At 45.4% G+C, this 144,179-nt stretch overlaps 3 protein-coding genes across 16 annotated transcripts in view; 1 reads left to right on the top strand and 2 right to left on the bottom strand.

Moving 5' to 3' along the window:
- Nucleotides 1–4,826: 4,826 nt before the first annotated feature.
- Nucleotides 4,827–38,708, bottom strand: agpat2 (1-acylglycerol-3-phosphate O-acyltransferase 2 (lysophosphatidic acid acyltransferase, beta)). Of its 2 annotated transcripts, XM_015943254.3 has the most exons (6): nucleotides 38,328–38,708; nucleotides 22,534–22,667; nucleotides 9,307–9,482; nucleotides 9,121–9,216; nucleotides 5,499–5,571; nucleotides 4,827–5,401 (listed from the first exon to the last, which is right to left on the bottom strand). In XM_015943254.3, exons 1-6 carry the CDS (start codon nucleotides 38,501–38,503, stop codon nucleotides 5,244–5,246), a joined length of 813 nt encoding a protein of 270 aa, XP_015798740.1. In that variant the 5' UTR covers nucleotides 38,504–38,708; the 3' UTR covers nucleotides 4,827–5,243. The 2 variants fall into 2 exon arrangements, with proteins under 2 accessions (XP_015798740.1, XP_054600586.2); XM_054744611.2 differs by lacking the exons at nucleotides 4,827–5,401; nucleotides 5,499–5,571 and adding an exon at nucleotides 6,517–6,725.
- Nucleotides 38,709–40,102: 1,394 nt separating this feature from the next.
- LOC107374951 (cilia- and flagella-associated protein 44) lies at nucleotides 40,103–125,469 on the bottom strand. 5 transcript variants are annotated; one of them, XM_015943252.3, is made up of 34 exons: nucleotides 125,361–125,469; nucleotides 125,163–125,245; nucleotides 121,409–121,559; nucleotides 117,236–117,398; nucleotides 117,061–117,163; nucleotides 116,773–116,989; nucleotides 116,521–116,635; nucleotides 115,765–115,929; nucleotides 113,030–113,185; nucleotides 112,905–112,952; nucleotides 107,605–107,704; nucleotides 105,115–105,209; nucleotides 104,858–105,040; nucleotides 102,547–102,657; nucleotides 102,320–102,472; nucleotides 102,087–102,230; nucleotides 101,790–101,932; nucleotides 101,439–101,718; nucleotides 101,261–101,316; nucleotides 100,970–101,132; nucleotides 100,688–100,815; nucleotides 89,761–90,156; nucleotides 89,516–89,660; nucleotides 89,079–89,320; nucleotides 88,468–88,717; nucleotides 88,183–88,389; nucleotides 83,373–83,568; nucleotides 83,207–83,305; nucleotides 82,908–83,038; nucleotides 82,706–82,822; nucleotides 81,519–81,720; nucleotides 80,169–80,329; nucleotides 79,931–80,065; nucleotides 40,103–40,645 (listed from the first exon to the last, which is right to left on the bottom strand). In XM_015943252.3, exons 2-34 carry the CDS (start codon nucleotides 125,218–125,220, stop codon nucleotides 40,433–40,435), a joined length of 5,226 nt encoding a protein of 1,741 aa, XP_015798738.3. In that variant the 5' UTR covers nucleotides 125,221–125,245; nucleotides 125,361–125,469; the 3' UTR covers nucleotides 40,103–40,432. The 5 variants fall into 5 exon arrangements, 4 of the variants coding, with proteins under 4 accessions (XP_015798738.3, XP_070408588.1, XP_070408589.1 ...); XM_070552487.1 differs by lacking the exon at nucleotides 125,361–125,469 and having other exon boundaries at nucleotides 125,163–125,347; XR_011520896.1 differs by lacking the exons at nucleotides 40,103–40,645; nucleotides 79,931–80,065 and having other exon boundaries at nucleotides 80,224–80,592; nucleotides 80,635–81,720.
- Nucleotides 125,470–139,158: 13,689 nt separating this feature from the next.
- The window catches only part of fnbp1b (formin binding protein 1b), a 92,927-nt gene continuing 87,906 nt past the window's right edge, over nucleotides 139,159–144,179 (top strand). For 8 of the 9 annotated variants that reach the window (XM_070552482.1, XM_054744608.2, XM_054744607.2 and 5 more), the window contains exon 1: nucleotides 139,500–144,179. This exon is cut by the window's right edge and continues 610 nt beyond it. Coding sequence is in view for 1 of the 9 variants with exons in the window: in XM_070552484.1 (XP_070408585.1) it covers nucleotides 139,461–139,484 (24 nt within the window). In the remaining 8 variants the exon portion in view is untranslated. The other variant, XM_070552484.1, reaches the window with a different exon arrangement.

Genomic DNA, 144,179 nt, shown 5'->3' with positions numbered 1-144,179 from the left:
ACAAAAGACTGGGAATAATTAGCTTTTCCCAGCGATACATCAGGATTCATGACTCTTAATCTATCAGCAGCAATACTCATTCATCCTTGCACATCATTACACATCCATGCTTCCCCTCTGCTGATTTTTATTTTCTCCCTCAGTTCTTCAGTTTTTAAATTGAAACTGAAGTTGTTTATTTCTTGTTGCTGTACAGTCGAAACTTAAAGGTTACAACATGATGCAAAAGTTCATTTATGTCATTAATTCAACTTAAAATGTGAAATTAATAAATGAGATACTCATTTCATGCAAAATCAGATACTTTGTTATAGTTGTGATGATTCTGCTTTACAGCTTATGAAAACCCCAAATTCAACATCTCAACTAGCATATTGTGAAAAGGTTCATCGTTCTAGAATCTAATCAGCTGATGAATCCAAAACACCTGCAAAGGGTTCCTGGGTTTCTCAACGGGGCTGTAGCGCCCCCCAGTGGGCGTTCAGACTATATAAGAGGGCGCTGAGATGCTAATGGTGGGCGCTAGCGGTACAGGACATTCATAACAGACAATGGCTCAGAATAAAAATAAGTGTTGACAGAACAATGTGGACTACCTTCGGTATGGACGTATTCCTTCACCCACGAATCCACAACTCCCCATGTGCCCGCTTTGTGAGCAAGTTTTTTCAAACGAAGCGATGAAACCCTCCCGGCATAAGGAGCACTTGTCCAAAATGCATCCAGACAAAGCTCCAAAGCAACTGAACTATTTTCAGGTAATTAAAAGAGAGACACTCTAAAAGAGGTAGCATTAGCGGTGTTTGCTCGAAGCTCGAATTTACCGGACCGAGGATTATTAGCTTCCTACAATATCTCATTGCTAATAGCTAAAACATTTTTTATGATACTTTCTTTAATGACATATTTGTTTTAAACAGTTTCAAACTCAAGGCTGAATAAAAAAAAAATTAAGTATGATTTTTGTATCAAAAACTTTCCGTTTCTCTTTCATTGGTGGGCAGTGAGGGATTTCAGCATGAGGGGGGGGGGGGGGTGGTTAGCTGAAAATGGTTGAGAAACCCTGCTTTAGAAGGTCTCTCAGTCTTATGTTTATGTTTATTCATTTCGCAGATGCTTTTATCCAAAGCGACTCACAGTCTATAGGGCGTATTGTGATCTGTGGGGGAAACCGGAGTACCCGGAGGAAACCCACGCATGCATGGGGAGAACACGCAACTCCACGCAGAAGGGCCGCGGCCGAGTTTTTGAACCTGCGACCTTCGTGCTGTGAGGCAACAGTGCTAACAACTGCGCCACCATGCAGCCACCTGCATGTCAGTCTTAGCTGAATTACTGAAACAAATAGACTTTTGCAGCATATTATCGTTTTATAGTGTCACCTGTAGGTTTTGTGTAGTTTTATCGTTTTTACCGGATATGTAAAACCTAGTTTATTTTCTAAAATAACTTCACAAAAGCGGCCATGAAGTTAAAAAAGCAGAACAGATGGTGTTGCTAGAAGGTAAACGAGACATGTAATTAAAATAAGCTGCAGACAGAAAGAAAAGCAAGAACTTCAAAGAACTTAAGAAAAAAAAATTATTCACACACACACACACACAAACACACACGGCTCTGCACAATGTCAGCTGTGTTTCTGTCATACAACTAAGTTACAACTTGATTAAAAACAAAAAAATGGGGAAAAAATAATTTATTTATTTTGCGTATCCAAATGAATCATGAAAGTGCTTTAAAAATGCTGTGAATACTTTTTAACAATATCTTACACACCTGCCTGAAATACCAAAAGGCGGGGTCTCTGCCACCTTAAACTTGGGTCAAAAAGCCAAAGATAAATTAGTTTTGGAATAAAACAAATCAGGGAATAAACGACTGACATTTATCTAATTATAAATAATACCATTCATATTTCTTGGGGATCAAAACCAATTTGGTCGAATGCTTTTTAAACATTTGGACAACTTCCTGCAGAGGCTGAATTACAGAAACGTAAACAAATGCATCTAAACTAAGAAAAGGTTAGTTATTAGTAGTACTAGCATATTACTCACCAGCCTTTAACACTAACGACATCCTAGCCTTTGCACGTATTTAAAGTGGGACTCACCTAAAATCACGGTATAAAAATGAAACGTTGCATTTACTTAACCAGGTTTCGTCAACTGGTTCCACTAAACCTAATTGCTTAAATGTAAAGAGTAATCTATATAGTTACATGTCCGTATGATAAAAGTAAATGTATATTACTCTTTACATGTAGGAACTAGGCTTATTGGAACCAGATGACACAAGTATATTCAACATTTCATTTCTTACAGTGTACTTCTATCAGCAGATACAAGCGATGATTAAATCTCTTCATGAGTTTCTTTGAGGGACTTTTGTTACAACAGGTCAGTCTACAGTTACCAGCTACTACTGAAAACAAAAAAATTATATTATACACTTGCTGCTTTTTAAGCCAGTTTTATGTAAATCGCCTCTAGAAATGTAACTAAGGAATAACCAGGCTGCTGCAGTACATTCTCTTGTGGTCTGATGGCTGAAATGGCGAAGGAAAACAAAAGAGGAAAAAAGGCATTTGGCAAAAATCAAAACCTGGATGTAAACAAAATGTTCAGTCAATTTTACAGTGCTGTGAAAAAGAACGTTTCTCCTCAGAGACTATTTTAAACTTTATACGATTCAGATCAGCAAAAAAAAAAAAAGGTTATTAGAGCAGACCTGAGTAAATACAAAATGTAGTTTTCAAATGAAGTTTATTAAGAGAAAAATCAAACCAACTTGACTCCATGTGGAAAAAGTAATCAATCCCCTTATTATTTATCCACTTTACTCAGAAAGCTGAGTTCAGCTTCCCCAGATCTGTAAGTCACTAAATCAGTTCAACAGGACCTGTCTAACACGAAGACTCAATGGCCTCAAAAAGAAACACGTCAACATTTAAAGAGTTTCGAGGAATTATTCAGTGATGAGCCAAAAGTGGAACTTTTTGAAGACTGTGTCTCATCACGTCTGGACTAAAACCAACACAGCATATCAGAAACGTCATTGCAACAGTCAGACACAGTGGTGGTAGTGGGATGGTCTGGGGCTGCTTTGTTGCTTCAGGACCTGAAACATTTGCTGAAATTAATGGAACTGAATTCTGCTCTAAATGTCTGACATTTGACCTTAAATGGGACATTATATGTAAAACGTGTCTTTTGTGCTGCCATTAGGTTCTGCACTTCTGCTCTAAACACTCAAATGATGGACTAAAACATCCGTCCGGTTTCTGCCAGCATTTGGGTTTGTTGCCTAAAAATGAGCCGTTTCAAAAAGTCCCCGTTTGTGATGTCACAAAACTAGAGAACCTATAGAACCACTTCTCATCTGGGGTAGAACAGCTGCTGTTGGAGAAGCAGCGGCTCTACTTAGAGTCCCTCCTGGATATGAAGCTTCTCAGCTTACAGCAGCCTGAACAGGGATGGATGGGCGTGGCTGGGTGGGCGTGGCCAGCTCCAGCTTGTTTTTACAGTGTAAGTGCCCTGAAATGACTCATTCTTGAAGGTACTGACAATGTCAAGAATTACACTGCTGAGATTGCTTTATTGGACAGGGATTTTGTGTTAAGTACTTAAAAAACATGTATTGTATCGACCTTTAAACAGGCTGGAGTAGAACTATTCTACAGTCTGGGGGCCAAACACCCCCACAGTGGCACGAGAATTTATCAGTTTTCACAAATGCTTGATTGCAGTTGTTGATGTAAGACGGGTTACAGCCAGTTATTAATCATTGTTAGTAAAGGGCCTGGTTGGTTTGGGGAATCATTTTCATTTGAAAACTGCCTTTTGTATTTACTCAGTTCTGCTGATCTGAAACATTTAAGTGTCAAAAACAAAAGAAATCTGCAAGAAAGGAAATATTTTTCTCACATCGCTGTACGTGGTTACCGTCAGTACGCTAGAATCACACAAATCGATTTTATGCAAACATGTTGAATATTCCAAAAGTGCTACGAATGATCAAACTTAAGGCCAGAAATGTTCACATAAAAAACAGCCATCATTTTCTTTACAGAGGTTAAAGTTGAACTTAAATCCTTTCAAATACATCAAACGCTTTCTAAGCCACGCAAAAATCAATCTGAAGTTATTATTAAACCCGTTTCAGGTATAAATGTACATCATATTAAGCGAGTTGTGTATTTCGTAAGCTCCCTAATAATATAGAGCAAGATCAGCCTCATAATAATGAGTTATATATATCATTAGTAAAGACAAAACAGTCAGTCAGTGACCAATTAGGCATTGGAAACATCTCAGGGGGTCGACATCTTGGCACAGCAGGTAGCTTTCACAGGTGTCGCCTTTTGTTGTGACATCTTATTCTGTGGAACAAAAGCAACCTAAAGAGCATAAAAAACAGCATCCTATGGAAAATAAATAATCCAAGTGAGAGGAGTCTAGCTGCTGATTCCTTTCTTTCTTGTTTTTTAAAGAAAACAGGGAAATAAAGATGCACCTTAACACAACAACACACAGACGGGGTGTGATTGTTAACACTTGCGTTCCTTACTTTCTGACATCATAAAATATCTATTTCTCACGGAGTTGGAGCTGAATTCATAGTGACAGAACAAAAAATGTTCACGTCAACAAGGGTCCAAGTCGACTCCACGCCGTCCGAAGCTCAACGAGGCGCCTCTACGTTCGCTTTGAGGCAAAAAGACTGGAACTCAGAAAAACGGAACATCAAAAAGCAGAAGATGTTGGCAGGTACAGATAACTAAAGTAAGGCATTAGAAAAAAAAAGATTTCTTTTGAACAGAGAAGTGAAAGTTCAAAGTTTATCAGGTAAACAGAAGGCAGATCGAGACAAAAAGAGGAGAAAAAAAAAGGCCAAAATAACACAAATGTGTCGTAAAGCAGGACGATAACAACGTCAGGCTTTCCAAAGCCAGAGTATAAAGCAACCATACGGTGGACAAAGCCATCCAAAAGGCATGCATGAGCAACACACATCCATGCTGTTCGGCTTGCCGTCCGTCACTCCACTCGGGGCGTGCAGTGCAGCGCTGAGGGTCGGGACTGGCTGTGCTGCGTGGTCGGGCCGGAGGCGGACCGGACCAGGTGTCAACTAGACGAGAGGAAACCCATCTCGTGTTGCTTCCTGGCCAGGTAACAGGACAACCTGGAGATAGCATGGGGTCTGGGAGGGGCGAGGAGGAGAAGCTAGAACACAGCAAACACTCAGTGCCTCAGGGGCCCGTTACTTTTGATGACAGAGTCAGAGACTTCCAAGAAGGCGGTGCGCATCAGGTCGAAGGATTTATCTGACAAAGACGCCACGTCGTCGGCCGTCATCCCCTTTGTCTCGATCTTTGGGAGGATTTTTAGCTTGATGGTTCCTGCAGAGACATGACGTTCAACTGTTAAAGAGATCTTTGCAGAAAACGAAATCCTCACCAAAACTTGCTGCAAAATGCAGAGGATTTGATAGGATACCTGATTTGAACTGCTTTTCTTTCCGAAGGTAGAAGTTGCCGTAGGAGGAGAAAACTACCGGTATGATGGGAACCTGGAGGAGAGAGGGAAGGACCCAAAACGTCTGAATGTTGAGCTTTGTTTATAACTCACTGCCTCACTCCCTACCTCACTTGCTACCTCACTCCCTTACCTCACTCGCCACCTCACCTGCTACCTCACTCCCTTACCTCACCTGCTACCTCACTCCCTTACCTCACCTGCTACCTCACTCCCTTACCTCACTCGTTACCTCACCTGCTACCTCACTCCCTTACCTCACTCGCTACCTCACTCCCTTACCTCACTCGCTACCTCACATGCTACATCACTCCCTTACCTCACCTGCTACATCACTCCTTTACCTCACTTGCTACCTCACTCCCTTACCTCACCTGCTACCTCACTCCCTTGCACCCGCGCTACCTGCTACCTGACTCTCTTGCTACCTCCTCTCAGATAGCTAATTCACTCAGTATAGGACAGCCACTTTTTGGAGTGTCTGACAAAAAAAAGGATCTGGATTAAAAACGTCATGTCAAGCTAAAAGATGTCCGTGACACTGCAGACCCCCTGCATGCCAAATGTGTAATCTTTTATAAAGAAGGTAGAAGTTGCCGTAGGAAGAGAAAACTACCGGTATGATGGGAACCTGGAGGAGAGAGGGAAGGACCCAAAATGTCTGAATGTTGAGCTTTGTTTATAACTCACTGCCTCACTCCCTACCTCACTCGCTACCTCACTCCCTTACCTCACTCGCTACCTCACCTGCTACCTCACTCCCTTACCTCACTCGTTACCTCACCTGCTACCTCACTCCCTTACCTCACCTGCTACCTCACTCCCTTACCTCACCTGCTACCTCACTCCCTTACCTCACTCGCTACCTCACCTGCTACCTCACTCCCTTACCTCACCTGCTACCTCACTCCTTTACCTCACTTGCTACCTCACCTGCTACCTCACTCCCTTGCACCCACTCTACCCGCTACCTGACTCCCTTGCTACCTCCTCTCAGCTAGCTAATTCACTCAGCATAGGACAGCCACTTTTTGGAGTGCCTGACAAAAAAGGATCTGGATTAAAAACGTCATGTCAAGCTAAAAGATGTCCGTGACACTGCAGACCCCCTGCATGCCAAATGTGTAATCTTTTATAAAAAAGGTAGAAGTTGCTGTAGGAAGAGAAAACTACCGGTATGATGGGAACCTGGAGGAGAGAGGGAAGGACCCAAAATGTCTGAATGTTGAGCTTTGTTTATAACTCACTGCCTCACTCCCTACCTCACTCGCCACCTCACCTGCTACCTCACTCCTTACCTCACCTGCTACCTCACTCCCTTACCTCACTCGTTACCTCACCTGCTACCTCAATCCCTTACCTCACCTGCTACCTCACTCCCTTACCTCACCTGCTACCTCACTCCCTTACCTCACTCGCTACCTCACCTGCTACCTCACTCCCTTACCTCACCTGCTACCTCACTCCTTTACCTCACTTGCTAACTCACCTGCTACCTCACTCCCTTGCACCCACGCTACCCGCTACCTGACTCCCTTGCTACCTCCTCTCAGCTAGCTAATTCACTCAGTATAGGACAGCCACTTTTTGGAGTGCCTGACAAAAAAAGGATCTGGATTAAAAATGACATGTCAAGCTAAAAGATGTCCGTGACACTGCAGACCCCCTGCATGCCAAATGTGTAATCTTTTATAAAGAAGAAATTGTAAAAAAAAAAAAAAACAAAAAAAACAAAAAAAAAAACATGTCGGCACCACATTACTGCCATATGCCGACCACTTATGAATGGTCAAAGGCTCCATGATATAAATATTATTATTTCTCTCTCTCTCTCACACACACACACACACACACACACACACACACACACACACACACACACACACACACACACACACACACACACACACACACGCACACACGCACGCACACACGCACGCACGCACGCACGCACCTCTTTTACTGTTGCTAATAGAGGCCGAGTTGCTCTCTTGAGGACCCTTCAACAGAACAGGATGAGCCAAATGTGTCTCCCCCTGTGGGTCGTCCTGTTTCTACTTAGTCTGACTGGATGAGAACAAATGAAGAGTCTGAACTGTTCCTTAGCAGAGCCTCACAGACGTGGCCTCAAGAGAAAAAAGGCAAAACATCGGCTTCTCCAGACTCTAAAAGTTTGTCCCACTGCTCCCGTGGGCCCTCACCAAAACAACGATTCAGTTTTTTCAACAATCAAATAATATTTATTTAATGTATAAATAAGCCACACGAAAAATTCATTTGCTGATTATTTATTTGGGCAGCCCAAGTCCTGATACATAAACTGATATCCATCTTTAGCAAAATGTTATAAAAAATGGCTCCACTCACATATTCAGCATAGTTTTCTGGGGTGAACCAAGTTGTGGTTTCTGGCTGGATTTCAATCAATTTTAAAAATGAATTCCACCTGTCTGACCCTGCATGAATTCTAGGAAACATGAACGACATAGCGGAGACCTCCCACATGCATGCCTGCTGGGATTAAAGATCACAAACGCACACAGCTGAGCCGCAAACCCCTCAGCAGTGTCTTTGAGTCGAGTCTGGCTTTCCTCTAACAATCTGCTGCAAAGAGTTAGGCAACACTTAAAAAAGAACTGAAAACTATTCAAAGAAGATATTAAAAAGGTTTCTTGAAGAGAGGACTCTGAATAATCGTTTTAGAGTTTCTAGCTCCCCCGTGTGTCCGGTGAAAGCTCAGTTTTAGCTTTCGTGAGCCAAAAGTTTGCAGAAGTTTCCTGGAAGGTGGCCAGAGTTGTCTCAGCCTTTCAGTCAAAGTCAGCCTAACAAACATGATGAGGGTGTGAATAAGAGCACAGAACAATCTGCTCTTTAACTGTATTATTTCCTGCTATTTCAGCTGTTAACTTTATTTTCTCTCTAAGTGTTTTTCTCCCCAGAAGAAGCTACAACGATGTTCTGCTGAGCTGTGGTGGCCTCATGGAGGGGGCCATCGACTAGCACACTGCTGCGTACCACTTAAACATTCTCCCTCTCCTGATAATAACTTTTTACTCTCTTTGACGTTGGATGTGCTACTACTAGTTTACCCGTTTAATTATAGATTCACTAGGATAAATACAATAAAGTTTACCTCTCACCAAATAGAATATTTACTATGACATCACAATGTAACCATAGACACATTGCTTGGTGTGTGTGTGTGTGTGTGGTGTGTGTGTGTGTGTCTGCTCTGTCTTCTCGATCCCCAGTGAGTCGTGGAGGATGGCTGCTTATACTGAGCCACCATCCTCTGGAGGTGTCTTCCTGTTAAAAGGGAGTTTTCCTCTCCACTGTCGCTGCATGCTTGCTTAGTATGAGGATTGATTGATGCAATTTGCTGGGTTCCTTATATAGGACACATTATTTCTGATTGGCCTAATGAACTGTGAATTGGAATGTTTATTATGTGAAGTGCCTTGAGACGACTCTTGTCGTGATTTGGCGCTATATAAATAAACTTGAATTGAACAGACTAACTTCATTCACTTAGAGGGGACACGGAACAAAAAAAAAGTTAAGGTCATAAAACACTTCTACTCACTTGTGCCTGCACTGCCAGGTGAAAAGCTCCCTTTTTGAAGGGCAGCAGGTCACCATTCTGGTTGCGTGTTCCCTCTGGGAACACCCACAGCCGAATCTAGAGTGGTTAAAACACAGAGGAGAGTGATTTAATCACCAAATCAACAGAAACCACTTTAAAATGACGTGTGTTGACTAAACTAATTACCTGCTCATCAAGCATGGTTTTGGCGGCCTCAGCCATGACGCTCTTGGCATCGCTCGTCTTCTTGCGGTTGATGAAGACGATGCCACCCAGCCAGCAGATGAGGCCCACTGTGCCAGCATAAACCAACTCCTTCTTTGCAATTGTGGTGCAGCGGTCGGGTAAGATCTCCATTAGGCCTGAGGAGCGAAGGAAAATACACTTCCTTTTTACACTACCTCACACTGTAGGAGAGATTCGCTGAAATTACAGTTCATTCACTTCTTTGTAAACATCTACTCAAAGTTTTGGGATGACTAATGGACTGCAAAAAAAAAGTGAGTAAACAAGGTGGTCTGCTGTTGAAGAGGGCGAAAATACATCCTTCCTTTCTAAATAAAAGGACTTAAATACATCTATCTGCTCCCGATTTTAATAAAGCCAAAGTAAAAAAAAAGTCCCAAATGGATTTTAAATGAGCCGTCGTCATCTTGTTCCACTCCGTTGCATCATTCTGCCCTCCAGACGTATAGAGGGCCCTGATTGGCCCACAAAGCGGATAGAGAGCTGTGCTTGGTACACCACTGTGGACCAGTCATAACGTATTTGTATGAAATCCCTACAGAATTTGGTCTAGTTCACTTGGCTAGTGGGCTCTAGTATGAATGAATGAATGTTAAAACATTTTCTTTGGAAAAAAACGCTTTTATGCTTCATTATAGCGGGTTAGAAGTTTGCTGGAGGAGTGGGGGCAGAAAACAGCCGGATTACGAGTCTTACTATTATTTATGATATGCAAACATCTCACCTCTGATTGGCTAACATCAAAGGGCCCTCTTCTGCCAACTTTGTATAGAAAACTCAGATTACTGCAAAACATTTTCTTGGGTGAAAAAAACCACAACGTTGATGTTTTATCTCAACAAATATCCATCCATCCATCCATCCATTTTCGGCCGCTTATACGAAGTCGAGTCGCAAGGGTAGTAGCCTAAGCAGGGAGGCCCAGATTTGCCTCTCCCCAGCCACTTGGACCAGCTCCTCCGGGGGAACCCCAGGGCATTCCCTGACCAGTCGTCAGACATAGTCTTTCCAGTGTGTCCTGGGTCTTCCTTTAGGCCCTCGCCAGGCTGGACGTGCCCGGAAAACCTCACCAGGGAGGCACCCTTACCAGATGCTCGAGCCAAACAACTGGCTCCTCTCGATGTCGAGGAGCAGCGGCTCAACTCCGAGCCCCTCCTGAATGACAGAGAGCCATCCTGCGGAGGAAACTCACTTCGGCCGCTTGTACCCGCGAAATCATTCGTTCGGCAACAACAAATAATACAAGCTTAAATGTGGAGTTGCTAATGTTGATGATTAGCTTCTACTAGCAGCCAATTACCCTGCTCTCTCCTTAAAGCCAAGCCAGGATGGGCAGGGCCATGAATGCTCATTTCCCCAGTGATGTAGAAGAAAGCGACTTTTTCCTGACCCAGTTTTTTTCTTACTTCCTATCTGCACCAAATGCAGACGATGGGCTTTTTTTTTTCACCTTCAGTACGCAGTACGCGTATGCAACTCAGAATGAGAAATTATTTTCCTAGATAGACATTTGATGAAGGGTCAACAATATGTTCAAAATACAGCACAGATAAATAGCCATTATCCAATGATAATATGAGTTGATTCACGAGAGCCACGCAGAATGCAGACAGCACAGTAGAAGCCAGACATGCTAACAGCTAATCTTTGTGCAGGGGCAGTCTCTTACTTCAGATAAGTAAAGAATCACCGTTATGGCTGCTGCCTCTTTGGCCTGGGAGCAGCAGTACAGAACCCTGGTCACCACTTATCCTCCCATCTCCTACCTGCACAGCTGCGCCCAGTCACCTAATCAGCACCTGGCAGCTTAAAAAGGAGAGTTACCAGAAGCACAGGAGGGTTCAGATCTGTGCTGATGCCCTACTCACTCCATATAGCCTGAAAAGGCTTTGTTTGTAAAAGGAACTGCAATGTTTAAGACAGCGATTGATCAGAAGAGCCTGGATAAGCTCTTCCGGTGTGAAGCCTGTTGGTGACATGTTGTTCAGAATGGAAAGGGGACTCTGACCTGTGCCGATGTCACCTCTGTGATATAGCTTTGTGGAAGCTTTAATATATTTGACATATTGGACCCAAAAGAGGGTCATCACCTCCTAAACCCAGCAGGCACGTGAATGCTTACAGGAACGTATAAGTTAAAAGCATCTGTGGATAGAGAGGGCTCAGATCTGAGCCGATGCCCTGATCACGCTGTCCTGATAGCTCACAATAAACAAAGCCTTCTCAGGCTACCAAATATTTGAGGAACTGAGTACCATTTCAAGTAATCTATGTATTTGTTGAGAAATCAGATATGTGTTGTGCCAGTTGTTCCCATCATTTGTGATGAAAAATGTATTTAGGTTTTTTATAAAAAAAAAACCTTTAAAACAACATTTGTCTTCATAAAAAAAGGCATTTGTCCAAAGTTGTTCGTGTCTTGTGGTTGTGATGAACCAATTCCATTTGACTGTCAAACTCCTGGTCCTTTTCTCCTTATGTTCCTTCTTTCTCCAACGCTGGGAACACAGCATCAGTGTGTTGTCTGACAGTAATAACTGTCCACGTGTAACACACAATCATGTAGCAATGTGCAGCCACATGATTTAAATAAAGCCTCAAACCTAATTATTTTCACAGAAGGATTTTTTTACACTCTGTTAATAATTTCAGCCCTACTACTCACAAAGGAAATGTAAAATTCACCAATATATTTATTTATATGGGACATTTCATACACAGAAGCAATCCAGTGTGCAAGATCAACACAGACTCTAAGCTAGTCAGCAACAGCAAAAACCCAGTGAGATATTAGTTTAAAATTCACAATAGGGCTGCAACAACGAATCGATAAATTCGATGAAAATCGATTACTAAAAGCGTTGGCAACGAATTGCGTCATCGAGTCGTTGTGTCGCACAACTCTTCCAAAAGTTTGTTGCATTTTTCAAACATGAAGAGGGAGTGGAGTTAGACTCTGGTAGGGGTTGACTTGCTCTTTAAGCTGTTTAACTTGGACCAAGCATTTTAGGTCACAGATAGGTGTAGCTTATGGTCTCTGTCTATACACCTTATAAGACTATTTAGGTGATGGCATGTTGTTTTTCTGCTACTGAACTGTTTTCTAATAATGTTGTGTTTAATAAAGTGAAGGAAGGAGAGAAATAACGTTTCCCTAGCAGTTTTTAAAAATGTCCACATGTAATCCGATTAATCGTGTCGAGACCCCATCCGATTCATCGATTATCCAAATAATCGTTTGTTGCAGCCCTAATTCACAGTATCTTAATAAAGTATGTTATTGTGATATGACATTAATAGCCAATGTAAAACTAGCAATACTGTGTAAACAACCTGAAAGAAAAAAATTGTTTCACCAACTTTAAAAAAGTAATTCACTTTCCTATTAGAGCTGAAATAGTTTCTGCGTTATAATCAAAACATTGCAATAGTTAATTAAAGCTGAGAAAAATGAGTTCTTTCTGGAAAATCACTGTGGGATTTATTTAGTTTGAACGTCTGTCGCATTCTGCGTAAGCCCAATAAGCACCAAGTGCATAACTGCTATTCGAGAGTGGAGGTTATAACCGTGAGTGAAAAACCAGGGCTGGAAAAGTTACCGCATTTTCATGCGATGTATGGGCTTAATATATTTCTTGCCACCAGAGGGAGCGAGAGCACCACCATCAAACCCACAGAAGAAGAGCTCATCAGATGATCAAATAAATTTACTCAAAACTGAAGCGGTTAGGAAAATGCACAGTGTGGGAGCATTTTATATTTGTTAGTTAACAAAATAAGGCCAACATCAGAGCGCTGAGCTTGGAAAAATGTGGAAATAAAGCTGCACAGCTAAATTAAGCATGACCAGCAACAGGTTAGTCTGCCAGCTTGGTTTCTGCTTCCTGTAGTTTGTTTGGTAAAATAAAGAAACGTTGGTGTAATTATTTAGTTCAATGTAAGGAAACGAAAGAGTTTTCTAAAAGCATGGCCTCCAGAATGCACTGGTAAGCAGCGCTGGGATGCCGGACGGCCCGTTAAGCAACAGGTCCTGACGGACATTTCAGCTCTTAATCCCACTAATGTTTTAGTTTATGAATGTTGTAACTAGTGTGGGACTTTGGTTGTGTCAGAACTTATGTTAAAAGAGTAAGTGGAAAAGCGCCTGTATTGGAGGAAAGGTTTGTTTCTCTGTGTGCGTTTGTGGGGGCTGGAGGGAGAGTTTACGGTTAACCGGGTATTAACCGTTTAATGGTTTCAATAAATTGTGGAATACGTGCATCCCTAATGTTAAGGTATTAATACGCTTGACCAGTACTTATTGCACATTGATGTGAGCAGGGGTTATGTGGCAAAGGTGTTAAGTGCTCGCCCCGTAAATGGAAGGTTGCAGGTTCAAGCACCTCTCAGTTTGTCGCTGTTGTGTCCTTGGACAAGACACTTATCCCCCTTGCCTGCTGGTGGTGGTCGGAGGGACCGGCGGCGTTCTTGCTCAGCAGCCTCGCCTCTGTCAGTGCCCCCCAGGGCAGATGTGGCTGCATCGTAGCTCATCCCCACCAGCGTGTGAATGTGTGTGTGTGAATGACTGATTGTGTTGTGAAGTGCCTTGGGGGGTTACAGGACTCTAGAAGGTGCAGTCGCGGGGGGTGCACGATTTTTACTCTGACAAAATAGCCTAAGGGTATCAGTAAACAGTGTCAGGTAACATGCAGTGCGTTTACATGCAGCCAGTAACCCTTTAAAACCCGAATATTCACAATAACCCGGTTCCGCACTGCCATGTAAACACCGTCAAAAACCCGGATATGCTCATAACCGGGTTTTTAAAAACCCGGTTACTACACCTGGGGTAACCCTTTTCTAAACCGAATGTTTGGTCGTGTAAACGCATACCGGGATATCCCCATCAAAGCGTGTGTTCTGCACATGCTCTGTTCGCAAGGAATCTTGGTCTTTTGAGTAGCGAGACGTCTTGTATGCGCCAGAACACCGGAAGTAAACAACAAGTTGGGAGCAAAATGGCGAGTCGCGGCACAGCACCACACTTTTGGAGTGACGAAGAAACTAAAGAGCAAACAAACGCGGTCGCTATCTCTTCCGAACTGGGAAACATGTTGTTGTTTTCACGGATACCGGAACAAGAAGAACCGGAAATGAGGCAAATTGCGTCTGGACGTAGTCCACACGTCCTGACGCTACCCCAACGTCCGCATTTAAATCGGGTTATGCAAGTTACCCCCAAATTCCACTACCTCCGCTCCGACATGAACGCCGGAGCAAAATCGGTCCCGTTGTAGTCAATCAGAGCAATTCCACTACTGTGGCCGTGCTCCGGCAGTGCGGCGCCGTGCGCCGCCCTCTGTTCCGGCATCCGGCAAAAATAGGATTGATTCTATTTTTGCCGGATGCCGGAGCACCTCCGCAGTCAATGGGCAGGAATCACAACCGCCTAACAGAAAAAGGAGCAAGCACAACTTCCGTTTTTCACAATAAATCGATAAACAAAAGGCGTTTTTTGTTTCATATGCACAGGTTTAACAACTTTTAACAACTATCAATGGCGGCTGAACTTTAAATGCACAAAAGTAAGCCATAAATACAGTTTCCACTATCAAAGTAGTCACACTTTGTTGATCCAAACACTGCTGATCTCTCAACACAAATGATGGGCAGATTAAACAGTTCATTTCGATGCTTCTCCCACACAACGGGTGTATGGATCTAACTTCCGCGTTTATTGCTCGGACTGTATCGCAAGATCTCGAAAATCCCGCGCATGCCTGTTTGCCCACCTCAGGTCTCCGCACCGGAGCGGAGCCGTTGTAGAGCGGGTACCAGTAAAAATTGAGTTCGGAAGCGAGCGGCTGCGGAAGGCGGGGGCGGACCGGAGCGGAGGCGAGGTAGTGGAATTTGGGGGTTAGGGCTAACTCTTTCTATTTATGCTTGTAAACGGGTTATTCTGATCAACTCAGAAACCCGAATACCGACCTTAACCCCATCATAACCCGGATATTGGCTGCATGTAAACGTAGTCATGTATGCTCCACAGAAACACAACTCTGCTTATAAATGGTGGTGTTGCTGGACATTTTGCTCTGAACCAGGAAATGGCTGCGACAGTGAAGCAGAAAGCTAAAAACTCCAGAGCAACCAGTGGCTCTGCCCCCAAGCCAATCAGTTGCCAGAAACACGATGCCGGCCCGACTTGGCCTTGCCAGGTACCTCAACGGAGCAGGGACTAAACATTGGGAAGAAAGTAGAAGGAAAATCCAGAACCGTGCCCTTGGGAACAGCGGTCGGGCCGAGCTGCATCGGTCCGAGTTGCTCCGAGTAGAGCTCCTGGAAAACCACCGTAAGCAGCCAGTGCTTCCCTGTTACAAGAGGGAATTACAACGTTGTGAGATTAAAAATGTATTGCAAAAAGGCATTTCTGTACTGTGAGAGAGCAAGACACAATCCTCGTAATCACACAAGCATCTGCATGAGCGGCTGTCACTCAAACGGTGCGCACATTTGTGGGCTACGAGCATACGGCATTCACGAGCTAATGAACGTTCAGTTAGCGCTCTAATATTTGTGCAGTAAAATTGACAAACAATTGTCAGTTGAGAACTACTTCTATAGGAAGCTGTAGACGTTTACAACACCAGTTTCCTGAAAACCATCTTTTACCACAAAAAATGCACCAGCGGTAAACAGGAAGTTGCACCAAATTTACAGTGTTTATAAATAAAACTACCATATTTAACACATTTAAGGTTTAGGTTTGAAACAATTGTTTCCCGTTTTCACTTTACTTGCCCCTAATATGAAAAACAGATCGATTCCCTGATGTTATTTCCAGGTTTCGTCAATCTGCAGATGTCAATGGCACAAAAATCAGAGAAAGCGGGTCGGCATGAGTTAAAAAAAGATATGAAACACCCGAGCGGGTTGACTGAGCTGGTACCAAGATGAAAGCAAAAGAACCGAGTCCAGAGAGCCAAAATGACGCGTTTAAAAATGCAGCCCCATCGTTGTAGCAGACAATTTCAGTTCCAATTAATCTTATCACACCAGTTTCATGAAGCGCAGCTATTAATGGGGAGTGTAGCAGTTGACATGGCAACCTGGACGCCAAATCAGCCTCACGTCGAGCTTCCTCAGTACTAATTAGATGGCTGGCTCTTTCCATGCTGCCACCATCCTGGCTGCGAGCCTGCCCTCGTCACTCACCACCTTTCTCTCTCTCTCTAACGCGTCGATGGGAAGAAAACACACCTCTCCGCTAAATTAGTGTCGTTTAAACCAAGATTTAGGCCCACGAAGACACAGAGTCAGCCAGCAGGAACAGCTGTAACAAGACGTTTTTACAGCTTGCTCCTAATCAGCCAACATCGGCTTGAAATCACGCAGATTTATAACCAAGTGGTTGGATTATTGGAACAATTAAGTCAGCAACATGTTTCTCTACAATCTGTAGAGCCAGATCTAAGCTAGTACTGTGATCAATGAGCCTGCATGGTGAACTCCTGCAAATCATCCTGTTTTGATGAGTCAGCAAAACGCTGGAGTGCAGAAATATTAGGTTTGTCTTTGAATTAGCATGAATGTTGCTAACTGATACTAAACCCCATCTCCCCAGTCACAAGCAGGAGAGCTGGTTGTTTCTAGGAAAAGAAAAATACTAGAAAGTGTTAAATTTAGTAAACTGTACAAAGTCAGGGTCTGAATAGTTTGTTGGAGGGAGTATTGATGTATTCACCAGTCCTTGTTGTCCAGTCATGTCTGCTTGGTGGTTGGTTTAAAACGGACTAGAACTCAAGAGTCAACGTGCATGAAATCCGCCTCAGTTACTCTGATCTCAAATATTGTAGTTTTATAAAAAAAACTCATGCAGCTGATCTATTTAACGGCACTTTAAATGAAGGAGCGTGAACAGGACTTGATCATGAAAAGAATATTGAGAAATCAGCTTAGATGGAGATCAACTCAACATCCCAGAATCATTACATCATCAGACCTGGAAGCAAAGGGAAATAGAGGTCAAAGACAAAAGCTGTTTACTAGAATCTGCTATACTACGACTACTACTACTAATGAGGGCTGTCGCGGTTGAGGAATTCCCCCCGCGGTGATTCAGGGTGGCTTAATATTGCGGTGTGCGATATTATTGCAGCACTTTTTTTTTATTGCAGTACTATCTAAACATAATGCTTACACATTTAAAAAAGGTAAAAAATTGCCGAGCCTTCTTTTATAACACTTTACTGAATGCAGATCAAAGGGCAGTAACAACACAGATCGCAGTAACGTTTGTTTCTCCGACAGTCGGAGTCCGACTGAACTTAAAAACAACAAAATTCAGGAGAAGGTTAAACTTTTAAATGCAAATTTGGCTGCAGCATCTAACAAATAAGAAACAAGTCTCCATTTTGTTTAGTTGTTTAAAATCAAGCATAAAAAATTACATGAACCGGGCGCGCCGGGGGGCGAGCGCACTATCATTTCACTTTCATACACACGAATGACGGTGATTTATAGCTCGGTCACGTCCTTGTTACCTACAAGGAAAACCAGCATGATAACTATATACGGTTTGAGAGAGGATCTGAGAGGGGTGGCAACATTTCCAGCAACACTGAAAACCCTCTCGGATGGTGCGCTCGTTGCACTAACGCACACGTACTTGCGTGCGACTCTGGCAAGCAAAGGGAATCTCTCCCGGTTGTTGCTCCACCATGTCAGGGGGGTTTCTTTAGGGTCGATGCATTCCTCCTGCAGGTAGCGAGTGAGCTCCAGCTCAGCTCAAGCGCTCTTCGGGACGGTTGCAGAAGCAGTGCTTGTCCGGCACTTCAGCAGGTCTCCGAGCGTTTATTATTATTTTTTTGCCGCTGGTGGCAGCTCTGTCTCGGCCAAGGACTCCGGCTGCGCAGCAGCTGACGTACTGAAAACCAAAGCACTCCCAAAGGAGCGAAGTGACGTTTCGTTTTGATACCAGTGCAGCCATCCTTCTCAACATGCATCATTGAGTTGAACCAAGTTCAGTAATCGCGGTGGCCCATGATGCAGCGCGGTGGGCTTCTTCATATTGCGATATTTCATTTTTGCGGTTACCGCGACAGCCCTACTACTAACAGTAATATTTAAAGAGCAAGTCACTCCAAATCAACATTTTTTTTGCTGATAAACTATATAAATGAGTATTTGATCGTGCTGTAGACACGTGTAGTCAATAATTTGGCATTTTAGTTCATCTTAGTTAAAATTTAAATATCTGCCTAAAACTGTCAGCGATGCACCGTCGTCAGGTAAAAACTCTGCACTGCATTTGAATCTGCAATCGCTATCGGCTAAGAAGTACACAATGATGTTAGATGGTACATTATGATGTCACAATGCCGTGAGTGTGTGTGTTTGTTAGCGGCTCCGCCCTCTCGGTCTGCTAGGCAACAGCATTTGTTGCATTTTCCAAACAGGAAGTGGGAGTTGAGTAAGAATCTGGCAGGGGGTGACTTGCTCTTTAAAGAGATGCATGTTCTATTCCATCTGATCCAGCTGATGAAGAACATCTACGTCAAAAGAACAGGAAAAGGTCTGATGACCAAAAGCATTTTCTAAAACCACTAAACAGACTTTGCAATAAGGCAATACCTGAATTTATTCTGAAAAGAGAAACAAAACCATCAACTGAAATAACGGTTTTGTTTCGTTAAGCTACATTCATGTGGATGTTAAACATAAGCTAAATAAAACTGACTTAACAGGTCCTCGAAGTGGTAAGCAAAGTAAAATATTTGGGGCACATTTTAAGAAGTGACCTCTGTGATGACGAGGACATTAAGAGGCAATGCGGTAAGTTGTACATGCAGGCTAACACTCTGGCACGTAACTTTGGTATGTGCTCAGATCCTGTTAAAGTGTCCCTCTTCCGTTCCTTTTGTACTCCTTTCTATACAGCCCACTTGTGGTGCAACTATAGTAAGGTAGTAATGAAGAAGCTTCAAGTGGCTTATCAGGATGCTTTTAGAATCCTCATGAAGCTCCCTAGATGGACCTCTGCAAGTCATATGTTTGTTGTGAGTAACATCCCTACTTTTCATGCGCTTCTGAGGCTCTTCATGTACAAATTCATCTGCCGACTGAGTTTGTCAGCTAATGCTGTTGTTAGAGCGCTGTCATCTTTATCTTACAGTGACACGAGGTACTCCTCAGTCCTTTTTAAACATTGGAACAACTGCCTATATGGTTTGTAATTAGAATGTGTTTGTATTTTTATTTTATTCTTGTTATGGACATATCCCTTGTCTGAAATAAAGTTTGATTGATTGATTGATTGTCCGACTGCCTCTCATGCTGTTGAGTCTGATTTCATTATGAACAGTCGGTGCAGTAAAAGGCATGCAGAGGGAGTGTTTCTGTGAAAATAACCAATACCTCTAATTTGCTGCATATAGCTTCCTGATTAGACTGTTTCCATCTGTAAGGACTGATGGAAATGAGAACATGTAAATGCTATAAATCTTTACAACAAGAGTTATAAATGTAGCAATGATATTTACGACAACATGGAATTAGCTACACATGAAATATATCCTATTCCGATTTTTACCTTTTCTAATTTAAGCTTGAAAGATCATCAAGAGACTTTGAACAGAATTCAGATCAGATGCCAACTTCTCAAACAATCCATCTCCAAACATTATTGAGCTGAAAGCATAACTTCCAGCCACTTTTCTCCTTTTATAACCCCCGTGTGCAAAGGGTACTGGAAAGATCCGCCTCATGAAGTTTCCATGGAGATTAAAGCAGCAGAAGGGCGAAAATATCTTTATTGGTCTCTTCAAGATAAAGCAGCTTTATCAGTTCACTTATGTAGACATTCAGAACATTTATATTTATATTAGAGTGCAGATTAGACGCCCCAACAACCCCATCTAAACTTGGTGTGTGTGTGCGATATCAAAAGATCAGTTACAAATGAAAACAAAGGAACTTGTTGCTTAACTAGTTTTCCTTGCTGCTGTAATTCGTTTTTATAAAAGGAAAACAAAAGCTGCCATCGACAAAACCATCTTGATTTTTCCTTCATCACAAAGTCCATCATTCTGGTGTGAAATAGAAATGAGTCAGACTACTTCCTCTGCTTTGCTGCATCTAGTATGCTGATGAGAAACAAACTATCATGTGTTCGGAAAAACTTTAAAAAGCACCTTTCAAAGGCAAAATAAATACCAATTTATTTTCAGTGGTCATTTTAGGTGAGGGTGTAGTATTCAAAGGTGTAATATGTAATAATGAAGTAAAAATGACACCCTGTGGTCAAATTTGGGTACTGCAGCCACGACGTTCTGTGAGTGATACGGACGCTCCCCTTTCCGGCCACCAGATGGCCTCCGTGGCTCCAGCCTCGCCTGCCTCCTTCCTCCAGATACCCAACTGTGTGTGATTTCCAATCAGGGCACAGCTGGTAAAAGGATCTCACTTGCACGGAGACGAGGAGAAGGTACAGGGAAGTGTGGACACGGAGGTGTTCTCACGACTCTCTTCTCCTCACGTTCTCGTATTTTGTTAGCTTCGTTGGAAAACTGGACTTTGGATCGTACTTTTGACTTTGGCTTTGTCGGAGCGTCCCTGCTTATCAGGACTGCTCCCGTTTTTTGTTGAGGATTTTAAGTGGACTATTTCTGTTAGTTTTCCCAGTCCCTTTTGGGCTGGCACTTTCAGTTAGACCCTTTTGTATATCCCTTTTGTTTCTTGTATAGCTATTCTCGTTTTATTGTAAATACCTTTAGTCCCTCTGTGTTTGTAAATAAAATCCTTTGTTTTAGCGACACATTACTCTGTTATTATTTCAACCTCACACGTTTTCATTACTCCCTCCACCACCATTACTCCTAGCGAGCTGGGGGACGTAATAGAGCAAGTCACCCCCTACAAGAAACTTACTTCACTCCCACTTCATGTTTGAAAAATGCAACAAATGCTGTTGCTTGGCAGACTGAGAGGGCAGAGCCGCTAACAAATACACACACACACACACACAGGCTCACAATGGCATTATGACATCATAATATACCAGATGACATCATAGCATACCTCTTAGCCAATAGCGGTGGCAGATTTAAATTCAAATACAGTGCATAATTTTTCCCAGACGACGGCGCAACACTGACAGTTTTAGGCAGAATATTAGAATTTTAACCAAGATGCACTGAAGTACCAAATTATTGACTACACGTGCCTGTAGCATTATAGACACTCCTTTATATAGTTTATCAGCAAAAAAAAATGTGATTTGGGGGTGGCTTGCTCTTTAAGCTGTTTAACTTGGACCAAGCATTTTAGGTCACAGATAGTTGTAGCTTAGGGTCTCTGTCTATACACCTTATAAGACAATTTAGGTGATGGCATGTTGTTTTTCTGCTATTGAACTGTTTTCTAATAATGTTGTGTTTAATAAAGCGAAGGAAGGAGAGAAATAACGTTTCCCTAGCAGTTTTTAAATATGTCCCCGATGTAATCCGATTAATCGATTAATCGTGTCGAGACCCCATCCGATTCATCAATTATCCAAATAATCGTTTGTTGCAGCCCTACCCTCCAGTACCTGTCTGCTGCCTCTGGAGACCCACATTTATCATTTACAAGTAAACATTTCTGGGTTACTCCCGTTACTGGCTTAGTATCTTTACCAAACTCTGCTGTGTTTTGATGGTCGGCGTCAAATAACAAAAGCTGACGCTGCAACGCCGACTTGGCACAGCGGGTTCACTGATTGTAAACAGCGACTGCGACCCTCTTTGGCCATTTCGAAAGGAGAAAAACTGAAAACACCCAGTTATCTGAAAAGGAACTCCATTTCAATGTAACCTTCCAACATGATTGAGACATGAGACTGTTTTGTTATTTCACTGTAGAACTCTTACTTATTGTAACTTTAAGCTGCTGACTTTCTTAGTTTAGAAACACGGTACAGTTCAGTGCTCAGATGTTTATTTTTTTTATTTATGTTTATTTATTTAGCAGACGCTTTTATCCAAAGCGACTTACAATTTATAACCTATTGGGCATGTTGTGATTTGTGAGATGTAAATGTTCTTAAAAAGCTAAAGGTTATGATTAATCAGTGCTTCTAAAACGAATTTTCTAACCATGTAATTAAGTAAACAGCATTCAGATATTTATCTTGAAGAAAGAACCACCCACCCAAAACATCCAAAGAGCTCTGGTGGTTGGAGATGATGACATATGGACCTTCTGTCTGCAGATGTTCCCAACCGCTCACTTCAATTCGAAGACCCAGCAAATATTTGACATGTCGAACCAGGAAACGAATGACCCTGAGGGGGAAAAAGAATAAAAAGTTAATTACAATATGTGCTACATCACACTGCTTTGTGCAGTGGGATGCCAACTGAACCTGCCAGTATCATGTTTGAAAGAGTAACCACCATTTCTTTCTCACTAAGCCAATAAACAGGATTTCATAACAGAAAATAAGATACAGATGGGAACACGTGGCAGCAGTGAGTTATGATTTAGTGCATGGCCCACTTTTCATGTAAACATAACAGACTGTCTGGTAGGTAAACAACTGTCTTTTATTATTATTTTGTGCAACAAAATGTTCCATAAGGCTGGAAACAAATAAGCTTATGAAAAGGTGCTAAAGGAATTTCTCACATAATCTCACACCAACAGCACCGAGATTCAATTCACAAATACTTTATTAATCCTAGAGGGGAATTAGAGTTTCAGTACACACAATTCTGAGATCAGACATTCATACATAGACACGACAAGAATTAGTGACTGTGGTCATTCGCAACACGAGTCACGCTACCGTAATAGATCAAGAGGGTTTATATGAGGATAGAGTCAGGGGGAGGGGGAAAAAAGGCACTTCAGAGTTAACCCTTTAAGCGCCAAAGTCGCAGAATTGCGACAAGCAGCAACGTTGGATTTAATGAGCCACAGCAGCAGAAATGAGCCTTCATGCAGTTAATATGTTACACTGCGGGGTGGCAGACACCTGTAACTCCAATCCAAGCAGCATTTGTGGGCGTGTTACTATTCAAACTTTTGGAGGTTTTAGAGCTTGAACCCCGCCCACCAGAGTCGCGGAGGTTGTCAGAGCGAGCGAGTGGTAGAGGAAAAAAGCAATGCCGAGAGGAATGTTCAGTGCTGACAAAGCTGTTTGTCTAGTACTGGCAGATTTGGATTCGGAGGAAGAATATTTCCTTTCCGAGGATGATCTGCGGTCTTCTAGCGAGACGGAAAGCGTGGCTTCAGTGCGCAGCAACAGGGAGGGAGTCTGTCAGCGATGATGCGGTTACTCAAGCAGCCCATCCAGCCCTTACCTTGTCTGATGTTCCGCGTCACCTCCGTGGGGAGGGATGTGGTGGCGGTGATCGGGCCGGTGAAAACTCCGCTGGTGATCGATTCAGCCCCGCGGGTGTAAACCGTGAGAATTGCAGCAGGAGGGGGAGGAACCGCGGGGAAAAAAAATCACTGCTAGCAGGGGTGTAGCCCAACACAGCCTCAGTGACAATAATAATGATGATGGCTGGGTTAGTTTGGGAGAAGAGGAACAGTATTCCAAGTGGATCAGGCATTTTGATGAGCCAGTTGGATACTGTGGAGACAGGGATCTGTCAAATTCAGAACACATTGATTTTCTGTCAGTTTTTTTGGATGAGGAATTCTGGACCCTCATCACAACTGAAACTAACCGATATGCTCACCAGTATTTACCTTGCGAGCACAAAGAGCATTTTTTTAACATAATTTTTAGCGTATAATACTGGCTGCTCAAACTGGGTCAGGTTCTGTTGGAGGTTTCTTCTTGCTTAAGGAAAGTTTTCCTCTCCACTATCGCTACATACTTGCTTTTTTTGGGGGGGGGCAGCAGTAGCTCAGGTGGTAGAGCGGATTGCCTCAAGATCGGAGGGTCATGGGCTCGATTCCAGCTCCCGCCAGGGGTATACTGCTGTTGTGTCCTTGGGCAAGATACTTCACCCAACTTGCCTGTGTTAGTGGTGGTCAGAGGAGCTGACAGCGCCAAATGGCAGCCTCGTCTCTGTCAGACCTCCCCAGGGCGGCTGTGGCTACAAGTAGCTTACCATCACTAGCAGTGTATGAATGTGAGAGTGTGTGAAAGCGTCTTTGGGGTCTAGAAAAGCGCTATATAAGTTCAATGCATTATTATTATTATCAGTATTGACCCTTTGCACGTGCCGTCATGCCACTCATGGAACTGCTACCTTCACCATGTTAGATGGCAGAAGGACTTTGCATTGGTAACTCCTGGGAAGCTAGTCAAAAAACATTCTAGTTTTTAGCCTTTTATTGATTAGATTTATTTAGTTGATTTCACAGTAAAATGGTAATAGTTTGCTGTGCAATAACAGATAAGGGTGTAAACTCAACTTGTCTTCTTTTGAATAACTTTGATGGAGACCAGCAATGGAGATGAGCCGTAACGGTAACGGATAGCAGTCTTGAGTCAGATTTGCAGCGATTAATTTGCATTAAGATTAGCATTCATATTTCTGGAAGAAAACGGGCTGACTGTGATGGACCTGAAATGATGAATGTGATGCGTTTGTATTTCTTATTTAGTACTGATCATCCTAAATTTCACCATGAAGGAGGTGCATTGTTGTCCACTGTAATGAAATGTGAGATACTTATTTATTATAATATTATTGTATCAATGTAGGATTACTGGTGTGATAATGAGGTTATTTATTTAGTGTGATGAGCATCGCCATTATGAGATATCTTCTCTTGTCCTGGCGTGACCTGGTGACCCCGCCAACGACAAAAACAGGTAGGGACCTGAACATTTATAGCTTTAGTTATTTTTTTTTAAATCAGCTTCAGTGTACAGTGAAATGCTGTTTATCACACATCACATAAATCCAGTGGGGTATATTCTGGAAAAGTTGGCAACTTGTTTATGTCGGTGAACAGCAGCAGGAAGAACGTAAGCTAACATTCATAAGCTAGCAAACACTTGTAAACACTGCTCTCTATGAGCCAACCTAGGTGTGCTAAATCTTTCCACAAGTGAACTGGGCTTGGTCTAGTAAAAACAGAACTAAACTGGCAAAAAAAAATAAATAAATAAACTCAGCAGCCCCTTTTCTGTTCAATTCTTCCGTAATTCACTGTTCGCCCACCTAAGTGTGCTACTTCTTCTGATAGCTTAACTGAGCTTGAACTAGTTGAAGCTATGCTAAGCATCACAAATAACAGCAACAACAAAAACATAATCTCAGGTGGACCCTTTCCCTTAGTTCAATACTCTTTCACTCACCGTTTACTATGCTTTTGCTGTCCTTTATGGTGGACCTAGGTGATTTGGTCTGGTAGGTGTAAAGAGTCAACGTGGATTGCTGTAAAGTCTCTGACACAACAAGTCAGTGACTCAGTGTTATCTGCTGGGTTTCCTTACATAGAAAACTTTTAATTGGCATAATGAACTGAAGTTAGGGCTGGGCGATATGGCCTAAAATCAAAATATATTGAGGATTTCACCTCGATAACAATAAATGGATGACGACTACAGGTATGCACAGAAACTAAGGTTGTCCATTAGATGGGGCTAGTACGTTGAGTCGCATTTTTACATGACTCAAGCTGGTACAGCTTCTTAAAGGGACATGAATGTTGCCAACCCACACATCTTTTTATTTTTCTATTGACAAGAAATTTTGATAATACATTTTTGATGTATTGCCCAGCCCTAACTGAAGTTAAAGACAGGTAAAGTTGTAATATTTACTTTGTAAAGTGCTTTGAGATAACTCTTGTTGTGATTTGGCCCTAAATAAATTGACTTGAATTGCTTTGCAGCTTTATATTTATCCAAGACAATCAAAAGGAACCTTATTGTAAAGTGTACAAGTGACATTCAATAATGTTTAATAGCCCTAATAAATCGTTTCATGTTTTACTCGTTACAAAAATATTCCTTTTGATAGTTGTGGATATCTAATACAGTAGTAAAGTAGTATATTGTATGAGAAAACATTATTTACAAATGATTATATGCTTTCTTGTAAGAAGGCAGTTTTATCTTTTCTAGGGCTGGGTGGTACGGCCTAAAATCCATTGAGTTCACCTCGATAACAACAAATGGACAATTACTACATGTATGCACAATAATAAAAGTTGTCCACAAGATGGGGATGTCATGTGCATAACTGTTGTCACATGACTTGAGGTGGTACAGCTTCTTAAAGCGACATGACCAACCTACACACATCTTTTCTTTTTTCTTTTTTACTACAGAATACATTGACATGGGAAAAATGATATTGGTTAGTCAGAAACTTTGATAATACATTTTTTGATTTATTGCCCAGCCCTAATCTCTTCTCATCCTAATGTATAAAAATCCCTTAATGATGAGTGTTGACAGATTAAAGCAGATCTCTAAACAAGCCTCATTGTAAAATGGTACAGTTTTATCTGGTTTTTTGGCTTTATAATCATAAGAAATGTTCTTGACCATTTTCTGCATCACTTGTTTGTTGAAACCCCACTGGCTCCACACATGAACTTGTGGAATTTGTTTACAGGCTAAAACTTGGACTGTAAGAGCAGTACTTTCATCACCCTCCGTGAGTGTAACCTGATCCCACCTGGATGCCTGCACCCATACAGGCAAAACCGCAGCTCTTCATTGATCTTTTCCTTTTACTCCTGGACCACTGGGCAGAGCAGAAGTCCTTTGCGTGCCCTCTCTCTCTTCAACACACATGGACACACACGAACACGGACAGTCAGCTGGTTCTCATCAACTTTTATTCCACTAAAAGGGCCAACAACAAACTCAGCAAACAGCACGAGCCAAACAGAGTTATCTCCAGCTAGATAAACCATTGACGGAGTAAAAACTAATTTGGTTAGCCTCCAGCTGCACACAGGGATTGCTAGGTGGCTCATCAAAGCAGAGACCATTGTAGAAATCCATTCTACAGATCCATTCTAAACTTAAAATTTTTAGAAACTTGACCGGAAACAAAACTGTTTCTTAACTACAACTCCTCCCAGCCAAACATCAGTTTCTCTAAGGACCATAGCAACTCGACACACATCTAACTAGGTAAATATAGAAACAAAGCCCAGCCAAACATGGATGTTTCCCTCTAATCGATCCGTTACTGCTGTGATCATGTTTCATTGGTGGTTGTGTAGGGTTTTGCCATAGACTGAATGTAAGAGATAATGTTGCTACAGGATGGCCTTGAGAAAAGGAGCCAGTGAACAAGTGTCTTAAAGTGTAACATTACTGACTGTTGCAGAGCTAGTTTGACAGAGTTGGGCGTGAAATACCACAGTACATCTCCAAGATGGGATCCTTTTAAAGGCTGATAACAAACCAGTGGGTGAGGTCAGTGTAGTGAAGACCAATTATTGCATTCAAACCACGATTCTAGCATGAAAATGGAAGACGACCATGCCCTCTCTCATCTTAATTCAATTCAATTCAATTCAAAGATGCTTTATTAATCCCAGAGGGAAATTAGAGTTTCAGTACACACAATTCTGAGATCAGACATACATGGGCAAGACACATCACAAGAATGGGTGACTGGTCCGTCGCAACCCGAATCGCGCTACCTTAATGGAGATAAGAGGGTTACATGAGGAATTGATTCGGGAGTAGGGGAAAAAAAGGCACTTCACAGCTACTCTCCCAACAGGAGGGCAGCTTTGCTCTGCAAAAAAACACCTCAGCCAGATAAGCAACAGACATCAGACGACACAACATGCCATAAATCCTCTAATATTAGCCTGTATTTAATTAATGGCCGGGTATCATATTTTGGCCGGTGTCGGAGTCGGGGGAGGTGAATAATGGCCGGTTTTTTATTGTGGCCGGGTGGAATGTGGTAACAAGCAAGTACGGGGGGCGGTTGTGTCAACCGTCTCACTTTTGATTTGCCAGTGATAGACCGCGAGGGTAACTTTAACCGTGCGGAGATGAAGAGGAGGCGAAAATTTGATATCAAGTTCAAAGAGAACGTGCTGATTATGCTGCAGAACACTCTGGGGAGCAGCAGTATGGGTTGTATGAACTAGTCACTAGTCGACTTCACTGCTCTATAGTGACTTTTTATGCCTGTCATCGACTAGTCGCTGTCACGTGATAATGACCGACAAGATGCAGTCCACGGAAAAGACAGCAGCCTGCTGTCAGCAGGTGACAAGCTCCTGCGCGTCGGGAGGCAACGCGCTGTGCCAGAGCGTCGGTACTGACACCCGCCGTAAAACGGACATGTAACCAAATTGTGACGTTTACCCTCTTGCAGTTTAACATTCCCCTCACCCTCATCCTAACCTTAACCAGCTTGCACATGCAAAGCTCTGATTGTTGACGCGCTCCAGACATCTGCGTCCTGAGCACGGCCACAGTAACGTTATCAAATCAGGTGTCGCCACCTCAAAAACTAATTTAACACGCGATCGTTCATGTCGGCTCATTTCCTTTTATGTTTTCTGTCTTTTATCCCTTTTATTTGTGCCTGATGCTTTTCGCTGCTGTGGATCGGGGTGCATCACCCGTTTTGGCGAGCACTCCGCTGTTTTTGCGGTCGGTAGATCTTTTAGAACTGCAGTTCAAAGGTAACTCATAAGGTGAATATATATGAAGCCAGGTAGCAGTTTTTCTTTAGGATTGAGAGGAGATGCAGGAAGATAATAAACAGACAGGACAGAAAAATAGTCACATAAAAACAAGTTAGTTTTTGTACCTGGTGGTTGCAACAAACAGACACCATTGAAGGTAATCAGAAGTGAGGAACAGAAAATGAAATAATTATTTTAATGTTTAGAGCAGCAGGAACTTTGAGAGGCTGCAGGCGCATCAGTGAGTTTGCGGCCGCTGTGCAGGGGGAGGGGGGAGAGGGCTGAAGCAGAAACTACCGTTGTTAAAAGAAATGTGTTTAACTTTGAAAATGTGGGTGCAATTTTAATTGTCAAAAACTCCAGCGAACCATTAGTTCATTTTGTTCAAATAGAAATTGAGGCCTGCCTCCAATTCTGGTCCTCCTTCCAATAAAGGCCTGGAGCTTGATGAGCTTGAGTCAAATACAGCCCCGGGCCTGTATTAGAGGATTTACGGTAGATACTCCAATAGGAAGGCGTGTGTGTGTGTGTGTGCGTGTGTGTGTGTGTGTGTGGGGGGGGGGGGGGGGGGGGGGCTTGGACCCTGTTTCCCCAGCGAGAGCAGCCATCTACGGCGCTCAGCCACTGTAGCCACAGGTGGGAGGGAGATCTCGGGAGAAGCGCAGAGCCCATTGACTCCTGCGGGTTGATGACCTCGCCAGGCTGAAGTCCACCAATCCGACGGCGCGGGGGAGGGGGGTCACAGCATCTGTCTGTATTCCTTCGTGGGGGTTTGTTGTTAGCATCTTGAGGCTGCTCTGGTGTCAGATTCGGATAACAAGACTTTTTTTGGGTCAGGCTGAGATAATTTTCCTCTCTGCCTTCAGTCTTTACTGATCATTCAAGTCCTTCAGTGAAGCCAATTTAGGTTTTTAAAACTTGTCCATACCGTCCGGTGACCCTCTCCGAGATGACATCCCTTTTGCGCACTAATACCGGTATCGCAGCTAGAACATTGTCCAACTTACGATTCACCTCGAGTAGCGTCCTAGTCTGTGAGGTCTCCACACGGACGGTGCTTTCCTTAGGTGCGGGTCGCCCTCCAATCGCTCCCGTCTTCCCAAATTAAAAAAAAAAAAACAGATATCCTCCCACTCCAATCAGAAGAAATCCAGTGATCATCAGGCCAAATATCCACACATCTTCGACGTCCTCAATGGACAGCTGGGAGAGGCATACGATCTTCAACTTCTTCCAGGAATCCAGCATATATCCCGCCGGGTGTGTCCACTGCGGGCAAGTGGGAGCCCCCGCTCCGTTCTCATTGTTTTCCTTAGCTGCAAAGATGCACGATCGACACTGCAACGTACGCATATGTGATAGTCACACAATAAGTCCTGCTGCAATGTTGGAGGTAAATGACCTTAAAGAGGCCCTTCACTCATATTTTAATACATTTGCAATAGGGCTGGGCAATAAATAGAAAATGTATCGTTATTGAAATGTCTGACTCTTATCGTGATAATCTTTCCCATGCCAATAAATCTGACAATAAAAAATGAAAAGATGTGTGTAGGTTGGCAACGTTCATGTCCCTTTGAAAAGCTGTACCACCTTGAGTAAAAATGTGACTCAACGTAATATATGTGACAGCCCCATCTAGTGGACAACTTGTTTCTGCACATACCTACAGCTATTGTCCATTTATCATTAGAGGTGAAATTCTCAATATATTGTGATATTGATTTTAGGTCATATCGCCCAGCCCTAATTTGCAGTGGTCTCTAGTAGGAACGAATGCCTTGCGAGTTGTTTCATCACAGAGAATTTAGCCAGAGGAGAAAGTAGCTTGAGATGACAGGACTTGGAGTCTTATTTGCTGATATTTGCACATCTTGCCTTGGATTGGACAACAGCAGCACACCTACCACCAACTGTTTGCTTTGGAACGTTGACGTTTTATCTCAACTAAAAATAATCTCTCATACAACAAATAACCCAAGCCTGAAGAAGTTCTGCAATGTTGTGGAGTTGCTAATGCTAATGGTTAGCTTTTACTAGCCAAGATGTGCTTTGCTGTTTATCTTCAAAGATAGAAAGTAAAAAATTGTTTCTCAGTGAAGGACCTCTTTAATGAGTTCTCCTCTTATGTTAAGAGTACCAGAAGCGATCCACCAGACACAATTATACTCAGCTTGCTGAAGGGTAGGGATTTGGTTTAAAACATGCAAGATTGTTGTTTTCCAAATTTCATTGGCTATTTGATACGTCAGTGAAAAACAAAATTCAGTTCAATTCAAATTAAATTCAAAGATACTTTATTAATCCCAGAGCGAAATTAGAGTTTCAGTACACACAATTCATCAGACATACATACATAGACACATGACAAGAATTGGTGACTGTGGTCATTCGCAACCCGAGTCGCGCTACCTTAATAGAGATCAGAGGGTTTATATATGAGGACTGGGTCAGATGGAAGAAAAAAAGGCACTTCAGAGTTACCCTCCACAGGGAGGGCAGCTTTGCTCTGCAAAAAACACCTCAGACAGAGATGCAACAGACTTCAGACATTACACAACGTAAGTGTCCATTAGGTAGGGCGGTAGGATTGGGGACTCTCCACACATCAGTGCATGCAGCCACAATAAGCAGCGCACGTCACCTCCGTTTGGACAGGGTAAGGAGGTTGTTGGGTTTTAGAGAGCACATTGACTCCTGGAACGATTCAATGGCCTTCACCGGTCGCAGTCCCGCCCAGGCTGGGATAGGGAGACAGAGTTGCCATGGCGACGGCAGCATTCCACATTTCTTCTGAGGGGGGGGTAATCGCTTCAGCCTCACAGGCTCAAGGGCACCAGATTCAGATAGAACTTGTTTTGGAGCCAGACAGAGATAATTTCCTCTCTGTCTTAAAGTTCTGTTGGTCTTCAACCTCAAAATCCAATAATGGCGTTAATTAATCAATCCCAATCCTTGCTGATCCATCCACTCGCTCCTTGATCGAATCCACCTTCTGTGCCAGAGCCTGAATCTCAGCCAAAGTTCAAGCTTCATCATGACAATTATATGAGTTTGTGCATTCACAGCGTGGTGTAATCAATCCCTGAGCTCCGGGATTGAGCCAATATTCCTCGAAAGCTCATTAATTTTCCGGTAAGCCAGGTAACCGCTCAGGCCAAAAAGCAGGAAACCTGACACCAACACAACAAATATCCAGACATCTTCAGAATCCTCTACAGACAGTTGAGAGAGGCAGATCAGGTTCCACTGTTTCCAGGAGTCCCTGATATGTCCGACTGGCTCTGCCCCAGAGGAGTAACCGGGAGCCCCTTCTCCCGTTCTCATCATTGAAAAAATCTTGTCAATCGCTTTGAGAGACCAACTGACCAGGTCCATTTTTAATAATTTCCAGTTTCCAGAAAAATTGCAGAAGCACCGTGCACACAAAGACAGACAAAGAGCCTTGATTAAGATAGGGAGAAGAGGAGGAAAAAAGCGTCTGTACTCTCCTAGAGCTGGAAGAAGAAGGTCAATGTGTCACAAATAGTTTGACCAACACACACAAGAATAGAACAAGGCACTTTCACCTGCTGGCCAATGGTTGGGGATTTAGCCTCAGCAGAGAAGATAACCTTTCACCTTTTGGTTCAGGGATATTCAAAAATCACTTAATTATTGTCAGAACCTCCCTAGAAAACTGCAATAGGTGGGTGCCTCTATAATGAATTTACTACATTCAGCTATCCATCCAATTTCTATACCCGCTTATCCATGCAGAGTCGCAGTGGGCTGGTGCCCATCTCCAGCAATCTCTGGGCAAGCAAGCAGGGTACACCCTGGACGGGTTGCCAGTCCCATGGCAACACAGACACACACAGGACAAACAGCCAAGCGCACGCACGCACACACACACTTAAGGACAATTTTAGGGAAACCAATCAACCTGACAGTCACGTTTTTGGACTGTAGGAGGAAGCCGGAGTATCCGGAGAGAACCCAAGATTGCATAGATAGAACATGCAACCTCCACGCCGAAAGACTCCGGCAGGGATTTGAACCCAGGACATTCTTATTGCAAGGCAACAGAGCTAGGCACTGCAAAACTACTGCACAGGTTTTGAACGTAAACACGGTCATGGAACACTTACCCCTCCCCTCAAATATCTTCCCTGAGATGCTTCTGCTGGAACCAGAAGCCCACATTGCCATATGAATTGAGATGGTGCTAAAAACCAGTCTCCCTTTTCTCGGTCCAAATGTCTGTTGTTGTCCGCAACTTTAGTTTGTCCTAAAGTTGAAGTGGTAGCAGCCAGTCGTTTCTTCTTCCTTCTTCTTCATCGTCTTACATCAGTGGTGTTTTGTTGCTAAATATGCAAGTGTGAAGTAAACACACACAGCTGACACTAAAAATAAAAAGCAAGAAATTGTCTACGGACAGCAAAAGGGCCAAGACAGCAGTATATTTATCCCACTAGATGGGCGACTGTGGTTGCAAATGTCGGGTTTTGCAGTCTCCTTGGGTCGCGGTATGGTCTGCTTTCTCTTCCTAACTTTACAGACGCAGCAGCACTACAGGTGTTTAGTAGAAAGGAGTGACCCTGCTGCTGACCATCCTGCTGTGCCATCCCTGTAGCAGGAACGCCTATCTCAAAACAGCCGCACACTCTGAGTAAATTATTAGTAATGTGAGCGACAAGGCTACTTTTACATAAATTCTTACATTAACACGTTTTTTGTACTTCCTGAACAGGTAAAGTTTTATGGCAGATCGTCTAAAGAAATTACATAAAAACAGAAAGAAAAAAAAGAAACTTAAATTATTAAAACTTAAAGGACAACTCTGATGTGTTCTCCTTTTTTTGATCAGGACTCGAGTCGGTATCGGCAGACTCTTAAAATCAAATTACTCCAACTTGGATCGGGGAGCAAAAAAATACATGATCAGAACATCCCTGACTACAAGATGATATGAAGACATGGTTAACCTTTACACCACAGTCCAACACAACAGCCATGATGACTCAGACAAGAGCAAAAGCCACTTGGAAGCAACTCTTAAGATTCACTTTATGACCAATCCACCAGGCTTTTACTCGGGTTCACTTTAAAACCAGTCAGCAAGGAAGCTCCGTTGAAGTCCAAAGCGTGATCCCTTTTAGGCAACTCTCAGGTCAGTCACAGATAAAAGGTGAGCTTGACCTGTGATTCACAGAATTAACAACCCAATAAACAATGTACCAGGGCTTATTGAGCATTCACAAGCTAAAGGTCAGATGTGTGTTCGGGGCAAAGCCACAGCTTCACTCACGAAGGTTTTATGTTTCAACAGAATTAGCCTATACAACACCACGTTTTCAGACAGTTCAGTAAAAAAATAATACATCTGAGTAGAAAAAATACAATTAACTGCTATAAAAAAAACTCTACTGCTTTAATCAACTTTTGTACAGTTCACCAGAATTTCACCAGCTGTTCTGGTTGCTATTTAAGTCCTCCTCTAAGCCGTGGGAGATGTTCAGCTGCACATTGTTGACACAAAAATCTTAAGTTTTGTAAAACTTGAGTATTTAATTCCTACAAAAAAATGTCCCATCAGCAATTTCTAAAGTTGCTCTCAAATCTGCAGTCCACAGTCTAAATATGCCTGATAAGCGTTAACGATATCACGCACACAAGCCTGAGATTTCATGGTCCACATGTCAACATAGCGGCCTCAACAACAAACAACAAACGCAGTTTCTAGCCAATTATTCTATACTTTTCTTTTTTTCTAGAGTCAAAGTTGTTTGACAGATTTTCACTTTCCTGTTTGATTTTATGAACGCTCTAAATAACATTAAAAGCAAAATAATGTATACAAAATGAGAACATTGCTTCTGGAGGTAAAAAAAAAACAGAAATAGATTTTTTGTAATAAAAAGATTTTGCCTTTTGGGTCATTACAATACTTTAAAGATGGAGATTTATCAATATTAGTTTTAAAAATGCATGGCATTGTAATTAAACCAAATTATGAGGAGCCTAAAGCTTCTCACAACTAAAACTCAAGTCTGGTGGTGGTGTTTTAAAAGGACAGCACAAGTAAAAACAAACGTTCACGGTGCTTTAATTTTAATTTCGTAGTCAATGTGATTTCTAACCTTCATCTGTAATAATTTTATTTCACCCCTGGGCAGCATAAATCAGTCCATGTGAACTTTAGATAGTGTTTCCTAACTCTGAGTAAATGTGTAAAACAACCATGACTTTATTAGTGATCAAGGGGCAAACTCTGCCTGCCAAAGGTGAAGCCAACACAGAAGTGACCAAAATTGCACCCACCCCCATCCACTAGGGAAAGAAAGGTGCAAGTTCTCATTGACTCACATATTAAAAATGCCAACCTCACAGTAGAAATAAACATGCTTACAGCCTGGTTAAAAAAACTAAAATTATAACTTTTTTAACTAAAAGTCAGCATCAGTTTTCTTGCAGCTTCCTAATCTATAAGGGTGTTGGTTTGGTGTCAACCATCTGCCCCCACCCTCAGTTCCATTTTTGTATTTTCCGGAAGTGGTGAGACAAGGTGGTGGTGGTGGTTGGAACCGCTCAATGGACTTCAGTTCAGCTCTTCAAAAATCTACCGGTGACGGCGTAGGGGGTTTGTCCATATTTTCTACAGTCATTGTCGGTGACGACATGATCGTGATTTTTCTCTACATTATCAAATCAGCCCTACTTTTAAAAACATTTTCTTAATGAGTTTCAAGGTTATATTGATGGATTTTAAGTTAATAATTTTTCCAACCCTAAATCCACACTGGAGGCATCAGCAGAACGTTGCTGCTTTAAATAGAATCCGTTATAGTCCAGTGTTTCCCTTACATAGGCTCGTCTGAAATTCTAGCGCCAAGGTTATGAAATCAACCCCCCACCACACACACACACACACACGTGCTACCGTGGCCGATGCACAACACCGAAACGTTCTGCGCACTACTACCACCTTCCTCGCTCTCTCGGACGGAACATGGCAGCCAAACGATCCTGAGTTTGTAGGGTTGATCCACACCGGCCACAGCGCGGAACATTTCAGGAGCATCCCAGAAGTGGCGAGCTGCACCGCTAAAGACAGTATTCTATTTTTGCCACGAGCTGCTTCTGGGACACATCAATTACCACAAAAACATAGGGCTAGACAGGAAATCACACAGTTTCAGTGTAATACGTCTGGTAATTTCAAAATAAATGACTATTATAGGAATGCAATTTCTTATCTATGTAGATTACATCAATACATGTGACCTGACGGCTCATTTACTCCCAGTGTCTTTCGAGAAGCGCCATGTTATTCATGGCTTTAATCCTGGTTGTGGAGAGGTGCAACATTACATACTACATCAAAATGATAAATGAGATCTCCTTTTTAGTTCAATAGTGGATGGCATAAACAAACTGTAACCTATGAAGTTTTGACAGATTTAGGGGGGAGAGTGGTGGAGAAGCCACGCCACGTCCGAGACTCCTCCGGTGTGAACTAACGCACTGCGAAGCATGCGACTCGAGTAAAGCATTGTACGCTGCTGAAGCCTCCGTGTGGATCCAGGGGTAGCAGATTTTGTTGGGAGTAGCTTGGGGTTTCTAGTTTACATAAACGCAATGGCCATTATCTGCTCTTCCCACGGAGCCAAAGCTTAATTATGTGTTTTGGTGATGATAGATCCACAAAATTAAACTTGTGGTCTTCTGTTCTAACCCAGCGAAGTCAGTTGGACCTGAACCTAAAGCATCATTCATCCGTGTAAACACAAAAGATGGTGTGTACTAATAAGCACTGTTCAGAAACAGCAAATACACGAGCATGATTAGTTATAACGTTGATGCTTTTATTGACTGAAAACACTTGAGCCTATTTCTGTCCACCTACTGAATGAACGCTGCTGGCACTGAAAGTCAGACGTGAAGTGCAATAAGAATCCAGACTTTTGTGCAATAGTAAACGTCTGCGACTCGTCTGTCCTGAGGCAACACTGGCCTTATCTCCTGGGACTGGCTAGGGTGTAAGAGTGCTTCGGTTAAACTTTGTTCACTCCCCGTTTGATGGATAACCCCAGTTGAGTGGCTTTCTCACAGTCAACAGGTCCAGATAACCTTTGAGCTGACAGAAAGGTACACTGGTGCAACACGACACCCCACCCCAGGACTGTGAAGCAGTCAGGTTTGCTGGTCCGACTGATGGGGCTGCTGTCAGCAGATCAGCTGCACGGGGGATGGAGCTCATAACAATTCAGTAACCCAAAACTAAATCAGGAGCAACTTGCCATCTGGCACCCATCTCTTCAGGGTAATTACTAGATTGTGATTCTTTGTGCACAACATCCATCATCGCTAATGCAATTAAACCACAACAACAACAGGAAGTCACTCTTGTGAACGTGGACACTAAAGGTGTACTACATTTTCATCTGACCAGCCATTAACCAATTAGCTCATATTGTCCTTTAGGCAAAAAATAATTAATTTTCTCCAGGACAGAGTACAAAGATGCCATTTCCTCAGGGCCTATAGTAGCATCCAACAGATGCTACTGAATACAGCAGTTACCTCTGAAAACGAGCTATGAAAATGTGAACACTAATATTTTATTTTGACGGAAATGAACAATGCAAATATAATATAGTGTAACTAAGTGAAGCAATATTCTGTTTAGTATGAACTATTTCAGTAGAGAAAAGTGACAATCAGCACATATTTATCAGTTTTATCAATTCACTGTAGTTATATGGAATGTATTAGAAATGTATTTGTCGTTTCACAAATGCCATGAGAAGATGGGTAAAAAGGAAAAGCTCGTTCAAATTTATTGGAAAACTATTTTGCCCAAGAAATGAATATTATTCATCAAATATAACGATTGCAGATAGCTTCTTTAAAAAACGCCACAGGGAGCTAAAGAAATAAATAATGTATTATTTCCACACAAACGTGTCTCCCTAATTATAACATTTACCAGTAGTAATGTTATTTAGGTTTAAATTTAAAAGAAAAACACATTTCTAATCAAGGCTAATTTTATACGTCAGAAAACATGGATTAAATGCTACAACGGTCTGCCATACAGTGCCAATGTGTCAAAGAAGCTAATGTAGCATATGCAGGATAAAAAAATTTGTTTCTGGGATTTATGTAGGTCCCTTCTCGTGTATTCGTGTTTCCATGGACGTGTTTTAATGTATTACTCTCTTCTTTGTGTTTTACTCTCTTAATTTTCAAACCAAACCGTTTGCTGGAGGAAATGAAACAGCCAGCAAACCTCAGGCATGAACGTTAATTATAAACAACTGCTCCGGCTAAGCGGCTAACATGCTAACGCTAGCTGTCAGACATTTCCAACCCACCTCATGTTTTCAATGTCTCTGCCTCCGCTTTTCAGCAAGCAGAAGGGAATCCCCACCAGGGCCAAGACCATCATCCAGGCCACGTAGAAGAACTTTTTGAAATAGAAAACAAAGGTGCTGCTTGTCCACATCAGGAGTGGGAGCAGCAGCAGAGGCACCATCCACAGCACATCCATAGCGACGAGAGCCCGGACAGCCAGGAACAGCACTCGGTGTTCGGAGGAAGGAGCTACGGAGCTAGAAGGGAGAAGGGACGCGCCGCGAGCACGGCAAACATTACACAACTAAAGGGCACTCCTTCAGTGCACTCCCGCGAAAGCGACGCCGGACCGCGGCTGCACAAAATGAACATGCAGCGTCGCTCATCTGTTGCTAAACGGCATCATGAGGTGGAGTCAGATCGTCATCAGTTGTGTATTTTAGTGTTTCCGGTTACTCCGCCGCTGCTGTGTCACGTGCCACCACATACACATTAATGCTCAGTCAAAGGAATATTCATTTTGGTTTTGTTTGGGTTAAAGTCCAAAATTCCCCATAAATTCCCCATATCTGTAATTAGTCAACGAGGATTCACTTTCTCTACGGGTGTAAAGTCTGATCGTAGATTAAATCAGATAACTGGATTACTGATAATCTGACTTTATTCTGTCCATCCCTGACAACAAAGTGTGAGCCACATCAAGGAGCTCAACTTGGAGTGATTAGCAAGATTATGATGCCACGTTTTTTTCTCAAGTTATAATATTTTTATGGTCTATACAAAACATGTTTTTGAAGTTTTTTTCAATAAATCCTTTCTCACATCATGTACCGCTTTCAGTAGTTTTATTCTTGACATTTTCATTACCTTGAGAGAGCCGTTTCAGGGCTCTGTCACTTTACACAAACAGGCTGGGGCTGACCACGCCCACCCATCCTGCTCAGGCTGCTATGAGCTGAGAAGCTCTCCAGGAGGACCTGAGCCGCTGCTCCATCAGCAGCAGCTCTTTCTTTCTCGTGAGAGGCGGTTCTATTCTAGGTCAACATTTCTGTTCTAATTTCAGTGTTTCACAAACGGAGACATTTGTAAACCGGTTGTTTTAGTCACATAATTCCTAAAACCAAACATGATTGGATGAAGTTATTTTTACATTTGGAGATTTTATAGAGGCAGCAGAGACCCACGTGGCAGTACAAAGGGGTGAAAGAGGTGAGTTTTATGTAAAATGTCCCTTTTAAAGTTAAACAGTTACATTATATATCTGAATAAACCTGACAATAATTCAGTTTCCAATAATATTCTGGACACATTCGATCCCGTGAAAACTGTAAATCTCAAATAAATCCCAATTTTTGTTTGTTTGCTTACAGAAAATGGACGCATCTGACAACTTTAACAGGAATATTTTAGTGTACAGCTGTTTTACCCACATTGCATAAGCGCACAGGGCCGAGTAGAAGTTGTTTATCTTTGAGCTCATGGTACAACATGATTCTCCTTGTCTTATAGCATTAATGAATAGGGGTGTATCTCTCAACCAAATACACATTTGTACAATTTTATTTACAGTAAATTAGCTGATTTGTGCACCCTGCTATTCGACTTATTCATTTATTATAATTAGCTTTTTAAACTCTGGTTTTATTTACTTTAAGCATACTGTTTGGAGATGTATAATGTACCTCTGTCTTACATTAAGGGAACGTTACTTATACAATGTATTTTGTTATATACTGAGTAAACATTTAAAGTTGATTTAAAATTAATTATATAACGACGAAACTTGTCTGTTTGAATTCATTTATTCTGCTGTTGTAAGGTGCAAATCACAAAGAAAAAAATTGAAGATGAAGCCAAAAGAAACCAAAATGCCTGGGCTTGGTTAAAGGATAACCTCTAATTGAAACAAAATGAAACCTTTTTTTCAGGCTGAAAAACTCCACAGATGGTGCAAAAACACAAACGCCCCAAACTGGAAAGAAAATTAACAAAAAAAGTATTATCTACTGTTTTGGTGTTTCAGTCCTGTGTTGTTTTAGTGTCGACTTCATTAAAGCATCATTTACGAAATGTTGTCATGTTGCTTCAGGGCATTCATAAATGTACCCCCCCCCCCCCCCCCCTCTTATTTATTTTTCCTTATGGCGTGGGCAGGAGGTATGGGTGAGTTAGGTGTCTTCTGAAGGGGGGGTAAGACCGGACCTCCTGCAGAAGACAGGAGGCAGATCTCCTGCTTCAGAGCGTCCGCCTGCTGCCGTTGTTTCTTTACCAGCTCCTGGAGCTCCTGGATCCTCTTTTGGTTCTGACGCCTCCTGTGGTCCTGGTACGGCTGTTTGTCCTGGAGAAACACACACATGTGCAATTACAGGGTGGAGAAATGACAGGAACACCTGGAATCCAGTTTAAACGAGTAGGACCTGGCTGCAGGCATCAGCTGGCGTGTCACCGGAAGAACTTTCTAGCGAGAACAAGATGGCGGCTCATTACTTTTACCGGAAGATCGACGAGCGAAAGACCTTGGCCGGAAGTTGGTCTTTTTTGGCGGCCGCTTTTGTTTCAACCATACTCGGTGGGTTTCAAAGACGAAAGGTAAGGATGAAATTAACTAATTGTTGTAACCGTTCTTAAATGTGGGCACTTAAGCATTTAAAACCTTACCAGAAAATTATTGCAAAGGCACCGTGTTTCATAGCTAACCGTATCATTATCTTAAAACTAATGCAGGGAGTTCACAAGCTAACACAAAAGCTACATCAATAAAGCAATCAGCGATTGTAGCTTAGCTTTAACGTAGCTATTTGATTTTTCTGGTCTCCCTGTTTGTTAAACAGTTAAAGTAATAATATTAACTTTATATATAATTTAGATATGATATAAAGACCATGATTCTAATACTGACTTGACTGAAACGTTATTAATACACTTTTTTATAATCAAAAAGCGTAGATTTTCAGAAATTTGTAACACTAGTTTTCATACGAGGTTAAAGTTAGCTTCTGATTCGGGAAATGGCTAAAGGGCTAATCCACCCAGTTTTTCTCTACTCTGACCATTTTTAATCTGCTCTAGCTCAAAAACTACAACACATACACTCTTCACACCTGTTCTAGATTATTCTAGGCTCGTAGCAGAATGCATAAAACATAGATTGTGATTTGTGAACTTCTCTGATTTGTGAAACTTAAAAAAAAGACAGATTTATGTATTTATTTTTCAGCATCTGGTCCACACTGAAACTGGTCCTGTGCACCCTAAAATTGATTTTTTTTTTCTGGACAAGCTTAGCTTTCAATATCTCTAAATATGGCGCTTACACATTAGCGTCGGTACGGCTCCTTTAGGAACTGTACGGTACCGGAGTTTGGTTTCAGACACAGGTCCAATATACGTTCCGAGGCGACTCTTTTTTTTTTTTCAGACCTCCTCCCCAGTGGTCAGACTGGGACCGAGGTGATACTACAGACTGATTGGCCAGCTGAAATTACGCCTATCGCCTCCGATGCGCGGCCACAGCTGCGGCTCACTGCTCCCCTCCATGGGGAATTTCGCTACTGTGTGATGATGACTATGGAACTTTAACTTAAGTGTTGAAGCTGTACATAGTGGCTCTGTTAAGTAATTAAAGCAATTCTCTTTCTCTTCTTACAGAAAACATTATTTGCAGATGCAATATGCCTCGCAGAAGTTTGGCTCATTACCATTGTCCATATTGTTGTAAAACATTACTGAAAAAGGAGCAAATGGAACGCCACGTGAAGCTTTGTAGCACTACAACAACTTTAAATGAAGTGACCCCAAAATGGAACCCAGTGCTGTCTGTGTCCACCCCAGAGAGGCCGCCGCTACACGACGATGACTACACTTTGCTATATTGGACTTTTTATATTTGCAATAAAGTCCAAAGTGAAGAATTTATGTTATTTATTACTTGATTGGTCAAGCTGCCTCACAGAAATGATCTGTTGTTAAAAATTAAAATAAAAAGGTAATTAAATAAAAAATATGGAACACTCTGGAACTGTTTCTTCCTTTTCTTTCTTTTTTTTTGTTAATGTATCAAAAGTATCGGATCGCGACTCGGTATCGGCAGAATCTCTAAATCAAATGACTCGGACTCGAGGGCAAAAAAATCTGATCGGGACATCCTTAGTAAATGGTCTGTATTTGATGTAGCGCCTTCTTAGGGTTCTTCAGCCTCCCAAGGCACTTCACAACACAATCAGTCATTCACCCATTCACACACTGGTGGTGATGAGCTACGATGTAGCCACAGCTGCCCTGCAGCGCACTGACAGAGGCGAGACCACCGGTCCCTCCGACCACCACCAGCAGGCAAGATGGGTTAAGTGTCTTGCCCAAGGACACAACAGCAGCATTCTCTGGTCAGAGCTGGGATCGAACCTGCAACCTTCCGATTACTGGACAACCCGCTCTACCTCCTGAGCTACTGCATGTTCCGCAGTATTAGTACTAGTATTAGTACTAGACGCTTCACAAAAACAAAGATTTAAATATATAAAATTGGGAAAAATAAAAATTGTGATTAAAAAAATGTGAGGGAGGAGACCACCGAGTCCCTCGATCTCGATTGAGGGGGAGTGTTCCAGAGTCTGGGGGCCACAGCAGCAAATGATGCCATCATGCATCATTAGTGAAAAGTTCCTATATAAGGAACCCAGCAGGTTGCATCGAGTCACTGACTAGTGTCAGAGTCATTCCAGCAATGGTAAACGGCCTGTATTTGATATAGCGCCTTCTAGAGTCCTGGAACCCCCTAAGGCACTTTACAACACAATCAGTCATTCATCCATTCACACACACATTCACACCCTGGTGGGGATGAGCTACGATGTAGCCACAGCTGCCCTGGGGCGCACTGACAGAGGCGAGGCTGTCGAGCACTGGCGCCACCGGTCCCTCCGACCACCACCAGCAGGCAATCCTCATATTAAGCAAGCATGCAGCGATAGTGGAGAGGAAAACTCCTTTTAAATGGGAAGAAACCTCCAGAAGATCTTGGATAAGTATAAGCAGCCATCCACCATGACTCACTGGGGATGGAGAAGACAGAGCACACACACACACACACACACACACACACACACACACACACACACACACACACACACACAAATAAACTCATGAACTAGTAGTAATACTTTTTAAGTTAGAGTCATTACCTACGCTGATGAAAATGGAACGCTCCTCTTTTAGGGGGTGGGGGTGAAATGAGACATAAGGTGGACAGAAACGCTCCTCATTACACACATCTGACAGCTTTTCAGTAAATTCAACAGTGAACTTAAAGTTTTACCTTTTCTTAAAGGAGCCAGATCATGCTATTTTAAAGGCGGTGGTCACTAACTTAGGGGTAAAACTGGACGCGGATCTCAGATTTGATGCTCAGGTGAACAGTGTTGTGAGATCTTGCTTTTTTCATCTACGCCGCATTGCGAAAATTGAGCCATTTCTGTCCCATAATCATTTGGAAACTGTAATCCATGCCTTTATTACCTGCAGGCTGGATTACTGTAATTCGCTATATGCGGGGCTTAGACAAGCTCCAGTAGCACGCCTCCAGGCGGTTCAGAACTCTGCAGCCCGGTTGTTAACATCTACCAGGAGGTCTGAACATATAACACCAGTCCTACGTGCCTTGCATTGGCTCCCTGTTTTTTATCGCATCAGGTTTAAGGTCCTCCTGTTTGTGTTCAAGGCGTTAAACACAGGGGCTCCTAAATATCTTTCCGATGTCATCCACCAGCATGTCCCGGTGCGTTCCCTTAGGTCAGCTGACCAGAGATTACTAACTGTGCCTAGGTACAGCCTGAAGTCTCGTGGTAGTCGAGCTTTTTCAGTACTTGGACCAAGTCTCTGGAATGAGCTGCCAGCCGATGTAAAACAGGCCAAGTCATTAGAAACCTTTAAAGGAAGACTGAAAACACATCTGTTCTCGCTGGCTTTTGGACGTTGAAGTTGGGGGAAGTAGGCCGGATATGGAATGTGAACTGGCACTCAGGTTTTTGTACTGTATTTTAAAATGGATTTCTTATTGTATTTTTATAGGATTTATTACGGTATTTTACAGGGATTTTTTAATGTATTTTAATGGATTTTTTAATGTATTTTAATGGTCATATCTCTGTCCTATTGTGTGGCATTTTATTGATGTACAGCGCTTTGTTTGTCCATTCTGGCCATGTGAAAGCGCTCTATAAATAAAGTTGATTTGATTTGATTTGATTTAAGAGCATAGGTAGGAACTAGGAGTGTAACGGTTGGGGGGGGGGGGGGGGGGGGGGGGGGTGAACCAGTTCAGTCCACGTTAAAAAATTAATTTTTATTTGAGTGATTTAAGTGCAGCAGTTAAAAGTTTCCTGGGCGAGTTTCTGCATGGACGGTGTATTGAGTGACGCATGGTGGATGCATGCGCTCGATATCCGTTTAAAAATATGTGATCTGCAAATTCTGATCAAGGCCTTTCAGAGCGGATCAAACCAGCTGGCTGTCGCCGCTGCTGGAGGCTGTAGAGACGCTGAACTTAGCGTCACCCCTCCCTCCCTTCTCTCACACTGTGCGGGCACACAGCGGCAAAAATGTAAACAAACATGTCTGCTGAGCTCCCCCCCCCCCCCCGGGACAACTGATGTAAAGTTTTCATGCTACAACGAAAAATACGGCGCGGAGGAAGCTCGTTATTTAATGCGAGTTTTAAAGAAGAAACTCTGGGCGGTGTGAGGTGAGTTTTTAAGGCTCGCTGCAGAAATAAAAACAAGGAGCATCGACAGTCAAACGCAACACTTCCCAGCCAACATTGTCACGACAGCAACGTGGTGTCCACGGCCAAAAATAGTCACGCTCGGACGTCTTAAATTTGTCAAAAAATGTGTAACAGAAATTTCCCTAAAAATCCATTTTACATTTATATTTTTACATGTCAACATGTACATGTATCATTGTTATTTTGACAATTAGTTACGTGTATAGCATCCAGTAAATATTGGTCTGACGGTAACGTGGTGTCCACGGCCAAAAATGGTCTTGGTAGGACGGCTTCAGTTGGTAAAAGATAAGTAACTGAACATTTCCTAAGAATCCATTCAGATACATTTATGTCTACAGTTATCCAGGGTTACGCTGTTTTGACAATTTGTTACGTGTAGTTAAACAATAGAACATGCTGTGAATCAGACGTAACCTCACTGGGCGACAACACACACAACAAAGAGCTCAACTGGTTAGGAAACCGCCTGACAGGTTGGAAAATGCCAGATTCCACCTCCGGTGGCACAAAATTAAAAAAAAAAATTTTCAGTAATGATATTTTTTACAATAATGATATTTTTTTTACATTAATACAGTCATAATAAGCATAATTTTTAATTATTAAACGTCCAAATGAGACGCGCTGAAAGACGCTGATGTCACGGCTAGAAACGACGTCAGTTCAATTTTAATTTTTCAACCATGACGGGACGCGTCGGTTTGACGTTGTTTCAACGGCCATTAAACGTCCGAATGTTTGCTGGGTTGTCTGTATGAGCGTGACACTCATAGCTGCGCAAATAACCTGTGAAATGATTAAAGACATCACGCTAGATCAGCAGCCTGTGATGACACCTGGTTCTGCTCACAAGACAGAGACCCTGATCGCTGCACCCCCGGAACTTCAGCCAAAAATCGAGCAGGAAATTGCCTCCTTTTGCCCATCAGCCAAGTCCAACATTAGAAACCTGGGAGTTATTTTTGATCCGGTTTTAAGTTTAGACTCACACGTCAAAACCGTCTCCCACTCTTGTTTCTTCCAACTGAGAAACATTTCAAAAGTCTGTAAACTGGTTTCTACTGCAGATCTGGAAAAAATCATCCATGCCTTTATGTCATCACGCTTAGACTACTGTAACGCTCTTTTTACTGGTCTCAGCAAAACCTCCCTCTCACGCCTTCAAGCCATCCAAAATGCAGCAGCCAGACTCCTAACCAAATCCAGCAGACGAGCTCACATCACCCCAGTTTTACAGTCCCTCCACTGGCTCCCGGTAGAATTTAGAATACAGTTTAAAGTTTTAGTCCTGACCTATAGAGCTCTTAACAACCAGGCTCCAAGCTACCTATCTGAGCTTTTATCCCCACACACCACCTCTCGGAACCTCAGATCCACATCTGAAAGCCTCCTGGCTGTTCCTCGAACCAGACTGAAAACCAAAGGGGACAGGGCCTTTCAGACTATTGCACCCAGACTTTGGAACAGTCTACCTTCAAATCTCCGTCTTTCTAACACTGTAGAGGTCTTTAAAAATCATCTAAAAACTCACCTTTTCATCCAGGCGTTCCCTCCCTAAATGTCTCATAAAGATGGCTTTGTTCAGGTTCACACCTTCACTTTCTTTATACTCATGATTTTATTTTCTATTTTATCACTGCTATTGTTTTTCTGATGTTTTTATTGGTTAGAGGTATTTGCCCTGATCTTTATCATGTTGTACAGCGCTTTGTGATTTATATCTGTGAAAGGCGCTATATAAATAAACTTTTACTTACTTACTTACTAGCTTCACAGAGCTTCGTCTCAGCTGTTATTTTCGTTGAGGAGTGTGCACGTACAGCATGCGCGCCTTGTGCACGAGCCTCTGCCATTACGCTTTTGGCCAGAGGGGGCAATCGCGAGCATAAAAATTCAAAACTCCTTAATGCCCCTTTAAACCTTTGTCAGCTGTGCTGAAGAGAAAGCTACAGAACCACATTATTTAATTAATTAGCTGCACGTTCTCCTGTCCTCTGTCCTCCGGGCCACACACACACACACACACACACACACACACACACACGGGACTGTCTCAGCTGTTATTTTCGTTAAGGAGTGTGCAAGTAAAGCATGCGCGCCTCGTGCACGAGCCTCTGCCATTACGCTTTTGGCCAGAGGGGGCAATCGCGAGCATAAAAATTCAAAACTCCTTAATGCCCCTTTAAACCTTTGTCGGCTGTGCTGAAGAGAAAGGTATAGAACCTTCGTCTTCGTCTTCCTCCGCTTATCCGGGTCCGGGTCGCGGGGGCAGCATCCCAATTAGGGAGCTCCAGGCCGTCCTCTCCCCGGCCTTGTCCACCAGCTCCTCCGGCAGGACCCCAAGGCGTTCCCGGACCAGATTGGAGATGTAACCTCTCCAACGTGTCCTGGGTCGACCCGGGGGCCTTCTGCCGGCAGGACATGCCCGAAACACCTCCCCGGGGAGGCGTCCAGGAGGCATCCTGACCAGATGCCCAAACAACCTCAACTGGCTCCTTTCGATCCGGAGGAGCAGCGGTTCTACTCCGAGTCCCTCCCGAATGTCCGAGCTCCTCACCCTATCTCTAAGGCTGAGCCCGGCCACCCTAAGGAGGAAACTCATTTCGGCCGCTTGTATCCGCGATCTCGTTCTTTCGGTCAATACCCAAAGCTCATGACCATAGGTGAGGATTGGGACGTAGATCGACCGGTAAATCGAGAGCCTGGCTTTCTGGCTCAGCTCCCTCTTCCCCACGACAGATCGGCTCAGCGTCCGCATCACTGCAGACGCCGAACCAATCCGCCTGTCGATCTCCCGATCCCTCCTACCCTCACTCGTGAACAAGACCCCGAGATACTTAAACTCCTCCACTTGAGGTAGGACCTCTCCCCCGACCCGGAGGTGGCAAGCCACCCTTTTCCGGTCGAGAACCATGGTCTCAGATTTGGAGGTGCTGATCCTCATCCCAGCCGCTTCACATTCGGCCGCGAACCTACCCAGCAAGAGCTGAAGGTCAGAGCTGGATGAAGCTAGGAGGACCACATCATCCGCAAAAAGCAGAGACGAGATTCTCCTGCCACCAAACTCGACACACTCCACACCACGGCTGCGTCTAGAAATTCTGTCCATAAAAGTGATGAACAGAACCGGTGACAAAGGGCAGCCCTGGCGGAGTCCAACCCTCACTGGGAACAGGTCCGACTTACTACCGGCTATGCGGACCAAACTCACGCTCCTCTGGTAAAGGGACTGAATGGCCCTTAACAGAAAGCCACCCACCCCATACTCCTGGAGCGTCCCCCACAGGGTGCCCCTGGGGACACGGTCATAAGCCTTCTCCAAATCCACAAAGCACATGTGGATTGGTTGGGCAAACTCCCATGCCCCCTCCATCACCCTTGCAAGGGTATAGAGCTGGTCCACAGTTCCACGGCCAGGACGAAAACCACATTGCTCCTCCTCTATCTGAGATTCAACTATCGATCGGACCCTCCTCTCCAGTACCTTGGCGTAGACCTTTCCAGGGAGGCTGAGGAGTGTGATCCCCCTATAGTTGGAACACACCCTCAGGTCACCCTTCTTAAAGATGGGGACCACCACCCCGGTCTGCCACTCCCTAGGAACTGCCCCCGATGACCACGCAATGTTGTAGAGACGTGTCAACCATGACAGCCCTACAACATCCATAGCCTTGAGATACCCAGGACGAACCTCATCCGCCCCCGGGGCTCCGCCGCTGTGTAGTTGTTTGACTACCTCAGCAACTTCTGCCCCCGAGATCGGACAGTCCATCCCCAGGCCTCCCAGCTCTGGTTCCTCCTCGGAATGCGCATTGGTGGGATTGAGGAGCTCCTCAAAGTATTCCTTCCACCGTCCGACTATAGCCTCAGTTGACGTCAGCAGCTCCCCATCCCCACTGTAAACAGTGTGAGCGAGTTGCTGCCTTCCTCTCCTGAGGCGCCGGACAGTTTGCCAGAACCTCTTTGGAGCCGATCGATAGTCTTTCTCCATGGCCTCACCAAACTCCTCCCACGCCCGAGATTTTGCCTCGGCAACTGCCACTGCTGCACCCCGCTTGGCTATCCGGTACCTGTCTGCTGCCTCCGGAGACCCACAGACCAGCCACGCCCTGTAGGCCTCCTTCTTCAGCCTGACGGCTCCCCGAACCTCTGGTGTCCACCAGCGGGTACGGGTGTACTGAATGTTTGCACTGATTGCCGATCACGCTTCAACTGAGTTGTCCTCTGTCAGAAGGATTGGCACTCCACAGTGATGTAGTCCAAGTAGTTTTATTAAAGAGGTAGCAGATGACATCAACAGGCTGTACAACATTAGTGGTGAGGCAATTGCATTCCCATCTATGAATGCAGGTAAAGGGAGTGTGAGTGTGCAGGAGTATGTGGGTGTGGTAATCTGTTAACAGAAAGAACAACCATTAGTATGGATAGCAGTGTTGAGGGTCTGACCTCATGAGGAAATTACTATGCAGTGATTTTCTCCAAAATGACTGTGCTTAAATTGCTCTGAAAAGCAAATAATCACATCAGCGCCAAGAAACTTCATTTCCCATGATGCTTTGCACACGGAAGCATTGGGATGATGTCACCGCCTAATACCAGAAACACGTTCTGCGCATGTGCGGGAGGCGGGAGCTTGGAGCTTTCCCGCGAACTAAGACCATAAATCTTCAGCAGAGACAAAGAATCCTCGTTCTTTTGCCCAGGATACCTGGCGGTGAGGACACGCTTGTCGAACGCTCCGACTTCTTTGAGCACGCGGAAGCTCTAAGAGCCAAGTTGAGCCCACGGGACCGCTGATCTGCTCGTTTCTGCTCCCCTCCAGCTGATGTTTGAGGACACAGAACCCGCGGAGGGAAACAACAACTCCATCCAGCTCTCAGAAACGCTGTAAGTTGTCAAACTCAGCCCAAAAGGAACTTCGTTTTCTTTGTGTCCAGCCGTGGAGAAACACTCGTGGAGCCAAACAACGGAGAAAGCATCAAACCGGCGGATGACGCTGAAAACTGCGGAGAAACACGGAGAACCGTCAAATCAAAAGGGGGAGGGACGCCTCGCTCTTTTGGTGATCAGAAAACTCATTTTTCTCTCATTCTTTTCTTCTCCCGTTTCCTCTATAGTCCAGAATAAGCAATAAAACCGCGCTATTGCTTAAAAAAAGTAGCTTCGTGTTTTCCTCTTTCGTTCCAAATTCGTCCTTCGGGTCATTTTGAAAGAATAAACTGCTTATTAATCATTGTTTGGTATCTTTAAATGTTCGGCCATGGCCAGGCTGATAAACTAAGGATATTAACTCGTGATTAATCTTTTGTGTTGTTGCATGATCCTTTGAAATGTTTTGAGTGATTTAAGGTTAAGTTACTACTGATTCTAAGTGCTTTGGAAGTTAAAGTGCAAGTTGCCACCCACACTTTAGCCAGACAAAGGGGTCAGCCATCTTGTATTCAAGACTCCATTTTGAATCCATACACACGCACACACACACACACACACACATACACACTACTCCTTTGTGAGAACAAAGGACCCCATTCATACATCCTCCATCACATGCAAACACATCCATCTTCAATCATATCACACGGTTATTATTCATCTATTCCACTGTTTATTCATTTGACAAATTGTTAATTAAATGTTATAAAATTCAGATTTTTGTGTCCAGTAGCTTTGTTGTGTCGAAGAGAAGTCTCTGCTCCAAGGATTCTACGAACTTCAAGAAAGACTGATAAGAGTTTTGGATTCAAATTTTCCCCGGTAAAAGGGGAATGGTGCCCCGTATATCTAAGAATATCTTAATTAATTAATAAATCAGTAAATATTCCCATATTTACAGAATTTATTGAAGAATCCAAAAGTAAGTTGAAGCTTACTAATTGTTCGCTCCTAATAACCCCAACATTTTATTGGTGCCCCGTGTGAGGCTTGGATACACAGAGATTTCTATCCGGCACAAACAAACAAATAAATCCAAAGAGCTTGAATTAAAAATAATCCGTTGTTCAGCCTTGAACCAGCAACAGAGTGGTGCTGATTTCGCTGAGCAGGAAGCTGCATCGAACTCTCACCAGTAACTCAGTGCTTCTTTAAAGGTGCAACGTGTAATTAATTCTGGCTAACCTTTTAGGTTAAAATTCAGCTTTTCCTTAAAGGTGCAACGTGTAATTAATTCTGGCTAACCTTTTAGGTTAAAATTCAGTTTTTCCTTAAAGGTGCAACGTGTAATTAATTCTGGCTAACCTTTTAGGTTAAAATTCAGTTCCTCATTAAAGGTGCAGCGTGTAAGTAATTCTGACTAACCCTTTTAGGCTAAAATTAACTGCTAATTTAGCGACTTTAACTCACAGTGGCTATTATAACTAACTGAAACCTTCACTCAAAGACTGATAACACCTTGTTTGCTAATATTCTGAAGGAATAACTAGCATATTTAACACTGCAAGTGTTGTAAGACGTTGCTACGGCAACGCACCAGCTTTTGCTAAAATACTGAAAGGAATAGTATTTTAGGCGTTAGTCACGGCATTCCGTGCAATCTTAAAACGCTAAAACCTGTGCGCACAAAGGTTAATTTAGTGTTTTTCTGCTACAAAGCTAGCAGTTGCTGCCCAAAAGGTGCAGCTTGAGCTATCTGCAGAAGCTCTACTAGGCTATTTTTGGTTCGGTTGTTAAAAATGGAGGGACAGAGTAGTGAACTGACCAACTCCCAGCAACCAGGTGGCGCTGCGGCCCACGACTATGAACCTGGCCTACTTTCTGGACAAATATTGTCCAAACTGGTCGCGGTTGCTCGAGAACCCGACTACCCTTCTAGGGATTTCACTGAAGAACAGCGTAGCGACGAGCTAGAAGCTGTAATTGATCAAATAGAAAACCCGGATGGTACAAAACCAATCCAGGTTCACTTAGCTAAGTTAGCCCTGATCCTCTATCAGAGAGGACTCCAACGTGGTCAGAAGATCATGAACCTCCAGAGCATGCTAGCTGAAAGGCAGCAAAATGGAAGGCAGAAGGATGACGAGGAGGAAGACAGCACCGATTCTGGGGAAGATGGGGAGAAGACCCCGCCCCCTTCTGCTGATGACAACAGACAGTGGGAAGGGGGGGAACACCGTGACTCTGAGGCTGAGCCAGAGTGCTCTCCCACGCCGGTACGAAAGCAAGCCGGCAAAGCCAACCAGGGTCCGCCCAGGACGATCGCCAAAGACCAATTGGTTTCCTCCACCCAAGGTAGCGAGGGACCGCCGTCCCGCCGTAAAGGTAGGCTACCTCCTGATACGGCTCCATACGATAATCAACAGTATGTGGTGTGGGACTATCTGGACGGACGCACGCCGCAGGGGAGAGATGAAGCTTATCTGTCCCAACCTTCGGCCCCGTTCCCTACACACACTATAGGGCATTCAGGACCATCTAGGGGCCGAGGGCAGTTCGCCCTCGAATCCCAGGTTGGACCACCACCCTCATCTTCACGGCCTTCTCAATCAGTGAGAAGTCGACCAGCTGAGCGGCACCTCTATTTAGACCGCTCCCCCAGTCCACAAAGGGTGCAAGGTGCCGATTGGGGTTATGCACCCCAAGCTGCACCTCAACCATCCACCCATCCTAGCTACTCCGGTATTCGGCATGCCGATAACCAGCTGCATGACCAAGCATCATACGCCAGTCCGTACCCGGACAGAGCGTATTACGCAGAAGCCCCAGTTGAAAGACGCAGGCTGCACTACGCAGACGTGCCCCGGGAGGAGGACCTCCCAAGACACCCACGTGACGTGCCAGCAGCCCGCCACAACATGCCGAACCCCGATTTGGGCCCCAGGAGTCAACATTGGGAGCCCAGAGCACACCAGCGATATCCAGCGCCTTCTGAGACAGACCGTGGGTCAGAGTCAGAGGATGACGCGCCGTACCGTGAGTCAGGGCTCCGTGTACGTCAAATTGAATCGCTAGCTAAAGACATAGAACGCTTTGATCCTAACACCAATGAATCCAACGTCGACGATTATCTCAGGGAGATAGAACGTTGTCTGCTTGATCTTCCAGCACCCTCTTCAAGGGAAAAGCTCAAGCTAATTTGGAAAACCACATCTAGAACGGTGCACGGTTTCATGGAAACTCTACCACCTGACATTCGTGATCGGTACTCCTCGCTCTGCCGAGCGTTGAGAGATGAATACGCCACGTATGCAGACTCTGCGTCAGCTACAATGGGGGCCTTCTCCATCAAACACGGGAGGAACGAACCCCCCAGAGAGTATTATCGCCGACTCAAAAGTGCTTATTTCCAAGGTCGAAACGGCCCTGGGCTCGAGGAAGACCCTGCCTTCAGATCCCTGTTCATTCACAACCTGCACGAGTGTGTTCGCTCCGAAGTCTCAATGTATTGTCGGATGAAAAAACTGACAACTCAGGAGATTAGGAGATACGCTCAACAGGCTTGGGAAGCCGGCGGAAAGCCCCAAAAGCCTGACGCACATCACCGCGTCATGCACCTAACTCCCGACACCGAGCCGCGTTTGGAGCTTGAAGGCACAGAAGCTCCACCCACTAAGCCAAAATCTGCTAAACCTAGACCTGCTAAACCGCGAGAGCAGTCCCAATCTCCTCAACAGGGGAAGGGGGGTGCTGATTGGCCACCTAGGTCTGGACAATCAGACAGGAAGTGGCCCAACCAAAACCAACGGCAGGCAGGTCGGAACAGTGGAAGGTTTAAGGAGCGCCGCCCACAGGTAGGTCCCGAACACAAGTCCGCAGGTGAGTACTTGACCAAAGCCGACCTCCAGGAGATGTTTCAGCAGTTCCTAGCTAAACAGAAGGAACAGCTGAGATCTGCAGATGAGACCCCTGAACCAAAGTCTGCTTCTAAGAAGCCAGACTCAGAGCCAACGTCCGCATGACTAGGCGTGGCTCAACCCCCCAGCGTGGCCAGGACTTACCTGATCAGTTGGGGAAACACTACTGGTAGACCACAGGAGTCTCCTGAAATCTACCCCCCAGAGAAACCAGATACTAAATTTCTGAAGTTCCTTGGTGACTTAACAAACCATGATCATGCTCGCCGTTTGTACTGTAGCACCAATCTAGGTGGATGCATACAAGTTGATGCTCTGCTGGATACCGGCTCAGAAATCACCCTGATGTGCTCCACATTGTTCCATCGCGTGTCTGACACCATGCGGTCGCTCGGGAAACCAGTCCAGGTTGAACCTTGTGACCTGAAAATCACCAGCTACACCCAGACCCGGGAGTGTATCACTCACCGGGCGTGGCTGGATATCACCTTCCAAGACATGACTCTGGTTCACCCGTTTTATGTCTGCCAGCTAGACACTGAACCACTTCTCATTGGTCAGGACCTGCTTGAACGTCTAGCTCCCCTCATCGACTGCCAGAAGGGTCAACTGTGGGCCCAGGTGGACACACCTAAGCCCTGGAACCCAGATAGCAGCCGACCATCCTCCATTCTTGAAGTCAGCATAAGTGAGCCGCAAAACCCTTGTTCCAAGGTCATGCCCCTTCCTACGGCTCCCACAGACGATGTCCGCCTGCAAAGGCACGAAACCGCTCCTGGAACTCCTCTCTGCACACATTCATCTTTTCTCTGCTCGCTGAAGAACGTCAGCCTGCAGCCATATGCACCACACATAGTTGGTGGTCTTACCATCAACTGCACCCACATCTCAGATGCTCGCCTTGCTCTTTGGTCGGAAAAGTCAGCCATCAGCCAGCAGATGTTTGAACACCTGCGTCAGAAGGACCCCCTTCTGGTCAGTGTGACACGTAGCCATCGGCTCTTGTCACCTACTTGGCCGCAGAGGCTCCTGAAAGCGCCAGAGGTCTGCTCTCTGACTATCCAGCTTGGAGCAAGACAGCTCACACATACATTCAGCATCATACCACAGCTTGATCCACCTGCACTCATCGGAGCAGATCTGCTGGTTCGACTCGGTGCCCAGCTGGACACTTGCAATCAAGTCCTTTGGGCCCGGGCCACACCATCCTCTGAGCCTGGCTCAGAAGGCCCTGAACACTTGCTGTCCGGTCAGACCATTCCACAGGCCTGCCGTGCAGTGGTTGAGGCCAGCACGGTTCTGCCCCCACAGGTCAAAGGAGTGCCCGTTCGTCTGACTCTGATGAAGCATCAGAAGCTGCCAGGCACACAGGCCTTCTTCCAGCCATCACCACACTTCTTGGAGCTCAACTTAGCCGTCTGTGGCACGCCACTCTTGGAGCTGAACAATCGTTCTGCGTACTTGTTGGTCGAAAATCCGACCCAGAGTCCTATCCACCTGCCGGCAGGAAAGCCCTTGGGCATGCTGATAGATAGCTCATTCCATGACTTCGAACTTTCAGTCCCCGTGATCGGACAACTTCCGTTGTTCTTGAACGACAGACAGGTTGGTGCAGACACATTCAGTACTTTCCCTTCACAAATGATTACCATCAAGCGGCATGAAGCCCTTCCTGAGGAACCCATTTGCAGTGCAACCTTAGATACTGACGGCGGTCAGTGTCTAACGGTTTTTGCAATAAATACTCAACCCTCTGAGTCACCGGTTGAAAGCCCGGAACACCAGAGACCCTCCTCCTCTGAACCTTATGACGGCTTCGAGGCCGAAGTCAGCCAGCAGCTTGACAAAGCGGATGCGCTGGAGTCAGAGGAGCAGAGAGCAGCGCTTAGAAGCCTGTTCTATGAGTTTCAGTCCATCTTATCCAGGGACTCCCTGGACTGTGGACTCACAAACCTGCATACGGTTCGCATTCCAACGAACCCGAATGCCCCTCCTACTTTTGTACGTCAGTACAAGATTCCCCTCGCTGCTTATGAGTCGATCCAGGAGATCCTCGATCAGCTGAAGGAGAAAAACATCATCAGAGAGTGTAACTCCACTTACAACTCTCCCATCTGGCCGGTTCTGAAACCGACTGGGAAATGGCGTCTCACCATAGACTATCGCGCACTGAACAAACAAGTACCTCTCTCCAGGTGGCCTATGATCCATTTAGATCAGGAGCTAGCCAGAGTCAGAGATGCTCGTTTCTTCTCTACGGTTGACGTAGCCAACGGCTTCTGGACCATGAAGGTTGAGCCGGCGGACCAGTATAAACTGGCTTTCTCCTTTGGAAATCGCCAATATACTTGGAACCGCTGCCCCTTTGGCTACTCTAACTCACCTGCCGAGTTCAACATCTTCCTCCACAAAGCCATGTCAGATGCTGCTTCCAGAGGGAACCTCATATATGTCGATGACATCTTGATGAGGAGTCGAACCTTCGAGGAGCACCTGGCCGAACTCCGTCACGTGCTGCAACAGCTCGCTGACGCCGGAGCTAAATTGGCGATTCTCAAGGGACAGTGGTGTCGAACCAAAGTGGAGTATGTTGGACTGCTGGTGGGCCCTAATGGAGTCGAGCCCCAAGCGGGACGCATTAGAGCCATTCAGGACATCAAAGCCCCAGCTAATCTGACCGAACTCAGGAGCTTCCTCGGAGTCTGCAACTACTCCAGGCAGTTCATTGAGGAGTACGCTGAAATAGCGAGGCCCCTCACTGAGCTGCTTCAGAACGACACACCTTTCGTGTGGGACAGACCCCAAGAACACTCCTTCCAGTTCCTAAAACAGAAGTTGGCGTCCGCACCCTGTCTGGCTTACCCAGACAAGGATAAAGAGTTCTACATAGAGGCTACTTTCTCCTCTCACTGCCTGAGCGCTGCTTTGAAGCAGAAACACGATCAGGACATGAGAGTTGTGGCATACGCCAGCAAGCCTCTGAGCAAGGTGGAACTCCAGTTCTCAGACTGCGAGAGAGCTCTCCTCTCTACAGTCTGGGCCGTCGAACACTTTCGTAGTTACATCGGTGGACAGAAAGTGATCATTGAAACGTGTCATCAGCCTGTTACCTTCCTAAACAGCCAGCGTCTGCGCGAAGGAAGAGTGTCAAACAGCCGCATTGCGACGTGGATGATGGTGCTCCAAGGATATAACATTGAGGTCAAGTATGGTCAGAACACCAAGCTAGCGCTAGGACAAGGGCTAGCAGGCTGCCAGCAATGTGACTCTGACTCCGTCATGGGCCCCCTGGACACACCTGCCGCAGTCTACCCAACCGCATCCAATCATCGCTACTTTGATGAGAATGTTTGCCAAGGGCTTCCGAAAGTTTACACTGATGGATGCGCCTACCTTCACGAAGGCCAGCTCCGTGCCGGGGTTGGAGTCGTTTGGGTGGACTGTGACACTAAGCAACCAAATCACTACCGGTTGGGCCAAAAGTCTAGTCAGTACGCCGAAATTGCTGCAGTGTTGATAACCCTCCAGCAGGCGGCAGCCTTGGACATCACTCAAATCGTCCTTTGCTCTGATTCAAACTACGCTAGACACAGCTTCATTTCTCACTTCCCCATGTGGAAGGAGAACAACATGAAAAATGCCAGGAACAGAGACGTGAAACACTCAAAGTTATTCCTAGCGTGTGATCTGCTCACCACCGAGAAAGGCATAATGGTCTACTGGAAAAAGGTCAAAGGTCACTCCAGGACCCTAGGTCCGGAGAAAGATGGTAATGACGAAGCGGACCGCCTTGCTAAGCTCGGTGCTGACCAGGGAACCTGTTGGGAATTCAAAGACGAGTGGCTTCCACCCAAGGCCGTTCACAAGGTCTGCGCGATTACTCGTCGCCATGCTAAACAGGCAGACGAACCTCGGACCGTTGAGGTACCCGTGTTTCTAGGCAGACAACCACATGACGCGGACCTAGTCACCATGCAGGAACAAGATCCTGACCTGAAGCTCATCCGCGAGCTTCTCCAAAAGGGCCCGATGTCTAAACAACCGTCATCACCTACTGGCGCAAGCCGAGATTTGGTAACCCTGCATCGTCAACTCGCGCACCTGAAACTACAAAACGATTTGTTAGTTTACATGCGTGACGATCACAGTCCGCCGCGCTGGGTTGTTCCACTCGACCACAGAGGAGTGATGCTTGCCTACGCCCACGACACTCTGGTTGGAGGTCACCGCGGAGCAAAAGCTACCCTCGCGTCACTGACAGAAGTAGCATATTGGCCATCGATGTCCAAGGACGTACACAGCTATGTCCAAGGCTGCCTTGTCTGTGCCCGGTTTCAACACTCCCAGCCGCTTGCTAGAGCACCACTGCAACGCAGGGGAATAACCTTCCCTTGGTCCCACCTGCAGATCGACTGGGTTGGACCGGTTCCCAAATCAGCAAGAGGAAACAAATATATGCTAACTGTAACTTGCAGTTTCACAAAGTGGGTGGAATGCCTTCCAGCGCCAAACGATACAGCCGTCACAACCGCTGTACTGCTGATTAACCACGTTTTCAGTCGATGGGGACTTCCACTCTGCATTGACTCTGACCGAGGAACTCATTTCACATCCAGTGTAATGACGTCCCTGTTTGAACTTCTGGGAGTGGAAGTGAGATTCCACCTTCCCTATCACCCACAGTCATCCGGACAGGTCGAACGGATGAACCGCACGGTCGTCTCCATGCTCAAAAAGTACGTCTGCTCCACTGGGAAGGACTGGGACGTCAAGCTCCCTCTGGTCCTGATGGCCATACGGTCTACTCCCCAGCGATCCACGGGAGTTACGCCCTTTGAGATGATGACCGGCAGACTGATGACTCTACCACTGCACCTCCTGTATCACCCAGAGGATGTCAGTGTTGCCACTGCCTATACCGCTCATCAGTATGTGGCAGACTTGAAAACACACCTCAGAGCTACGTTCGCGCATGCTCAGAAGAAACTGGAGACAAACGTAGAAGGCGCTAAAGCCTACTACGACCAAAAGACAACCAGCCGCGAATACGAGGTGGGTGACAAAGTATTCTACTTTCGGTTCGCCCAACTGGCACGCAAAGCTAAGAAGTTCCTGCCCTGCTGGTCAGGACCATTTGAGATTGTGGCAAAACTCTCTCCAGTTGCATACAGGTTACGCATCACCAAAGCAAGACAGGAGCCTGTCTACAAATGGGTGCATGCAAACCAAATCAAACCCTACGTCAAACCATCCCCGCGGGTACAGAGACCAGACTCCCCGCAGGAGGTAGACGTAGTCTCGACATAGTTCTATGCATGGAAATGGAAAGGGGGGGAAGTGCACGTTTAACCCACTAACATGTACTAACCGACAAAGAACCAAGCCCCCCCCCGCCGTCAATTTCACTAACCAAGAGAAACTCCTTCCTAGACCGCTAACAGGATGTACCTACTAAAACCTTACAGGGTACTCTGGTACCTACACTAGGCTCTGATTAATGGATCTCTACGTGCAATCAAGACTTTGTCTGAAACCATACCTCAGGATATTGTGTACACACGAGTGGTGAGAGATTTGATGTAGGACCTGCTCAGGGAAGTAAGTTCCACGCTGGACAGCTTGGTTGAAAGTCGTATTTCCCCGTACTTGGTACCACTGGACCTGCTCAAAGTTAGCTTGACAGCTGCTACCCCTCTACTGTGCACCTTTCACAAATCCACCTAGCGTACAGCCTAGGTAGTGCAATTCCCATTCACGTTGATGCAGAAAATTAGAACTCGGTTTCCTGTTACATGTTCCCATAATTGTGACACCTCACATCTATAGGTTTAAGTCGATGCTGAACATTGGTATTTGAAAGGACGGTAGGCATTTCCACTTTGAACTAGAAACCTGGCACTCCATCACCTCAACCTCGAACAGCATGACTCAGAGATTGAGATCATGGACGCTTTCCAGGGTTATAACTTTGCCTTCGATTTAGAAATTGACCAACAATTACTGATTGAAGGAACCAAATTTGCTAAGTTCACACAAAACCCGCGTGAACTTACTTTGACGCCCAAGACGCTACATTGACACAGATTATACGACTTTAATCTGCACATTGGTCGCCCTGGGGATGGAATGGCTCATCACGGCCGTGATTGCTTATTCCGCCTACAGGCGTGTTAAGAAACTCCAAGATAAGATGCACTTGCTCACCTACGGTGTGCCTCGTGACCGCGTTCGGGTAGACTCCAAGCGCGAATGTACCACACCTGTCTAAAGGGGGTGAGCAACATTTTCTTTGTTATTCTGTAACCCTAAGAGTAGTTCTCACTTTAGTCTACCTCACATTTTTTATCTGAGTGTTGCATTATGACACATTCTTTATAAGCTACACACTGAATGTATGACCTAAGAATGTATTTTATGAGACCTCAAGGTTGCTATGAATTTTCTTGGGTGTTATATGTTGTTTTTTTTTGGGTTTTCTGTATTTTTGTTTCGTACTTGGTCACATATTAACTAGTGGTTATGTGCCGGCCCAGCTCAGTCTGTCAATGACTCTGTCTGACGCACCAGCACATTGTAGTACCTCTTAGTTTTATGGTCCTTGTTTTAGCCCAAAGACTGTCCTGATCCACCCTTTGGACCAAAAAGGGGGGAATCTTGGGACCACATAGGTCAATGCGCGTTTGCGAACTATGGACCTCGTACATCACCGCGTGCTCCATAAACTGAACTGTATGGCCGGCGGTGAGATGCCTTTGTGTCCACTCGTGGAGTTAACCGCCCACCGACCTTCCTCCTTCTACACTACTACCTCTCGCATGGACGACATCATCATTGCGTACCACCTGCGTGAGTGGCTTCTTCTCGTTATGCGCGTTGGGGACTATCCCGTTTCCTATCCTCTTTGTGCCTGACAAAGTCAAAGACCAAAGGCGCCAGGATCCAAGACAAAGAACAAAGACAAAGGCGTCCAAGGAGACCAACGTCCTAAGGGACAAACCCACCTGTGCTTCCGACAATCAAGTCGACCTACGTTCATGAGGAATAAACCCATCTGTGCTTCCGACGATCGAGCTTTGGGCGCGATCCCCGAAACCAAAAGGGGGAATGTTGAGGGTCTGACCTCATGAGGAAATTACTATGCAGTGATTTTCTCCAAAATGACTGTGCTTAAATTGCTCTGAAAAGCAAATAATCACATCAGCGCCAAGAAACTTCATTTCCCATGATGCTTTGCACACGGAAGCATTGGGATGATGTCACCGCCTAATACCAGAAACACGTTCTGCGCATGTGCGGGAGGCGGGAGCTTGGAGCTTTCCCGCGAACTAAGACCATAAATCTTCAGCAGAGACAAAGAATCCTCGTTCTTTTGCCCAGGATACCTGGCGGTGAGGACACGCTTGTCGAACGCTCCGACTTCTTTGAGCACGCGGAAGCTCTAAGAGCCAAGTTGAGCCCACGGGACCGCTGATCTGCTCGTTTCTGCTCCCCTCCAGCTGATGTTTGAGGACACAGAACCCGCGGAGGGAAACAACAACTCCATCCAGCTCTCAGAAACGCTGTAAGTTGTCAAACTCAGCCCAAAAGGAACTTCGTTTTCTTTGTGTCCAGCCGTGGAGAAACACTCGTGGAGCCAAACAACGGAGAAAGCATCAAACCGGCGGATGACGCTGAAAACTGCGGAGAAACACGGAGAACCGTCAAATCAAAAGGGGGAGGGACGCCTCGCTCTTTTGGTGATCAGAAAACTCATTTTTCTCTCATTCTTTTCTTCTCCCGTTTCCTCTATAGTCCAGAATAAGCAATAAAACCGCGCTATTGCTTTAAAAAAGTAGCTTCGTGTTTTCCTCTTTCGTTCCAAATTCGTCCTTCGGGTCATTTTGAAAGAATAAACTGCTTATTAATCATTGTTTGGTATCTTTAAATGTTCGGCCATGGCCAGGCTGATAAACTAAGGATATTAACTCGTGATTAATCTTTTGTGTTGTTGCATGATCCTTTGAAATGTTTTGAGTGATTTAAGGTTAAGTTACTACTGATTCTAAGTGCTTTGGAAGTTAAAGTGCAAGTTGCCACCCACACTTTAGCCAGACAAAGGGGTCAGCCATCTTGTATTCAAGACTCCATTTTGAATCCATACACACGCACACACACACACACACACACATACACACTACTCCTTTGTGAGAACAAAGGACCCCATTCATACATCCTCCATCACATGCAAACACATCCATCTTCAATCATATCACACGGTTATTATTCATCTATTCCACTGTTTATTCATTTGACAAATTGTTAATTAAATGTTATAAAATTCAGATTTTTGTGTCCAGTAGCTTTGTTGTGTCGAAGAGAAGTCTCTGCTCCAAGGATTCTACGAACTTCAAGAAAGACTGATAAGAGTTTTGGATTCAATTTTTCCCCGGTAAAAGGGGAATGGTGCCCCGTATATCTAAGAATATCTTAATTAATTAATAAATCAGTAAATATTCCCATATTTACAGAATTTATTGAAGAATCCAAAAGTAAGTTGAAGCTTACTAATTGTTCGCTCCTAATAACCCCAACAGCAGTGTACCGCTTATACAGCACTGTGGGTTTCCAGCATGAAGTTATATGATCTGCTATAAACCTCATGGCCACTAGATGCCACCCTAAGACCATACATGAATTTCTTGTTCGTATATGCATTAGCAAACAGTATCTCTACAGGTCAGATAATAAACACAGAAAATAGTTCTATCCACCTCCAACCACCATACTTGACAGTGAGTCGTATATGGAATGCCATATAAGTTGCAACCAAGGCTGCCTGAAGTAGGCCAACAAAACCTGCAACTTAGCAACAGGACTAGCTTCTTACTTAGTGATTTACACAGAGCAACTCACAGATAAAGTCAAATAAGCATCAATCTCATCTTATAATACTCACATGATAAACACGCACACCAAGGGTAACTCACACAGGAACGCACGAGAAAAACGCTGATCATCCAACACCTTTCAGCTGTGCTGAACTGCGCTGAACACGTTCCCAACGGGAAGTACAGATACCGAGAAGCATCATGGGTAATGTAGTCTAAACGGTGTTCACAAACATTTTTCCTCTGGAAAGCGGACTTTTAACAGCCGCCCCTGTATTTGTATGGATACAAATACACACATGCTAAAGTCAAGCTATTGCAGAACAGTATCATCTAAGTCCTCAGGGACTTTGGGGAGTCCCACTAGCTTAGTCACCGGGGGAACATAGAGACTGTCTTTAACCTTGACTTCGGCAGCCCGACCAACACCATCAGTCCCTGGGAAAACTTGGGAAATGGTACCCACAGGCCAGAGGCCTCTAGGCAGATTAGAGTCTACAATCATAACAGCTTGTCCCACGGTCATGTTGTCAGTGGACTTCCTCCATTTCTGTCGGAGTTGCAGTCCTGGGAGGTAGTTCTGTATGAACCGCTTCCAGAAGTGGTCACTGATGACCTGGCTGTGTATCCATCTTCTGGTCGAAAGAGTGCCTGAGGGGCCGTAGACTGCCTGGGGTAGTGCCGAATCACGCCGCACCATCAAGAGAAGATTTGGTGTGATGGGATCTGGGTCGGCTATGTCAGCCGATGCATAGCCAAGCGGTTTTGAGTTCAAAATGCCCTCAACCTCTATGAGAGCTGTGAGTAGGACTTCTTCTGCCACAACTTGGTCCTTCAGGACTACTTGCAGAGCTGACTTCACTGCTCTGATTTCCCTTTCCCAGGCTCCTCCGAAATGAGGCGAGTGTGGGGGATTGAAGCAGAAGTTGATAGCCTGCGTGGCTAGTTGCTGCTTGAGGTCAGGCTCCATGTTTTCAAACGCTGCTTGGAGTTCTCTATGACCACCTCTGAAATTGGTTCCTTGATCAGACCACATCTCGTATGGCTTTCCTCTGCGTGCGATAAATCTGCGTAATGGCATAAGGAAGGAATCGGTGTCAAGACTAGGGAGGAGATCGAGATGCACACATCTAGTTGTAAGACACTTGTAGATAATTCCCCAGCGTTTCTCTCTTCTACGACCTATCTTTATCGTGTATGGCCCGAAACAGTCTACGCCCGTTGACCAGAACGGGGGTTTATAGAGTCTCATCCGTGAGGAAGGTAAATCAGCCATCTTGGGTGTAGAAGGTGTGGCGCGCCATCTCCTACAGTCCACACACTGGTGCTGGTGTTTCTTAATGGCTTGACGTCCTCTGAGAATCCAATAGGTGCGCCTTATCTCCGCAAATAGCCTCTCTGCACCTGGGTGAAGGAGCTGGTCATCATAAGTCCTTATGATGAGCTTGGTCAGGGGATGTTCAGTTGCTAGTACGATGGGATGAATACTGTCTGGATCTAAGTCTGCGGCTTGACGAAGGCGGCCTCCGACTCTGATGAGACCAGTAAGACTGTCATATTCAGGGGACAGCGTGCTAAGACGGCTGTCTGAGCGGACTGGGCGACTGGTCTGGAGGGCTTTGGTCTCCTCTGTGAAGCTGTCGGTCTGAGCTGAGCGGAGCAGCATGGTCTTGGTTTCCAGTCGCTCCGCGGCTGTAATAGGAGTGTCGGCCGCCCCGTGTAGGGTCCGGTACGTAGCAGCAATCAGCTTATCTAGTGAGGCATACTGCATTGGATCCGGCAAGGTTGGGGATACAGAAGCGTGCCCACAGAATGCAGTCCTCCTGAGCTCTGCTTCATTGCAGGCTGGAAACTCTGTTGGCAGCTTAGGCCAAGTGTCAGCGGCTTGTAATAGGAAAGGTGGACCATGTGACCAACGATTGGGGGCTGTTAGGTCAGCGAGATGTTTCCCTCTGGTGATGTCATCAGCAGGATTGAGCTCAGAGGTCACATATCGCCACTGTTCAGGAGATGTCAGCTCCTGTATTGCACAGATTCGAGTCCCCACAAATACCTTATAGCGACAGGAACTAGATTGGATCCACTGCAGCACCGTGGTAGAGTCTGTCCACAGGTAAATCGACTGTATGGGAACAGTAAGCTCTGTCTGGAGTAATCTGGCCAATTGGGCTCCTGTGAGTGCTGCGCAAAGCTCCAACCGGGGCATTGACACCTGCTTGCGTGGGGCCACTCTGGAGCGAGCCATCAGGAATGATGTGATGATGGGCCGTTGCCGCTCAATTACCCTGAGATAAGCCACAGCCCCATAAGCCTTTTCCGATGCGTCACAGAATACGTGAGCTTCGTATGTCACATTGCTGGAGTTATGAGGAGGAGCGTAGCAACGGGGAATGGTGACATGCTGAAGGTGTGACAGTTCGCCTTCCCACTCAAGCCAGGACTGAAGTAGATTCCCTTCGATGGGCTCATCCCACCCTCTTTCTGTGCTCCACAGGGCCTGTACAATAAGCTTGGCCCTTGTAGTGTAGGGACAAATATAACCTAGTGGGTCATACTGGGTAGCTAGTACCTTGTACACATTGCGCAGCGTGACCGTGGAGTAGGTGATAGGGCGGTGCTTATATCCCAGGACATCTGTCGGACAGTGCCAGCTAAGTCCTAAAGTTGACTCTTGTGAGTCGAGACCTTTGAAGTTCAGCCAAAGTTCACAGCTCTCTGATCGAGCTGAAGCGGGCAGGTGAGCAACTACTTCGGGCACGTTGCTCGCCCACTGTCGTATATCAAATCCTCCCTGAATGAGTAAATCTCTCATCCGGTCGATGAGCTGTTTTGCTTCTTCTGGGTTGAACAGAGACTGTAAACAATTATCCACGTAGAAGGCTGTGTGGACTGAGTCACAGATGTCTTTGTGGGTTTCTTTGTGCTCCCTAGCATGTCTCTGTAGGGCGAACGTAGCACAGCAGGGGCTATATGTCGTTCCGAAGGGCAAAACTCTCCACTCATATATGTCTGGGGGCCGATCCGTTTCACAATCCCTCCACAGAAACCGTAGCAGGGGACAATCCTCTGGGAGCAGCCGAACCTGATGAAACATGGCTTTGATATCTCCACTCACGGCTACAGGGTGTTGACGGAAGCGGAGTAATACCCCCAGCAGAGTGGGCCCCATGGGAGGTCCTGGTAAGAGGCAGCGGTTCAGGACGGACCCCTGAAACTCAAACAAACAGTTGAAGACCACTCTAGCCTTATTGTTGTGATGTACTATGTGGTGCGGTACATACCATGACTCAGAAGAGCTATGTGTCTCATCTGGGCTCAGCTTAGCAACATAGCCAGACTCTACTAACCTGTGGATCTCCTGGTTGTATGTATGGGTCAGATCAGGGTTCTTGGCCAGCTTATGTTCAGTAGATCTGAGGAGGCCCTTTACTGCTTCAGGGGAGACACACAGACGTGGAAAGTCTCTTCTTCTCAGTAGAGGAGTGGCATATCTCTCGACACCATCTACTGGGACTCTGAAGGTCTTTGTTTCCAACGTAGCCACTGCCTCTCTGTCCTCCTTTGACCGTGTGACCTCCTTCTCTGTCCTATAGGGGGGAACATCTAGTTGCCACAAACGCTTCACATCTTGATGCAGGGCCTCTGCAGGAGAAAGACACATGTTCAGGCACTGCAGCTCCCCCTCAGATGTAGGCATACTACTGGCTGGCCCCTGGATGGCCCATCCGAGCTTGGTGCAGACGGCTACTGGCCCTTTAGATGACCCCCTAAGGACAGGACGGACAGGGGTGATGAGATGAGCATTATCTGAGCCAAGTAGCACCAGCGGTTGGACCTGGTTAAATCCTTTGATCTGGACTTTCTGCAAGTGAAGATACTTCTTCTTCAGCTGTTCAGCTGGACATGACTGAGTAGCTAGACTCAGCTGGTCGGCTGTGAATGCATGTGTTACTTTGTACCTCACTTTGGGCTTAGCTCTCGGTGACACCTGAAATGAGACAAAGCCTCCCTTCATCTGGATTACATCTCGACGGATAGTTCACAGTGCGAGTGTTGCTTCCTCCTGCTCCAAACCTAGAGATTCAACTGCCGCAGGAAGCACAACAGTCTTTTCTGAGCCGTCATCAAGCACAGCAAATGTGTCCAGAGATTTGCCACCATGATGTAGTTGAATTGGTACTACTTTAAGCATGACTCGACCTGAGTGACTTGAATAGTCTAGGTAAACCATACTAGTACTCACAGTTAGTATGTTAGGGTCCCGCTTCTTGGCCTCAACCAGGTCATGGAGCACAGACAAATGCTGGTCACCACAGGTGCTGCACGGCTTCTTTAGAGTACACTGCTCTGGAGAATGTTTACGGCCACAGCGCCAGCATTTGGCCTTCTCAGTAATCCAGGTAGCCATAGCTTTGAGGTCTAGCCCTTTAAATCCATCACAGCCATTCAGATAATGCTCTGTCCCTTCACAGTATGGACAATAAGGTTTGAACTTCTGTCTCTTCTTAGGTTGGACTGTCAGATTGGGAGCTGTAGATCCTCCCCCGGTCTTAGCTTGGCTTGGGCTGGATTTGGGCCGTAGTAGATGGAAGCAGATTTGCTGTGTGACTTGGGCCCTGCTAAGGCTTTGAGTAGGTTCTTCTCTGGGCGTGGCCTGTCAGAGGGCATGTGAGAGGCTTGTCTGGATAGCTGAAGGACTTGGGATTTCCGTTCAAGCCATTCTGAGAAGTCGTACATATTGTATGTTCGGCTGCTGCCAGTGCGGATGATCCCCCGGGTAATACAGTACTCGATGAAGCTGTCTCTGTAGTTCAGGGGGAGTTTGGTAAGCAGTCTGTCCACATGTGAACCACAATGAAGCTCACTGGCTGCTACTTCATCCATGGTACTGAGAAGCCCGACCAGGCTGGACACGGACAGGGACAGGTCCTCAATAGCTTGAGAGTCTCCTGTTCTAATAGGGGGGCAGTTCAATATAGTGCTAAGCTCACTTTGGACTAACTGCCTTGGCTGTCCATACCTCTGCTCTAGCGCCCTCATTGCACTAGTATAGGGAGTGCGGTCGTGGATGTAGCGCTTGGCTACCTGTAGGGCGCTGGGATACTCTAGATGATCTAATAGGACCTGAAACTTGTAATCTTCTCCCAGATGAGAATGTGGCCCTAAGGTGCTGTCCAGCCCTTTCTTTAATAAGGCGAAGTCACTCTCTCTGCCCGTCCTGAAGACCACCAGCCTAGGCTTTGGAATACCATATGAAGATGCCACCATCATCTCCATCAGGTTTGGTAGAGGCGCTCTGGCTGATTCAGATGTGGCAACCCATGGATTATATTGTCCAGCAGAGGAAGATGATGAATAGTCACTTCCTGACGGGTCGGGAACGTGGTGGTTGCCAGCTGGATCAGGCAAAGCTTCAGGATGCAATATGTTGGATACAGGGTGCTGAGCGTCTGCCCACTGTGATGGCTGGGTCACAGGTTCTGGTGGACGTGGAAGTTGGTAGGTCGGATCAGCAGGACGCGGTGGTTGCTGCAAGTACACAGGATTAGCTGGAGGTCTGGCTTGGAAGACGCGAGCAGCTGGATGTAACGTCTGCTGCAGACTCACTGGATCCCCAGCCTGTGATAGCTGCTGTACTGCATGATAAGCACGTTGTCTTGGCTGATTAGCTGAGGCTGCGTGATGTGATATCTGCACCTGGCCTGGCCGGTTTATAAGGAGATGATGTTCCGATCTCTGGTACATGAAGGGTGTAGCGGTGCATCGTCCAAGTCTCCTGAGTGGTGTTGATGCAGCTACATAAGTGGCAGGGTGCAGCACTGGCTGAGTGTGAAAACTCACTTTACGAGGAGGTGATGGAGCAGATGCCTTCACTGGCGTCAGCATGTTCGCAGGTGTTGTGGTGTCCTGCTCTGGTACAGGTAGTGGCTCTATGGTGCGATGTATCACCTCACTGCTAGGTTGTGAAGCTTGCTCCAAACGCTCCACCCGCTTCAGTAATGAGTGTCCTCCATAGACGCTTGAAGGTGATTCATGGTTTGGAGGACACTGTTCCATGCGGATTCCATCCTCTGCCATCTCCCTTCCTCTTCATTGTCAGAGCTACTGGAACTACTTGGAGCTCTAGATGGGTTGGGTGGCTCAGTTAGGTTGTGCTCATAGTCCACCAGATATCCCGGGAGTTTCCTCTCCCGTTTTGGACGGGGGCTACTCGATGCACCTCCATCCTGAGGGTTTTCCATCTCATGAACTCAGCCAAGGCAAATCCGGCTCGAAGGACCACTTGTACTGAATGTTTGCACTGATTGCCGATCACGCTTCAACTGAGTTGTCCTCTGTCAGAAGGATTGGCACTCCACAGTGATGTAGTCCAAGTAGTTTTATTAAAGAGGTAGCAGATGACATCAACAGGCTGTACAACATTAGTGGTGAGGCAATTGCATTCCCATCTATGAATGCAGGTAAAGGGAGTGTGAGTGTGCAGGAGTATGTGGGTGTGGTAATCTGTTAACAGAAAGAACAACCATTAGTATGGATAGTAGTGTACCGCTTATACAGCACTGTGGGTTTCCAGCATGAAGTTATATGATCTGCTATAAACCTCATGGCCACTAGATGCCACCCTAAGACCATACATGAATTTCTTGTTCGTATATGCATTAGCAAACAGTATCTCTACAGGTCAGATAATAAACACAGAAAATAGTTCTATCCACCTCCGACCACCATACTTGACAGTGAGTCGTATATGGAATGCCATATAAGTTGCAACCAAGGCTGCCTGAAGTAGGCCAACAAAACCTGCAACTTAGCAACAGGACTAGCTTCTTACTTAGTGATTTACACAGAGCAACTCACAGATAAAGTCAAATAAGCATCAATCTCATCTTATAATACTCACATGATAAACACGCACACCAAGGGTAACTCACACAGGAACGCACGAGAAAAACGCTGATCATCCAACACCTTTCAGCTGTGCTGAACTGCGCTGAACACGTTCCCAACGGGAAGTACAGATACCGAGAAGCATCATGGGTAATGTAGTCTAAACGGTGTTCACAAACATTTTTCCTCTGGAAAGCGGACTTTTAACAACGGGGGTTGCCACCACGACTGGCACCGGCCACCTTACGACCACAGCTAGCAACAGCCGCCTCGACAATCGCAGAGTGGAACAAGGCCCACTCGGACTCAATGTCCCCCACTGCTCTCGGGACGTGGTCAAAGCTCTGCCGGAGGTGGGAGTTGAAGACCGTCTTGACAGGTTCTTCTGCCAGGCGTTCCCAGCAGACCCTCAATATGCGTTTGGGTCTGCCAGGTCTACGCGGCATGTTCCCTTGCCATCTGATCCAACTCACCACCAGGTGGTGATCAGTTGACAGCTCCGCCCCTCTCTTCACTCGGGTGTCCAAAACATACGGCCGCAGGTCAGATGATACGACTACAAAATCTTTCATCGACCTGTGACCTAGGCTGCCCTGGTACCAAGTGTACCGGTGGGCATCCTTATGTTCGAACATGGTGTTCGTTATGGCCAAACTGCGGCTTGCACAGAAGTCCAATAACAAAACACCGCTCGAGTTCAGATTAGGTGGGCCGTTCCTCCCAATCACACCCCTCCAGGTCAAGCTGTCATTGCCCACGTGAGCATTGAAGTCCCCCAGCAGGACAATGGAGTCCCCTGATGGAGCACTATCTAGCACTCGTCCCAGGGACTCCAAAAAGGGTGGGTACTCTGAACTGATATTTGGCCCATAAGCACAAACAACAGTCAGGACCCGTTCCCCGACCCGAAGGCGCAAGGAAGCTACCCTCTTGTCCCCCGGGGTAAACCCCAACACACAGGCAGAGAGTCTCGGGGCTAACAAAAAGCCAACCCCAGCCCTCCGCCTCTCACCCGGAGCAACTCCAGCAAAGTAGAGTGTCCAACCCCGCTCCAGGTCTCGGGTTCCAGAGCCAATGCAATGTGTCGAAGTGAGTCCGACTATATCTAGCCGGTACCGCTCAACCTCTGCCACCAGCTCCGGCTCCTTCCCCGCCAGCGAGGTGACGTTCCATGTCCAAAAAACTAGTTTTCTTGTCCGGGGATTGGACCGCCAAGGCTCCCGCCTTGGTCTGCCACCCGATTCGCATTGCACCGGACCCTTCATGTTCCTCCTGCGGGTGGTGGGTCCACAGTTGGACGAGCCCATGTATCCGGTTCGGGCTGGGCCCGGCCGGGCCCCATGGGCGAAAGCCCGGCCACCAGGCGCTCGCTCACGGGCCCCAACTCCAGGCCTGGCTCCAGGGTGGGACCCCGGTAACCCTCCGGGCCGGGTACTCCGACTCTTCGTTTTAACCGCCATGAAAGATCCTTCGAACCGTTCTTTGTCTCACCCTTCACCTATAGAACCACATTATTTAATTAATTAGCTGCACGTTCTCCTGTCCTCTGTCCTCCGGGCCACACACACACACACACACACACACACACACACACACACACACACACACACACACACACACACACGGGACTGTCTCAGCTGTTATTTTCGTTAAGGAGTGTGCAAGTACAGCATGCGCGCCTCGTGCACGAGCCTACTGTTGAAGCTGCCGTTACGCTTTTGGCCTGAGGGGGCAATCGCGAGCATAAAAATTCAATACTCCGTAAAGTCCCTTTAAGGAGCGCTGCTGTTGCAATGGTCTTGGTAGTCCAGCAGTTTGAGCGCCTATCTTTTATCTCGTTTTGCCGTGAGCATGACATGGGTTCGATGTTAAGACAGATGTTAACCCTTTAGGCACCATAGTTTTTTCAGTAAAATATGAATGTTTTATATCACTATTTAAAGAGCTTGTAGCTTAAATCTGGTTAGAGATAGAGGAATGTTGTAAATTAGAAAAATCTTCAGTATGAGCCAAATTTTGTGATAGAAACAAATTCACTCTCATAATTTGCATATTGTGACGTCATCAGATGGCAGCCATATTGGATTGCATCACATTTGCAGGCTTTTTTTTAACTGTTTTTGTCTTATTTTCTTAGTGTTGTTATTGTACAATAGGCCCCATAGTTTTGAGTTCTCCTTTCTATTCTGTTCAGTTGTTCACCTGTAGTTGCTTAGAGTGACCTGTAGATGTCACCCCACCACTTTGGATGGGAGAGGTTTTGGATAGGTGGATACGTGGGTGAAATCTATATGAGTGTGTTTGCTCCCGATTATCAGCAGAGAAGTGGTCATTTCGTGAGAAGTGTGCGTTACTGAGCAACGTAAGTCTGTGATGTATAAGGATGTGTGGATAAAATGTGTTTGTGACTAGTTGAAGTTAGAGGGAAGTGAAGATGTTTCTGTTTGTGTCGCTAGCGAGTGCTAAGCTAAGCTAAGCTAAGTTAGGCTAGCTCTCCTGCCGTGTGATTGGGGATAATTGTGTGCTGAGTTAGCTCAGTGGGTTTATATATGGGATGTGGGTAATATCTGGTTTAGGGGATGTTAGTTTCTTTCCTACCTGTGTTTCTGTTGATGTACTCTGAGTTACTATTATGAACATTTAGTGATGTACTATTTTCTTTCTATTCATTACAGAGACCACACACACACAGACACACACCTGTACCTAAACTTGTATGTAACACCTGCTCCTCCGACAAGCCTGTTACCTTTGACTGTGTGGAGATAATACAAGAGTTTAAACCATCCTGGGCGTCTTCGGTGTCTTCTTTCTGAATCGCCATCCGGGCCTAGAGTAGTGTTCTGGCCGACACTCCGGGGAGTGGCAGCTGCAAACCTGAATCAACACCTTACAGTCCTCCCCTTCCGGGTTATCTACCCAACACTAGTGGTCCTTCGAGCCGGATGTTAGCTGCTTCTACCCTAACAAGATGGATGACATTCAGAACTTCTCAGCTCTTGGTGCGTGCCCACGGAGTAATGTACGTCATCCCCTACGTTATGAAGCTTATGAGACTGACTTCCCCTGGCTTGGTGCAGGTTACCGGGAGGAAAATGAGATGGGAGGTGACACCCGTTCTTCCCACCATCTGCCGTCTGACCCCTCTGAAAACCGCTCATACAGCCAAATCACACCAATGAGAGCAGAGTTGGAGGATGTACAACGTGAAAGGTTCCTGTTACAGCAATCACATGACCAGATGAGAGCTGGGCTGGCTGATTTCCAGGCACTTCATGCTAGTTTGCTGCAGCTGTTGGACCGTGCAGAGAGTCTGCAGCTCAATCCACAGACCAGAAGCCCTGCTGTTCATCCCCAGCCACCCCCTACTGAGGAGGAAGAGGACTGGCCCCTACCACCTCCTCCGGTTGCGTTCACGGAGGAACCTGTCCCCAGTCAAAGCCCAGTCACAGACCGCATTGACACGATGATGAAAGAGCTTCAGGCTCTAAAGAGGGAGTCTATGACTGCACAGGAGGGCCGGATCATTCCCCCACCTGAATCTAAGCCGAGGTTCACGTCTCCTCAGCTAAGGCCCACCTACCCTCCAGCGCCGCCTCCAAGTGGACACCTCCCTCCATTGCAACCACTGCCAGCTCCGACTCCATCCCCATCCACTCCTTTCTCCGCCTCCCAGATGCATAGACCCTTTGGCTTGGCTGCGGCCCCGGATATGAACTACAGGGGGCCTCGTCCAAGCATTCCCAAGCTCACACTTCGTGATCCAGGAGAATTCGCCCGACTGAAGATGGCGCTAGAGAACTTACTGCCCTTGGAGAGTTCAGAGCTCTTCAAGTACCACGTCTTGTTAGATCACCTCAACTTAGAGGAAGCGAAGTTGATAGCGGACGCTTATCTCCATTCTGCCACGTCCTTCAGTGACACCATGCATGCTCTTAATGACCGGCTTGGACAGCCCCATCAGCTTGCCCTGCGGAGTATTGCTGCTGTCATGGACTCACCTGACATCCGCCCAGGGGATGCAGTCGCCTTCGAGCGATTCTCTCTCCACATCCAGTCGCTCGTGGGCATGCTGAAGACTTTGGGCACAGATGGGGAGGTCGAACTCCAGTGTGGCTCCCATGTGGCTCGACTCCTGGGTAAACTCCCTCCAGAACAAAGAGCTGATTTCCGTCGGTGCATGTACAGCCATTCTGGTCAGGCATACACTCTGGACGACCTGTCTACCTGGTTAAAGTACGAATCCTGGTGTCAGGGCTATGACGGTTCACCCACTCCAATGATCACCAAGGAGAAACGTGATGTCAGACCAAGTAGGCGCCCTGTTGCGGTTCTTCACGGTGCAGAGACCTCACCCAGGTCAGTAGGTACCACTCCAAACAAAGCTAGGCAGCAGCCCTACTGCGCCTTCTGTGATAACCATGCTCACCACCTGAGTCAGTGTCCAGAGATAGTTAAGCTGAGTCGAGAACAGCTCACACACTGGATAAAGACCAACAAGAGGTGCTGGCGTTGCGCTCGTTCCCATCAGGCAGCCCAGTGCACCCTCAAGAAACCCTGCAGCCTGTGTCAGGGTCGTCATTTGCAGGTCCTTCATGACGTTAATTCCAAGCCATAACAGACCTTAGGCCCAGCGTCTACTCCCCCACGAGAAAGTGAGAATCCTACAGGCGTCCTGTACCTCGACCGTCCTACAGAGAGCAGCCAAGTTCTGTTAAAGGTTGTCCCAGTCATTCTTCACCATAATGGCAAGACCTTGAGCACTCACGCAGTTTTGGATGATGGGTCAGAGAGGACTATGCTGCTGCCCACCGCTGCCCAGATCCTTGACCTTCAAGGCATTCGAGAGACCCTTCCATTGCGCACTATCAGACAAGATGTGCAAACTCTGCATGGCTCATGTGTCTCATTCGAGATCTCTGCAGGTGGCAAACCTAAGCTGAGGTACAAGGTCCGCAACGCCTTCACCGCTACCCGTATCGACCTAGCCGAGCGCAGCTATCCTGTGGAGTCCTTGCAGCGGAAGTACAGACACCTCAGAGGCCTGCCTCTCCAGGCCTTTAAGAAGGTCAAACCCCTCCTTCTCATTGGCAGTGACCACCCACAGCTCATCACTCCAACTGAAGCTGTTCGTCTCGGTCCACCGGGTGGTCCCGCTGCTATGCGCACCAGGTTAGGGTGGACACTACAGGGCCCCTCCAGCCTTATCGGTTCCTTTTCGCTGCCACAACAGTGCCTATTCACGACCGCCATCCCTCCTCAGATGAGTGAGTTACTCAAACATGTGGAGAAGTTATGGCAGGTAGATGTCGTCCCAGTACCAGAAGGCAAAGTGGTTACTCGGTCAAGAGAAGATAACTATGTAGTTAACCTGTTGGAGCAGAAGACAGTTCGTGTGGATGTTGAGGGCATCCACCGCTATGCCACCCCCCTCCTTCGCCGCCAGAACATGCCACACCTTAAAGCTAGCCCTAACATAGTCGTTCCCAGTTTGAGGAGTGTGGAGAGAAGGCTCCAGAAAGATCCAGAGCGGGCTAAGATCTATGGCGCGGAAATAGAGAAATTGGTCCGGGCCGGTTCGGTGGTTAAGGTGGCCCCCTCTGAGGTTGCTCCAGCAGATGAGTCATGGTACATCCCTCACCACCTTGTTAGTCACAATGGCAAAGATCGCCTTGTGTTCAACTGTTCGTTCCAGTTCCAAGGCCAAGCCCTCAATGACCATCTTCTACCTGGGCCGACCCTGAGCGCCTCGCTCCTTGGTGTCCTCCTTCGCTTTCGTGAGCATGCCGTAGCCATTAGTGGTGACATAAAGGGTATGTTCCACCAGATTCGCCTCCTTCCTGAAGACTGTTCCCTTCTGCGGTTTGTGTGGCGGGATCTGCACCCTGAGGCACCTGTGGCTGTCTATGAATGGCAGGTCCTCCCCTTCGGTACAACCTGCAGCCCATGCTGTGCAACCTTCGCTCTGCAGCGCCACGTCAGGGATCACACTGACAGAGATGATCCAATACGTCACTCTGTGGGACAGTGTTTCTATGTTGATAACCTCCTTCAGAGTGTAGCAACCCCTGAAGAAGCTCGGGACCTAGTGGACCGGCTAAGAGCCCTCCTGTCTTCGGCTGGATTTGTCCTTCGCCAGTGGGCCAGTAATGAACCCAGCACCATTGGCCACCTACCTGAAGACCTCAGATCCACAAGTGCAGGACTTTAGCTCACTCAAGACAAATCAGACACCTCCGAGCCAACTCTGGGCCTTAGCTGGCACTTCCCCACGGACATTTTGGGGTACAAGCACCGCAAAGTCAGTTATGGCACCCCCACTATGCGGAACATTTATAAGGTTCTCGCAAGCCAGTACGACCCACTTGGCTTCATCCTACCGTACACTACCCGAGCCAAGATGCTGGTGAGGCGCCTTTGGGATCAGCAGAGGGGGTGGGATGACCCGCAGCTTCCGCCAGAACTGCTACAGCAGTGGAAAACTTGGGAAGAGGAGTTGTCATTCCTTGCACAAGTCCTGCTTCCTCGCCCTTATCTCCCAAAGCACATCACGGAGTCAGCCAGTGAGAGAGAGATTCACATCTTCTGTGATGTGTCAGAACAGGCTTATGGTGCAGTGGCCTATATGAGAACAGTGACGGGTGATGGCAGCTCCCATCTGGCCTTCTTGATGGCCCGCTCCCGTGTTGCCCCCAAACGCATTCTCTCCATACCCAGACTCGAACTGTGTGGTGCCCTCTCTGGAGCGCACCTCTCCCGTCTCCTTAGAAATGAGCTCACCCTGGACATGGAGAGAATAGTGCTGTGGTCTGACTTCACCACTGTACTCAACTGGTTGAGGTCCGAGTCATGCCACTTCAAGGTCTTCGTCGGCACCCGCGTGGCTGAGATCCAGGAAATAACTCAAGCGCACACCTGGCGCTATGTGGATTCAGCCCAGAACCCCGCGGATGATATAACCCATGGAAAGACCCTTTTGGACCTGGCCAGACCCAACAGGTGGAGTCAAGGGCCTCCTTTCCTGCTCCTAAGTCCAGAGCAGTGGCCTCCAGAGCCGAGCGGCACCCTGGCTGAGCCACCAGGCTCATCTGAGCTCCGCAAAGAGACCTTTTGTGGAGTTTCTACCACCTTTGACCCCGCCACCTCGAACTTCAGCGGATATGACACCTGGGCGGAGCTGCTGGAGGCGGTTATTACACAGCTGCATGGGGCGGCCAGAGGCGGGGGAACTTCATCAGCTCAGGACTATATTCAAGCGGAGAAGCACGTTTTGAGAGAAGCTCAAAGGGAGAGCTTTCCTGAGGAGTATCGGCTTCTTGAGCAGGGGAAGTCTGTCCGTCGCAGTAGTCGTCTCCTCGCACTGTCCCCTGAGTTTGACCGTGAAGATGAGGTTATCCGTGTAGGGGGACGTCTCCGCCGCTCTGAAGATCTTGCATTTAACAACTCGCACCCCTTAGTTTTGGATCCGACACATCCGGTCACCAGCTTGCTCAATCAGGATGTCGACAGTCGTCTGCATCATCCAGGGCCAGAGAGAGTTTTCGCGGAGATTCGGCGCACTCATTGGATCCTGAGAGGCAGGGAAGCGGTTAGGCGTTTCCAGAGGACCTGTCTTGAGTGTCGCAGATGGAAAGCCCGACCAGCGGTTCCCAAGATGGCTGACCTGCCAGTGGCGCGCCTTCGCCTTTACAAACTTGCCTTTTATTCGACAGGTATGGACTGCTATGGACCCTTTGAGGTCAAAATCGGGCGCCGTGTGGAGAAAAGGTGGGGCATCATTTTTAAGTGCCTTACTATCAGAGCGGTCCACCTTGATGTCCTGACCTCCATCGACACAGATGCCTTCCTAATGGCACTTCGTCGGTTCGTTGCCAGGAGAGGGACCCCAGCTGAGTTGTACTCAGACCAGGGAACCAACTTCCGTGGAGGAGAAAGGGAACTCCAAGTAGCTTTCACGGCCATGACCGCTGACCTGCAGAAGCTCCTGGCTCCCCAGAAGATCATCTTCCACTTCAATCCACCAGCGGCTCCTCATTTTGGGGGAGTGTGGGAACGGGAGATTAGATCTGTCAAGACGGCGCTCTACACTACAGTAGGATCTCAACCCGTACAAGAGGAGGTCCTCCGTACGGTCCTTGTGGAGGTGGAGGGCATCTTAAACTCCAAACCACTAGGTTATGTCCCGTCCGACATCAGTGATCCTGATCCAGTGACCCCCAACTGTTTTCTGATGGGGCGGCCTGATGGGGCGCTTCCTCAAGTCATTTACCCTAAAGAAGAGCTCCTGAGTCGCCGCAGATGGAAACACTCTCAGGTGCTGGCTGACCACTTCTGGTCTCGATTCATCCGATTGTACCTTCCAAGCCTACAGCTTCGCCCGAAATGGCAGTCATCCCCCATGGACGTCACCGAAGGTTTGGTGGTGATGATCATAGATCCTCAGCTATCCCGCGCTTCCTGGCTCCTGGGTCGCATCTCCAAGGTCCACCCCAGTCCCGATGGGCACATCAGGTCTGCTGACGTCAAGGTGGGAGACAGGACCTTCACCCGACCTGTGGCGAGGCTGGTGGTATTGCCTGCCCTCCCGGACGAAGACAAAGGACAGTCACAGTGACTTTATTAGAGAAGTTACCTTTTGTTGTGAGCAAATGTACTTCATACATTTGGGGGCGGCTGTACAAAAGGCCCCATAGTTTTGAGTTCTCCTTTCTATTCTGTTCAGTTGTTCACCTGTAGTTGCTTAGAGTGACCTGTAGATGTCACCCCACCACTTTGGATGGGAGAGGTTTTGGATAGGTGGATACGTGGGTGAAATCTATATGAGTGTGTTTGCTCCCGATTATCAGCAGAGAAGTGGTCATTTCGTGAGAAGTGTGCGTTACTGAGCAACGTAAGTCTGTGATGTATGAGGATGTGCGGATAAAATGTGTTTGTGACTAGTTGAAGTTAGAGGGAAGTGAAGATGTTTCTGTTTGTGTCGCTAGCGAGTGCTAAGCTAAGCTAAGTTAGGCTAGCTCTCCTGCCGTGTGATTGGGGATAATTGTGTGCTGAGTTAGCTCAGTGGGTTTATATATGGGATGTGGGTAATATCTGGTTTATGGTAGCAAAGGGGATGTTAGTTTCTTTCCTACCTGTGTTTCTGTTGATGTACTCTGAGTTACTATTATGAACATTTAGTGATGTACTATTTTCTTTCTGTTCATTACAGAGACCACACACACACACACACAGACACACACCTGTACCTAAACTTGTATGTAACACCTGCTCCTCCGACAAGCCTGTTACCTTTGACTGTGTGGAGATAATACAAGAGTTTAAACCATCCTGGGCGTCTTCTGTGTCTTCTTCCTGAATCGCCATCCGGGCCTAGAGTAGTGTTCTGGCCGACACTCCGGGGAGTGGCAGCTGCAAACCTGAATCAACACCTTACAGTCCCCCCCTTCCGGGTTATCTACCCAACAGTTATTGTTTATGATATATATATACATACTCATATGTAGACATACATAACTATGTATGTATATATATAATATTTATTACTTTATTGGTATTTTGTTATGTTTACTGTGTATCAATCAAGAACACTGTTTTTGGTGCTTCAGTGTTATGAACACATTTCACTCATCCCTTCTTTGGTTTATTTTGTTTATTATATATATATATATATATATAATCCTCAATCTCAGGCTTTTCCACAAGCCCCATGCAGAACTGAATGAACGCTTTCATTTCTGGGACAGTTACATCGTACCAGTCATATCTGGAGCTAGATTTCAGTTCCTCCCTCTCTAAATACTGGTGAGCATATTGGTTAGTTTCAGTTGTGATGAGGGTCCAGAATTCCTCATCCAAAAAAACTGACAGAAAATCAATGTGATCTGAATTTGACAGATCCCTGTCTCCACAGTATCCAATTGGCTCATGAAAATGCCTGATCCACTTGGAATACTGTTCCTCTTCTCCCAAACTAACCCAGCCATCATCATTATTATTGTCAATGAGGCTGTGTTGGGCCACACCCCCTGCTAGCAGTGATTTTTTTCCCTGCGGTTCCTCCCCCTCCTGCTCCATTTCCCGCGGTTTACACCCCCGGGGCTGAATCGATCACCAGCGGAGTTTTCATCGGCCCGATCACCACCACCACATCCCTTTTAAATAATAAAATGTTTAGAAATTTTCACACAAAAAAGATGTGTTTAATAAAACCTTCATAGGTAAGCCAACAAGCACTGTTGTTGTTAATATCATGGTTAGGTGTTTGAATGACTGATCGTAACTACAACAGCTGTTACCTTTTTCTTCTTGCTGGAGCTGATTTTAGCCTTCACATCTTTAATCTGCTCCATCAGGTCGATCGTGGTGTGCAGAAGGTTGGTGTTTCTCCTCGTCTCCTTCATCAAATCCATCTGCGCCTCATCTACCTGTGTCTGATTGTACAACTCAACATGAATACATTAATGATGGGTCTACCTAATTTCACAAGCATATAAACAAAACACCTCAAACTTCCAGAGGAGCAAATAAACAAACCTCCAAGTGTTTCATCTTGTCAGCATGAGCTGCAAGGAGGCGCTTCTTTTCCTGCTCCAGTTCCTCCAACCTGGTGCTGTCCGGCATCGTCAGCAGAGCCTCTAGATCCACTTTCCTCCCAAACCTTCTCATCATCAATTCATCGCACTGATTCTCTAGGTCTGCAGCAACCAATTCATAAAACTGACTGGATCTGACAACTGTGACACTTTAATTTACCCAACATGTATATTTACCCTGTTTTACCCTGAACCTTGACTGTTTTGCCTTGAACCTTGACTGTTTTAACCCTGAACCTTGACTGTTTTGCCCTGAACCTTGACTGTTTTGCCCTGAACCTTGACTGTTTTAACCCTGAACCTTGACTGTTTTGCCCTGAACCTTGACTGTTTTGCCCTGAACCTTGACTGTTTTAACCCTGAACCTTGACTGTTTTGCCCTGAACCTTGACTGTTTTGCCCTGAACCTTGACTGTTTTAACCCTGAACCTTGACTGTTTTGCCCTGAACCTTGACTGTTTTGCCCTGAACCTTGACTGTTTTGCCCTGAACCTTGACTGTTTTGCCCTGAACCTTGACTGTTTTAACCCTGAACCTTGACTGTTTTGCCCTGAACCTTGACTGTTTTGCCCTGAACCTTGACTGTTTTAACCCTGAACCTTGACTGTTTTAACCCTGAACCTTGACTGTTTTGCCCTGAACCTTGACTGTTTTGCCCTGAACCTTGACTGTTTTGCCCTGAACCTTGACTGTTTTAACCCTGAACCTTGACTGTTTTAACCCTGAACCTTGACTGTTTTGCCCTGAACCTTGACTGTTTTGCCCTGAACCTTGACTGTTTTGCCCTGAACCTTGACTGTTTTAACCCTGAACCTTGACTGTTTTGCCCTGAACCTTGACTGTTTTGCCCTGAACCTCGACTGTTTTGCCCTGAACCTTGACTGTTTTGCCCTGAACCTCGACTGTTTTGCCCTGAACTTCGACTGTTTTGCACTGAACCTCGACTGTTTTGCCCTGAACCTTGACTGTTTTGCCCTGAACCTCGACTGTTTTGCCCTGAACCTTGACTGTTTTGCCCTGAACCTCGACTGTTTTGCCCTGAACCTCGACTGTTTTGCCCTGAACCTCGACTGTTTTACCCTAAACCTTGACTATTTTTCCCTGAACCTCGACTGTTTTGCCCTGAACCTCGACTGTTTTGCCCTGAACCTTGACTGTTTTACCCTAAACCTTGACTATTTTTCCCTGAACCTCGACTGTTTTGCCCTGAACCTTGACTGTTTTTCCCTGAACCTTGACTGTTTTACCCTGAACCTTGGCTATATTAGAACATAAATCCTGGGCGTTTTACCGTTAACCTTTATGGACTTTACTTTCTTATCCCGAAGGAGTCTGTCACGCTTTTTCAGATCTCGATGGAACTGGTCATTCAGCTTCTTATTATCTGCTTGTAGCTGTTGGATTTGCTCATCCATCCTAAACAGCTCCATCTTGTCCAATGCCAGGAATTCACTCAGATCTGACAGCACCGGGCCCTTGCAGGCCAACTGAATCTGGTAGAAATATGAAGATAGAGGAAGATGAAGCCAAGCCACTGCTGTAATGAATTTTGGGACTATATTAAAGGGGTGCTAGATTGCTATTTATCTTTGAGCTTTTAGAAAGCATATAAAATTGTGTTGGAGCTTAAAATGTCCAAGCCCTGATAGATGGCTAAATAAAACACATATAAGGCACATAAAAAATACCTCTTTTCCCCACCCACTCCACCAATGTGTGTGTGTGTGTGTGTGTTGGAGGATGTTTCAGCCAAGAGGAAAAGGGTTTGAAGAGACACGTGAAAGCAGAAACTGAAACTACAGTCAGGGTTTCTCAGTAAATCCCCACTCAAGCCTTAAATAAAACATTTTAATGGATCCCTTAATAAAAATGCTTAAAAAACAATTAATATTTGCACTAGATACAAATGATTTGAATTTATTTGATGTTTTTGCACCCTGGCACATGTTCTGTGTTAATTTTTTACACAAGTATACAAAAATATTAAATATGTAATGGGAACGCGGCTGTTTTCCGCTTGGTCCTAGTGCTCAACCAGGGTCTATTTAATATAGCGTAATATATTTGGAAGTGCAGGAGACAAAAAATGACTTTGGAAAAAGTGTGTGTGTGTGTGTGTGGGGATTGCCTTTTTCCACTTTTTAACCGACATAAAAATAGGTCGTACATGGCCTTGACTTTTTGGTATGCTGCATTTGATAACTCAAGCTGTCTTTATTCAACAAGGAAAATGTTGGTTTAGATTCTAGGTCCTCTTTAAAATAAAACTAATATGATTATTATGACTGTTGTTGTTGTTTTAAGAGCTAATATCTCACATATTTCTGAAATGTAAAACAAACTACTGTTAACTTCTTGTTAGCCTCTCAGCAGTAAAGGCTCTGATTGGTGGAAAGCTGCTGTTTACCTAAAGGAAAATAAATCAGTAAATAAATCTGTTGTGCGACTGAAGTTGATTTGTCTTCAGAGTTTGTTTACCTGGTTGAGTTTGAGGGGAATTATCACTTCCACTTCGTTCATTTCCTGTTGTTTCTCCTGGTTCATTAACTCGATGTCAGCTTCTACCGCCCGCCGCTGGCTCTTCACTAGCTTCTCCTGGAAATCCCGACAGAAAACGCAGAGCAGGCTGTGACAGAAGAGCGCCATTTCACAGAGAACAGTGGAGGGGACAGAGGCTGACCTTCTCCTGGAGTGAGGTGATGTCCTTCTTCAGAGCCTCAACCACCTTCCTCTCCTTCACCTGCAGCTCCTCCAGCTCCACTCGATCGTGACGGAGCTGCAGAGTGCTTTTTAACAGCTCCGGCTTGCAGCCTGAGACACAAACACACAACACCGCTGAGATGGACTCAATCCAAACTGAATCTTGTACTGAGAATCAGAGCAGTTGTTTCTCTGTTTATGAACTTGATTTATTTAGTTGGACCATGATGGTTGTTTCTGAGGAATCAAACACCGCAGCACCAGATTCAGTCAGCTGACCTTTAGGCCGAACATTCAGAGAAGCTTCTCGTTTCTTCTTGCTGCTGTAATCATCACTGTCCAAGTCATCATCGGAGTCTTCTTCACCGTCTTCGGTTTCTAAAAACAAATTCAGGTTATAAAGAAGACAGGAAGAGAATGATGACCCATGTTGACCTTCCAGCACCTTCATGTAGAGGTGATTTTTCCATCTGCACTCGTTTGATTTTCTGTGTGAAGACTTTGGTAAGAAACTCTTCAAAAGGGCAGTTTTCTCCCAGTGAGGCCTGAAAGGCGTCAGTCAGAGCTCTCACTCTCTTCTTCAGATCAATCATCTCTGCTCCCTTCAGCTCCAGCTGCTGGTTGCACTCCTCCAGCTTCAGCTGTCCACACAAGGAAGAGACAGACCATTTCAAACCAGTAAACCAAAGTGAAACCAGAGCGACTGGTTGGCATTTCAGTACCACTTTAGGGGTTTTAGACCTAGTGGTGATGTTACGCATCATAAAAACTTCAAACAGAAATGTTGTCAGATCAGAACTTGGAGTGTGTTGTGAACAACTCTCGGCTAAAACATTAGGTTAGAATTTTTAGGTTTTTGGATTTGGAGCTAGCGATGCATGAAGTTACGATTTTTTTTTTCAGTTTTTTTCTTCCCGTGTGCTGTCTGGCTGTGAAGCAAACAGATTTGATGTCTGAATGCTGGTGACAAGCCTTACAGATTTACTCTCAGGTGGAGCATCGAAGCGTCTGCTTTTAATGTCACGCCTGATACCTAAAAATGTATTGTTATTGTTTTTGAATGCATTGTAATTCCGACCAGACACGGAGTACGTTTACATGCAGCCAATATCCGGGTTATGATGGGGTTGAGGTCGGTATTCGGGTTTCTGAGTTGATCAGAATAACCTGTTTACAAGCATAAATAGAAAGAGTTACCCCTAACTTGCATAACCCGATTTAAATGCGGACGTTGGGGTAGCGTCAGGACGTATGGACTACGTCCAGATGCAATATGCGTCATTTCCGGTTCTTCTCGTTCCAGTATCCGTGAAAACAACAACATTTTTCCCAGTTCAGAAGAGATAGCGACCACGTTTGTTTGCGCTTTAGTTTCTTCGTCACTCCAAAAGTGTGGTGCTGTGCCGCGACTCGCCATGTTGCTCCCAACTTGTTGTTTACTTCCGGTGTTCTGGCGCATACAAGACGTCTCGCTACTCAAAAGACCAAGATTCCTTGCGAACAGAGCATGCACAGAACACACGCTTTGATGGGGATATCCCGGTATGCGTTTACACGACCAAACGTTCGGGTTAGAAAAGAGTTACCCCAGGTGTAGTAACCGGGTTTTTAAAAACCGGGTTATGAGCATATCCGGGTTTCTGGCGGTGTTTACATGGACCTGCGGAACCGGGTTATTGTGAATATTCAGGTTTTAAAAGGGTTACTGGCTGCATGTAAACGCACTGATGGAGTCAGAGGTGAAAGAGAAAGGAAGAGACAAAAGGTGTGTGTATGTGTGTGTGTGTGTGTGTGTTGGGGGGGGGGGTCCACAAAAATAAACAATAATGAACAAGAGTCTGCTTCTAGACCTGCAGAAAGAGAGAAGAAACATGGGACACAACAACAATACATCGGGAGCAAGCTATCACTGCGTCAACTTGATGAAGAAATATATAATCAACATTGTTTAACTGAACAATCACACGATAATAAATCACAGTGCATTTGGTGCCAACCACACCCTTAAGACATGTGTTGAAGACCTGTGTTGAAGCCCAGGACTCAATGACCCGGGACCCTGGGGCGACCACCCCCCGCCGGGGACCCAGCAGAGCCCAGGGACCCAGACCCCACCAGGCAGCCACCAGGATTAGTCAGGCAGACGCCAAAAATCTTAAACTCCCTGACCCGGGAGCCACGACCCAAGCAGACCAAGGCACCGCACTCCACACCAGGTGTGGCAGGGGGAGAGGGGAGACGAAGAGGTGTGCTATGACCCCTAGTCTCCCTCCGCCTGCTCCAATATAGTGTTGTGTGTTGATGAGGTGTATGCCATGGCTGTGGTGAGCGGGCAGTGCGGGCATCGTCTGGCCTATGCCAGCTGATGACACCACCACCCCACTTGCAACCACAGCCCTCTGTGTCTAAGTGCAGTTTAAAATTGGAAGTGAGCACCGGCACTCGGGAGGAGGCTGAGAAATCCCCCTGCCAACTGCCGTTGAATGTGCTCACTCCCAAGGCCCTAAGTGTGTGTTTGCGTGGAATGTCGTTGGTGGAAGTGTTTAAGGTGCAAATAAAATTGGGAGGCAGGTTGCCACAGGAATGCAGAAATGGGGTCCATACCCGCACTCCCTGACTTGTCCACCCCCCAAAGTCCTATGTACATGTTTGTGTGATGATGTGAGGGAGCAGGAGGAGAGAAATGTGTGGGGATGGGGAGGAATGGCTGGTTGGTCTTAGCCCTCCAGGGAGCCAGCTCCCTCACTGGCCCCAATAGGCACCTCTGTTGTCAAAATGCCACCCAGAGCATGGAGACCCCAGCCCATCCTGAGGCAACCCAAGCACCTCCAGCCAGTCCCAGACACCCCCAGTGAACCCACTTCCAGGGAACGTCCAGATACTCCAAACTCAGACCCTCAACCCCCTCATCCACATCATCCCGCAGGACAATATCAATGGTCCACCATCACCGCTATGTGATGGAACCGATCAAAGGAGCCCAGAGAGATTGATTTGAAGTGGAAGCAGAGGCTAAACCAAGTGTAATATGATCTAACAAAAGATTTCTATACTGGTTAATGCAGAGAGTTTCTCTATTTTTCCAATTCAAGAGGATACGTTTCTTAGCGATGCATATGGCAGTCAGAACCACGTGAACAAAAGATGTTTCAATCGGGACATCGTCCAGGTTTCCCAGTAAACAAAGAGAGGGGGCGGTTGGGACATGACGGTTTGAGGGGTGGTATGACATTTCAGACACTTTGACAGGTCTTCACATACTCTACCCCAAAATTCCTGGACAGGTGGACAGGACCACAGTGCGTGAATGTAATTGTCAGGAATGTTGTTTGTGCAGTGTGTACAGGTGTCAGACGACACAAACCCCATCTTGAACATCCGATGACCTGTATAGTCTACTCTGTGTAGAATTTTGTACTGAATTAATTGTAAATTGGAGTGTCTGATCATTTTAAGTTTTTAAACAAGTTTGGGACCAGAAGTCCTGGTCAAAACGACTGATTGATCCACCTCCCATTTTTCAATAGGGATTGCAATTCTATAAAGTTACGTTTGAACATCGACGTTGTAATGCATGTGTGTGACGGTTCAACCACAGGTCCCGCTGCAATGTCCGACTCAACGTGTCCTCATCTGATCTTACTGTCAAGCAAAACGCTGGACTTTTCACACATCATCGCCCAATAGGTTAACCCTCCCCACCTCATCAGCGTGAGGGTGTAAAGCTGCGCCTGTCGGATCAGGTTAGATGTTTACACATCAGGGTCGGTGCTGTGAAGGAGTGTCCTCACGGAGGTTACTGTGGAACCTTTGTAAGAAAGAGATGCATGAGGGGAACTTTGGACGTTTCCAGCGGTTTATTATGTTGAATGTGGACACAAGACTTGTTATGGACTACTGCTTTTGGGAGGACATTAATTGGATCCTTGTGGATGTAAAAAGACTGTTCTGTCAGTGATGAGTTGACTGAGTTGGACGTTATTTTGCATTTGATAAAACCGTTGACGGTGTCTACACTTTGGATTTCATCGTGTTGCAGATAAACGCTGACTTGGCCCAGAAGAATGTAAATCATCACTGCTGTACACCAAAGGTTTTACGATCAGCCAGACAGCAGGAGGGATTTTCACATATCTGATGACATCAGAAAACTCCTTAAACCGGCTGCAGACGGTACAGAACACTGCTGCCAGGCTTCTGACCAAATCCTCCAGAGTCTCTCATGTGACTCCTCTGTTAATGCAGCTGCACTGGCTCCCCGTGGAGTTTAGGGTCAAGTTCAAGATTCTCGTTAGCCCTGCATGGACAGACTCTGGTGTACATTGGTAATTATCTGCAACTGTACACTCCACCCAGGTCCTTGAGGTCTTCTGATGAAGGCCTGTTCTTCCAGACTCGTAACTAAAGGAGACCGAGACTTTTCCCTCGTGGCTCCTAGACTCTGGAATTCTCTTCCTCTGTCTCTGAGGACTCTTTTAAAGAGCAAGTCACCCCCAAATCAACTTTATTTTTCTGAAAAACTATATAAATGTGTGTCTAATCGTGCTGCAGACACGTGTAGTCAATAGTTTTGCACTTTAGTGCATTTTAGTTCAAATTTGACTTTTCTGCCTAAAACTGCCAGTGTTGTGCCATTGTCAGGTAAAAACTCTGCACTGCGCTTGAATTTAAATCTGCCATCGCTATTGGCTAAGAGGTACCCTAGATCGTTAGCTGGTACCATACGATGTCACAATGTCGTTGTGAGTCTGTGTGTGTGTATTTGTTAGTGGCTCCGCCCTCTCGGTCTGCTAGGCAACAGCATTTGTTGCACTTTTCAAACAGGAAGTGGGAGTTGAGCAATACTCTGGTAGGGGGTGACTTGCTCTTTAAAAACAGCTAAAGACTCACCTGTACAAAGCTGCCTATGTTTGAATTTTTGCTCGTTTATACCGTTTGTTGATGTCTTTGATTATTTTCTTGATCTATGTTATATTTCTTAAATGTTCTTTTATGTGAAGCGCTTTGTGCTTTTTACCTTGACAGGCGCTACACAAATAAAGTTTTTTCTTACTTACTATAAAAACACCATGGAAGGTTCCCCCTCACACTAGGGAGCAGCCCTACTTGGGCAGTCTGCTTTGTGGTTTTAATGAAGCTGGAGTTTGATGTCATTTCATGATTAATGGCGGTGATTATGTTCTGATCAGAAGGGCCTGAACTCCACCAGCGACCGTTCTTGGTTTTATTTCCACTGAAGTATTTTTATTTTTTACCAGAACTTGGTTCTCCTCCTGGAGGCACTTGGACAGCTTCTCCTGCAGCTTCTCCTCCCTCGTCTCAAAGCGTTTGAGCACCAGCACCTCCTGCTGGAGCTTCAGCATCTGCATTTCCATCAGCTTCAGCTGAATGTCCAGATGTAGTTTTTGTTCATACAGTTGATGGAGCTCAGCATCAAACTGAGTCACAGAAGAGTTTTCCAGCTGAAGATTACAGAAGAGGTCCTTGTTAGTCAAAGCTCCTACTTAATCAGCGATGAACTATTAACGAATGATGATGACCTGCTCCACCAGACAGCTCTGTTCATGACACAGTCGGATCTCCTCCTCCTTCTGCAGTTCCTTCTCCATCTCGTCACCCACCTCCTGCCCCTTTGTCCTTTTGCTTTGCCCCGTTACAGCTGAAGACGACACGGTTGAGGTTTCTGCTCCTTCATCCTTTTGTTTTCCTTTCTGTTCTTCAGCCTCCATTTCTTTCTCCAGGAGCTCCAGTATACTCACAGCCCCGCCCTGCTGCTGTGCACCCATCAGCCTGTTTGAGAAGGAAACAGGAAATAGCGAAGGTCAGTTTAAATTTGGACCCGTTTGTCAGGAAGTGGATTGGGATGATTTCAGAAATACAAGAAATTAAAAATTTAAACCCAGAATTTAAAGTAAACTAATTAATTTACCACCAACACAAGTTTTATCTGCAAAGTAATTATGAATACTCCACCTAGGCTCCTCCCCTTTCTCACTTTTGGCTTCTCCATGGCCCCCCTTCACTTCCCTTGGCTCCCCTCCCTATCCCCCACCCCTGACACCTCTCTAGGCCCCTCCCCATCCCTCACCCATGACTCCTCCCATTGCTCACGACTCCTGACTCCTCCTCAGGCCCCTCCCCTGCTATACACCTTTGCTCCCTCAGTTTCATGTATTTCTCCACAGCGATGCGGCTGCACTGCAGTTTCCTCTCTGGGGTTTCCGCAGGTAACAGGGTGGGAGGGGTAGGTAGCGGGAGGCGGAGTTGAGGTGGTAGATGCTGCTGGATTTTCTGCAGCTGCTGGATCTGAGCATCAAACCGAGACACCAGCTGAACCTTGGAATCCCTCAAAGCTACAATCTTTCTGTTCATCTCCGTTTTCTTTGTGCGGATCTGTAAGGATGAAGGTAAATGTTACATTAGCTGTCAGCCTTTTTTTACATAATAAAAAGTGAGTCTGGTTTGTTTTTATTGTAACGTGACCTTTGGTGTCCTGAAAGGTGTTTAAAAATGAACTTTATTAGAATTAAACCACCTGATCAAAGCCACTTCAGATTATCAACAGAGAGCTGATGTGTGAGTTTATACTTTGACTTCTAAGGAAATCAGCTCTTCCTCCTTCTCCTTCAGGGTCATCACTGAGGTTTTCACTCCATCGATAGTCTCTCTGGCCTGAAGGATGCCCTGGACCAGTTCTGAATCCTCATAGTTCTTGCCCGGCTTCTCTGCATAACTGAGACACAAACAACATCCCAAAGGTTACGGCTGATCTTACTGCCCACCCAGGCTGAAGCTTGTTTCTGCTTTAGCGGGTAGGTTGGCTCTAGACTCACATTTGGGCCCATTCCTGCCTCCTTACTGCAAATTTAGCTTGAGCCACTTCTGCCCTTTCTGCAGCCTTTTGACGGTTCTCTTTCGGACGAGCTCCCAGCTGAAGCCTGGCTTTATGGAGCGACTTCTCCTTCTTGGATGGAAGGGAGGCTGAAGGCCCTGGTGCAGGCTCAGAGGAGTCACTGACCGCTGTTCGGGGGCAGTCTTCCTCAGCTTCTGCTTGGGATTGGTGGAGATTGTGTGTAGCTTCAGTTCCTCCATCAGGAAGGTCAGATCCGCTCTCAGCTGAGACCTGGGGTGAAGCCTCTGAGAGCGACGGCAGACGGTACGTAGAAACACAGCGGCTGCTGCCAATCGCATAAAGAGTCACAACATCTCCCCCCACAAAGTCTGCAAACCTGAGAGAAGAGGAGTTAGAACCAGTACCGCCCTGACCCAATCTAACCAGTACCGCCCTGACCCAATCTAACCAGTACCGCCCTGACCCAATCTAACCAGTACCGCCCTGACCCAATCTAACCAGTACTGCCCTGACCCAATCAAACCAGTACCGCCCTGACCCAATCTAACCAGTACCGCCCTGACCCAATCTAACCAGTACCGCCCTGACCCAATCTAACCAGTACTGCCCTGACCCAATCAAACCAGTACCGCCCTGACCCAGTCTAACCAGTACTGCCCTGACCCAATCAAACCAGTACCGCCCTGACCCAATCTAACCAGTACCGCCCTGACCCAATCTAACCAGTACCGCCCTGACCCAATCTAACCAGTACCGCCCTGACCCAATCTAACCAGTACTGCCCTGACCCAATCAAACCAGTACCGCCCTGACCCAGTCTAACCAGTACTGCCCTGACCCAATCAAACCAGTACCGCCCTGACCCAATCTAACCAGTACTGCCCTGACCCAATCAAACCAGTACCGCCCTGACCCAATCTAACCAGTACCGCCCTGACCCAATCTAACCAGTACCGCCCTGACCCAATCAAACCAGTACCGCCCTGACCCAATCTAACCAGTACCGCCCTGACCCAATCTAACCAGTACCGCCCTGACCCAATCTAACCAGTACCGCCCTGACCCAATCTAACCAGTACCGCCCTGACCCAATCTAACCAGTACCGCCCTGACCCAATCTAACCAGTACCGCCCTGACCCAATCTAACCAGTACCGCCCTGACCCAATCTAACCAGTACTGCCCTGACCCAATCAAACCAGTACCGCCCTGACCCAGTCTAACCAGTACCGCCCTGACCCAATCAAACCAGTACCGCCCTGACCCAATCTAACCAGTACCGCCCTGACCCAATCTAACCAGTACTGCCCTGACCCAATCTAACCAGTACCGCCCTGACCCAATCTAACCAGTACTGCCCTGACCCAATCAAACCAGTACCGCCCTGACCCAATCTAACCAGTACAACCCTGACCCAATCTAACCAGTACCGCCCTGACCCAATCTAACCAGTACCACCCTGACCCAGTCAAACCAGTACCGCCCTGACCGGGTCTAACCAGTACCGCCCTGACCCAATCTAACCAGTACCGCCCTGACCCAATCTAACCAGTACCACCCTGACCCAGTCAAACCAGTACCGCCCTGACCGGGTCTAACCAGTACCGCCCTGACCCAATCTAACCAGTACCACCCTGACCCAGTCAAACCAGTACCGCCCTGACCGGGTCTAACCAGTACCGCCCTGACCCAATCTAACCAGTACCGCCCAGACCCGATCTAACAGTACCGCCCTGACCCGGTCTAACCAGTACCGCCCTGACCCAGTCAAACCAGTACCGCCCTGACCCAATTTAACCAGTACCGCCCTGACCCGATCTAACCAGTACAATCCTGACCCGGTCTAACCAGTACCGCCCTGACCCAATTTAAACAGTACCGCCCTGACCCGATCTAACCAGTACAATCCTGACCCGGTCTAACCAGTACCACCCTGACCCGGTCTGACCAGTACCGCCCTGACCCGTCTAACCAGTACCACCCTGACCCGGTCTAACCAGTACCACCCTGACCCGGTCTAACCAGTACCGCCCTGACCCGGTCTAACCAATAGAAGAGATAAGAAGCCTGCAGAATCTGCAGACGTGTTTACTTCAGCTCCTACCGTTTGTGCTCTAAATCCTCTCAAAACCTTAAAACCTGTTTGTTCCTGTCACTGATCTCTGGATTCTGTGATTTTGTTGGGTCTTTGTTTATTTTTTGGATTCTTTAACTTCTTGGATCTTTATTTGGAATACAAATCTTTTGGATCCGACAGAGGCAGCTCAGCTAAAGTGTAAGCAACCTTGAAGCTATCTTGAATGTCTGTCCTCCCGTTCCTTCTGCCCCACAATGACACCTTTATGCTTTCTAAAGAAAATGAAAGAACTGAAAACATTAAAGAGGACATACGACAACTCTCTGCTGAACTGCAAAAGAAGCAAATGCTGCTTTAGACCTCATATTCCTTTACTTTGGTTTTGGTTTAATCGATAATTTTAACCTGTTTTGAAACCGTTTCTCCTTTCTTCAGACGAGACGGTATTCACCCTAACCGACATGGCTAAAACATGCTAACCGCTAACATCCGGTATGCTGTGCAGTCCCATAGATATGCATCTATGGTGGATTCCCTTTCACAGGCATGACGGTTTACATCCCAGAGATCTTCACCTTCTTCGGCCATCGTTCACACCACCACTCCAAATAACGTCATTCCTGCAGTCCTCCCATGATGCAACAGTCCTCTGTGTGTCTTCCAAAGGTCACAATCCCCAGAATTTTGTCTTCTGCTGACAAAAGTTTCCCTATTCCAGTTTATTTATCAACCAGCAGTGACATTAACTGTATTCATGGCCGGAGAACCCAGAAACACACCAGATGTTGACGACCCATCCCTCTCCGACAGGTGAAGAAGACAAAATGTTCTCCAGGATTCTGTTCAGTGTGCCCTAAATGCCCGCTCCATCTCTAACAAATCCTTTATTGTAAACGAGCTGTTCCCCAGAGAAAAGTTGGACTATTTATTTCTTATAGAGACGTGGCAGCAAGATGAAAATTATGTACACTTCAATGAAATATGTCCACCAAACTGCTGTGTTTACCACACCACGCCCGTCACGCCGTGGTGGAGGTCTAGTTGTGGTCTTTAAGGACAAACATGTCTGTAATCTGGTGAAAAATGGCCCTTTTACAACTTTTGAATGTCAGGTGATCAAAGCAGGGTTACAAAATGTATTCCACTGTATTTTAATCTACCGACCGCCCGGTCCAGCTGGCCTTTTCTCTCTGAAATTGCAGATTTTATATCATCAGTGACCAAACTAGAAAAAGTTTTAATCCTTGGGTGACTTTAACTTACACATTAATGATCCTAATTGTAGCACAGCAGTGGAGTTCATGTCTATTATGGAGTCTTTCAACTTAGAGCAGCACGTTTCAGGCCCCACACACAAAATGGGACACACTCTACATCTTGTTTTCTCTTTGGGACTAAATATCAATCATTTACATGTGGAAGAGGTTCATGTGAGTGACCACAGCTGCATTTTCTTTAATGTCCTATCTAATGTTGAATCTGTCCCTCACAAAAGAGACGTATCATTAATCAGTCAGCAGTGGATGGATTTTCTAGATTATTTGACAGCAGCTCAGTTCAGGTGATGATCCAAGCTCGTTCATCCAGTCATTGGATAAAAAATGCTGCAGTATCTTAGATAAAGTGGCTCCTGTTAAGCAGATCATTTTATCTAACACAAAGGAAATGTCATGGTCTGCGTCTGCCCCTTCCTTTACAGGTGCTGGCCAGTAAATTAGAATATCATCAAAAGGTTGAAAATATTTCAGTAATTCCATTCAAAACGTGAAACTTGTACATTATATTCATGCAATGCACACAGACCAATGTATTTCCGATGTTTATTACGTTTAATTTTGATATTTATAGGTGACAACCAATGAAAACATCAAATCTGGTATCTCAGAAAATTAGAATATTCTAAAGGCCAATGAAAAAATGTTTGTTTCTCTAATGTTGGCCAACTGAAAAGAATGAACATGAAAAGAATGTGCATGTATAGCACTCAATACTTAGTCGGGGCTCCTTTTGCCTCAATAACTGCAGTAATGCGGCGTGGCATGGACTCGATCAGTCTGTGGCACTGCTCAGGTGTTATGAGAGCCCAGGTTGCTCTGATAGTCGTCTTCAGCTCCTCTGCATTGTTGGGTCTAGCGTATTGCATCCTCCGCTTCACAATACCCCATAGATTTTCTATGGGGTTAAGGTCAGGCGAGTTTGCTGGCCAATCAAGGACAGGGATACCATGGTCCTTGAACCAGGTGCTGGTGGTTTTGGCACTGTGTGCAGGTGCCAAGTCCTGTTGAAAGGTGAAGTCTGCATCCCCATAAAGTTGGTCAGCAGCAGGAAGCATGAAGTGCTCTAAAACTTCCTGGTAGACGGCTGCATTGACCCTGGACCTCAGGAAACAGAGTGGGCCAACACCGGCAGATGACATGGCACCCCACACCATCACTGACGGTGGAAACTTTACACTGGACCTCATGCAACGTGGATTCTGTGCTTCTCCGCTCTTCCTCCAGACTCTGGGTCCTTGATTTCCAAAGGAAATGCAGAACTTGCTTTCATCAGAAAACATAACTTTGGACCACTCAGCATCAGTCCAGTCCTTTTTGTCCTTGGCCCAGGCGAGACGCTTCTTGCGCTGTTTCTTGTTCAAGAGTGGCTTGACACACGGAATGCGACACCTGAATCCCATGTCTTTCATGAGTCTCCTCGTGGTGGTTCTTGAAGCGCTGACTCCAGCTGCAGTCCACTCTTTGTGGATCTCCCCCACATTTTTGAATGGGTTTGTCGTCACAATTCTCTGCAGGGTGCGGTTATCCCTAGAGCTTGTACACTTTTTTCTACCACATTTTTTCCGTCCCTTCGCCTGTCTGTTAATGTGCTTGGACACAGAGCTCTGCGAACAGCCAGCTTCTTTAGCAATCACCTTTTGTGTCTTGCCCTCCTTGTGCAAGGTGTCAATGATTGTCTTTTGGACAGCTGTTAAGTCAGAAGTCTTCCCCATGATTGTGGGGCCTTCAAAACAAGACTGAGGGACCTTTTAAAGGCCTTTGCAGGTGTTTTGAGTAAATCAGCTGATTAGAGTGGCAGCAGGTGTCTTCTATATTCAGCCTTTTCAGAATATTCTAATTTTTTGAGATACCAAATTTGGAGTTTTCATTAGTTGTCACTTATGAATATCAAATTTAAATGTAATGAACATTGGAAATACATTGGTCTGTGTGCATTGCATGAATATAATGTACAAGTTTCACGTTTTGAATGGAATTACTGAAATATTTTCAACCTTTTGATGATATTCTAATTTACTGGCCAGCACCTGTATGTGCCTCCAGGTTTTCTCCAACCCTCTCTAGATCTCCTTTTGTGTCCTCTAACGCCCTCAGGTGTCGTGTCTGCATCCTCATATCCCTCCTGGTGTTCTCCATTCCCCTTTAGTTCCCTTCTGTGTCTCATAGCGCCCTCATGTGTCTTTTGTCTGCGTCTCTATATTGTGTCTTCTGTTTGTAGGCCCTCATATTATCCCCTCAGGTACGGTGTTTTATTTAGTCATCCTCAGCCTCCTCCAGTCTGTAGCTCCATCCTTCCCCAACTCTGTGTGTGTGTGTGTGTGTGTGTCCTGCCCAGTTAGTGTTTGTGTATATTTGTGTGTATGTGTGTGCTCCCCAACTCAGTGTATGCGTGTGTGTGTGTGTGTGTGTGTGTGTGTGTGTGTGTGTGTGTGTGTGTGCGCCTGTGTGTGTATTATGTCCTCCTCCAGATTGTTTGTGTGAGTCCTTCCCTCAGTCTCTAGGTTTAAATGTTGTATTTTAGGTTTATCTGCCCTTCTCTGTTCTGTTTCCCCAGTTGGAGTATAACCCCGGCTTTCCACAGGAGCCGTCAGCAGCACGTTACTGCAGCAGCACGTCATAGCTGCTGATAGGAACCGCTGTGGTCAACAGAACCTTTTCCACTGGAGCCGTCAGCAGCCGTCAGCAGCGCGAGTCGGCCGCGTCTCAGGAGCAGCATGTCGCAGCCTTTATGCGCTGGTTCTATTTTCTACGCGCGACGCCTCTGAAACGGGTCAAGTTCCACATTTTTGGGAAAGGAAAGACAGGAAATCGGACGCGGAAATGGAGAGAAGCTTCCGAGATTTTCAGAATAAAGAACGTACTGCCTTCCGGTTGCTTTACTTTTAAAAAAGGTTACTGACTGTGCGTCCCCGTGAGAAGTTATCACCTAGCTAGCGGTCTCCTTTGTTTTTCAGGTCCGTATCGGCGATTATAAAACGGACAGAACATAAAACACAAACCATGATGTAGTTTTCTCCTGCTTGTTGTTGTGTTTACTGACGAAGTCACTCGTGTGACTTCGTGCTCTGTCGGTGGCAGCTGCTCCCCTGCTGCTTTGCGTCTCGTGGGAAGGGCCAAGCAGCAGCTTACGCAAGCAAGACGTGCTGCTGCAGTAACGTGCTGCTGACGGCTCCCGTGGAAACCCGGGGTTATAGTCACCTGCCTTCCCTCCAGCAGCTCACCCCACACACCTGCTTCCTGTTTCCCTGATTGCTCCTCCCAGTGCATTCAAGCCCTGTCTGTCTCTGTGTTCTTGTCGGTCATCTCATATAGGTAAAATAATGGAAAGGATGGTAGTGGATAGATTAACGGATTATTTAGAAAGAAATAAAAAGATATCTCAGCATCAAAGTGGTTTTAGGAAAGGGAGAGGCACGATGGATGCAATTGTTTATTTGGAAACAGAAATTAGAAAAGCATTAATCAATAAAGAGAGTTTAGTAGTAGTCTTTTTTTATGTAGAAAAGGCCTATGACTTGGTGTGGAAGGAGGGATTGTTAATAAAGCTTAAAAATTTAGGAGTGGGAGGAAGAATGTATGACTGGATTAAGGATTTTTTGTAAAAATAGGAAGTACATTTTCTAGGGGGTGTAAAGTAGAAAATGGCACTGCTCAAGGAAGTGTCATTAGTCCAATATTATTCACTATTATGATAGATGATGTGTTTCAGAATGTGGGGAATGAGTTTGGTAAGGCTTTTTTTGCAGATGATGGACCAATATGGAAGAAAGGGGAAAATATCCAATATGTGCAAAAGAAAATTCAGGAAGCTATTGCTAAAGTGGAAAGCTGGTCTTATGATTGGGGTTTCAAGTTTTCAGTGGAAAAAACTAAAAGTTTGGTGTTTACTAAAGGCAAGAAGGTAATGGAGAATTTAACATGGTATGGACAAGAGTTGGAGCAAGTAGATAAGTTTAAATATTTGGGAGTGATATTTGATAAAAAGTTAATATGGAAGGATAATATAACTAAAATTGAGAAAAGATGCCAAAAAGTAATAAATATTATGTATTTGTATGTATTTATGTATTTAGCAGACGCTTTTGTCCAAAGCGACTTACAAGTGATAATCGGCATTTTGCCCTTGAGGCTAACAACAATAGTAACAACAACAAATTGACATCAGTCATGGAGAGGAGGGAACAAGGAGTGGACAGTAGAGAGGAGGGACGGGTGCAGACAAGGTGCTAGTTAAGAAGATGCTCTCTGAAGAGCAAATATTATGAGGTGTGAGAGAGGGTATGAGTGGGGGGCTAGTGCTCAGGCATTAAAAAAACATGTACAGTGCAATGATACGTTCAGTGATAGATTATGGGAGTATAGTTTATAGTTCGGCATCTAGTACATTAATGAAAAGGATTGAACTCATACAAAGTCAAGTGTTCCGAGTGTGTTGTGGTGCAATGAATACTACGCCTATTGTGGCAATGCAGGTAGAAATGGGTGAGATGCCAATACAGCTTAGATTAAAACAGATAGCTTTAAATTATTGGGCAAGTATACAAGGGTGTGAGGATAACGGCCATGTGGCAAAAAGGGCACTGAGCCCGTGTTGGGAAAAGGAGAAAATGAAGAAGGAATATGGTAGCTGGAAAGTGCAGGATTGGGAAAAAGAGAGTGAGATCCAAGATAAAGTACAAATGAAAAAGTTTTTATATACAGTTAATCCGAAATGGATTTTTCCAGAAGTGTGTGTTGATTATAGTATTTATGATAAAATAAGGAGCAGTGGGGGTAAAGGGAATTGGGATGTGATTACGGAAGATAGGTTAAACAGCTATGAGTCTTTTGTGCATATATTCACAGATGGTTCAAAGGAACTGGAAGGGGGAAAGACCGGTTTTGCCTTTGTGATACCACATATGGGAGTAGTAGTTCGGAAACGAACTCCTGATCATTTGTCTGTGTACACAGTGGAGATGATGGCTATATTGTTTAGTCTTCAATGGATGGAACAAAATAGAATTAAGAAAGGGCTTATATGTACTGATTCGTTGTCTGTCTTAGTGTCGGTTAAATTAATGTCTACCAAAAGTCGACTAGACATTTTATATGAAATATATGAGACCGTGTTTAGATTAAGGAAATTGGGTACTGAAGTTGCCTTTTTGTGGGTACCGGCACATAGAGGAGTAGAAGGAAATGAAATGGCGGATTATTTTGCAAAAAAGGCAATAAGAGAGAGTGAAATAATACATGTTGCGTATAGTGCAGCTGAAATTAAATCTATCATTAAGGCACATATAATGGAAGAGTGGCAAAGACTGTGGGAAAGGGAAAAGAAAGGAAGACATTTATTTCAGATACAAGGGAAAGTAGGAAAATGGAAAAATATGAGGATGAATAGTAGAGATCAAAGAATAATATCAAGATTAAGGATGGGACATACTGGGCTTAATAATACGATGCATCTGATGGGGAAACATCCCACAGGTTTGTGTGGATGTGGGGTGGGGGGAGAAACGGTGGAACATGTTTTGTGTGACTGCATAAAATATGAGGAAAGTAGAGAACGACTCAGGGAGAAACTGAGAAACATAAGAGGTGGGGTGATTAGTGTAAGGAATTTGTTAAATGGTGAAGAAGGGAAATATAGGTTGGTTATTGAGTTTCTTACACACAGTGGTTTGTTGAATAGAATTTAGTTTTTTTTTTTACGCTCTTACTCCGACTCACACTCCAGCACAGTAGGTGGCGGAAATGCACCTAGAAGTTAGATGCCACCCACCAATAAACAAAAAGAAGAAGAAGAAGTGTTCTTGTTGGTCCATCAGTGTTGTTTGTATATGTTGTCAGCGTTGCTCGTGCTCTGTGTGAGTTTTTGTTTCTAGGCTTTGGTGCTCTTAGTGAGTTTTGGGTGTTCCTGTGCACCAGGACTTTTTGGACTTTGGCTCGCTGCCTTGGATTGATTTTTGTTCCTTTATCCTTCAAATAAAAGATTATTTATTTGACTCCATCTCCTGCCTCTTGTCATCCTGGGTTATCTGCATATTTTGGGTCCTAATCATCCTCCCAAACGTGACAGGAAAGTCCTTGGATTAATTAGAACATTTACAGTCTCAGAAGGACACGCCGCAGAGCCAAGAGACGTTGGAAGTCAACGATTAGAAAGCAACAGGCTGCACTTTAGAGAACTGATAACATCTCTGAATGAGACTTCCAGGGCCACTTACTTTGCTCAGCTGACTGCTGTAAACAAAAATAACTGTAAAGTCCTGTTTGACACCACAAACCAGATTGTTTCACCTCAAGCCCCTCATGCCAGTTTACTCAAATGCTAATGATAAATGACCCGCACTTGTATAGCGCCTCTCAGAGTAAGGACTCCAAAGCGCTTTACACTACAGTGTATCATTCATCCATTCACACACACATTCACACACTGGTGGGGATGAGCTACGATGTAGCTACAGCTGCCCTGGGGTGCACAGTCAAGGTCTGACTGGAACAACTTTCTAGCATTCTTTCAGAATAAAATAAGAACTATCAGGGCAAGTTTGTTCTCACGGTGCGGAGGCTCGTCCGACGCCCACACAGTAAAAAAAGGCAAACTTTTTAGTTGGATTTAAAATGACAACTTCTATCGTCAATGGCAGTTAATGACTTCTTCCGGCTCTTGGAGAGTACAGATGCTTTTTTCCTCCTCTCCTCCCTATCTTATCCCAAGGCTCTTTGTCTGTCTTTGGGTGTGGGGCGCTTCTGCATTTTTTCTAGAAACTGAAATTACTAAAATGGATCTGGTCAGTTGGTCTCTCAACGCGATTGACCAAATTTTTTTAACGATGAGAACGGGAGAAGGGGCTCCCGGATGCCCCTCTGGGACAGAGCCAGCTGGGCATATCATGGACTCTGGAAAGAGTGGAACCGGATCTGCCTCTCTCAACTGTCTGTAGAGGATTCTGAAGACCACCCTGATCCAGTCTAACCAGTACCACCCTGATCCAGTCTAACCAGTACCACCCTGACCCTTACCGACCTGATCTGGTCAAACCAGTACCACCCTGATCCGGTCTAACCAGTACCACCCGATCCGGTCTAATCAGTACCACCCTGATCCAGTCTAACCAGTACCACCCTGACCCTTACCGACCTGATCCAGTCTAACCAGTACCACCCTGATCCGGTCGAACCAGTACCACCCTGATCCAGTCTAACCAGTACCACCCGATCCGGTCTAACCAGTACCACCCTGATCCGGTCTAACCAGTACCACCCTGACCCTTACCACCCTGATCCGGTCGAACCAGTACCACCCTGATCCGGTCTAACCAGTACCCTGACCCTTACCACCCTGATCCGGTCTATCCAGTACCACCCTGACCCTTACCACCCTGATCCGGTCGAACCAGTACCACCCTGATCCGGTCTAACCAGTACCCTGACCCTTACCACCCTGATCCAGTCTATCCAGTATCACCCTGAACTGGTCTAACCAGTACAACCCGATCCGGTCTAACCAGTACCACCCTGAACTGGTCTAACCAGTACCACCCTGACCCAGGTTAGGGTTAGTACCATGTCTGGATCTTCCTCAGAGCGATGCTGCGACATTCCTGCTCCCAGGCCAGCTGCTTCCGGACCTCCATCGTCTTCTGCTCCTTCAGCTTCTCCAGCTGCTGATGAATCGAGTCGACCCGCAGCTCCTGAACACAAACTCAAAATCTAAAAGGTTCCTTTAACTAAAGCAGCTGAAGTCAGGAAGCTGTTTGTGTCTTAAGGATTTTACATCTTTACCCGCAGGATTTGTAACTTCTTAGGAAAATGTTTTGGAGTTTTTAGAGACTGCTGGCTGTGTACCTCAGGTGTCAGACGGACGTGCTCTGGCAGCTTTTGGTTTTCCAACAGAATCTCTTGGAACTTCATCTGGAGCTCCTCAAGCTGCTTCTGCATTCTCGAGTGCTTCTGCTCAGTTTCATGATGAAGGTTTTTCTTCATCAGCTTCTGTCTGGCGGTCTCGATGCTACAGGGATGAAGGTCAGTAGGGGTCACAGGAAAGGTCAAACAAGGTAAATGAATAACAGCTGCGTCATAAACACACACATTAGCTCACATCATGGGCAGAGATGGTCAGAAAAAGTCCAGGCTCACCTGTCGGCTGCTGGGTCTGTGATGTCTGCAGCTGACACCAGAGGCTCCAGACCAACCTGAGATTAACACGAATGAAGTCCATTCATCAGAAAACTAACAATACCACATAAAACATGGAGCATCCATCCTAAAACTCCAGATTTTAATCTCTCTGCAGCCGGGGAACGCGTGGACTGACCCGGGGAGAGGGAAGTTTGACCTCTGTTGTTTGCAGGTGTTCCTGAACCTCCTCAGCAGGAACCAGGCAGAAGGAGAAGATGTTTCCATCGTCTCCAGCCGTGAGAACAAACAGGTCATCATAGCTGAAGCGAACGTGTTGCAGACGCCCATACTGGTTGTCGTGAACGCTTAGAGCCCAGAAGGCCCGCATGGAGGAGAGGTCGTGGTCTCCGGGCTGCAGAGGGTAAATTCTGATGGAGCCTGAGCTCATTCCACAGAGGAGCAGCTTCCTGTTGGAGCTGCAGAACACCAGGAAGGACGCTTCAGACTGATTTCAAAGCTGCGGCTTTATTTTTTGACGTTTGCTTACCTGAAAGTGATGGAGCAAACAGGGTCGTCGTCTGCGTCGGTGATGGGCACAAAGTCAAAAGGCTTGTCCTGTCGCTGGTTCGGATCTTCTTCCTGATTCTCAGAGAACTCACAGTGATACAAGAACCCTGCGTCGAAGCCTCCCTGCAGGACAGAACCTCAATCTTTAGATTAAATGAATAATCCAGATTATCACCCCTAAACTAAAGGTGGTTGTTGGGAGTTTAAACTGAAGCTGGTGGTTGTTTTATTATCTGTTATTTCATAATGAATCTGTGGTGAGTGTCAGAGTCTGTACCATGGAGAGCCAGAACTGTCCGGGCCGTGAGTAGAAACCACAGCAGAGGGGACTAGGAGGATCTGGGATGAAGAGGGGAGGGTGTTCCTCCTCCTCCTCTTTCTCCTCCTTCACTGCCTGACGTCTGGCGAGTTCCTGCTCTCTCTGAATAAACCCAAGCAGATTTAAAATCACCTGATGATGAAACACTTTAAGCTGCAGGTCTCTGATATAGCTAACCAAGAACTTCACACCTTGATTTGAGATTTGATGCTCTTAAACCTAAAGGATCTCCAGGGCAGGTCCGACAGCAGGAAGGTTTGGGTTGGCACCTCAGCGTTTGGATCAGGACTCTGAAGCTCGATGACATGACCGCTCTGACACAAGACCAGCAGCCGGTTCTCGCTCTGGTGAGAAGCATTCAGCTGGAAGCGAGGTGTGCTACAAAAGCAGATGAACGATCATCTTGTCTCAGACTTACATGGGAGTGAGCAGACCACTCCAGCGCCTGAACAGGACCAGGAACGCGGACGAATCCCATGGGGCAGTACTTCCGCCCAACCAGGAAGAAAAACACAGTGCAGTCTGAACTCTGAGTGGGGGTGGAGGAAAACCAGATGGAACGTATGAGTGTGTGAGAACTTCTGGACTGATTTTAACGAAACGCTCTGGATGCTAAGATCCGCCTTCTCACATATAAATCTCTTAATAGGCTGGTTTAAATCCTACCTGTCTGACAGATTTCATTTTGTAAATGTACATGACAAATCTTCATACTCCAGGGTTACTTGTGGAGTACCACAGGGTTCAGTGCTTGGACCATTTCTTTTTACTATATATATGCTCCCAATTGGTAAAATCATTATACAGCATGGGATAAACTTCCACTGTTATGCTGACAATACTCAGTTATATTTATCCATTAACCCTGATGAACCTAATCGGTTGGGTAGATTACAGGCTTGTCTTGAGGACATAAAAAATTGGATGACTCTAAACTTTTTGCTTTTAAATCAAGACAAGACGGAAGTTCTCATCTTTGGACCAGAAATCCAGAAAAGGAAATTGCTTAGTTAATCACCTGACCTGAATGGCATTAAATTAATCTCCGAGAACAAAGTAAGGAACCTTGGTGTTATCTTTGACCAGGACGTGTCATTCTAATCCCAGGTTAAACAGGTTTGTAGGATTTCCTTTTTCCACCTTCGGAATATTGTTAAGATTAGAAGCATCCTTTCCAGGAGTGATGCTGAAAAACTAGTTCATGCATTTATTACATCAAGACTGGATTACTGTAATTCATTACTCTGAGGACGTCCACAGAATGTAGTTAAAAGTCTTCAGCTTGTCCAAAATGCTGCAGCTAGAGTTCTGATGAGAATTAAATTCAGAATGGATTTTGAGATCCTTCTTCTCACATACAAAGCTCTTAATAATCAAGCTCCATCATACATCAGTGATCTGATTGTTCCATACGTTCCTAACCGAGCACTTCGCTCTCAGACTGCAGGTTTACTGGTGGTTCCCAGAATATCTAAAATTAGGATGGGAGGCAGATCTTTTAGTTATCAGGCTCCTCTCCTGTGGAACCAGCTCCCAACTTTAGTCCGTGAGGCAGACACTTTGTCTACTTTTAAGAATAGGCTTAAAACATTTTTATTTGATAGGGCCTATGGTTAAAATCTGATGTTAGCCTAGATCTGGACAAGTGGGGGAGTAGAGGGAGGTGGAGTGTACAGTCGGTAAAGACGGCTCTCCCTTGCCCTGCCTCCATCTAAAAGGCTAGGTTATCCAGAGTTATCTCTGTAGTTATGCTGCGGGTGGAGGGCTTGTTCTGTGTGCGCATGAAGCGGTAAAAGTGATAAGGCTGGAGTTCATAATTGTATCTTCTCAGCAGCAGCACTGCAGGTGCTCTCCATGTCCAACATGTGCGTAAGCCAGGTCCTTAGTCAACTCAAAGTTTTGCACATTTTTCCACTAAGTTTTCTTTCATAATCCCAAAGTTTGCATGGAAAGTTGCTTGCGCAGTTTTCCGACCTGGTTTGGTGCGTAAGCATGATTGATAAATGAGGCCGCTGACCTGTACTGGGATGTTTACTGTGTGAAGGTCCTCTTGTTGTGATTTGGCGCTATATAAATAAACTTGAATTTATTTTAATTTAATTGAACCTTGGTTGTTTTATCCTTCAATAAAAAAAATCAAGCAACTAAAAGGATTCTCTCTTTAAAAATGTTACACCAACCTTACCCCCAAACATGTGCTGCTCTGGTTTCAGAATTGGTAAATAGCCTGTATTAGATATAGCGCCTTCTAGAGTCCTGGAACCCCCCAAAACGCTTTACAACACAACCTGTCATTCACCCATTCACACACACATTCATCAATGAGCTACGATGTAGCCACAGCTGCCCTGGGGCGCATTGACAGAGGCGAGGCTGCCGAGCACTGGCGCCACCGGTCCCTCCGACCACCACCAGCAGGCAAGGGGGTTAAGTGTCTTGCCCAAGGATACAACGACAGCTACAGACGGAGCGGGACTCGAACATGCAACCTTCCAATTATGGGGCGAGCACTTAGGTCCTGTGCCGCCGTCGCCCAGGAACATCTAGCAGCTGCGTTTAAACGTTTGATGTCTGAAGTCTAATTCTAAACAGTCTTCCTGCGTCGATATTTAGTTAAATATGTTTTCTTTGCTGATTAAATTGATTGAATTTTGTTCAGAGTGTGAACTTGTGTTTGTGTTGTTTTCTGCTTCATGCTGTTTATTGTTGACCGTAGCTGCGTGACTCACCCCTGTGGCTAGGATCTCTCCATTTCCTTTAAAAGCCACCGCAGTCACGGGGGCGCTGTGAGGTTTGAAGGCCTGCTGGAGGCGTAGCTCGGCCGTTTTCAGCCTCTCATGGTTGAATAGCTCCAGTAAACGGATCACCCCATCCTCAAAACCTGTCACCAGTAAATCTTGACTCTGGCTTACCTGGAGGCAAACACAGCAGCTGCAAAGGTCGGTGTTCTGTCCTACCCTTCACCCTTCAGTACTGCCACACTTACGGAAGATGGAGCCCAGCTGAGAGCCGTTCCACCCTGATTAAATTGGATCAGTGCCAGTTCACTTTTTGACAGGAAGTCGAAGACTCTGACAGAACCTAAACAACACAAAAATTCTGTTGTAGAACGACTTGGTGCTGCTGAGATTTAATGTCAGTAAGGTTGGGCGTCGAGCATTGATTGAAACTGGGACTAACTGTCAGTTTTTTATTTCGATTCCTAGTTTCGACTCCTAGTGTAACCGGGTCACCGTAGTTCCCGGAAGTAGTTCTGGTCGGACGTGCAGTGCCGCCGAGCCAGGCGTTTCATTATGAGGCCGCTATAATTGGGGCGGTTGGGCTCTAGCTGCAGAAAGCTGAATGCCTCTCCTTGTGTGCAGACGTGGGTGCAGCTAAGACAGTGGTGAGTGACCTGGCCTCGCTTTATTTTAGTAAAATAAAGGTTGTATTTTTAATTCAACGTTTCCTTTTTGTGAAGCGTGAGCGAGCTGAATGCTGATGAGGTATTTGTTTAGAGTATTTTGGTGTCTTTTTAGCATAGGATTAACAATGTGTGTTTGTTCACAGATCTTAGCCTTAGAAATAAAACAAGGCTAAGCGGCTGGGCAACAGGAACTGGAGGGAGAAACCTGAGTGAAGACTGACAGGACCAGAGACAAGGGAGAAGGCAAACCAATGTCTAAGGTATGCACCCTGCCCTTTTCATCATTCAGCAGCTCATTTTAATTAGCGTTTAGCTCACGTTAGAGTTGGCACCTCTGCAGATTCTGCTGTTTTGCTTCTCCGGATTTTTTTGATTAGTTTCCGGCTCCCACGAGTAGAGGACACGAACTCCCGGCATCGCCTGGCGTGCGGGTGCTTGGATGCGACAGTGGCCGGTCCCGCTGGCCTATACCAGATGGGATCCACGGCCGCCAACGACATCACCTCCTAGACTAGACTATAGTGGGACTCCACTCGGGTCCAAGGAGGACCACCTCTCAAGTGTCTCCAGCAGCAAGAACTTTCGAGCTGCTTAGCTCTTTGCCGTGCGTGGCGCATGTCTGGCATGCATCTGAGTGAGACTGTTTGCTCTTTTAAAATAAATGATTTAACTTTATTTTTATTTATTTTAGACAGCCTGCAACTCCTGGCTGGTGAACTAGCAGGCTGTCCATATTTTTATAATTCGTTTAGCCAACTGTTTGTTGGTTTTGTTTTTAACAGTTTCTTTCTTTTATTGCAGGCTGTTTGCTCCCAGTGGGTACCATCGGCCTTGGTGGCGGGAGTTTTCCACGCGTGTGTGTGTGTGCTCCTTCACAGTGCACCTCCTGGACGCATGGCACTGTGACGGGTGACTTTAGTTTGGTTTGGTGTGTATTTTTTGGTTGGCCGAATTGGACCCTGGTAATCTTCAGCCTGTTCCGGTTAATTTAGTCTCTTTTCTTTTTCTTTTATATTTTAATAAAAGCACGTTGTTGGTCAGAACACGTCTCCTGCCTGATCTGTAGAGTGGACCTGTGTGTCTTTATTTCCTGAGGTGTAACTCCCCAGGTGAACTATTGTGGCCGACGTAAACGGAACAGAAAATAACCCAAAGACATTTTTTCATGCATGTGTGGAGATTGTAGACTGAATAAGTTAAAAATAATAGCCTTTATTCCGTGATTAACAGGTTAAAAATACTTGATTTATTTCATGGTTAAGCTGGTTAAAAACATACTTTATTGAAATGAGTGATTTGTTAAATATATTTCGTAATTTAGAAGACAAGTTTATCTAAAAAGCTATTTTGCTCATGAGTGAGAGTTAAAATGCACTGCAGTTGAAGATTGAGTGATCTGTGATCGATTATTCCTGCCTTGTCAAGACGACACAAAATTTGTGTACAAAATGCTTCTGATGTATTTGCCTAAGTATTACCTTTTATGTTTACAGTTTTATCTATTTTTTGGAGACCAATTGCAACTCTAGAGTTTGTTATTAAACGTTTTTAGCTGGTTAGGCATTGACTAGTCAGGTCTGAGTTGGCGCGAGGGGAAACGCAGAGCTTCCACTCATTCATTAATAGAGTGGAAACGGCTGAACTCACACCGTGTCTGCGTGGTTCCTTCTCTATTCCCCTTTTCCAGGGGTGAAACACATGCAGCTTTCTTTCTTCTTGTTTATTATTGTGTGTGAACATCTGAAATCACGTGTGGTGTCGCAATTCTTCCATGATTTTGTGACGTCACGGGATCAGCTGTGTGAAACGCTTTCACTCGCGTTTCTAGTCAGAACTGCTCCCGGTTGGGAACGAGCTTGCGGGTGGAACGCCGCTATTGCGTTACGCGACTGCTTCCACGGCCAATGGAGAGCCGGGGTCAGACTGCAGGCCTTAGCGTCTCTGCAACAAGGGTTGAGGTGGAGAAACAATCCAGGACCGGAATCGAAACGAGGAATTGGAATCGGAATCAGGACCGTTCAAATTTAAAATGATGCCCAACCCTAATTGTCAATCTGAGCTTAAACTCACAGTCCAGAGAGGTGGTGACCATCAGGTGGGAGCGCTTTGACACGTCCAGGCCTTTGATCAACTCGGAGTGGAAGGAGAACAGGCACTCTGGTTTAGAAGCCTGAAAACAAACACAAAGTGTGGTGAACTACAGCAAGTATCACAATGGCTAGAGACAAAGTTCCTCTGAGCAGCACGTGTAAAGAAGAATTAAAACCTCAGATGAAAAAGGTTTTTGGATTTTCATGGCTGGAATTTTAAGAAAATCTGATGTTTGTGACCGGCGCGGGGAAAACAGAAACTAACTTCCAGTCTAGGCCCTGGGCAGCTGGTGACGTTTCACAAAGAGCTCTGCTGAAACAGCTGTAGTAAACAACCCCGACTCCGGTGTTTCTGCGTTAACGTTACAGCAGAACAACGTGTCATCAGTCAGATGTAGCTTCTGAAGCCTCTGCTAGTCGATCACATTTGTTTTTTCACTGGGATACAGCGACGAGAACGGATATTGGACTACCGGAGAAGTTGAACTGAGCTCTGACCCCGCTAGCTGGATATCACCACCGGAGGGAAATTAATGGGGAAAGGACAAAATAAAGCACTAAAGCAGTTGGAGATCAAAGGCAAAGACACTTTATATGAGGAACTAGCTGAAATAGTGACTAATCTCAATAACCATTTTGTCAACTCTGTGAGACTGACTGTGCATAGTCCCATAAGTGGTCCACTACACTATTCATTGATGTATCACAGCCAGTCTTTGTTCTGACTGAAATGTCTAAATTCAAGGTTAAATCTATAATCATGTCTATTAAGAACAAGTCAAAAGATATATTTGGACTGGACTCCATGTTTTTAAAGAAACATGCTGACTCTCTTGCAGGGCCCATTACTACGATCATAAACACCTCTAAATTTCCAAGTGACTGGAAGTCCGCAGCTGTTGTACCAGCCTATACATCTGGAGATGTAACTGACATGAACAATTATAGACCGATTAGTATCTTACCTGTAATGTCTAAGATCTCTGAAAAATGTGTAGCTGAGCAGTTGACTGAGCATCTTAACAGTAGTCCTTTTAAATTACATCCAATGCAATTTGGCTTTAGAGCCAATCACTCAACAGACAGCTAACGGTTTCCTCGTGGAAAACATCAAGTCCAATTTGGACAAAGGAGGTATAGTTGGAGCAGTTTTTTTAGGTTTGAAAAGAACTTCCGACACTGTCAACCATGACATTTTCATCCAGAAATTGTCTTGTTTTAACTTCTCAACCAGTGCTACTGACTGCATGAGGTCTTACCTAGCAAACAGAGTTCAGTGTGTGATAATGGTGAAACATTGACACCATTGAGGAAAGCATTGGGTGTACCCCAGGGATCTGTCCTGGGCCCTATTCTGTTCAACATTTACATAAATGACCTCCCATCAGTGTGTACTGGATGTGAGGTGCAGATGTATGCTGATGATACAGTCATATATGTCCATGCAGAAACTAAAGCCCAAGCTGCTGCTAAGCTTAGCGATACAATGGTACGTGTACATAAATGGCTTACTTTCTCACAGCTGTATCTCAATGATAAGAAGAGAGTCTGTATGTTCTTTAGCAAAAGGAACATTTTTTCTCACAGTGACCCTACTGTCTGTGTGTCTGGGGAGCGCATTCAAACAGTAACACGGTTTAAATGTGTTCAAAAATCCAAATCAAATTCAAATTTTATTTGTCACATGCACAGTCATACACCGTACGAAGTGCAGTGAAATGCCTTCCGCAAACACAACCTGACCAAGGTTACACACACACACACACATGTAGACAAAACAGGTACAGGCAGTCCACGAGAGCAGCCAGGACGGTGCTCATTTCATCAGATGAGAAGGGTTACATGAGGATAAAAGTGGGGTAAGGTAAAAAAGTTACACCAGGGTTACTCCCAGCAGAGTAGCTCTACTGTACAAAAAACTCCTCAATACATAGCACAAACATCACAGATACAACATCAGACTCCGATAGGGAGGCGGGCGGGGGGTGGGTGGGGGGGTGGGGATCCTGAATCCTCCAACGGGAGCTTCCAGTGTACGGCGCTCAGCCAGCTGCAGTCAAACAGGTGGGACGGAGAGAGAAGGACCACAGAGCACATTGAGTTCCTGCAGGTTGATGACCTCGAAGCAGAAGTCCCAATCTGAAGGCAGGGGGGAAAGGTCGGGTTTCACAGCATCTGTCTGCGTTCCTCCTTTCGTGGGGGGGATGTTGATGGCAGCTTTGAAGGCTGCCTTGGTGTCAGATTAGGATAACAGACTTTGTTTAGGGCAGACAGAGATAATTTTCCTCTCTGCCTTGGAGTCTATTAAGTGATCATTCATGTCCACCAGTGAAGCCAATTATACGTTCTAAACATCCCCACACCGTCCGGCGACCCTCTCTGAGATGACATCCATCTTGCGCACTAACACAGGCAACGCTGCGAGGACATTGTCCAGCTTACAATTCACTTTGGTATGGCAGCTTTGGTATGGCACTTCAGGTGCTGGGGTAATGACAAACCCCAAATGCAAGCAGCGATGATTGTAAGTACTCTCCCTCCTGTGTTGCCTGTGCGACCTTAGCTATTGCTCGTTGCTCTATCTTAACGTGTTTGGTACCATGTGATCGCAGACTGGAGCTGCATCTGCTGCTACAACTGCACCCAGATACTACTAACCAGATCTCGGCCCGTGTGTGTGTGGCAGCCGTATTAAGGCTGATTTGACTCAGCCGCGTTACGACCGTAAGTCTTTGCCTCTGATTGGGGAGGGCCGTACTGATCCAGGGGGGCCATGCAGCAGTGTGGCTTCCCGTCTGTGTGCCGAGAACTGCTATTCCATTCAGCTTTGCCCGCAGCAGTGCCATCCAGAGTAGCGGAGTGTTTGATGGCGTCGGCGGTGCACTGGCCCTCCTGCTGCTCCATCTTGCCATCCCGCTGCCGCAACCAATCTCATCTCCAGCGCCGGTTGTGGGCCCAGAGGACTCCTCACTGCTGTTCTGTCCGTATGGATTTGTTTTGCATACAGGATTGATGTTAATTAGTGGTCGGGTGTTGGACTCCTGGTTGCCAGGGCAACCACCAGGGAACTCCGAGCCCTTGCCTTCCACCAATATGGTTTTTAGACTAGACTTTTAATAAAGAAGTGTATATTTGAATGTTACCATTCAGGAAAATATTGTCCTCGGTTTGTGTCCTTCCAGTGAGCTTTGCAGGTGTGGGAAAATGTCATCAGGCAGTAATCATTGTTAAATTCATAATTATTCTCAGAGAGAGACCAACTCTTATCTGACCCTGGGAGCCCCGTAATGCATAGCGTCATTTCAACATGGGGGTGTCCGCGACACGGTTTATATGCAGGTAGCGGTGCTGCGACTGCTTTATATAGCGACTCGTTGCATTCTCCCTCAACCCAAATCCTCGGATCACGCATTTTAGCTAAAACGCTAACGTTAGCTTGCCTTGCGTTGACTGTAGAGTTGTGGGTGATGGTCACGCAGATGTGTCATGAGATTTGAAGCGTTGCTGCCTTTCACAGACACTTTTTCTGCACGTGCTGCAAACAGGATCGCCGTCTTCTATCAACTGTCCCTCGGCATTCTTCAAATATCCAAAAGATGCCCATACTTCCCACTCTGTCTTCTTTGAGGGATAATAAATGTCCTCCTGAGCGCTGCCGTCTCCTCCTTTGACCATTATTTCAGCTTTAGCTTCAAGAAAGTTTTGGTTGTAAACAACAAAGCGCGCATGTGCCGCCGGCAACTTCAGCAGATGATACGGTGGCTGATAAGGGTCACCGCACCTACACCGCAGCCACGGTAACCCACCGAGATAATATAGTTTTTTTAAAAAGAAGACGGTTATTATTATTGTCAACTTTTTTTACCGGGGTTTACCGCTAACCCGGTTACCGTGACAACCCTACATGATCGGTCTACTTTGATCTATTTTGAAAACTCCGATCAAAACCGATAAGGGCGTTATCGGCCGATTGCGAACAAATGCCGATCCATCGGTGCATCCCTGGTCAAGACTCGGTTTTGTAAGAAGCGGGTGGATTACAGCATTCTTAAAGTAAGCAGGGACCTGACCAGAGACCAGAGAAGCATTAATTATAGAGAGCACGCTGGCACCGATGGACTGAAAAGCACTTTTAAACAAAGATGAGGGTAAGATGTGGAGGGGGCATGCAGAGGTCTTCATAGAGTTAACTAGTTTGGTTAACTCAGGCAAAGAAACAGGAGCAAAGCTATCTAGGATGATGGGCCTGGTTGGAGACGGGAGAGGCAGCGATAAGGCTGAAGGAGAGATGCTAGATCTAACCTTATTGACTTTGTCCACGAAGAAAGACAGGAAGTTCTCACAGTCTGTAACAGAGTGGATGGAGGCTGTAGGAGAGGCAGGAGAGACGAAGCTGCTGATGGTGTTAAACAGCACCTTGGGGTTCCCTTTGCTCTGGGACACCAGGTTGGAGAAATAGGAAACCCTGGCGTATCTGACTGCAGAGTTAAAGGATGTCAGAAGATCCTTTAGGTGCAGCGGATGGACGTGGAGATGGGTTTTCTTCCACAAACGCTCATTTTTTCTGCATTGGTGCTTCAGGCTGCGAAGGCTGTCATTAAACCAGGGAGTAGGGTTCACTACAGGAACTGATCTGGTTCTGACAGGACAGATGTTGTCCAGAATGGAGAGGCAGTGCTCGTTAAACTGAGAAGTTAAGGAATCTGGGTCGTTATCAGAAGAACAGGGTGGATCAAAAGCAGCAGAACAATTGCTAGCTGTGCTCTCATTAAGAAAACGAGAACTAACCACACGGCAAGAGAAGTTGCGCTTCAAAGTCCACAAAGTGTTATTATGGTAAACACCGTTCTGCTGCTAGAGAATCAGCCTCTCTCTCTCTCTCTCTCTCTCTCTCTGTCACTCACCCACAGTGCTGAGGGACAAACACAACCTTCGCGGCAGCGATGCTCACATTTAACATCGACTGCAGTAGAAGATCTATGTAAGGGAAAAAACAGGAAAAAAATAAAAATGTGTAGCTCTGTCAGCTGGGCTCAGCTCCAGTACCAGTACTCCCTCTGCCCCACGCTCTCTGCTGCCTCCGTAAAACGGGAAAAACCTGGATGTCTAAAATAACTGACAACAGATCCTGGGTCAGTCAGGTGCGAAACAAAAACCACAGCTTTTGACGATCACGTGATGGCTTTTGCTGAAATCGCAATTTCTGTCTAAAATCGACAGATCGTTCAGCCCTAGCAGGAGTATTTCTTTAACAAGTATGCAATGCAGTAATGTACTCACAGTGTTGCTGAATGACAGATCCAGTTTCCAGATCACTCCATTAGAATCCTACAGAACCACACAGCAGAGACCCCTGTTAGAAATCCCATCATGAACACACCTCTGCTGGGTTTCTGGTTTCTGACCTGAGCCAACCAGATGGAGGAGTTAGACGAGGAGCTCCGGACCACCGACAAAAGACAAGTGTTGTTTTCAACCATCATCTCCTTACTGGGCTCCAGTTTAAACCTCCTATTGGGATCTTCACTGGTGGCCGAGACAATCATCTTCACGTCCCACACCTGCAGCAAGGACGGGCAGATGTTTATGTCCTCATCTCTGTGGACATCCCAGAAACGGATCACGTGATAGGAGCACCAGAGCATGCTAATGTTAACGTGACCAGCTCAATGGGAATGCTGATCCTGTTCTAGATGTCTCAACCTCAGACTGAGCTGCAGGACAAGCAACGAGCATGCTTTGACCCCTGTTAGGTTCTGCAGCTTTATTAGAATTACTAGCATATTTTGTTGCTAACATCGGACGTTTTTGCACAGAAACATTTAACAGCGTCTTTAGGATGACATGACTGTATGATTGGAGCACACTGAAGGCTGTGTTGAATGCACCGGCAGGTGAATGCATAACAACACAGAAATGTGACAACAAATCACAGATGTGATTAATAACAACTCCAGTTTTACGGGACTAACCACTCAGACCTGCATTAACCAGGTGAATCCTGTCAGAGTTTACTTATTTAGTACAGCAAACTAAAACCACCGTGCTGTCCCCTCTTCCCTGGATGGGGTAATCAGGCGCAGGTGATATGTTGAGAACATTTTCTGCCCAGACCGTTTTAGATGTGACACATAAGGAGCCTCATCACTTTGGGTGTTTCTCAATGTCAAGGCGCCTGGCCTTGCGAGGCGATGTCTTGCGAGGCCAGGCGCCTTGCTTACGAGGACACGGTCCTTCCTTAGTCAAAAAAACGGTTAAATGGAACAGACTTGCATCACGTGACCGCGGCTTCCACGGCGGTCATGTGATGTACTTTTTAAATTGTGTATGTTTATTTAATTAAATATAAAAGTGAGTTACTACCCGCTAGCCACCGAAGCTGCAACTACTAAGCAACTAACCAACCATAGATAACTTCTTTGGATCTAAAAAAAAAAAACATTTTAAATTAGCTGACTTACTTTTAAACTTGAAATTTGTCCCCGAAGTAGCTGCTAGCTTCTGATCCGCCATCTTTTTTAAAATACCGCGGTGTATTCTGGGTAATTTTTGACCAAAGGCTAGGCTACAAGACACCTCCCGTGTATCCTTGCTCAGCTAGCTAAACGGCTAACAAACAGAGAACACACGCCTCGGTAGAACATGAACGTTGGAACACGTCTTGGCGGCTCCTGATGACGTATCTCCTAGGCAACTAGGGCGGGGCCAAGACACCAAGGCGAGGTTCCTTGACATTGAGAAACACCCTTAGGCCCAATCTCAACACTCGCACTTGCACCCTTCATTTGGTGCAAGTGAGGGTGCAAGTGCGTAGGGTGTCCCGATTCTCAAGTGCATAAGTTGACCACGCCCCCATCGCACCCTTATGGGCTCGACACACGGGAGGCGACATCGCCTCTCCTCCATTCATTTTCAATGAGACATGTGCGACAAAGCGATAATCGCAGGTCTCCCTTCTACCAAGCGAAATGCAAAAAACGTGCGTGTGAAATGTTGCGCTCGTGCACGTGTCGTGCACGGACGACCCAGCGACGCGATCCCAGAAAACATTTTCAACTTTTCATCGCCGTCGCTCGGACGAGGACCAATCAACGGAGGTTTCATTCACTGACCAATGAGCGGACAGGATGCTCCGTACACCTCCGAGCAAACATGAAGGAGAAGTTGATTATTATTATGTTTTATAGTAAAATCACAAGTAAGATTTCACATAACTTTAGCAGCACCTTGTGAAACATCATATCTACCACTTTTTAAACTCTGAACCGCTTAAATAAGCTTAATTCCCTCCAACCTGACGCAGCCAAACAAAACAACGGAAGTTTCGATTTCGCCATGGAACAGAACGCGTTGACGGCTTTGCCGCTGGCCGCTGCCGCGGATCGCCTCCCGTGTGTCAGGTAATAAAAGCGACAGCGACAAATTTCGCTGATCACGGTCGTTTGTCGCCTCCCGTGTGTCGAGCCCATTAATCTGCACTTCACCCAAGTCCGCAGCGATGCGGACCTCGGGCAAGGGTATTACCCACAAGTCATTGCTGCAGGAGAGAAGGCTCAAGTTCCTTTTCTGAAAGTTTGTATTTTCTAATGAAATGAGTTCATTTTAGGACGACTAGTTGATGCTCCGAATGGTTTAGACAAAGCAGCAGTGAAGTTAAATGTATTTCAAATAATTGCTTTGTTGTTTGAGTTGTTAATAAAGGTTTTTGAAAAACGTTTCACAGTGACAAGCATCCTGGCATGCGTTGCAATCGATGATGCAACGCTCCCCGTCTCAGTTCGCCAATTATTGGCACACTTGTGTATGACGCACTCAAACCCTACTGCGCACTTTCTCCAAGTGCACTTTGCTGAAGACCGCAGGGCGCCGCGCGAGTGTTGAGATGGGGTCTTACTCATAAGAACAGAGTGATGATAAAGATGTGTTTTGCAGCTGAGGCCTTTGGTCTGTAAACGTGACGTAACAACATGATGCGTTGCTAGCACGTTAGCATGAGGAAGCTAATTATTAGTGACAACTATTCTCTTCTTTTCGGGCTGCTTTAACATCATGTTGCTGTGATGTTTTGCCCACAGCCTAAGCGTACAACAGAAAACACCATGTAATGCTTCAAACACAGCCTGTGTGCTTCTTCTCTTACCCGAACAAATCCATCGGCACCGACTGTCATCAGATTTCCCTCTTCCAGAGCGAACGGAAGGACGGTCCCAGAGTGGCAGTTTCTGCCATTTCTACGACAAATCTCCACCTGGACGGTGTTTCTGCTCCAAAGCAGCAAGTTGCCCCACTCAGTGCCTGACACCACCTGACAGGAAGAGATGTTGGCAGCAGTGTTCAGGTAAAACACAACCTGGAGACTGAACTTCCTCAGGTCTGACTCTCTTCCATTCCTCTAAAACTCATTTTTCATGCTAGACCCGGGCTTCAGAAACAAAAACGTGTCCTGAAGACAGGAAGTAGAAAACTCGTCCTGATTTTTATTCAAATAATATTATTTGGACTCAGTGAGTTCATCACTGTCAGCTTTGACAGATATTTGTTCTCCATATAACTCTGTTCTCATCCATGGATCACTTGATTATTTACTTGTGTGGATAGGCAAAACCGACAAGTTAATGACATTCTTATGAGCTGCATTGCATGCTGGGATGAGAGCTTCATCTGGTGAGGAAAGTTGAAGCTCTTCTTTATCCATGAAGGCATCTGGACATCTTTGGCTTCTTGAAGACGTTTGGGTTCTCATCCGAGGAGCTTTGTCAGTTCTGACTGGGATCTGGGAAGGTCTACAGCTTACAAGCTTGACCCTCCCACATTCCAACAACGAAAGCAGATCTCTACATGTTCTGGCCCTTCTAACATCTGCTGGAAGCCAAATTTTAAACATTAAACTACAAACCCGCCCATCAGGAAGCTCAATGAAGCCTTTAACATCAGTTGTGCCGTATTTTCCAGACTGCCCCACGATCCCTTGTAGTTTGAGACCATTGACCTTAGATCTCATTCTCCAGAACCTGGCAGAGAAGAAGGAGAAAGTGTATTTGGTGAAGATTCACTTCACCCAATGTTGGGCGGAGCTTTCTCAGCCTTCTTTTCTCTCTGTTCGTTTACTAAAACATTGTGACTAAATGAAGCCTCAGCAGCCGTTTACCGGATGTGTCCAGCTCCGGATGATGTGAACCGGTTCGGGTGGTACGGGGAGAAGCTGACTCTGTAGACTTCCTGTGAGGCGGCCGGGCAGCTTTGCATCAACTCCTCCTGTCTCCAGTTCCACAGGGTGAGCGTGTAGCTGAGGTCGAGGCTGATGCTGACCAGCAGGCTCCCGTCATGGTTAAAGTTCACATAGCTGTACTCGCGCTCTGTGCCTCCTAGAACATCAGCACGAGCATCAGAAATGTAGACCCAATAAGAAAAAGGAACAGCCTGCTGGATCTTTTACCTCTCAGGATGCGGTACGGTCGTAGAGAGGGATACTCGTAAACGATGATGTGGGGGTTGTTTCCCTTTTCTGCCACAGCAAAATACTCCATGCTGGGACAAACCTTTAAACACAAACAAAAGAATGAAAAATACATATTTTAGGTTTTCCGATAAAATAGTAGCAGTCTCCTGACCGCGGCGGCTCCAATTCCTCCTCCGCTGCAGGAGCGCAGGAATCGCTGCTCCTTGGTGAGAATGTCCAACAGGATGAGGATGTTTCCTGCGATGACGATCAGAGTTCTGTCATCCAGCAGCTGCAGGTTAGCTCTGCGTCTGATGTCGTAGCCGAATGAGTAACTGAATACGTGAAGAATTAAGGATGAGCATCATGTTTACTGAGGCTTTCTTCAGATTTGAGTTGGAACATTTGAGCTTCTCTCAGATACCTGGAACCGGCCATGATTGGAACCCAGGGACATAGTTAGGACTTTAGAAGTGGGGGACACACAATAGGCATGAGGACCCGGGGGGGGGGGGGGGGGGGGGGGGGGGGGGGGTAAGTATACAAAAAATATGTATAAAACCACAGCCTAGAGCAGGGGTCGGCAGCCCGCGGCTCTGCCTGTATGATTGGATATTTAAATAAAATGCTTAATATTTTACTGCATTAATTCTATATCTGTATACCAATTCTAAATGTAAAGATTGTCTGTAAACCTGAACAGGTCCAACCCGGTCTTACTGTGAGACCGGCCTGGCGGGTCACGCTTGTGCGTGATCATAGGCGCTTTCTGAGCTGAAGAGGATGTGAGATTCTGGACTTCTCCTCAGACGGCTCCTGGATGCGTCGCCATGTTGGAGACAGGAACAAGCGCTATTCAGCCAAAGTTTCATAATCAGGAACATTTTCTGAGTGACAAGTCTCTCTGGGAGGCCGGGTCTGGAAAACACTTGCTTCAGTGGGAGGAACCTTCCGGCATGCCTCTGGTTCTGCGACGCGCTCCAAGCCCCTCTCCACATCTTCAGCTCGCTGTGCACCTCACGTGCGCGCTGACAGCGAGCTGTGCTGAGCAGTGTCCAGCTCAGATGTTCGGATGGGAATCTTTTCTTGAGTGATTTAGCTTCAAATGCGATGTGCGTAACAAATAAAACGTCAGTTCGTCTGCATGCATCGGGGTAATTCTTTCTCCGTCAAAATAAACGGCCAGCATGAACCCTGCCATTTAACTGTTTTGTTTTCTTGTGAAAATTGTTGCAAAGAGATAAAATTAAACTTGATTCCGGCCGGAGCCAGGCGCACTGCGCCGTTACCTCCGTCACTGTAAATGAGGGGAAAACACATTGATCGAGTCCTTTTCTGACCTTCCCCACCTACAAAGTTTAATTACAACAATCAGAGCCTGGATTTGTGTTCTGAACAGTTTAAACATGTTTTAAAAAGAAATGTGTGACAAAAGCGGCACCTGCTCAGTAAAAGCACTAACAGGGTGAAAAATATCTAAATATTGTAGGCAGAGACGGGCTACAGCTTCCGGATCCATTTTATACAAATGGTTTTACTGATTATCTTCTGTTGAAAGATAACTTTGATGTACACAAGCGAAAGGTATTGGCTGCTGTCACCTGCTGTGATTGGTTAAAGCAACTCTCGGCTGTGGCTCCGTGTTTTCTTTACTGTGGGAAACCGGTAAGAATGGCTCTTTGATGAACAGGTTGCCGACCCCTGACCTAGAGGCTCTTCTATGTAATGTCAAGAATGCAGAGCTGTCAAGATCACAGGTGGCAGTAAAATAAAAGCTGTAATACTTTCAGTTCAGCTTGTGCATTTACTATGGGTGCACGTGTCAAACACGCTAATGTTTGATTTAAAGAGCAAGTCACCCCCTACAAGAAATTTACTTCACTCCCACTTGTTGTTTGAAAAATGCAACAAATGCTGTTGCCTGGCAGACCGAGAGGGCGGAGCCGCTAACAAATACACACACAGGCTCACAATGGAATTGTGACATCATAATGTACCAGCTAACATCATAGCATACCTCTTAGCCAATAGCGGTGGCAGATTTACATTCAAATACAGTGCAGAGTTTTTCCCTGACGACGGCGCAACACTGACAGTTTTAGGCAGAATATTTAAATTTTAACTAAGATGCACTGAAGTGCCAAATTATTGACGACACAAGTCTGCAGCACGATTAGACACTCGTTTATTTAGTTTATCAGCAAAAAAAAGTTGATTTGGGGGTGACTTGCTCTTTAAATGACATAAGTGGATGTGGAGAAACTCCAACATCATTGTGAAGTTTGCGGACGACACCACAGTGGTAGGTCTCATCACCGACGACGATGAGACGGCCTACAGGGAGGAGATCAGCGCCCTGACCCACTGGTGTCAGGACAACCGTCTCACCCTCAATGTCACAAAGACAAAGGAGTTGATAATGGACTTCCGGAGGTGCAGAGGAATACACACCCCCATCACCATCAACGGCGACTCTGTGGAGAGGGTGAGCAGCTTCCGTTTCCTTGGAGTTCATCTGACTGAGGATCTTACGTGGTCAGTGCACACAAACAATACAGTGAAGAAGGCACAGCAGCGCCTCTTCTTTCTCAGGAGACTGAAAGATTTGGCATGAGCCGCCGCATCCTCAGGACCTTCTATCGCTGTGCCATTGAGAGCATCCTCACTGGATGCATCTCCGCCTGGTATGGCAACAGCACCGCTTACAACCGCAAAGCTCTCCAGAGAGTAGTGCGGTGTGCAGAAAGGATTATTGGAGGTGAGCTGCCCTCCCTCCAGGACATCTACAGGAAGCGGTGCCTGAGGAAAGCGGGGAGGATCATCAAGGACTCAAGTCACCCCAGCCATAAACTGTTCAGACTACTTCCATCAGGAAGGAGGTTCTGCAGCATCCGGTCCAGAACCAGCAGACTGAGAGACAGCTTTTTCCATCAGGCCATCAGACTGCTGAACACGGAGCAGACACCTCACCCTCACTACTGAAACTCCAACATTACACGCTCCATACTGTACATTAATGCCACTGTTTTGAACATACCAGCCTCTGTATATTTTATATCTCTTATCTTATTGTTTACTTTATTCATTGGTTAAATATGTATGTACGCATTATACACACACTCACATGCACACACGTAGAAAAATAAAAAAGAAAATACTAGCACACACATTTAGGAATGTATATACCTTTCATACTATATATATTATTACTTAGATTAGCCATTTTTACATTTTGCTTGTTTTTACGTTATTGTATTTTGCACAACTGTTGCTGTGAAGCTCGCACACAAGAATTTCACTCACATGTACTGTACCAGTGTACCTGCACATGTGACGTGACAATAAAAGCGATTTGATTTGAAGTGATGTTTTTTCATCCTCCGTGTGTAATATATGTGCCAAATGTGTATTTGTGACAAACGGTTTCCAGAGTTAACTTCAGGGTCACATGACCACCACCAACGTATGTTCTTAAAACTCACAGCTGTTCAGCAGAAACAAAGTCCTCCAGGCTCTAAACATCCAGACTCTGGAGCAGAACATGAAAACGACACATAGATGATGAAAACTTTATTAAAATATGTGGAGAAACAAGCGCTGACTTCCGGCGTTACCTTGGAAACGCTGAGCATTCTAGCTACACGGCTTTATTCAAACAGCTGGTGGTCTCTGTTGTAGTTCTGATATCTTTGCAGTCGTCGTAGGCATGAGTGAATAATTATTGCTCCGTCTGGATGAAGAACACAGCTATGTCCTTTACTTCCATTGTCTTTTATCTAGCATCGATTAACAGGGTCTGCCTATGGACGTGTGTGAGCCTTGGTTGCCGATAGGGGACTGAATCCACCTGAGAATCGTTCGTGGAGCCGATAAAACCGGGAAGGGAGGGGAGCGCTTTGTCAAGCAGGGATTTATCAGGAGATCCCTGATCTTCTAAGCTTGCTTTCTGGAATACCCCCTGACAGTTGGCAAACTAGAAAAAATAGTAAGCGTGTCCTGTTTACTACGTAGAGTGACAGCAGGAACAGCCAATCACACGTTAGCAAGTATCAGCAGAGCTAATAGGTGAGCTTATGGGTGGTTCTAATGGGAAACAGGCTTCAACACAAGTGCTTGTTTTCCCCTTGGTCCTAGTGCTCCACCAGTGTCCGTTTAATCAAGCGTAATATTGTTTTTGGATAGTGAACGTGCAGAGGGAAAGAATTGACTTAGGAAAAACTACGCTGATGTTGGAACCTAACTCATGGAGAGCTGGGATGTTCTAAAGACGAGTGCTAATATGGAACAACAAAACGTTGAATGAGTGATGTAAATATCCACAGAACGGTTCCACAGACAAGGATACTAGAGGTGCAGCAGGTCTTCTGGGATCTCAGACTCAGGTGAGACAAACGGCCTCGAGTGAAGCTTCTCGTATTCGTAGAACTTATTAGCAGGAATCTCCTGTGACTGTCTCTCAGCCTCCTGATGCATCACTGGGGGTTTGGTCTCACATCCTGTCACAAGAAGAAAGGTTTCAGTCACCTGTGACGACCAATAAGATTCCATCATTAGAAAATAAACTCTATGGTGAGAGTTAAAGACCGGACCAACCCATTAAACGCTCCGTAACATCAGATCCTCAAACAGTGGTGGATTCTGCCTCTGAGAGCAGTTCACTATTCACACAGCTGACGGCACATCTCTTGGTATAGAGCGCCATGTGGACTTGTTTATTTTTTAAGGATAGATGATATATCTGCTTCAATGTTGATATTGGCCCATGCTGGTCACTTTTTAATAAATTGGTATCGGTCCGAGAAGTAAAACTGGACTGATATCAACAACCGATGTTCTTGTTTCCATTTATGTGCGTGTTTCAGGGTGTGTGTGATATTTGTTTAGGTGTGATGGTGATGCAGTGAAGATTGTGAGGGTGTTTAACTGACGCAGAGATGAAATGTCAGTGCTGAGGTCCCTTTCACCTGGTGTCAAAAATATAGGGTGATGTAAATAATATAATGTTGGTTATCGGCCATAAACAAATTTCTACATCAGCCCAAGTCAACATTATTTAACCTAACACTATTTAAGGAAAGTGGATGAGTGGAGAATAAAAGACCAAGTCTCAGGCCTAAAACTGTTCCAACGATGAGCAGAACCAGAACGACTAGGCAACAGGAACAAATCCAGCAAAGGTATAGTAGAAAAGTCTACAAGACAGATGAACATCGATCGAATGTTAAATGATTTCAAAAGATTTGTTGAGTTTGTCTCTATTACCAAGATTTAGGTGACTTATTGACTGACGGCTCATGGAACGGTGAAGGCCATCGTGTAACCCCCAAATTCCACTACCTCCGCTCCGCTCCGGTCCGGTCCGCCCCCGCCTTCCGCAGCCGCTCGCTTCCGAACTCAATTTTTACTGGTACACGCTCTACAACGGCTCCGCTCCGGTGCGGAGACCTGAGGTGGGCAAACAGGCATGTGCGGGATTTTCGAGATCTTGCGATACAGTCCGAGCAATAAACGCGGAAGTTAGATCCAAACACCCGTTGTGTGGGAGAAGCATCGAAATGAACTGTTTAATCTGCCCATCATTTGTGTTGACAGATCAGCAGTGTTTGGATCAACAAAGTGTGACTACTTTGATAGTGGAAACTGTATTTATGGCTTTCTTTTGTGCATTTAAACTTCAGCCGCCACTGATAGTTGTTAAAAGTTGTTAAACCTGTGCATATGAAACACAAAAAGCCTTTTGTTTATCGATGTATTGTGAAAAACGGAAGTTGTGCTCGCTCCTTTTCCTGTTGGGCGTTTGTGATTTCTGTCCATTTACTGCGGAGGTGCTCCGGTGTCCAGCGAAAATAGGATCGATTCTATTTTTGCCAGACGCCGGAACAGAGGGCGGCGCACGGCACCGCACTGCCGGAGCACGGCCGCAGTAGTGGAATTGCTCTGATTGGCTACAACAGGACCGATTTTGCTCTGGAGTTCGTGCCGGAGCGGAGCGGAGGTAGTGGAATTTGGGGGTCAGTGGTGCAAAAGGTGTGGCAGCAGTGAGAACGTGTCTGCTTCAGACCTGAAAAAGCTTCTGTGATTGAGAAATCTGGTAACAGTTGATGTGAACTGAAGTTTGGAAAATTTAGATTTTTGTGAAATTTTCATGAAGATCATAATTGTGATTTTACAAAAATGGTAAAACATTTTTAAAAAATGGAAAAAGCTGAAGGTCTTGTGGGTCAATTAAAACTCTAAACCTAGTCTCTAGGTTGATAAAAGCTTTAATGAATTTTAAAAAGGTTTGGAGATTTTTCAGTGAATTTCAGATGTAGCCTGGCCAGCCAGCCCCACACTTCCTTATGGGAGGCCTTTGGTTCTCTGTGCAGAATTATGATGACTTGCTTCTTGGTCAGAATAAATGCAAAATTCAATTCAAAAATACTTTATTAATCCCAGAGGGAAATTGATTTAATCCCAGAGGGAAATTGATTTAATCCCAGAGGGAAATTGATTACAATAACAGTATTCAAACTAACTAAATTAAAAAGCATTAAGGGCACAGTTTTCATTTATTTATTGACCGCGGTGAAGTTAGCTTGAAGTTGGACGTTGGATATTCGACAGACATTGGTTCCCCCGGTCAGAGATAAATCTTCATGTCGTGCGCTGTGCGGCACAGACGGCGGTTAGCTGAGTTCCGAGGACCGCCAGTGGGAACGGTGGTTCGCTTAGGAACTATCAATGAGTTTGTAGTCCTTTGTAAACAAGTACAAAAATTCAAAAGCTTCCAGAATAATTGCTTAAATGACTCAAAATCACTTCTGAGTTGTGTTGCTAAACTACATTTACAAGACACATCAGTTTTTATAACATTTCATAAAATCTGATCTTTTTTTATTACAATTTTTATCCAAAATGATGAGATTTTTTCAATAGCTCCTAGGAAATCAGCCTGAATACCTAAAACCATTTTTCAATGGTGTTACTTAGCCAAACCAATAAGACACAGCTGTTTGTATTCACATTTTTCAAGATCTGATCTGTTTTATTAGGATTTTTTATAAAAAATTCTGTGATTTCTTCTAATAGCTCCTAGTTTAACTGATATTTATTCTCAAAACCATTTCTCTGTGGTTTTACTAAGCTAGATGATAGAGAAATTATTTCGGGTGTTTACATCAATTAACCTAGGATGTATCGAAAGAAATTGTTTAATTTTTGATCAAATTCCTAATAAAAAAAAGGTCGGATCTTGTGAAATAATTTAAAAAACTGCCGTGTCTCATTGTTCTACATTATTAACATTATTGAGAAATGGTTTTGGATATTAAAATAAATTAACCTATGATGTATTGAAAAACAGCCCCTTCATTTTGGATAAAACATTTAATAAAAAAGATCAGATTTTGTGAAATATTATAAAAACTGCTGTGTCTTGTAAATGTAGTTTAGTAACACCACTCAGAAGTAATGTTGCGTAATTTAGGCAATTATTCTGGAAGCTTTTGATTTTTCATGGTACTCGTTTACAAAAGATGTTGTTGATGGTCCCTAAGCAAACCGTTCCCATTAGAGCTCAGCTAACCGCCGTCTGTGACGCAGCGCACGGCATGTTGACCGTTGGAACCAGCAATGTCTGTCGAATAACCGACGTCCAACTTCAAGCTAACTTCACCATGTCACGATCTGCCCCTGCCCTCCTGACTGTGTTCCTCTCCTGCCTTGATTACCCTTATTGTTCTCACCTGTCCCTCATTAACCTGCCCATGTTTCCCTAATTAGCCCTCTGTATTTATACCACCTGTTTTGCCCCTGTCCTTTGTCAGATCATTGTTGTTGTTTGTTGGTGTTCCTGTTCATCCCATCCTGCCATTAAACCAGTTTTACTTTTACTGAAGCCTGCATTTTTACCTCCTGCTCAGCTCATCCACACATGGTCCGCCGTCTCCACCTCGTTCAACGTGACACACCACGGTTATTTAGCTTTTCAAAAAGCGTTAGCTTAGCATCAGCAGCAAACTTCCTGCTAGCGCAGTCTGTAAAATGTTGCTTCAACTTTTGACTAAAACTGACAGGAAAACGCGTATTTGTGACTTGTAAAATGTAGTCTACATTACCTTCCAGTTGGGAAGCAGGATTCTCATCTTTTCCTCTGACGAAACCTTCAACTGACATTTCATTGACTTTCCGCAATTTTTATCTGTAGAAAAAAAAGTATTTTCAGTTCATCGCTTCTCTCTCATTACACTTCAGTCACTCATGAACAAAGACTAAAGCTGTAATTCTCCCCGCTGCGCTCTTCTCGATAAAGTTACCTTGGGTTAATAAGGTTATCGATATGGTGAACTTGGGCTCAGACCAACTGTCCCGTGAACGTGTTACCAGGCAAGATGTAACACGAGCTGTGATAGGTTCATGTTGTGGACGATTCTGGGTAATGTAGTTATTTTATATTTCAGCGCTGCTGTTTCTTCAACTAGAACAAAACCAGCAGGTGAGAAGCTAAACGGATAAAATCAAAATAACAAATATTACAGACCAACGTGAAGGAAACATTTAAAGCTAAAAATGTTAATTTTATGCTCACTGTAACGATATGTTTACTAATTATTAATTATTTTTATTATGTATTCTTTTTAAAGACTGTGATTTTACTGCTTTGTTGTGTACTTTTATTATTGATTGTGTTTTTGTTATTATGTTGTGTTTTACTTTTTACCTGTACAGCACTTTGGTCAGCTGCCATGCCGTTTTTCAATGTGCTTTCTAAATAAAGTTGGCATGGTATTTGTAAAAATAGGGCAACAGCGTCATACTTTGATTATATTTAAATTCTGATTAAAATATCAATCAATCAAAGCTTTATTTATAAAGCACCTTCCGCAACCCTGTCAGGAAGCCCAAGGCAGGAAGTACGGCACTTAGAGCGAGGGACAGCGAGCAGGCCTTGGTCAGAGGAGCGCAGAGCGCGTGATGGGGAATGTCTGTTTAGGAGTGTGGCTAGATAGGGATAGATAATGATATTAATATTATATCAATGATAAAATATTAATAATATTTTTGATTTTAAAAATCTATCAATAAACGTTACAGATACATATACATTTGTTGGATCCATAGACGCGAATACGGCTGGTACTTGGGTACTAGGATAAACCAGTTTGCGACAGCCAAGGTTTACTTACGGCTTTGTGCCGTAAACCGTGCAGATGCTCTTGAACACATGGGAGAGCGTGTTTAGTGTTCGTCTGAACTGTGAGTATTTTTGTCTAAGTCTCCTTTATTTGTTATGTTATAGTAGAACATTAATAACGGGTTAAACGTAATAATGGTTGTTAGGTGGAACAAGCCGAACGAATAACAGGAAATTATTCACTTTCAAGTGTTTACAGATGGGTTCATTTACTCGTTTACATTCTCCAAATAGTCAAGAGTTTCTGATAGAAACCTTTACTTTAGTTACGTTGTTTACATGATAAATATGCACCAAAACACGAGAGATGCGGTATTCTTACATCTACTTTTGGGTTTTATTTCAGGACAAGCACCAGGAGTAAAAGTTAATAAAGATTTAGTCGCTTTTTAAGTGAAGTACCATATCCGTTTATTCACGTTAAGAGGAGGGATGTGGTGTTTGAGCAAATGAAGCAAATTAAACCAAACCATCTGTAAAATAAACAGCTAGCAAGTCAAAGCTAGTTTAGAAACAACCCTAGCTTACTTAGGAGCTGCAAAAGGGTAACATAAACGCCTCCTTACATCTTTGTCCAAGTCAATACAAACATTTTCAGCTGAGTTTTCAGGATTTTCCAAGTGGCGCTCGCTGCAGAACCTCAAAGGCGGAGCTGCACCAGAAGGCGGAGCTGCACCAGAGTCAGCCCCGCCCATTCCATCAGAGTCAGTCCAATTCCTTCCAGTTGTCAGACATGATAGCATTCTGGAACCAAAGAGGGTGTTATAGCTAATATCATCTAAAATGCAAGATTGAGGACGGAGTAGAGGTTCCATATAATTAAAAATCAAAATTTTGATTTTTGAACTTTTTACCATGTTTTATTGTCATGTCCTCATAAGAAACACGCCAAAGCCATTTTTGGCCTCATTCATGCATTTTCCTCCCATCTCAGCTTCAATTTGGTCTCCTTCCCTGAAGCGGGTCTGGTCTTGGTTCTCAAATCTGGATATTCTGTGAATTTTCTGACAAATTATTTCTGAAATTACTTCTACTGAGACACCACCAAAAAAACCATACATCCCATCTACAAAGACACACTGGATGGCACAATTACATGTAACGCCACTTGTCTTTTATCAGATGTGATGGTGCAGTGTTTGTGGAGTCAGACTGATATGTAGTTTTGCGCAGCTTCGCCTCCCAGTAGCAGCAATATAGAGGTAGTTTGTAACCCTTTTTCTTCTTTTCTAGCTACACTTGCCAGTACTATGTTTACAACAATTTACTGGTACACCGTTTACAAAATAATAACTAATGTGTTTGTATTTTTTTATTTATTCATTTATTTAGCCAGTGTGAGTCCATTTGTGAGCAGAGTTTCAACTAAAATGCTGTTTAGGAACGACCAAATTCAAAGAACTTTTAGAGACATACATATTTTTTGCAGAAAATAAACATTACAACTAAAATATGAACAAAGTAAATGTTTCAGCTGGCTAAATAGATTGCTGCCGAGCATGGACGTAATTTTCACTTTAGAAGTGGGGGGGACACGGGGGGGGGGGATCTTTACAGTATGCTCTAATGGGAAACTGGCTTCAACACAAACGGTTGTTTTCTGCTTGGTCCTAGAGCTCAACCAGTGTCAATTTAATATAGCGTAATATTGTTTATGGATGGTAAAAAGTGCAGGGGTCAAAACTTGACTTTGGAAAAGGTGGTGGGGGGGCCATTATCCGTCCTTGCATAGGGCCCCGGCAGGCACGCAAGTACGTACGGAGTCGAGCCCACTTTTTTAAACATCCGTCGAACGAGATGGATTACGCAAGCTTGTGATTGGTCAGGACGCCGCTGTTGTTTACAGCACCGCCATTGCGCCCTCAAAAACATAAAGAGAGCCGAGGATAACTAGCGGCAGACACGGAGAAGCTTGAAGAATACCTCGTGAAAAAACTCTAAAAACATGAACGTTTGATTCTCCCGTGACTGGAGGAGTGAAAAGATGTGCAGCAAGCGTTTCATTTGTGGACGGAAATGACAGGAAACGTGGGTTTAGAGGTGGGGAGCGCATGAAGAGGTGGAGGAGAATGAGAGACAAATATGTCCGTGTTAAAAAGTCTCTTATATACACAAAAAACACAATATAAACACACGATCTTGGACCGATACATGACAGGATACCACAGAACAGCGCTACGCCCTCTGTGGTCCTGCCGGGCAATTGCTTTGCAACACTCCCCAGGAGACGGAGAAGTACGAGAGCAAAACGCTTCCGTCAATCCGTGCGTGTCTGTCCCTTGCGGAGCTGACGGAGAAGCATAAACCAGGCTTAAGACTGTGTCCCTGTGATGGACCAGAGGCCAGTCCAGGACCTGGGTGTCCCCCGACTCCAGGGGTGTACTGGGACAATTTTTCAGGCTGGAAATTTGTTACCTAGACTATGAAGTTGCTTCGGTAGTATATGTACAATCAAGAATTTTATTGAGTTTATGTCTTAAATAATTTTTAGTTTAGTGCCAAGCAGAGACTCGCTGCCAACGGGGGACACGGATACGTAGGAGCAGTACCAAACTCCATAGTCCAAACATGGATCCTGATGCCTTCCTGTAGATTCAGAGGAAAGGAGCACAGTCCCATCTGTAACTCTTCTTACTGCTCTCAGATCAGCCAGTGTTTGCTTTGTAGCCAATAAATTCCTTACCTGAATCTATAAACATACTTCCTGTTTAGCTTCGATGTCCAGGTGTGTTCAGCAGATTCACGAGTTTATAAGACGTTATTGACTCCACCAGACAACCACGCTTCAGTATGTTGAACTTGGCCCTCAGGTGTTCTGAATGCTTTAGATGAATTTGCACACCTGGTTCAGTCTGGTAGGTGTTACCAGGTTCCTGTAGAACGTTACGAATCAGATGTTCGGCTCAGGTGTGTTGGAGCAGGGAAATAACGACAACATGTAAGATCAATGATGGATGAGTCTCCCGTTAAGTTTTTATTTCCATGTTTATCTCGGTTCTGAACAGAGTCCTGAACGGTCTCAACTGCATGTTTGTCTCCTGGAAAGTTATGAGTCGTCCCGTCACACAAAAATAAGTCTGTATTTAATTCCTGATGTAGTTTTCTGATTATGGAGCAGATTCTGTTTTTTGTTTCCTCAAACTTTTATTTTCTCTGAAAATGACATTTTTGACAAGAAGAATCCTCATTTATGATGGAAAACTGAAAATTCACACAACACTTGAAGTCACCGTGGGAAAAGACACCTGTGTCTTAAAGTCCACCTGTTTCATCCTCGCCCACCCTACCTGTTCAACAGGTGGAAACACGCAATCTTTCTTCTGAGTCTTTATCAAAGAAAAACAGAATAAATGACAAAAGCCAATTCTTCTCAACGAGGCGCTTTCAAAACAGCCATCGACCAGAGTGCTGACCGCACAGGCAGAAAATTATTAAATGGGATGAAAAATAAAATTATTAAACGAGATAAAAATAAGATTAAATGGGATAAAAAATTAAATTATTAAATGGGATGAAAATAAAATTATTAAACGAGATAAAAATTAAATTAAATGGGATAAAAAATTTAATTATTAAATGGGATGAAAAATAAAATTATTAAATGGGATGAAAATAAAATTAAATGGGATAAAAACATTAAATCATTAAACAAGATAAAAATAAAATTAAATGGGATAGAAAATTAAATCATTAAAGGAGATAAAAATCCTTAGATAAAACAACGAAACCATAAATGATGTTAAAAAAACATAAAACTAAATTACCAAGGAGGGCCGTATCCCCTCTGAGGTTGAGTCGAGACCTCAGCAGGTCCAGGACCAGCGGGTCACATGACCTGAGGTAGGGAGGGGCGAGACAGCTAATAATTTTAAAATATTATTAAAAATGTTCTGTAGCGCAGCTCAAGGCCTGTATTTCACCAACATGACCGGAGGTTCACTTCCTTCATAAAGGGAAGGCCAGTCTGACACCGATATGAGAATCTATGAACTTCAACTGAATCTTTAACTTATCCACAAGACATCAAGACACCTGTGAAGACACAAGACTCGTTGTCAATTCCTTTTAATAAAGTTATCTTTTCTGGCTCATAAAATGACTTTCCTAACTTTACAAGTTGCTACGGTCATAACCTACAATATGCTGTTAAATCTGAAGTGTTCAGTAATGAGAATGCTCTACAGCAGGGGTTCCCATTTCCGGGGTCGCGAACCTCCTACATCAGTGAGAAGTTCTTTTGAAGCGTGAAACCTGCCGTACTGGATACAGAGAGTTGTTTTATTCTGGTTCTGGTCCAGGTCGGTCTTTAGAATACTGCTGCTTCAGCCGGGTACCTGCAGTGTGTGAAACAGAAAAAACTGGATTCATGAACATTGGTGCCAAAGGAAAGTTTGGTCTTGTGTTCTCAGATGTTCTAGTCCCACTCAGAAGAACCAGAACCTTTGAAACCTTTTGAGCTGCTGAGTTTTTTCTAACCAAACCTAAGTTTATGTTTTTGTCTTTTCCCATTAAAGGTTTCCACTCTGATGGACACTGGTCTTCATTTTATGTAAATAAAATGTTTAGATAAACAGATAAAATCTTGTTTGTTTTGAAATGTTAAATGAAAGCTGCTGCTGCTCGTTTACATTACAGCTCTTCTCATGCAGCGTATTTGTCGGTCTCCCAGTCGTCTCCACCCGCCGAGGCGGCTGAGATCCTTCAGGAGGAATGGGACTTCTAAGGCTCCTCCCTCACCTGGTGGATCAACGGGAAGCTAAGCAGACCAGACAGGAGGACCAGCTCTGTCCTCTGATGACCCACAAGCAGGTTGGAGAAGACAGGATGTAGTCCATCCATCACGGACAGCCCCTCCCACCTCCTGCATGAGACTGGGCAGCCCTGCAGGACATGACCAGTTTTACCTGGTGGAGCTCACTACATCTGTGGAAAGGAGCGCTGAAGTCTGTCAGATCCAAATGCCAGGAGATCAAACCAACACCATGTTAGAATCTTTACTCGTCACTCAGAAGCACAAAAAACTGCTCAGTTGCACAATTTTTAAACGTTTGCCACAAAATTCTGATGATTTTAGGCTCATGTAGGGATTTCACTCATGAGTTAAATGATGGGTCAAAATATCTCCACAGGAGGAACATGTAGGAGTCCAACTGGTCATTTTCACAGATGCTGAGCTCAGACTTCCTGTTTTACACCAAAAAGACTCAGAACATTTGACCAAAAGGACAAAACTCCTAGATTTAATATTATAAATGTCTCATTCACACATTTCTTTATTAAATCTGCTGCAGTCTCTGTGAATGAGTCGTTTTCTGAGGAGTAATAGTTCTGGTGTGTGTGTGTGTGTGTCCCTGTGTGTGTGTGAGTCATTTATATTCAAGAGATGCAAATGTCTCACCTCTGATTGGCTATAAGATTCATGACTCCTCTGCTGCCTTCTTCCACAAAACTAAGAATGATGTTTGGATCAGCGTGTTTTTAACAGTCTCGTTTATTGATCCTGAGTCAGAGGATCCACTTCCTGGTTGTTAGTCCATGAGCGCTTCAGATCGGGGACATCAGCATCCTGTAGGCTTCAGATCGGTGACATCAGCATCCTGATGGCTTCAGATCGGTGACATCAGCATCCTGTAGGCTTCAGATCGGTGACATCAGCATCCTGTAGGCTTCAGATTGGTGACATCAGCATCCTGTAGGCTTCAGATCGGTGACATCAGCATCCTGTAGGCTTCTGATCGGTGACATCAGCATCCTGATGGCTTCAGATCGGTGACATCAGCATCCTGTAGGCTTCAGATCGGTGACATCAGCATCCTGTAGGCTTCAGATCGGTGACATCAGCATCCTGATGGCTTCAGATCGGGTACATCAGCATCCTGTAGGCTTCAGATCGGTGACATCAGCATCCTGATGGCTTCAGATCGGGGACATCAGCATCCTGCAAGCTAACATTGTCTCCCAAAGCACCAGAACTTTAGTGGAGATCTTCATGATTCTTGGCTTTGCAATAACCTGCTAATGGTTAGCTTCTACTAGCCGAGGTGCACTCTGCCGTCTCCTTACTGTGGGAGGTCCCAAGTCAAGGTGGGCGGGGTCATTAATGGGGTCCTGTCTGCAGCTAAAGCAGGAGACGGGGGGTGGAGAACGTTTTCATGTTCAGCATGCATGAGTCACATGGTTACTATGGGAACCAGGGGCCTCATTTATCAAGAATGCTTACGCACAAAACGGGGTCGCAAAACTGCGTAAGCAACTTTCTACGCAAACTTTGGGATTTATGACAGAAAACTTGGTGGAAAAATGTGCGCAACTTTATGTTGACTAAGGACCTGCCTTACACACATGTTGGACATGGAGAGCACCTGCAGTGCTGCTGCTGAGAAGATAAAGTTATGAAAAGTGTAAATAAAAAGAATAAAAAGTGGAAAAAGGCACGTCCCTGAATACACCTTTCTCCTCACGGCTTGATCGCAGCACACCCTAGTGGCCAGTGGTGACCTCTGCATCCCCCCCAGTCCAGGAAGCCGTGTGACACACCGGTGTAGTGGACTCATGACCTAACCCACTGGCCAGTTTCAGGTACATACCGCTTGGGTGGCCGCCTTACCCTACCGGAGCTCGCTGGCTGGGGGGAGGGGGGTGATGGGCACTGTTCCAGGGTCTGCGCCGCTGGGGCAGCATCCCCGTTGGCTATGTCTGGAGGATTCTGTACCGGCTGGGCGGTGTCGGGGTTTGTGCCTTGGGGCTCAGGTGGTGTGTGTGACTGATCTGGCAGGGGTCCCGCTGACCCCGGGTTGGTGGGACCTAAGTCGTGTGTCTCGTCGTTGGACGCAGGCAGGAGCGCAGCACTTTCTGGGTGAGTGCGAGGGGTGGCCGGGGTGAAGGTGCGGAGAAAGCGCTGGTTGCGCAGGGTGAGGCGGCCAGACCCATCGACCCTGACACGGTATTGGTCGTGTCCTAGTGACTCCACTACCACCCCAGATCTGTCCCATGCCCGAGGGCTACGGCCAACTAGGTTCTGGAGGAACACTGTTTCCCCAACTACGAGAGGGCGGAGCGGTCGTACGTGTTCTCTCAGAGAATCAGTGGTACGGGCCATCCGAGTCCGGAGGGCCTCTTCCTTAGCCGCCCATGCCTGACGCCAGAGCGGACGGATGTGAGGGTTGGAGAACTTCTCCAGCCTATTCACAAATGACAGCGAGTCCCTGAGGGGGCGACCAAAGATGATTTGCGCGGGCGACAGGTCGCAGTCGGGGTCAGGCATATGACGCAGTTGCAACATCGCACGCAGAAAGTGGTCATGGTCAAGGCTCCCGGTCGGGCCGGTGTTTGAGACTAGTAGGCGCTTCGGCGTCTTGACAGCCACCTCCGCCCTTCCATTAGACTGGGGGAACCCAAACGAGGAAACGCGGTGCTTGACCTGCCATAAGCGGAGGAAATCCGCTGTGCACCCTGCCAAGAACTCTGAGCCTCCATCACTCAACAACTCCTCGGGCACCCCAAACGTGGCAAAGAAAGCCCTTAAGTGACGGATAAGCCCAATGGAGCCCCCTAGGTTGGTGCCCGCGGGGGAGCTCATGACTTCCACCCAGCCAGAGAGGCGATCGCAAACGACCAGGTAGTGGTGACCCCTGTAGTCGAAGGAGTCTGCGAACACCTCCTCAAATGGCGTGGATGGCAGTGATGCCGGCATGGGAGGTGTGGCCGCCTGCGAGGGGGCGTTGCGGTTACAGTCTGCGCATTGCTCCCTGGTCAACTGGATGTCGTTAGACATCCCAGGCCAGTAAATGATGGAGCAGGCCGTCGTTCCATTGCCGACTTGCCCTGATGGGCGGCGTGGAGGTGCTGAAGTACCGTGCGACGAAGGGACGTGGGGACAACGACGTGGTCACAGTACAGCAGGACCCCATCTTGTGCATACACTGACTCACAGACCTTAGACAGGCCGGCCAGCGCCGGGTCCTTTGGGTCAATGCTGCCCCCGTCTTCAATGAGGTGCAGGAGGTGGGAGAAGCATGCGTCCGCGGCCGTCTCCTGTGCGAGGAGTGGCCATGCAATGGCAGCAGACTCCAGTGCATCGCTGCAAATGGACGCCATATGCACCGACTCCTCGCTATCGGTAACATTCCATGCGCCCAAGCCGCGGCCCTCATCAGAGCCAGAGGGCGAGGGATACCTGGAAGCTGCATTGGCAGCGCAGTTGCTTTTGCCAGGAAAGTGTACAATGTCAAAGCGCCATGGAAGTGTGCGCTGTTGGAGCCTGAACAGGCAAGAGTTAGTAATCTCATCCAATGTCCGGTTCCCAAGGATCTTCTCCAAGGGCTTATGGTCGATGACCACAACCAGGTTGTCGCACCCCTGCATGAAGTATCTGGTCTGCTCCAGACCCCATGCTACAGCCAAGGCCTCTCCCTCAATAGCGGCGTATCGCTGCTCAGCGGAGGAGAGAAAGCGTGAGCCGGCCAGAGTAATTTTCCATCCATCTGGGCAGCAGCCAGGGACACCGGAGCTGCAGGTGCAGTGCTGCTGGTGGAGGAAGTACCCAATGCCGCGCCTGGACCAGTCTGGGCGGAGGCAAGTGCACCTCTCCATGTCATAGATCTCCACGCCTGTCCGGATAGAGTCCACGATGGCCAGCTTGGATGCCTGAAATGCTGCCTCTAACTCGGGTGACCACACAAAATTGCATCGAGGGCTCAGAAAGGATTTAAATGGTGCCATTATGTCACGCAGCTGCGCGTAGTTGGCCACCTGATTGACCAGACCAAACCAGCTCCTGATGTCCATGGTCGAGGTAGGCGTGGGGAAGTCCCTGATAGCTGTCAGGTACTTTGGGAGGGGCTCGATTGTAGCATCAGAGACCCTGAAACCAGCAAAATCAACGTCCCTCTCAGCAAATTGAAACTTTGATGGGTTCAACACGATGCCGGATCGGACAACGTGCGTCAGGAAGTCGATTGTTCTCCACCAATGAGTGTTAAGATCGGTGTCATAGTGGATGGTGCCATCCACACACCTGCCCGGTACAGGAGTTAAGAGCTCGCCCCGTAATCGGAAGGTTGCAGGTTCGAGCCCCGCTCAGGCTGTCGCTGTCGTTATGTCCTTGGGCAAGACACTTAACCCACGTTGCCTGCTGGTGGTGGTCGGAGGGACCGGTGGTGGCAGTGCTCGGCAGCCTCTCCTCTGTCAGTGCGCCCCAGGGCAGCTGTGGCTACATCGTAGCTCATCCCCACCAGTGTGTGAATGAGTGTGTGAATGGGTGAATGACTGATTGTGTTGTAAAGTGCCTTGGGGGGTTCCAGGACTCTAGAAGGCGCTATATCAAATACAGGCCATTTACCATTTTATGTATTTATTTTTATATTTTTATTAAATATATAGGTTTTTATCAGTTTGTGACATGGTCTGTTCCATTAAATGTGTATCTGTCACTTTTAAGCAAATAAATCAGGGACGCTCAGGAAACATCTGTACAATGAAAATGTAAAAGCTAAACATCAAGCTCAGGCGCCGTTAAATAAAAAAGAAAACTAATATTTTAATTGTAGTTTTGTTTTTTTCTCCTCTGCTCTTGAGCGATCACTGCTGGTGAGGACATTAACGTGATTCTCTTTAAACACTCAGATCTGCTAAATTATTCAGTTTGAGAATAAAATAGTACAATTTTTATGAAAAAGGATGAAATATGTAGTGGTGCAGGTTTAATGTGCAAAATCTTCACAGCTCACAAAAAGCATATGAGTATTTTCATGACTAAAGCTTCGTCAAGCTTTATAATGAAAATGTCTTGATCTGACCACCTTGCGTCGGATTTAGCTGTTGCAGCTTAAATAGCAGAAACAAGATGCAGAAAATTGTGCATTTGCTTTTCAGAATTTCACAATTCATTCAATATTTATTCAGAAAAATTAAAACAGAAAATACTTTAGAGCAAAACAAGCATTGAATGCATTAATAAATTAATGCATTTATTTTGTAGGGTCAAACATGTCATACTGTGTTTTATAGAATTATTGGAAAAGAAAAAAATAAAGGAACATCGTGCATCTCTTTTTGTATATTTTTATACATTTTCTGTACATAGAGCTTTTGTTTGATTGCTTTGTACATAGAGTTATATTTTGTGTCTTCATCTGTATTCCTTTTGTTATAAAGGCTGTGTAACACTTCATAGTTCTCACTTGTGGAATAATAAATATTTATTCTATTCTATCATATCAAAAGAAATTCCAGTTTTCACCTGATGTGACACGTTTAGAGTTTAAACCAGGATGCTTTTTTTTACATGTAACTAGGAACTACCACAAAACAGTGTTGTGGTAACACAGCTGGCAGGTGAAATAAGGCATGAAAAAGATTAAAAGATTAAACTTTCAATTTATAACCTGGACGATATTTATACTTTTCCATGCATATGCTGATCATTTTAAATGAATAGCCTATACAGGAAAATAAAAGCAGTCAACACATAAAATAATCTCAATTAAAAAAAACTGTTACCACTAACATTTTTTTTAAATGACTATGTTTTTATTATTTTTGTTATGTTTTTATTTTATTTTACAATCAGGCGTGATGAGGCTGGCCACTCATAGTTCTTCTCCACTACATATATTGGTACACCTTTCACATTCCCAGTCCTGTGCCTCAGAAGTGCAACATGAAGCCTGTAGTGTGTTATTGTTTTGTACCACTAGATGGCAGCATTGTTAAGACCAAGCGGACATGACTAAATTGGGATTTCTATTTTTTCTAACACTAAACGGATCAGCGTCATTTAAAAATCCACAATGATTCTGAATAACCTGATTAAAAGTTCCTGATCTGATGAATATATTTATACTCAAATGAAAAGGCAAACTTGATTCGGAAAACGGTAGCATGCCTTCTCCTGGTCAGGGAGGGGGTCCTGCCCAAAGTGGAGGACTTTAATTATCAGAGCCGTGTCCAGGACTTTTAAAATGGGGTGGCCCATGTGGGGCACTTGTTTATGTATGGGTGGCACCAATGATTATGCTTATTTATTTATTTACACAATTTGTTTATTTATTTATTTACTTTCTAGTGAATTTTGGGGTTTCACATTGCACAATCACCATTTTTTTCTATTAATCTTCTAGTTTTGTGGTGGTTAGCAAGTCACTTCTTGTTGCATTATTGCCACCAACTGGAGTTGAGTGGGACTCGATACTATTTATGTGAATATGAAAAAATAATAAATAATACTAATACTACAGAACTGTTCTGTAGGCCTGGGCTAGAAGACAATGTCAAAGGTTCATGCTACCACACTATTTTTGGAGTTTACAACTCAAGCCTTTTGTCGACAATGTAAAGTCAGTTTAAACTAGAACTTTGTGGGGTGGCACCTGGGGTGGCCAATCAGATTCTAAGGGTGGCATGTGCTACCCCAGGCCACTCCCTGGACACGCCCCTGTTAATTATCTCGGGGTCTTGTTCACGGGTGAGGGAAAACGTCTTCAGTGATGCGGGCGTTGTACCGGTCTGTCGTGTTGAAGAGAGAGCTGAGTTAGAAGGCGAAGCTCTCGATTTACCGGTCGATCTACGTTCCTACCCTCACCTATGGTCATGAGCTTTGGGTAGTGACAGAAAGAACGAAATCGCGGATACAAGCGGCCGAAATGAGTGGCTGGGCTCTCCCTTAGAGATAGGGTGAGAGGCTCGGTCATCCGGGAGGGGCTCGGAGTAGACCTGCTGCTTTTCCACATCGAGAGGAGCCAGTTGAGGTGGCTCGGGCACAGGATGCCTCCTGGACGCCTCCCTGGTGAGGTTTTCCGGGCACGTCCAACCGGGAGGAGACCTAAAGGTAGACCCAGGACACGGTGGAGGGACTATGTCTCTCACCTGGCCAGGGAACACCTTGGGACTCCCGTGGAAGAGCTGGCCCAAGTGGCTGGGGAGAGAGAAGTCTGGGCCTCTCGACCTGCCCCCGTGACCCAACTCCGGATAAGCGGATGAACATGGATGGATGGATGGATGGATGAAAAATCAGACCACACACTGAGCAGGTGTTTATGCTTCTTTTTGCAGCTGGAAGAGAAAAAGGAAGTGTTTAGTCTGACAGAACTCCTTTAGTGATTAGTTCGAATATACTACTATAATATATTTACATATTTTTTCAGAAGTAGTCTGCAGGAATTTGTCATTTCTTCATGCCTGAGTTTTGCAATAGTCTGTGTAAGAATAAGCAACTCCTTTTATCCTCAACTTAAATCCTGACTGAAGTCATGATGAGGTTGAGCACATTGCTTAAAAATCACAGCAGAGGGAACCAGCTGTGAAATATTTCAGGATATAAGAGTTTATGTAAATGCATTTCCACTGGGATAGGACCCTATCTGGCAGGTCTCAAAGTAAAAACAAACAAACAAAAAACATTAAATGAACTGAACCACAAACACCATCAGCTCAACTTTGCAAACAAAAAGTTGCATGAAAGGTGCATTTTTCAGTCATGTTTTATCTATCTATCTATCTATATATATATATATATATATATAGAGAGAGAGAGAGAGAGAGAGAGAGTTAGAGAGAGAGAGAGAGAGAGTTAGAGAGAGAGAGAGAGAGAGTTAGAGAGAGAGAGAGTTAGAGAGAGAGAGAGAGAGAGAGAGAGAGAGAGAGAGAGAGAGAGAGAGAGAGAGAGAGAGTTAGAGAGTTTGCTGCCCAGGGGAGGTGCGGGAGGAATCAATTAAAACATCTGCCACGGGGTGTTGACCCTGAACCCCCCCACAGGCTCCCCCATTTCACAATAAGCCCCCCCATGAGAGAGAGAGAGTAAAAGGCAGAAGGACATCCCTGCAGTGATATCACCATATCTCTCTCTCTCTCTCTCTCTCTCTCTCTCTCTCTCTCTCTCTCTCTCTCTCTCTCTCTCTCTCTCTCTCTCTCTCTCTCTCGTGCAGGTGCACGCGCTAGAACAGCTGTCATTGAGTCAAACGCGGGTGCGCGCGCTGCACACAGCTAGACTCTTCTGTTTGAAGATAATGCCGCAGCTCCTGGCCATCTTGTGCCAGACGCAACGAAGCCCCGAAAACAAACTAAAGAACGTTTTTTTTCTATCTGCGTAGGAGCGGTGACAGGCGAGCCCACCAGAGACCGAGGACCCGCCGCTGTCTCTCTCTCTCTCTCTCTCTCTGCGTGTGTGTGTGAGTTGGAGACACATCATTAGCATCAGTTGTGGATTATTCCGCGGACTGGAACCATGAGCTGGGGAACGGAGCTCTGGGTGAGTCTCTGTGCACGTCTGCTGTTTGTTAAAGAGGGATTGTAACGGCGCTGAGATCAAATCAAAGCAGTGCAGCTCTAGCGGCCCTTCTTTTGCCGCTAAAACCGTTAGTAACGTTAGCATAACAGGAAGGGGGGGCTAATTTTCTCGACCTCAATCACCCTAGCTCGCGCTTTTTGCCCCTCGTGCTTCGCTAACGGCAGGAAGGTTATTGCAGAAGTAAAAAAAACCGCAGCTAACTAGCATAGCGCCCGTTTCAGCCCATATTTGTGCTTTTCACATCACGCTTTGCGCACACACCCCCTCACACGATCACGCTGAAGGTGTACGCTCGTTGTTCACCTGTGTTACTTGGTGGTAGATGTGTAACAAAGCGAGGTCATGTGTACATTTCACAGGAAGTGTCTTCTACGTGCTGCTCTCCTTCTTCTGCTGGTTGCTGTCAACATGTTTATAAATCATTCAGCTTTTGCACCTGAAATAACACTTTCACCGATGCTAGATTCACATCACACACGACCTTTAAAAAGAAGACCTAGCTGTCCACAAATTCAGTGTGGATCCAGCTCGAGCCTCTTCTCCTCTTGCTTCAGTTCTGAATCGTAGGAAGCCTTGAAAGCAGCACTAGTAGAAGCAGGGTGACCTCACTACAATAGATTCCTGCACCATGATGTCACATTTCATCTCACTGAAATTCAAGCAGACTTTCTGATCAGGATGTGTAATTATTACAGTATTTCATCACGCCAAGAGTCAAAAAGTCGAGTGGTGTCAGACTACACCTGGTGGAATTCCTTTTGTAAGGGATTTGTTTAGATGGCACGTGTCATTTTACTGGCAGAGTTCCTGCTGTCAGTTAGTGCAAATGCACGTGCATGTGTTTGCAGGTTTCCACATGGAGGTGGCTGTTGTGCCTGTGGGGGAGAGAGGGTGCTTAGCCACACATTCATCATGCATTAATGACAGTGTTCCCACAACGTTTTCCTTTAAAGGTGTGGGATACTGCAAAAAAATGTTTTAATGATTATTTCTGATTAAAATCGGTCACTCTGAGTTAGTCATGCAGGCGGAACATGCAAATAGTCTCCTACACTTATCTCTTGCGTTAGCGTTTGATAAAAAAATAGACCCTGAAGATTTGATAAGCCTGATGGACCTACCTCACACTCAAAGAATCACAAATATTGATTCACAGCAGGGAAGGCTGCTGTTGTTTTAACATCCAGGGAAAAGCAGAGGACGTCTCGACTAGTTTAAACTAACCGTTAGCATTAGCAACTTCGCCGCGCTGCAGAAGCTCCTCCAGGCTTGTGTGATTAGTGGAGAAAAAACATCAACGTTGCAGAGCAAACATCGTTAGTGGTAGAGTTGTGTTGCTGTTATCCAATCCAAGGCGAGATGTTCAAATAAGACTCCAAATCTTGCCGTCTGGAGCTCTCCTCTGATGTGGCATTCAGGCACATCGGAGCTTCTTTCCCTCTGAGTACAACTTGCAAGGTAATCATTCCTACTAGAGAAATACGAGTGTCCCACACCTTTAACATTTCTTAGCATTTAGCCAAGAGTCTGGAGGTAGTTAAGTCAGGAGTATGCTTTTTAAGATAAGAAAACTCCACATAATTCTCCTGTAATTTACCAGCTCCCAGAACCCCTTATTCCACGTGTAGTCAGAGTACTTTTACTTTTATTTCTTACTACTCAACTGCAAAACACTGTGACCCAGTTGGATGAGAAGTGAACATAGCCCCCGAGGGGTTTTACAGGCTTTTTATCTTTGAGTCTGGAAAACGTTTGCAAGTTCTTCAGAGATCGAGCTTTTGCAGAGTGTATTGCAACCAGATGCTTGTCTTTTGTTTTTTAGTGGTCTCAATGGAGGCCAGGCACTTGTTTCTTTAATCTCAGGTCCATTCAGTAGGGAGACAGACAAAACTCAGCGTAAGTCCACAGGTGACTCCTTTTACCAGTTGTTGCAAACCCTGACAGGTGTTGTAAAAATGTGAAGGATGGGGGTAACATAAGACTGGGCAGTGGATATTAAAAGGGTTTTATTGAAACAAAAAGGGTTTAAAAACGCGCAAACAGATGACGACAGTGCATTATAAAAATAATGCAAAAGAAACAGAACTCCCTAAAACTCTGAAAAAGGTTAACATTACACAGCAAATTATCAACTATAAAACACCTGGTTAAAACTTGTATTAAAAGCTTTACCACAACAAAAGGTGTTTAAAACCGAGGTCAGTAAAATTGCCACAAACAAAGTTAACCTTAAAACCAAACAGCCAAAAAGATCCCACTGGACCATCCAAAACTTTTCACTTAGTGTTAAAAACTACTACAGTTTAAAACTCAAACAAATCTAAACGAAAGTGGTTGAAACCAAACCAAAAATCAGGAGGACGGCAGAAGCCCTGCACTGCTGCCTCCCAGACTGCTGAAGGCACAGCTCTTTTATCCCAGGTGTTGGTCATCAGATGGATTCAGCTCAGCTGTGCTCCTCAGCAGCCTGGAAGGGAGGAAGAGGAGGAGGGGCAGTGTCCGGTCAATCACCAGAGCTGGGTGATCCTGGCTCCTGCTCTTCCCTGGCCAGACTGGCAACCGTAACGCCAGTGGAAAGTGCACACAGCTAGAAAGCACTCAAACATACAAATGTCCTAAGGTGCATGTGAAGACGGATGCCGACCAAGGTGTCGACCATGGTGTGCTTAAGGACAAAAATAATCCCAAACACCCTTGAGCAACTAAAACCAGGATCTCATTGACTGTTGTTACAAACATCGTTAGCCAGGGAGTTTATGAAATGTCTGGAAATGCCTACCAGGGCTTACGGCTTGCCCTCATGAGGCAGAGCCTTGCTGGTGAGTTGCTGGAACTGCAACACTTCATCGTATTTGCACAACAAAACGCCGGGTGTGTGGATGTCGTTTCACTTTAGGCTCAGACAGGGTATCCGCGGGTCCTTAAAAAGGCTTACAAAGTCTTAAATTTGCCTTAAAAATCCTTAAAAATGACAAAAAACCCTTAAATACAGTTTCCAAAGGTCTTAAATGACCAAAGACCCAATAAACAAGATTCTTTTATTTCTATAAAATTTTCGTGAATTTCTAGTTAGTTTTCAGCATTTTTGGTGTACGATGTTGGCGTAAGCGGAACCGTACACGTTCAGTTGGTTGTGAAAGGGGGCTATTTTTAGATGAGCACATTAGCTGGTTAAGCTAGTGGGCGCTTGCGTCATGGGGAAGTGCAAGTTTAATGGTAACTGGATGGCTAATCCCACGTTCGCAACATGGTCAGCACCGGTTCCAGGCAATAGCTGGAAATTATAGCTTAAGTTTTATTTTTAAAAATAGCATACATTTGGTCAAAGTGGCCTTAAAAAGGTCTTAAAAAGTCTTAAATTTTGCTCCCTTAAACCTGCAGATACCCTGCTCAGAGAGTCAGGATGCAAAATAAATACTAAACAACTCAGGGAGGATGTTTGACCCAAAAACACAACTTAAACTGAGATGGAGAACAAACCGAGATATTTAAGTTCCCTCTTAGATCAGTCGTGATCAGAAAATTTGCCCAACTATTGCACAGATGTTGCAATTTGTGTGGAATTTTGTCACATGAGCCTAGTCCGACTTCCTTGTATGAAGCCTGTCACAGAAGTTTGATTCCAGCTGAGATTTCTCATATTTTCTAGACAGCAAAAGAATGCATCTAATTTGATTTAAATAATGCATTGAGATAATATACATCAGTAAAAAGGTTGCAGCCTTTTTGTTGTTCTTCCAAAAGGTGTAGCTCATTAATCAATCAATCACATATTTAGGTACAAAATCATGACTAAAGTTTGGATGCTCTTAGTTACCCTCATGTATACATGCAAGAGCTTTTGTTGCACTCATCCTGTTGTTCCTCGCTGTGAACAGGAAAGTGAATATTTCAGGAAGTGAAGCTAAAGTAGAACACGGTTGTAAAACATAATTGTGGTTCAAGAGCTGCTGAATTACTGTGAAATCCTCTTGTTATTTAACAAGTAGCTCAGGAGGTAGAGTGGGATGCCCAGTAATCGGAAGGTTGCAGGTTCGATCCCGACTCCTGCTGTTGTGTTCTTGGGCAAGACACTTAACCCACTTTGCCGCTGGTGGTGGTCGTAGGGACCGGTGGCGCCAGTGTTGGGCAGGCCTCACCTCTTGTCAGTGTGCCTCAGAGCAGCTGTAGCTACATCGTAGCTCATCCCCACCAGCGTGTGAATGGGTGACTGACTGATTGTGTTGTGAAGCGCTTTGGGGGGTGGGGGTGGGGGGGGGTTGTAGAACCCTAAGAAGGAGCTGTACAAACATAGGCCATTTACTGTTTAATAAAACCAACTGAAACCTCGTCTCAGGTGGCAAAGTCCTATCCGATCTGTACAATAATGAGTGTCTACGGGGTGTGTCACATCTGGAAATTGTGTTTTTATCCGTACATCAGATAGAATTAATAAATAAACAGAACAAATTGGCATGTTTTTGTAACTCACCGTGCGTGAGACAGCATTCTTTCACCTTCACAGTGTTGGATACTTTTGGTGCGACATCATGTAGCTATAATTGTAGTATTCACCAGCCTAAAAAGGAATGTTTGTTGGCAGTACACCCGTAATATTATCAAGAATATACCATCAGAAGTGTAGCTTTTGCATGCTGCGCTACATTTAAACAGGAA

Source organism: Nothobranchius furzeri, chromosome 6, assembly GCF_043380555.1.
Source record: "Nothobranchius furzeri strain GRZ-AD chromosome 6, NfurGRZ-RIMD1, whole genome shotgun sequence".
Classification (NCBI taxonomy): Eukaryota; Metazoa; Chordata; class Actinopteri; order Cyprinodontiformes; family Nothobranchiidae; genus Nothobranchius; species Nothobranchius furzeri.
Note: the sequence above shows the minus strand (reverse complement) of the source record. Positions and strands in the feature narration are given on the sequence as shown.

Coding starts and splice junctions, on each gene's coding strand:
- LOC107374951 (XM_015943252.3), bottom strand. CDS start 125,220: ATGTCAGTTGAAGGTTTCGTCAGAGGAAAAGATGAGAATCCTGCTTCC. Junction 115,930..116,520: donor TTGAGCTTCCTGATGGGCGG/GTTTGTAGTTTA, acceptor TCTTCCTGTCAG/GTGGTGTCAGGCACTGAGTG. Junction 88,390..88,467: donor AGAGCTGTCTGGTGGAGCAG/GTCATCATCATT, acceptor TGTAATCTTCAG/CTGGAAAACTCTTCTGTGAC.
- agpat2 (XM_015943254.3), bottom strand. CDS start 38,503: ATGGATGTGCTGTGGATGGTGCCTCTGCTGCTGCTCCCACTCCTGATG. Junction 22,668..38,327: donor AGAGACATTGAAAACATGAG/GTGGGTTGGAAA, acceptor TTTCCCCCTCAG/GGTCATTCGTTTCCTGGTTC. Junction 9,217..9,306: donor AAACCATGCTTGATGAGCAG/GTAATTAGTTTA, acceptor TAACCACTCTAG/ATTCGGCTGTGGGTGTTCCC.